Source organism: Microtus oregoni, unplaced genomic scaffold (assembly GCF_018167655.1).
Source record: "Microtus oregoni isolate MIOR12 unplaced genomic scaffold, Mior012 000029F_ref0000214, whole genome shotgun sequence".
Lineage (NCBI taxonomy): Eukaryota > Metazoa > Chordata > Mammalia > Rodentia > Cricetidae > Microtus > Microtus oregoni.
The window spans coordinates 6552874-6684660 of record NW_024543088.1 but is presented as its reverse complement, the minus strand read 5'-3'; the positions used below and the strand labels follow the sequence as shown (position 1 = coordinate 6684660).

Sequence of the window (131787 nt, the reverse complement as noted above, 5' to 3'; positions counted from 1 at the left end):
AGATGTGCATGTGACAATTGACACATACTCAGATTCTTGATGGCCACTGCACAAACTGGAGAAGCCAGTAGCATGTAATAATTCATTGCTTAAAAGGCTTCTCATGTATGGGAACCCCACAAATCATAAAGATGGGTAATGGGTCTGGATATGTTTGTAAAGCAGTTCAGCAATTTTGTTCCCAATGGAGTATCAAATTTAAGACAGGTATTTCTTTTTTTTTTCTTTTTTTTTATTGAGAAAAGAAGAAAAAAAAACATAAACAAAAAAACAAGTTTCCAACTCCTCCCAGTCTCCCATTTCCCTCCCCCTCCTCCCATCCTTCTCTCCCTCCTCCCACCCTTCTCCCCCTCCCCCCACTCCTCTCCCCCTCCCTCTCCAGTTCACAGAGCAGTCCGGGTTCCCTGCCTGTGGTAAGTCCTAGGTCCTCCCCCCTCCGTCCATATCTAGGAAGGTGAACATCCAAACTGGCTAGGCTCCCACAAAGCCAGCACATTAAGATGCTGAAAAAGCATTTGACAAAATTCAACATCCCTTTATGATAAAAGTATTGGAGCGATTAGGGATACAAGGGTCATACCTAAATATAATAAAAGCTATATACAGCAATCCGACAGCTAACATCAAATTAAATGGAGAGAAACTCAAAGCCATCCCACTTAACTCAGGAACACGACAAGGCTCTCCACTCTCGCCATACCTCTTCAATATAGTGCTTGAAGTTCTAGCAATAGCAATACGACAACATAATGGGATTAAGGGGATTCGAATTGGAAAGGAAGAAGTTAAACTTTCGTTATTTGCAGATGATATGATAGTGTACATAAGCGACCCCCAAAACTCCACCAAAGAACTTTTACAGTTGATAAACAGCTTTAGTAATGTGGCAGGATACAAGATCAACTCCAAAAAATCAGTCACCCTCTTATACACAAAGGATATGGAAGCAGAGAGGGAAATCAGAGAAGCTTCACCTTTCACGATAGCCACAAACAGCATAAAATATCTTGGGGTAACTTTAACCAAGGAAGGAAAAGATCTATTTGACAAGAACTTTAAGGCATTGAAGGAAGAAATTGAAGAGGATACCAAAAAATGGATGGACCTCCCTTGTTCTTGGATTGGGAGGATCAACATAGTAAAAATGGCAATTCTACCAAAGGTAATAAAAATGGCAATTCTACCAAAGGTAATTTATAGATTCAATGCAATCCCCATCAAGATCCCATCAAAATTCTTCACAGATCTGGAGAGGACAATAATCAACTTTATATGGAAAAACAAAAAACCCAGGATAGCCAAAACAATCCTATCCAATAAAGGATCTTCTGGAGGCATTACCATCTCTGTGAGTTTGAGACCAGCCTAGTCTACAAGAGCTAATTCCAGGACAGGCTTCAAAGCTACAGAGAAACCCTGTCTCAAAGAGACAAAACAAAAAGAAAGAAAGAAAGAAAGAAAGAAAGAAAGAAAGAAAAGAAAATGCCAACTTAAAATGGAAAAGGATCCTTGGGCCTTTAAAAGTCAGATCAATATCAATAGATAACTGGATCTTGTATCCAATGAATGTTGAGACATGTGACTACAGTACTGAAACTTGGGTAGGAGAAGCAATTTCCACTGGTATAAGGAGACACCAAAATTCCGTTTTTTAAAATTGTGGTAGAATGAGACATCTGAAACAGGATTGTAGACAAGGAATGCCTAGGAACAATGTCACCTTTAGGAATGGCAAGAATAGGTGGACTCAGCCTTCTGATGTGTGTAAGAGGTGTGGCAAAAACCAACATTGGACCAATGTATGTAGATTAACAAAAGACAGACAAAGCAATCTGAATATATCAGGAAACTCTTTGGGGGGCCTCTCACAGGCCCCCATGATCCACATGGTTCAACCATTCCCAGTCAATGTGGAGAAGATGAGTCACCAGGAAAATTAAAAAAAAAGCAGTGCCTAAGGGGGAAAAAACATATTGTTTTGAGTGATGGAATAGACATTGAACATGAATCAAAATCTTCAGAAGGAAATAGGAAACATATATTCTGGCAGACTTCTATCAATGATCAGAAACCAAAGCTAAGAGTGTGTATAGATAAAGTTGTGATTGAGGGATTAATAGACATGGGTGTGGACATGAGTATTATTACTCCAGAATCTTGGCATCTGAATTGGTCTCTTCAAGAGGCATATGTTCAATTACTAGTAATTAGTCCCCTATCTCAAGTGAAACAAATCATGAGATGTGTTGAATGCATTAGGCCAGAAGGACAGAAAGGAAGGCTGAGGCCATATGTAGCTAATATTGTAGTGAATTTATGGAGTAATGACCCATTGCAGCAATGGAATACCCAGATTAACATTCTTGTAGACTCCAAAACTCATGTTTCTGGGGAAGATATTATAAGATATAAACAAAAGTCACCAGCCATTTAGACTGAACAAGAACACAAAGCATCTAGCAAATTTTCAGAGGGACTAACAGCCCTGCATTAAAAATGGTTAAGTGAGAAATCAATATGGATTAAACAATGGCTTCTAACAGAAGACAAACTGCAGGCTTTTGAACAGCTGGTATAGGAGCAACTTATTGTTCACCATATTGAAGAATCTATAAGCCTTGGGAATTCTTCTGTATTTGTTGTGAAAATAAATCTGGAAAATGGTGAATGGTGACAGATCTTAGAGCTGTCAATGAGGTAATTCAACCAAAGAGTCCTCTAAAGTCTGGAATTCCTCTGCCTTCTCTATTACCAAAAGGGTGGCCTCTCATTGATTTAAAGGATTACTTCTTCACTATACCTTTATAAGAAAATGACAGAAAAAAATTGCCTTCACAGTGCCTACTTATAAAAATTTTCAGCCTACAAGGAGATACCAATGGACCATCCTCCCACAGGGAATGCTCAATAACCCCACCCTGTGCCAATACTTTGTAAGTCAGCCATTGGAAATAAATACAAGCAATTTAAGTCTGTAATTTACCATTACGTGGACGACATTTTGTCATCTGATTCAAAGGCAGATATTTTAGAAAGAATGTTTGAAGAAGTAAAGAAAGTTTTGCCTAAATGGGGATTACAAATTGCCCCTAAAAGTACAAAGAGGAGATTCTGTCAATTACCTAGGTTACAAAATAGGTTTACAGAAAATTAGAACACAAAAGGCACAAATTAGGAAAGACTGATTGTTGACACTTAATGACTTTCAAAGTTTGCTAGGAGACATTTCCAGTCTACTAGTGGCTGTTGGGATAACACCTGATCTAATAATTTATTTAAACAAAAACTTAGATGGTGACAAAGACTTAAATAGTCCAGAGAATTAGCAGCTGAAGTGAGAAAAGATTTCATGATCATTGAGAAGAAATTTTAGGAGGCACATATGGATAGCGTGAATCCACATTTTATTTATATTCTAGTAATATTGCCTTCCAGAATTTTCCCTACAAAAGTTTTAATGCAGAGGGAAGATATTATCACAGAATAGATTTTTTTTCCCCATGACAGGTGGCTGCCCGGAATCTAACTCGGGACCTTTGCAAGAACAGGTGATGCTCTTAATTGCTGACCCATCTCTCCACAGCCTAGAATGGATCTTTTTACACATAAACCAAGTAAAAAACTAAAAACTTATGTGGAAAAAGTCTCTGAATTAATTATAAAAGGAAAATTAAGACTTTGTCAATTAGCAGGTATAGACCCAACAGAGATTATAGTGCCTTTTACTACTGATGGAATTAAAAAATTATGGGAAGGCAATGAACCATAGTAAAGGACTTTTGCTAAATTTTGGGGGAATTGAACAATAATTATCCCAAAAGTGATATAATTAACCTTAAAGAAAACTACTTAGATTTTTCTTCAAATGGTACGTGATGCACCAATAACTTGAGCCTGTACCTTTTATACTAATGTAAATGAATCAGAAAAGGTAGGTTAGAAATAAGAAGAATTAAATAAAGTGGAACACAGCCCTTAAAATTCTCTCTGAAAGGCAGAGTTATATGCTATTCTCATGGTACTAAGAGACTTAAAAAAAAATCTCTGAATATATTTACTGATTCACAATATGGAGAGATTTCTTGCATTTTAAAACCACTGAATTTATACCAGATAATACAGAATTGACTTCATTATTCATTCAGTTTTAAGACATAATCAGGAATATGCTTTGTCCTATATACATAACAAACATCTGCTCCAATATGGGTCTACCAGTGGTGTGGGAAGTTCTTCAGTCTGTGTATTGCTTTTATTGGTTAATGAATAAAGAACTGATTTGAGCCTATGGCAGAGAAAAACAGAACTAAGTGGGGAAAGTTAGAGTATAAAAAGTCATTTAAAAAGTTAATGGCTTTAAAAAAGTAAAGTCTTTCAAGGGACAGAGTACAGATAGTCATAAATTAAAAGGAGTAAAAAATAAGCCACATAAAACTGAACTATACACAAAAAGTCTGAATTATGTATATTTTGGAGTTTTTTCTAAATTCTTTGACTACAAAGGAGCTAAGTACAGGGAGACACTTCATTGTACAGGCAGCTAAGATAAACCAACATAAAGTTTTCTTGACTTTAAAATTTGAATCTATGGCTATGTTGCTTAAAAAAGAAGATGTCCTTTGGGTTGGAGAGATGGCTCAGAGGTTAAGAGCATTGCCTGGTCTTCCAAAGGTCCTGAGTTCAATTCCCAGCAACCACATCATGGATCACAACCATCTATAATGGGGTCTGGTGCCCTCTTCTGACCTGCAGGCATACACACAGACAGAATATTGTATACATAATATATATATTTAAAAAGTTTAGACCACATCACAAGGAGAATGAGGAAATTAAAAAAAAGACATCCTTCTTTTGTTCCTACAGAGGATGAGAACCTGTGGATTGCTTTCAGATTATTATGTTTTCATAGACAACATTGCCCTAAATGGTCACTGTAAACACCGCCCCAAAATTACTTCATCCAACTACTGACAGAGATAAACCTAGCACACAGTATACACCATAAAAGACCTGATGAACAGTGCCCTGAATCAGCAAAAAACAGTATGGAAAACAATATGCCCAGATTCACAAATATTGTTTATGTTTGTTTACATTTAATGGGGGACATGATACAGATATGAATAATTTGCAATGGTATAGATCTTGGTTTATTGATAAAAAGTTAAGGTCAATATTGTTATATGTATATTTCTGCTCTTGATTAAGGTATCATTTGTGTGTAGTTAATTTAAAAATGTAATGTATTATTAAAATATAGGGTAATAACCACCTATAATAGTCAAGCTTGTAGTCATGATAGTTGATTTTCTAGAAGTATAGAGATATAATTCAATTAGATAAGTATTCTTCAAATCTTTCAGAGACCTTCAGAATATGGCACTTGAAATGTTTAAGAACTTAAGACTTTTCATAACAGTGAAACATTTCTGTTCCTAGCAGTACCAAGGTACTTCAAGAGGATGATGGGTATTAAAGAGGCTCCATATGGAGTTGGTTGAGCATTTGGCAAGAAACTGCTCTTGCCTGAACTGCTTTATAAGCTGGACATGTAAGACCCACAGAGAAATGACTGTTAAACTTGCCTAAGGGTGAGATCATCCTTCAGGGTTTCTGTTTCATAAAAGAGTCTGCCAGACATTCCGCAGAACACATACACACACACACACACACACACACACACACACACACACACACAAATGTGACAGACAAACTGCCAGTATAAGTGGAAATGTCTTTGAAATTTCCGCTTCGTAAAAAAGACTGCTGTGGGCCTGTAGGCTGAAGATGGATACCCCCATGGTACAAAAGAATTTTGGGTGACTGTCCGGGCAGTGAGATGTCTCTGTAAATTCTAAAATTTTGGAAGTTGCTTACAATGCACTTTGTGTTTACTTAGGTAATATTATATCCATCTGGAGTCTTTCATGGAGTTAAAAATTTAGTTATAGATTTCCTTACTTATGATAAAAAATAAAGTAGATATAAATATTGTAACTGTAATTATTGCTTGATTACTGTTTGTTATATATAATTTTGCTATTTTAAAGCCTTCCTTTTTGTTTAAACAGAAAAGCAAAAATGCTGTGCTAGGTCCTTCTATCACTGTGTTGCTTTTATTGGGTAATGAATAAAGAACTTCTTTAAACCTATGGCAGGGAAAAACAGAACTAGGTGGGGAAAGCTAGGCTGGGAGAAAGAAGGGCAGAATTAAAGAGAAGCAATGGAGCTGCCATAGACAGACACTGGGAACTTTAGCTGGTAAGCCACTGTCATGTGGCAATACACAAATTCATAAAAATGGATTAAATTAATACGTAAGAGTTAGCCAATAAGCTAGAGCTAATGGGTCAAGAGTGATTTAATTAATATACTTTCTGTGTGATTATTTCAGGGCAAAGTGGCTAAAAACCAACAAGCAGCCCCCTTCTTAGTACATGCAAGGTCCCTCAGCATGAGGTAATACAGAAATTGATTAGTTATTGATGGAAGTGATCTGCGGGCTTTAGAATTTTTTTAAAAAATGATGTAAATAGCAAAGGTTTAAAGAAAATATTTCCTATTACAAGTGAACAAGCTAGGCAGATTATAAAGAGATGCAATACTTGCTCTTTCTATATCCAAACACCACTATATTCATCTCTTGATACATCTTCATTTGGTTTGTGAGTTCTCTGACTGCCCTTGATCTTCCCAGAGTCACCAGGTTGCTTTTCTTTCCTATACTTTTTTGCTAACAATGACAGCAACACATTGTCAGGTGTATAGGAGTATTGCACAGTACCTATTTGCAAAAAAAAAAAAAAACCCTTTCTTAAATATTCATTGGCTCAAGAAAAAACCTCCAAATTGTATACACAGTAATCTGGTCTGTCTTCATTCACATGACATGAATTAATACATGCTGGGAAATAACAGAATCACTCCCTACTATGAGCCACAGAATTATGCAGTAATTATACAGTTATCATTTCATGAGATCAATGATGCTGATGGGATGGAATTAATCAAGACATAAGGCATATTGGCATAATTGCCTTGTAAATGAACTGAATGATTCCTGACTACACAATTCTCCCATAGCTTACTCTCATCTGTTACCTATTGGGATATATCTCCCACAGCTCAGCACTATTTGATCACTTTTGGGCACAATTTCCCCTATTATGTGCAAAAACAGGGACACTGTCAAAAAAAAAAAAAAAAACCTCTGCTTTCCACTACCATATCTTTATCTTTTTTTCCAATGTAAAGATAGAACTCTAACTGCTTGTGATTATCTTTATTGGCAGTCATTTGGCCAGCATTAAGTTTCCAGGCAAAAGCCATTCATAGATATTCAATAGCATAGAAATACTACATTCATAAGACTGTTGATTGATAGTCACTCAAATAGATAGAAAATAAGAATACTCTGGTTTTACCTTATTTACAAATAAGAGAGGAAATTGGCCTAAAGTAACCTTGCTATGAAAAATTCCTAAATCTTCATACTCAACTTTACCTCAATTTATAATGACTTTAGTTCATGAGATTTACTACATATGTTTTATTCTCCCAGATAGCAGGAAAAATAATTAAGTATCTGCCCACAGCCCAGAGAAGACAATCCATCTTTTTCTGGGGCTTCCAGACATACACTACCAATGACCAGAGTGGCAGAGAGGCATCAAAAACCAGATCTGATAATTTCGAGCTTCAGTACCTTTTATCAAGATTTATTTTGGGGGTAAAACCCACTAAACCATTCAGCATTCAGCAAGATTTGATATAGCAGTGGAAAATCTGACTAATAGGATCTGAGCACAAAAAATAAATTAACTCACATACATCCTTTATCACATCCTGTTTGTTCTTTCTATGGCCTCTCTATTACCCATGCTGTTCATAGTTCTTTGGTTGCTTTTCCCAGCCATGAGGTTTGCAGCCTATATAGCCCACACAGATATTTACAGTCATCTCTACATGCACTACAGAATCATAACAAAACAGGAAGGAAGGACCTGACAAAGCAGCACTGTAGGAAAAGTGACACCACACAAAAGGACCAGTAACCAAGGGGAAACACCTGACATTTCAAAGTATTAGATAGGATCAGTAGACATCCATAAAACCTGGACTCTCCCACTCCCCTCACCCCAATCTCTATTGTGAGCATCAGCTTATGATACCCAGACCTGTTTGCCAGCAAGGGTGGACATGCTGTCTTACTATCTTTTTGGAATTCCTACATGGTCTACTAGTAAAGGAAATTTTGGGATATTAATTTAATGTAGACTTGACTATTAAACACAGAATGATGGTTACTGCTCAAAGGCCCTATGGCATGTGTGAATGAGAGAAGGTAATTTGGTACCCATATATTGCTTGGGTACTTTTTTGTGAATAACTTTTTTTTTTTTTTTGGTTTTTTGAGACAGGGTTTCTCTGTGGTTTTGGAGCCTGTCCTGGAAGTAGCTCTTGTAGACCAGGCTGGTCTCGAACTCACAGAGATCTGCCTGCCTCTGCCTCCCGAGTGCTGGGATTAAAGGCGTGCGCCACCACCGCCCGGCTTGTGAATAACTTTTTGAAGGGGAGAAATGCCATGATTTATATTGGACCTATATCAAGAGAGTGACCCATGATGATTATGAGTTCAGATGTATTCATAACTAATTAGTGACATAGAAGCTGGACTGGATAGCAAATGACATCTCAAGGGAATTTCTGAAAAGATGAAAAACAAATCCAGGAAAAAATTTCACAACCCTTTTACAGACACTATTACTTAAAAGCATGAATATACACTGCCTAATATTAAAATAAATAATGTTTCACTCAGATAATGGACATCTCATTTTCTATATTTCAACAGAAAAATACTTATCACTAAGTGAAATCACAGAAGAACATATACGAAGGTCACAGAAAGAATACAATGAGCACAAAATAAACTTCATTGAAAGGATTTGCTAAATGTATAGATCACTTTAATATCTCTCACTAACCAGAAACCGCAATGGACAAATGTCCACCATGACACTTGGGTGAAGATAGTGAATGATTAACCTTCTTCATGATGAAAAAGATATATAACAAGAATTTCTGGACAATGAAGACCACTGTGATGTCTAAAGTCTTTACCATATTATTCACATGAAGGTTTTCTCTTTCATGAGTTCTTCCCTATTATCTGATGTTATGATGATAAAAAATAATGTCTTTAACATATATACAGGGCAAAGACCTGGACAAGCAGTTAGGAGCAGTTCATTGTCAGGATGAAAGTCAGGTTTTTGAGAACTTCCTGTGGTCCTGCAACAGGAGCACCCAAGAGTCTAAGCATGAATATTCACATACCTACACAAATACATAAAATAACATAATTAAAATTAAATAAAATCTTTGGCTAAACAATTTTTCTTTCAAGACTGTTTTTCTCCTGTAGCATTCATTCCTGTAACCTAGGTGTTGAGGCATTTAAGAGCTTACTTCCAGAGGTTTTCTCAATTATGATTTGGATCATGCAATAGAAAGCAAGAATGTAGACTTGAAGTTATGGTTATTAATCATTCTCAAGTAATGGCATCATTTGGGAAAGTTTAGAAAATATTGTCATCCTGGAAGAAATATGTCACGGGTTTGTTCCTGAGAGTATACGTTCACACACCATTTCAAGTTACGACACCTGGTTCATGCTGCAGGCTGAGGATGTGAGCTCTAAGCTTCTGAATGTAGCCGTCATGTCTGACACTTCTTGTGACAACTTTCAAAGTGATCATATAATGGTTTGGAACTCAGAGTCACAATAAACTATTATATTAATTGACTTAGACATTATGTTTTATCACAGACACAGAAGAGGCACTCATACACATGTATAAAATTTTACATCTGGATAAGGGATACGGGAAGCTTGGTTAATAAATCATATTTAAGAAGTGGAACATAGTTGAGACGTGGTCTCCTGGAACCCAGAAGAAAAACTGAGATGGTCCAGGTGCTTGAGCTCTGGGTGATTTCCACGGGACACAGAAGAACTTGGACTTCCCTTCTTGTGGCATGAGTTTCCCCTTATAATATGTAAAAATATCTTAAATAAAATGCATAGGACTTCTGTACATATAATTTTGCATGTGCAAAAAAAAATAGAGACTTTATAATGGTTGAACAGACTTGACACTTGGAGACGTGTTTTTTCCCAGTCTTATGTAAGTAAATGAATGTTGCCAGAAGATATTTCCAAAATATTTATAGTCACATTCCCTTCAGTATGAATCTTCTCAGGTCATCAGAGTACTGTGATTTGCAGAGGCCTTAATAGACTCCTTATTTACTTAAAGTTTACTCTCATATAAAGACTACCAAGAAGAGGAAAACTTTACCACACTGATTGCACCTAAAGTGTTTGTCAGGCGGGACTGTGGTGTCACACCCCTTTAATCCAGCACTTGGGAGACAGAGACTGACACATCTCTGTGTGTTAAAGGCCAGCCTTGTCTATGAGTGAGTTCCAGAAGAGACTCCAATGCTATAGAGAAACCCTGTCTCGATAAACAAAAAGAAAAAAAGAAAAAAAAGAGTTTCTTTGCAGTATGATTTCATTCTCAGGATTTTAAAGGCTGATGACACATACAAAGGCTCTAACACATTGGCTAAAACTGTAGGGTTTCTATACAGCATGTGTTCTTGGGTGGATGCGTACACTTCTACAACATGCAAAGGCTTTACTACATTGATTACATTCATAAGGTTTCTCTCCAGTATGTTTTCTTTTATGTATTTGGAGATTACTGTTCCGTGAAAAGGCTTTATCACATTGATTACACTGATAAGGTTTCTCTCCAGTATGTGTCCTTTGATGTACTCGAAGATTACTCTTCCGTGAAAATGCTTTACCACATTCATTACACTGATAAGGTTTCTCTCCAATATGTCTTCTTTTGTGACGTTGGATATTACATTGACGTGCAAAGACTTTACCGCATTCATTACATTCATAGGATTTCTCTTTAGTATGTGTTCTTTCATGTATTTGGAGTTGACAGTGTTTTGAAAAAGCTTTATCACATTGAATACATTGATAAGGTTTCTCTCCAGTATGTGTCCTTTGATGTACTAGAAGACTACTGTTCCATGAAAAGGCTTTACCACATAGATTACACTGATAAGGTATCTCTCCAGTATGTGTCCTTTGATGTACTCGAAGACTACTGTTTTGTGAAAAGGCTTTACCACATTGATTACATGTGTAGGGTTTCTCTCCAGTATGTGTTCTTTGATGTAGTTGGAGATTATATTTACGTAGAAATACTTTACCACATTCATTACATTCGTAGTGTTTCTCTTTAGTATGTGTTCTCTCATGTATTTGGAGTTCAGAGCATTTTGAAAAAGTTTTATCACATTGATTACATTCATCAGTTTTCTCTCCAGAATGTTGTCTTCTGTGAACTTGGAGACTTCTGACATATGAAAAGTCTTTACTGCATTGATTACTTTCATAGAGATTCTCTTCAGCATGTGTACTCTGAAGTAATTGGAGAGAACTGGTACCTGCAAAGGCTTCATCATATTGAATACCATCATAGGGCTTCTCTGCAGCATAAAATTTTTCAAGCCTTTGAAGGTGACTATGATACGCAAAGACTTTATCACATTGAGGATATTCAGAGGGCTTATGTCCATTATGGTTTCTCTCATCCCTGCAAAGATAATTGGCACATGTAAAAGTTTTACCATGTTTATTACATTGATGAATCTTAATATCTATATGAATTTTTATAATTTTGTTTAGTGTAAAGAGGAATAAGATTTTCAGTTTTATATTCATGGTGCTCTCTTTCAGTATGGGATGTTCTCTGTCTCTGAACAACCTTTGATAGTATGGGGCTATTTTTAAATGACCCACATTTATAGCAACATTTGATATGAATTTTTTTATGTATTTGAAAGGAACTAGACTAATTCAGTTTTAAATGACCTTACATTTGGATTCTTACGTTTTCCTGTAGTACAATACCCACCACAAGAAAGTATACTAGAAAAAACAAAAGTAAGAACACAGTCCAACACACATAGGGCTTATCTTCAGTGTGAGTTTGCTAATTTATTTCCCAAGGAATTTTGAAAACCAATTAAATATAATAATATAGCACATTCAAGTAACCCACCCAGTGTTGAAATACTAAATATCTTTCCTATCTTCTCTTTATTCTGAAAGAGATACAGTCCCTCTTTCCATTTTGGGAAGCTCACTTTTGATATATGACATTCTTATTAAAGGAAGAAGAATTGTCCATTGAATTCACACAGTTTGACTTTTTGTAATTGGCAGACATGTGGTGTAGGAATTAATGTTTCTCCACAAGAGCCTTTTTGACTCTCATGACCCAACTCTTTCAAGAAGTTTGGCAAAGTCACAAGTACATGAGTAACATGCGCTTTACTACAGAGTATTTTTGGCACAGTTTTAAACATATCCTTATTATCTATTCAATGTGTCTATGTGTTATCTGAGTGGTATGAAACTAAATGGATTAGCAGCTCTACAGTATAATTCTCACGGTAGCATCAGTTAAGACACTGTTTCCTTCTCTTCTGTTTAGAGGAATGCACACACCATTTACCTCATATTGAGGCATGTGATTTTATGAGAAATTAATAATCAACCATATACCTTATGGCGTGCTTATTTATACTATTTTTTCTTTAACTCTTCCAGGACAAATTAAAATTTCTTCAGAGACAAATATACACCAAGTTGCAAATAAAAATTACCTTCCATGTTTTCTAGCACTTAGACAATACTCTTCAAAATTATGGCCTTCCCAACTGTAGCCTAAAATATAGGAACAGACAGTAGACAATATATTAAAGGATATTGTACAAAATTGAATACCTTAAGTGAACTATACCCTTGTTATTTGGCTCATTTTTACTCTTTCTCAAACACAAATATACAAAAGTATCAATAAATAATACACAGTTGTCCTTTTATTTTAAAATGTGAAGGAAAGTTCACAATCTTACCAAGAGCGGTGAGGTTCCTGTATGTCTCCAGCATCACATCTATGTAGAGACTCTTCTGGAAAGGATTCAGCAAAATCCACTCATCCTCAGTGAAGTCAATGTGAACATCCTCATAGGTCACTGAATTCTAGAAGAATCCAATCAACAATAAAACAAAGTGTGATCCTGACATTGGATACTTCTTTTACAATGATATATTTGTATATTGGTGCTGCTTCCCACACTTCTTCAATGCCACTGCTTTATAATATAAACAAAAATTACTGTAGAAGGAAACTGAAGAAGAGGCTCATATGTACCATTCGTTGACCCTTTAAAAAGGATACAGCCTTGAGAAAGAAATGCCAATAAACAAACATACAGAGACAAACAGCAAGCAGATCAACACTACTGAGAAAACATTACAGAAATAATAATACCAATGATTATCTAGAAAAAGGATGGCAAAATTGGGTATATTCACTTGTGACTTTAATCCCAGTGATCAATGTAAAAGCAGATGAAATAAATTGAGTTGGATGTCGGTCAAAGCCTATGCAATGACTTGCAGGTAAGCCAGAGTTACAAATTAATAAAACCCAGTATCCATCCATAATCATTTAAATAAAAAACGTGAAAAGAAATCAGAGGTTTAAATGAAGTTCTTACAAAAAGTTTTGTATTTATTTTAGTTCTACATTCATCTTCCAGAACTTGCAGTGGCCCAGGTTAAACTGTTTCATAATAAGATCTTAAAAGGGAGTGCATGTTTAACACTTACAATTGGACCAAAGAAAACATCAGCCCTGCAAATGACGATCATAAACAACACAGAGTAAGGGAGATGGGTCAGCAATTAAGCGGTCTTGCTGTCCTTGCAGATAAATGGACACAATTACCAGTACTAATAGGGACTTGTAATTATCCATTACTTCAACTTCATAGGTTCTGACGCCTCTTGTGACAACCACGAGAAACAGGCATGCCTGTGGTACACACCCTTGTATATATATACAAACACATATTCATTGAGAGCATTCAAAACAAAAAAAAAAATAGAGGGAAGTAGAAAGTCACAACCCTGCAGTGCGAGGATTCAGATGGCAGAGGTACTGATGTCATGGATACTACTCTCCTGGGAATGGGAATGATAATCTCCACCAAACTTCAAATTTCAAGAAGTTCAGCATTGAAACTTATTCTTGAAATGTACAAACACTTATATTCCAGGCTCATCAGACAGTAAAAGAATACAGAAAAATAACAAGCATGTTGCTCCGCCATTAATCCCTCTGTGCAGTAGCCAGAATCATTTGTATTTGAGTTGAGAACACCATGGTCTAAGGAGTTACATTGAGGACCAAGAGCTACACAGAAAAAACATTGTCTTTCAAAAACAAAAGTAAAAGCAAAAAAATAAAGTAGAAATCAGGATAGCAAAAGGCTTAAGAGTGAACAGAAATTGCTTCAACTGCATGTTTTGTCATTGAGTGACACCATCTATAATGGCGGTGAAGTCATAACAGCAGGACACACATAACCAGAAATGGCTTCAGGCTATGAACATGTAAATCCAATCCCCAATATAGGAATTTCATCCAAAAGATTTCTCCTACTCAATGTTCTACAAATACAAAAAAGAAGAGCACCCCGGAGAGACAAGTGTTCAACATCTTCTAATCTGGGACCTTTTCCGTCGATCAACTACATTCTGACCCTGATGCATAAATATTCATAGTCATCCCATGATTAACACGTATTTACTCTAACTTCAATGACTGTCATAGGCTGGAACAGTTCCTGAAGTGCTTCAATGTGAAGTCTCTTATAACAATCAAGATATTGACTTGACTTGGCAATAACCCAGCCCAATAAAGCCACACCTAATAGTGCCACTCACTCCCTAGGAGATCATTGGGTCTCACTACATTCAAACTACCAGAGTGGTTTTTCTGAGTCTTAAGATAGATAGATTCCGAATTATCTGAGGTACTGCCATATTGGTTACCATAGTGGCTATACAGGTTTATATTCTCAGCAACAATGGGGGAGAGTTTCTTTTTGTCCATATTTTTGCCAGTATGATATGTCACTTGTTTTATTGATCCTAGCCAATCAACTTTCTACTTATTCAACATCCTTGCCAGCATGAGTTTTCCATTATGTTATTGAACCTAGCTATTCTGACAGGTATAAGGTGAATTCTAAAAGCTCTTATAGTACAATTGATTGATGGCTAAGTATATTGAACATTTAGTTAAGTGTTTAGATTCATCTATTTAGAACTCCTTGTTTAAATCTATAGCATATTTTTATTCAATTAATTTATTTCTAGATGTGTTGCTTGAGGTCTTTTGCTTCTGAACAAGTACATCCAAACTACACAGACAAACATGATGTGTACTCATTGTAAGTAGATATTAGCTGTTCAATCAAGACTAATTACTGTACAATGAACAGACCCAGATAGGGTAAGTGACAAAGATGGCTGTAGCAGGGGGTGCATGGATCCCAAAGATCTATTAAATAGACTAGATTTTGTGGGAGTAAGCAGAGCAGGAACAGGAAAAATCATAAGAGTAAATGGAGGTATGTAGGGGGAAAACACAGCAAGAAATTAATAGAATAAGAAAGCTTTCAAGGGTTGATGATCAAACAGTGCAGTAACATCTTTCTGCAATATTTGAGGGTCATTATAGTGAGGACTCCCTATAACAGAGAAATATGGAGCCTGTACTGGCCATCTTCTGTAATCACATATGGTTCCCAGTAGTGGGACTATAAAACCAAGCCATCCACAAAATATTTGACACACACTTGTGGTGTATGGAAGATATATCAGGAAAATTGTGGCTCAAGATTTGTGTAGTGGCTAACCAATGACTGGCCCAAATTGAGGCCCAACATGGCTAGGAAGAGCGCCTAGATGGGCAGGATCCAGAAGTTATATGGCTCAAAGAACTAGGGTAGAAACAAATTCAAGTAACAATAAAGAAAAAAGTCAATGTAATGATAACTAATTCCATGTCCAATAGCTCTCCAAGTTTCCAATCCTGTTCAGCTTTGTTGAGAATATCACACTTCTTTTGCTTTGGCTGGTTCCATTGCACATTAGTAGCTCTCCTTGGAAGGTAACCTATGACCCTGAGATCTCCAACATCTTGGATAATTAAAGAATTCCAACTTTCCAATATTAAGGCCCACTCAAGATCGTCAGGACCCTTCCATAGGCTTTGGGTCAATACACTGACTCTGCCCTCTGCAGTACATACACCTGGTCTTCCAGACTCTGGCTGGCTCAATTCCACTGCTACTGCTGTTTCGGTGGTCATCTCACAGTGCTGGCCTCTCCAGACACTGGAGTCTTCTGTTGTAAATGGGTTTCACCTTCACCAGTGTTTCTCATAGAATCTCCTCAGGGTGCTGCAACTCTTCACCTGACCCTTACAGTCCTGGGCATTCAACTGCCAACGAGACTGCACCTTCAGTGATGTCCTTTTCTGACCTCTCACAGTGCCAAGCCTTACATCCATCAATACCTTCAAAATATTACCACCCGGTGAAACACATTAGAAACTCCACCTACCTGTTGAGGTACAACTGTGGCTACCCCTGGAAGACAGTTGCTCTGTGCTCTTAGAAAACACTTCCCAGACATTTTTACATCAGTGATGCTGGTCTCGTAATCATCACTAAATTTTTAGCTCTAGCTGTCCAGCATTAAGTATCCAGCAGAACCATATTTTGGTTAAATACTTCTGATAACTTGCTCATCACAGCTGATTCTGCAGCCCCAGCTAACAAGAAACAGAGAATATAATTCCTTTCTTTTATCCTTAAGTCTTAAGCCAGAACCATGTGGCCCCAGCTGTCAGGTTCTGCTGCTTACTGGGGTTGGAACATGACACCTTGTTTAATTCTATCTTTACCAGCTTTCTGCTTTTGGCTGTATAAGCTTGGATGTCCTGAAACTTGATCTGTGAACTAAGCTGTCCTTGAACTAACAGAGGTGTGGCGGCCTCTGTGTTCAGAGTACTAGGATTAAAGTCAATGTGCCACCACCCCCTCAGGCCACGAATCCCTTTTATTAACCATCTTCAGTAGAGTTATCACTAACATCCACTTGACAAAGTCTATCTCATGCTGTGTTGAGGATTCTTCTTCACAGAGAATTAATCAAAATCTCCTTACTTTAGCCTCAGGCAGATTTTTTTTTTTAACCAAGGCACTTCTTTCACCAAAATATCACAAGAATCATTTGTAAGAAACATATTAAAATTCTTCTCTGAAACCTCTTGAGCTGGCTCTTGATATTTCATTTTGTTATCAAGGTCACTCTCTCCCATGCTCCTCCTAGTATGACCCTGTATGCAGTGACAAATGCATTCTTTCCTTTTTGTAAGCCAAAGAATCAAAGACCTTATGATTCGAAACAAGAGCATGGTTAGGACTATCACAGCAATACTCTAGTCCCTGGGCCCAACTTCTGTTTTAGTTTTTTTTTTTTTTTTTTTTTTTTTTTTGTAAAGAGACACCATGACCAGAGAAACTCTTATAACAAAAGTATTTAATTGAGGAGGCTCACATAGAATTTCAGAGATTGAGTTAATTATCATCATGGCTTGAAGCCTGTAAGCTGGCAGCCAGATGTGATACTGGAACTGAGAGTACTTTGTTCTTGACTAAGAGGAAACAGGACATAGTCTGACACACTGGGAAGTATCCTGAGGATAAGAGAACTCAAAAACCCACAGTAGCATACTTCCTCTAACAAGACCATGCCAACTACAGAATGGCCACACCTCCCATTACTTCCACTCCATAAGAGATTATGGTGCCAAATATATCCAACCTACCTCAGTGGTATAGCTGAGTCTTGAGGTAGATAGATTACTAATTATCTGAGGAATTGCCATATTGATTTCCATACTGGCTATACAGGTTTACAATCTCAGCAACAATGGGGGAGTGTTCCTTTTTGTCTGTATTTTTGCCAGTATGATATGTCACTTGTGTTATTGCTCCTAGTCAATCTGACAGGTATAAGATTAATCATTAAAGTACTTTTGATTTAAGTTTCCTTGATAGCTAAGGTTGTTGAACATTTATTTAACTGTTTTTCAGCCAGTTTCAAAATCATCGATTTAGAATTCTTTATTTTCGTCTGTACCATATTTTTATTTGATTATTTGATTTTAACATCTAGTTTCCTCAGTTTTTTGTATTCTGAGCAAGTAAAAGCAGAACCACATAGACAAACATGATATGTCCTCATATATATGTATGTGGATAATAGCAGTTGAGTAAAAATAATCTCAGTACAATACATAGACTCAGAAAGGGTAAATTACAAGAATGGCTGTAGCAGGGGATGCATGGAGCCCACATGAAGGAAGAAAATAGACTAGATTTTATGAATGAACAGAAAATAGCAAGAGTAACAATCATGGGATAATAGAGGGATGGAGGGAAAATATACAGGGAGAGATGACTGGAATAGGAAAAATATTAAAGTTGATGTGGAAACCTAATATAGTAGAAACTTTTTGCTAGCTAAGAGGGCAACCGTAGTAAGGATATCCAGTAACTAAGAATATGGAGCCTGAACCTGTCATCTTCTCCAATGACATATAGCTCCCTGTGCTGAAAATAGAAAAGAAAGCCAACCACAAAATGTCTGACACACAGTGTGTTGTCCCGAAGATATATCAGGAAATTTGTGACTAACTTGAGGCCTAAGTGAAAAGAGCCAACCCAAGACCAACACTGACTGGATGTCAAGGAATGAGAAGTTCAATGGTTCAGAATTTAGAGTAGAACAAAATACAAGTAACAAAAAGAAAATGATAATAAATATAATGATTCTTAGCTTTAATCTAATAAAATCATAGATTGTTTCCTAGCCTAACTGTCAACAGATGGCCTTCCTCTGAAAATTGATTGTGGCAGATGCAAAGAACATTACTAAACACTAGCTAAAGCATGTGGAAGCAAGCAGAAATTTGGGTGAGGGTTTTTTTAGAAGCCAGACATGTAAAGCACATGCAAAAGACCACAATTTACAGAATCAAATAAGCAGGGATTATAAGGGCCTAGAGAGCCTGAGAGAGCAATTATGGAGCATGCAGTGTCTGAGTTCTATCCTCTCAATAGAGGTTGCTTTGCTTGGTGTTTTTCTGGGACTGCTAACTGTAAGAGTGGTTCAGACTCTTTTGCTTGCTCTTGGGACTATTTTCCTTCTACTGGGGTGTGTAATCATGCATGGATATGAAGGTTTGTGTCTAGTCTTATTGTATCTAATCATGATGTTTGTTGACATTTCTAAGAGGCCTCCTCTTTCTGAAGGGAATCAGAGGAACAGTGGATCTGGGTCAGTGGGAATGTTGGGCACTAGCGAGTTTAGACAGGGTTGAGGCTGTAGTCAGATTGTACTGTATAAGAGAAGAATAAAGAGAATAAACAAAAAGAAATAAAAGTGCTTTGAATCTAACTTCATAATCTTCACAATCTTTAACATCCAAGATATTCTTCAAATATCCAAAGTCTCTTCTGATACTCTAGATAAAATATTGTCTTGTGACATCTTTTAAAATCAATAAACAAAGTAAACTTTTCAGACATAAAACGACACAGGATATATTCCATTTAGAAAGAGAGGAATATGTCTGTCTGTGTTCCAGTCCTGAATTCAGGCAGAAATCCCATATTCACATACAGACCACGTCAGGCAAAGAACAGGTAGGCCACCAGTTCATAAAACTTCTTCATTCCTTTTGTTTCCACAGTCACAATCCGCAAACAACTCTCCAGCGATCACCCCTGAGACATATCCCTAGCCCCCAAGAGCAGGCCAGGCCAGCAAGAAGAACAGGTAGTTGAACTCAGGCAAAACTCCTGATAAAGGGGCTGGAGAGATGGCTCAGAGGTTAAGAGCACTGCCTGCTCTTCCAAAGGTCCTGAGTTCAATTTCCAGCAACCACATGGTGGCTCACAACCATCTGTATGGGGTCTGGTGCCCTCTTCTGGCCTGCAGGCATACACACAGACAGAATATTGTGTTCATAATAAATAAATAAATATTAAAAAAAAAACTCCTGATAAAGCAGAGTCCACAACAATCATTTGAAATCCAGGCAGCCTGTCCACCCATGGATCTCCTCCACTCTTTGAATACCTCCCCCCCAAACATTATTGCCATCCTACCTGCCTTCTGGTCACTGTGTCCTAGACCCCAAAGAGGTGGAGATGTTCTCTTTCAACAAGACACACCAGCTGTGAGAAGTCCATGCAGGCCTCTTGTGCACTGACATGTCTACTCCCAAAGTTCCTAGCAAGATGGAATCTTAACCTTAAAGCACCTTTCTAGGCTTTCTCTCTAGAGCAAGGGATTTTCTTTAATGACAATCTACTTGAAAGTTTCTGCCAACTAATAGTACCCAGAGCTTTTTTCATTACCCAAAAGACTTTTTCATTTCTATCTATCCCACTTGTTTAATTTTCTTTTGTAGACCCAAATCAGTCATTTATAAAAACTACCCAAATGAATCAATACTTTTAAGAAATCAGCCTCTGGCCCTTCTGCCTCCATTTCTTCTTCTGGGCAATGGGGCTGAATCCCGAGGGCAACTGAGCAGGCAGGAGCTCCTTTGTTTCAATAGCCTGCCTGCAGCAAGCAAGGGAGCTGCTTTGTTTTCGAGCTACCCAACCAGCACGGAGATCTGATCTCAGCACCAAGAGAGATATCACTGGAGTACCAGGAGAGCCGTCACTGTGGAGTACCATCACTGGGAAGGTACATCAGTAGGCAAGGAGACCTGATCCTGTAAAAGAAGATCCATAGGGGAGCATTTGGAGGAAGAGATGGGCAGGCGCCAATGCAAGAATTCACCCAATAATCGGAAAAACAACATGAAACCACCAGAACACAGCGACCTCACAACAGGAAGACATGATCACCTTAATCAGAAGAAGTAGAAAAAATTGACTTTATGAAAGTGATTGACGCCCTTAAACAGCATGTAAAAAAGGCTCTTATAGAAATGGATGAGAAGTATAACAGAAAGTTTGAAGAATTGAATAAATCAGTGAATGATACCCTAGGAAACCAAGGAAAAACAATCAAACAGATAATGGAAACAGTTCAAGACTTGAAAACTGAAATGGAGGCAAAGAAGAAAACATAAACAGAGGGCCAGCTGGACATGGAAAATATAAGTAAATGAATAGAGACTACAGAAACAAGCATAACCAGCAGAATACAAGAGGTAGAAGAAAGAATCTCAGATTCTGAAGATACCATAGAGAAAATAAATGCACTGATCAAAGAAAACAGCATGTCCAACAAACTCTCATCACAAAACATTCAGGAAATCTGGGACACAATAAAAAGACCAAACCGAAGAATAATAAGAGTAGAAGAAGGAGAAGAAGTGCAGCTCAAAGGTCCAGAAAATATATTTAATAAAATTATAGAAGAAAACTTTCCCAACGTAAAGAAAGATGCACCTATGAAGGTTCAAGAAGCATATAGAACACTGAATAGGCTGGATCAAAAAAAAATCCCCTCGCCATATAATAATCAAAACACAAAGCATACAGAATAAAGAAAGAAAATTAAGAGCTGCAAAGGAAAAAGGTCAAGTTACTTATAAAGGCAAACCTATCAGACTTGCACCTGACTTCTCTATGAAAACCATGAAAGCCAGAAGGTCCTGGATAGATGTACTGCAGAAACCAAGAGACCAAGGATGCAAGCCCAGACTACTATACCCAGCCAAGCTTTCGTTGACTATAAATGGAGAAAACAAAAATTTCCAGGATAAAAACAAATTTAAACAATACATAGCCACAAATCCAGCCTTACAGAAAGTAATAGAAGAAAAATCACTAACCAAAAAGTCCAACAATGACCACAATAACGCAGACATCTAGAGACCTTTCACCAGCGCAACTCAAAGAAGGGAAACACACAAACTCTACTACTAAAAAAGTGACAGGAGTTAACAACCACTGGTCATTAATATCACTTAATGTCAATAAACTCAACTCACCTATAAAAAGACACAGGCTAAGAGATTGGATACGAAAACAGGATCCAACATTCTGCTGTCTACAAGAAACAAACCTCAACCACAAAGACAGGCACCCACTCAGAGTAAAGGGCTGGGAAAAGGCTTATCAAGCAAATGGACCTAAGAAACAAGCAGGTGTGGCCATACTAATATCTAACAAATTGACGTCAAACTTAAATCAATCAGAAGAGATGGAGAGGGACATTTTATATTCATAACAGGAACAGTTCAGCAGGATGAAGTCTCAATCCTGAATATCTATGCCCCTAATATAAAAGCACCCAAGTACGTAAAAGAAACATTACTAAAACTCAAGGCAGCCATTAAACCACACACACTAATAGTAGGAGACTTCAACACTCCTCTCTCACCAATGGACAAGTCAATCGGACCAAAACCTAACAGAGAAATTAGAGAATTAATGGAGGTAATGAATCAAATGGACTTAACAGACATCTATAGAATATTCCACCCAAATAGGAAAGAATATATCTTCTTCTCTGCAACTCATGGAACCTTCTCGAAAATTGAACACATACTCGGTAACAAAGCAAACTTCCACAGTTACAATAAAACATTAGTAACCACCTGTGTCTTATCGGATCACAATGGATTAAAGTTAGAATTCAACAACAATGCTACCCCCAGAAAACCTATAAGCTCATGGAAAATGAACAGTCAACTACTGAACCATACTTGGATTAAGGAAGAAATAAAGAAAGAAATTAAAGTCTTCCTTGAATTCAATGAAAATAAAGAAACAACATACTCAAACTTATGGGACACTATGAAAGCAGTCCTAAGAGAAAAATTCATAGCACTAAGTGCCCACTTAAAGAAAACAGAGTGCCGGCGATTGTGGCACACACCTTTAATCCCAGTACTTGGGAGGCAGAAGCAGGCCGATCTATGTGAATTCCAGACCAGCCTGGTCTACTGAGCTAGTTCCAGGACAGACTCCAAAACCACAGAGAAACCCTGTCTCGAAAAAAAACAAACCAAAAAAAAAAAAAGGAAAGAAAACAGAGAAAACACACACATCGGAGACTTAACAGCCCACCTGAAAGCTCTAGAAAAAAAAAGATGCAGACTCACCTAGGAGGAGTAGTAGAAGACTGGAAATAATCAAACTGAGGGCTGAAATCATCAAAATAGAAACACAGAAAACAATCCAAAGAATCAATAAAACAAAAAGCTGGTTCATGGAGAAAATCAACAAGATTGATAAACCCCTATCCAAACTAATCAAACGGCAGAGAGAGAATATGCAAATTAATAAGATCAGAAATGAAAAGGGGGACATAACCACAGACACAGAGGAAATTCAGAGAATCATTAGATCTTATTACAAAAGCCTGTATGCCACAAAACGGGAAAATGTAAAAGAAATGGACACTTTTTTAGATAAATACCATATACCAAAGTTAAACCAAGACCAGGTCGGGGCTGGAGAGATGGCTCAGTGGTTAAGAGCACTGACTGCTCTTCCAGAGGTCCTGAGTTCAATTCCCAGCAACCACATGGTGGCTCATAGCCATCTATAATGAGTCCTGGAGCCCCCTTCTGGCTTGCGGGCACACATGGAAGGAATGCTGTACACATAATAAATAAAATTTTTAAAAAAAAAAAAAAAAAAAAAAAAAAAAAAAAAAACCAAGACCAGGTGAACGACCTAAATAGACCTGTTAGTCGTGAAGAATTAGAAGCTGTTATCAAACAGCTCCCTATCAAAAAAAGCCCAGGACCAGATGGTTTCAATGAGGACTTCTACAAGAACTTCCAAGAACTAATACCTATACTCCTTAATGTATTTCACAATATAGAAACAGAAGAGGCATTGCCAAATTCCTTTTATGAAGCTACAGTCACCCTGATACCAAAACCACACAAAGACTCAACGAAGAAAGAGAATTACAGGCAAATCTCACTCATGAACATCGACGCAAGAAACCTCAACAAAATACTGGCAAACCGAATCCAAGAACACATTAGAAAAATTATCCATTATGATCAAGTAGGCTTCATACCAGAGATGCAGGGCTGGTTCAACATACGAAAATCTATCAATGTAATCCATCATATAAAGAAACTGAAAGAAAAAAAAAACATATGATCGTTTCATTAGATGCTGAAAAAGCATTTGATAAAATTCAACATCCCTTTATGATAAAAGTCTTGGAGAGATTAGGGATACAAGGGTCATACCTAAATATAATAAAAGCAATATACAGCAAGCCGACAGCTAACATCAAATTAAATGGAAAGAAACTCAAAGCCATCTCACTAAACTCAGGAACACGACAAGGCTGTCCACTCTCTCCATACCTCTTCAATATAGTGCTTGAAGTTCTAGCAATAGCAATAAGACAACATAGGGGATAAAGGGGATTCAAATTGGAAAGGAAGAAGTGAAACTTTCATTATTTGCAGATGATATGATAGTGTACATAAGCGACCCCCAAAACTCCACCAAAGAACTTTTACAGCTGATAAAAACTTTTAGTAATGTGGCAGGATTCAAGATCAACTCCAAAAAATCAGTCGCCCTCTTATACACAAAGGATATGGAAGCAGAGAGGGAAATCAGAGAAGCATCACCTTTCATGATAGCCACAAACAGCATAAAAAATCTTGGGGTAAATCTAAGCAAGGAAGTGAAAGATCTATTTGACAAGAACTTTAAGGCATTGAAGAAAGAAATTGAAGAGGATACTAGAAAATGGAAAAATCTCCCTTGCTCTTGGATTGGGAGGATCAACATAGTAAAAATGGCAATTCTACCAAAGGCAATTGATAGATTCAATGCAATCCCCATCAAGGTCCCATCAAAATTCTTCACAGATCTAGAGGACAATAATCAACTTTATATGAAAAAAAAACCCAGGATAGCCAAAACAATCCTATACAACAAAGGATCTTCTGGAGGCATTACCATCCCTGACTTCAAACTCTATTACAGAGCTACAGTAATGAAAACAGCTTGGTATTGGCATAAAAACAGAGAAGTCGACCAATGGAATCGAATAGAAGACCCTGACTTTAACCCACAAACCTATGAACACCTCATTTTCGATAAAAGAGCCAAAAGTATACAATGGAAGAAAGAAAGTATCTTCAATAAATGGTGCTGGCACAACTGGATGTCAACCTGTAGAAGAATGAAAATAGACCCATATCTATCAATTTGCACAAAACTCAAGTCCAAATGGATCAAAGACGTCAATATCAATCTGAACACACTGAACCTGATAGAAGAGAAAGTGGGAAGTACCCTACAACAGATGGGTGCAGGAGATTGCTTCCTATGTATAACCCCAGCAGCACAGACATTAAGGGCAACATTGAATAAATGGGACCTACTGAAACTGAGAAGCTTCTGTAAAGTAAAGGACAGTGTCACTAAGACAAAAAGGCAACCTACTGACTGGGAGATCTTCACCAACCCCGCAACAGACAAAGGTCTAATCTCCAAAATATCCAGCACTCGGGAGGCAGAGGCAGGCGGATCTCTGTTAGTTCGAGACCAGCCTGGTCTACAAGAGCTAGTGCCAGGACAGGCTCCAAAGCCACAGAGAAACCCTGTCTCGAAAAACCAAAAAAAAAAAAAAAAAAAAAAAAGAACTCAAGAAACTAGACTTGAAAATGCTAATTAACCCAATTAAAACATAGGGCACTGAACTGAACAGAGAATTCTCAACAGAAGAAGTTCAAATGGCCAAAAGACACTTAAGGTCTTGCTCAACCTCTTTAGCGATCAGGGAAATGCAAATCAAAACAACTTTGAGATATCATCTTACACCTGTCAGAATGGCTAAAATCAAAACCACCAATGATAGCCTTTGCTGGAGAGGTTTTGGAGGAAGGGGTACCCTCATCCATTACTGGTGGGAATACAAACTTGTGCAACCACTTTGGAAATCAGTGTGGCGTTTTCTCAGGAAATTCGGGATCAACCTACCCCTGGACCCAGCAATACCACTCTTGGGAATATACCCAAGAGATGCCCTATCATATGACAAAAGCATTTGTTCAACTATGTTCATAGCAGTATTATTTGTAATAGCCAGAACCTGGAAACAACCCAGATGTCCTTCAACAGAAGAACGGATGAAGAAAGTGTGGATTATATACGCATTAGTGTACTACACTGTGGTAAAAAACAATGACTTCTAGAATTTTGCATGCAAATGGATGGAAATAGAAAACACTATCCTGAGTGAGGTAAGCCAGACCCCAAAAGAGGAACATGGGATGTACTCACTCATAATTGGTTTCTAGCCATAAATAAAGGTCACTGAGTCTACAATTTGTGATCCTAAATAAGCTAAATAAGAAGGTGAACCCAAAGAAAAACATATAGTTATCCTCCTGGCTGTGGGAAATAGACAAAATTGCCGGGGGAAAAAATGGGATCTTGGGGGTGGCGTGGGATGGGGGTAAGGGGAGATGGGGAAACAAAAGTGAGAAGGGGAGGATGGGGGAACTTGGGGAAACAGGATGATTGGGACAAAGGAAGGTTGGATAGGGGAGCAGGGAAGCACAATTCTTAGTTATGGGAGCCACCTTAGGGTTGGCAAGAGACTTGAACCTAGAGTGGCTCCCAGGAGCCCAAGGCAATGTCCTCAGTTAGTTCCTTGGGCAGCTGAGGATAGGGAACCTGAAATGACCCTATCTTATAGCCATAATGATGAATATCTTGCATATCACCATAGAACCTTCATCTGGCGATGGATGGAGATAGAGACGGAGACCCACACTGGAGCACTGGACTGAGCTCCCAAGGTCCCAATGAGGAGCAGAAGGAAAGAGAACATGAACAAGGATGTCAGGACCATGAGGGGTACACCCACTCACTGAGACAGTGGGACTGATCTATTGGGAGCTCACCAAGGCCAGCTGGACTGTGACTGAAAAAGCATGGGACAAAACCGGACTCTCTGAACTTGGCGGACAATGAGGGCTGATGAGAAGCCAAGGACAATGGCACAGGGTTTTGATCCTACTTCGTGTTCTGGCTTTGTTGGAGCCTAGCCAGTTTGGATGTTCACCTTCCTAGATATGGACGGAGCGGGGAGGACCTTGGACTTTCCACAGGGCATGGAACCCTGACTGTCCCTTGGACTGGAGAGGGAGGGGGAGATTATTGGGGGGAGGGGGAGAAGCGTGGGAGGAGGGGGAGGGAAATGGGAGGCTGGGAGGAGGCTGAAACTTTTTTTTCTCAATAAAATAAAAATAAAATAAAATAAAATAGGGAAAGATTCATTAGCTTTTTCTCTCAGTTTTTCACTGTCTCAAGTTCAGCTAGCCCTCTTATCCAGTCAAGCCTTACTTGCTTTTGAGTATTGCCAGACTCAAGGGAAGAGTCTTCCTACATCAATCAACACAATTTCTCACAGACATAGTAACTAGTGATTCAGAGTGGGCATGCCCTCAACTTGTGTTTCCTCAGAAGACTCTAGGCTACATCATGTTTAGAGGTGAATCTAATTCAAAGAGACTATAAGATATAAAAAAGTTATTAAAATCAAAACCAGTGCATTCACCATATCAATCACTTAACGAGAAGAAAAACATAAAGATAGCAACAATGAGAAAACACAGATCTCCCTAGAAATATAGCAATCCTCTAAATTCAAGAAAAAAAATTTAAAACTGTCTGGCCACAGACAGCACCCAAACCAACAAAACCTCAAGGAAGTCACATTAATATACTACATTTTCTGAATACAAAAATTGATTTATGCTGGAGGGGATATGGAGTATGGGGAACACTCCGCCACTGCCTGTGGGTTTGCAAACTTGTACAACCATGTTGGAAATCGATATTACAGTTTGACAGAAAATCATGAATCATCTTACCTCAAGAACCAGCAATACCACACCTTGCCATATACCAAAGGATGTCAATCAAACCACAAGGGCATTTGCTCAACTATGTCCATATCTGCATTATTTTTACTATCCGGAACCTGGAAACATAGATGCCCATCAACCAAGGAATGGATAAAAAAAATGTAGTACATTTATACAATGAAGTACTACTGAGTGGTAAAAAAATGACATCTTGCAATGGAAATGGATGGAACTTGAAAATGCTATCCTGTTTGCGGAAAGCCAGATTCAAAACTACTCATAAATCAAAGGATAACAAGTCTATAGTCCACAACCACAAAGAAGCTAGAAAAGAAGGACAACATAACAGAAACATATGTGGATCCACATGGACAGGGGAAATAGACAAGATCTCCTGAGTAAATAGGGACAACAGTCCTGTTAGGCAATGACATCACAGTTTACAGAGATCTTGTATTTTGGTTCAAGTAGTAAAATTACAGCAATTGTGCTTCATGATAAAGTCAGTACTTTATCCAGATATTTCCATTGCTTTTGTCTGTGGACCCCCCAAAATGGCTAGTCATGCCATTCATCAATCATCTAAAACTGATTATAAAACTCTATAGTATTAATTTTTATTGGAAGCCTTGAGTACCAGCCCAAGTACCCTTCAGGTTTCAGAACTGGATATCTATGGCAAGCAAGGATCTCAGGGTAAAATATTTAACTCAAGTATATTACCTCTGCATCTTCTTTATTTTTCATGCTAGAGGACAAATGAAGGAAAGAAGGCATGGAGGAGAGAAAGAATGAGGAGAAGAAAGGAGAGTAAGGAAAAGTAGTAGAGGTGAAGAAGAAGAGTAAGAGCAAGGGCAGATCTCCATGAGAATTCTAGTTTTTACAGACATGGTTGGAAAAATCCGTAGGCAAGGACAATAATAATATGCATATCAAGATCACAAAAAGTGGCAGGTAAAACCTGACAAAGTAGTACTCCAGAACAGGTGACCTGACCTTGGAAAGACTCAGCATTCAAAGGGAAGTATCTGACATTCCAAGCCCTTAGATAAAATTATTAAAAATCCCTGAATCCTTGATTCACCCATGGTTCTAACCTAATCTCTGCTGTGATACACACCTCTGGGAAGACCCAGAGTTTTTGTTAGCAAAGGTGGGGCATGCTGCCTTTCTTCTCAGTGCCTGTCTTCAAGAGAAATTTCTGTGTGGTCTGTTAGCAGGTAATTTTGTGGGATTGGCTCTATGTAATATGAATGATAGAAGAAAAAGTGAAGCCATTGCTTCAAGGCCTCATTGTGTGAGGAAATGGAGCAGGGTCAGTCCACTGATCAAGCAGAGGTTGCTCTACTGTGGTGTTCGAATGAGGCCCATTTCAAAGGGAAGAATCTTGGCTTAACAAGGTTTACAGATATGATGGTGACATTTCCAAAAACAAATGTTCCCACAGCTCTGCAAACTAGGTTGTTCCATGTGTATGAGTACATATACACTTCCCGTGGATCTGCCTATTGGTCTGTGCATTGACTGTATACTCCTGTGGACTCAAATAAATTTTAACAGCTACGAAAGCAGTAAGTCTCTGATGTTGCTTCCTTCCCTTCCCTTTCTGCACTCTACCTTCAAAAGCTACAGAGTGGGTAAATGGACTCAATTCTTTCACATATCTCTCTTCAATTATGAGTCCCCAGGAAAAGTCAGATGGATTAGAGGACTCTCATTAACTGGTCTATTTTCCCTTCACAATGTCCAGTCAAAGCCTAGCCTGGAAAAAATTGCAAGAGTGTTTTCCCAGCACTGGGTAACAGAGGCAGAATTATCTGTGTTCAAAGCAATCCTCAGGTAAACAATGTGGCGAAAGCCTGAGCTAGGAAACACACTGATATAAAGAGAAAAAAAACCCAATAACACTCAGGATAAACAGGAATATAATGTTTAAAAAAAGTGGGGAAGAGAATACAATAGTCATTAGAACAGTAATGCATTTAAAGAAATGAAATTTGAAAGAGAATACAAATAATGGGCTTTTTAAAAAGATGAAAATAATGTATTTTATAATCAGTAAGATAGGAGCTGGAGAGGTGGCTCAGTGGTTAAGAGTACTGACTGCTCTTCCAGAGGACAAAGCTTCAATTCCCAGCACCCACTTGGCAACACACAACTGTCTGTAACTCCTGTTCCAGGGGATCTGACAACTTCACACCAATACTCATAAAGTTAAATAAATCATAATAAATCATTTTTGAAAAATCAGTAAGATAAACCTCAGGTATATTGACTTTGAAAAGGAGTAAGCCATTCCCTTTTAGATGGCGTGCCCCTGATAAAAGACAGAATGATATTGCTCACATGCTCATGTTTGCTGCTGAGATCTGGAACCTGACATACAGAGTTACAGTCAATGGCTTGTTTCTCAGTCCTTAGAGCTGTATTAACTAGATAAAGCAGGATTGAACATGTCTGCACAGGACAGTTACCTAATTTGAAATTCAATATTCACTAGCTCAAGCTAACCTTTCAATTATAAACTCACAAATCAGGACTGTCTTCATTCACATGACATGAGTTATTACATCCAGGAATATTAAAAAATATTACTGAGGGGGGCTGAAGAGATGGCTCAGTGGTTAAGAGCACCGATTGCTCTTCCAGAGGACCTGGGTTCAATTCCCAGCACCCACATGGCAGCTCACAACTGTCTGAAGATCAGTTCCAGGGGATCTGACACTTCATACCAGTGCACATAAAATAAAGTTAGATAAACCATAAAAATATTTAAAAAAAATATTACTGAGCTGGGCAGTGATGGCACAAGCCTTCAATCCCAGCACTGGGAAGGCAGAGGGAGGTGGATCTTTGTGAGTTCAAGGCCAACCTGGTCCAGAAGAGCTAGTAACATGAGAGGCTCCAAAGCTACTGAGAATCCCTGTCTCTAAAAACCAAAAAAAAAAAAAAAAAAAATTACTGAAACCACCTGTGTTGGTTATGAAATTTATGGATGTGATGAGATACATTGAGCACCATAACCATTATCAAAAACATTTAATCAGGGTGGTTCATTTAGACTTCCAGAAGTTCAGTCCATTGTCTTTATGGTGGGGAGAATATGTTGTTCAGGACAATTTTACCGCTGGTTAAATCTTGATATGCAGGACACAGGAAGTTGACTGAAATGCTTGGCAGTGTCCAGAACATAGGAATTCTCAAAGCCCATCCCCAGTGCCACACTTCTTTCAACAAGACCACACAGATTCCAACAAAGCCACACTTTGTAATAGCACCAATCCCTATGATATTATAGAAGCCAATAACATTGAAACTATCACAAGGCCACAATCAGGTCCTTTCTCAGACTGGTGACTCCAGCAGCTGATTTCCTCCCATTTCCTCTGCAGTGTACTCAGTAAACTATTCTTTCTACTCAGCTCTGAAGCAGAAACCATGTTCCACATGCAGATCCTTCTCCTGTGAGTGTAATGAATAGTTGAATCCATGACTCAAGTGGATAATTTTAAAAGTCTGAGGCCACACAGTCATTTAAGAATTTTGAATCATTACTGGGTGGTAGTGGCACACACCTTTAATCCCAGCACTTGGGAGGCAGAAGGCAGATCTCTTGGATTTCAAGGTCAGTCTGATCTACAAAAGCTAGTTCTTTAACAGGCACCAAAGCTACAGAGAAACCTCGTCTCAACAAAAAAAAATTTAAATCAAGACAGCAAGATCATTGACCTGGAATGCCACAGAATGAAATCGAGGTCTCATATAAAAACACAAGAGACCTTATCTCACCAATATTCTACAATACTGGAAGTGCAGCTATTCTACATTATACCTTTCCAGTGAGAAAACACTGTACACACTTAAGAGATTAATAAAGAAAAATCTGCACAATGATAGCATGCATCCATCTCTGGCAAATGCTCAAAGAGGAGAGAATCTAGAATAAACAATGCATTCCACATACACTACCATCCTTGAGTTTCTTTTAGGTGAAGACTCTAGCTTACACTTTGAAGAAACAAAATAGCCATGGGAAACTGCAAGTCTTGCCAGTTAGGGAATGGGGAAACTTACACAGCAAGGATATTGCAACAATTATGTCAAAAGTATGTAAGTGACCTGAGCAGCAGGTCATACTTTACTGACAGGGCCCTACGTGCAGTGCCAGAAGGAGACAAAGGCAGGAAAAATGGAACAAGGGTATGATAAAAGCTGGGATAGAGAGTCTTGTATAAGCTATGTCTTATTCCAAGTAAGCTTCTTAAGATGAATAACTTATTGTACACCACTTTTAAAGGGAAATGGGAGGAACTAGCAGACTTCTAAGAAATCAGCAGAAATTACCACACAATGGGACAAACTCAGAATAAGGTTAATCAAGCAACAGAACGCAAAAGCAGGGTGGTGGTGGAGCACGCCTTTAATCCCTGCACTCTGGTAGGCGGAGGCAGGTGGATCAAGGAATTCCAAGGCCAGCATTGTCTCTAAGTGCAGGTTCCAGGACAGACTCCAAAGCCACAGAAAAACCCTGCCCTCCCGACAAAAAATTTGAAACACAAGGGAAACAACGGCGATCTCAAGAATATTATGGACTATGCCCAAAGTGGCCTTGGGACCATAGCTCACTGTGGTGGGAAGAGTTGGATTCTCAGGATCTGAAGAACCTCTCCAGAAAGGCACTGGTTCCAGATCCTTACCATCTCACGCAAACATATTCCCGGTTTCAATGAAGGAGTTCTATTTTATTCTCCATAACTCAGGACCTTAGGCAAAACCCCAAGGCCTAGACACTCACTAGGCTGTTCCTGGCTCTGTCAAGAGTATCCCTGGTTTTGAGAAGGAGCTAAGTTCCTTCTCCATGAGTTGGACCCTAAATGGAAAGACATCCTTGATATGGCCAGCTCTCAACACAACAGCATTTTCCTTTTCAAATGACTGTCACTTTTCACAGCATATACATCTCACAGAACTATAATTTTCTCTAAAAAGAACCGGACCTTTAAGTCACAGCATACCCTGATACTCATTGTGATCCCATAATGACATTGAGCAGCACGTTAGAGGTTTCTTCATTGATTTGGGACAGGAGTAGTGGCTGTTTATAAATCATTGATGTCTCTCTGTCATGGTCTAGAGCGAAATGTTTAAAAATCCTTGTAAACAATTTTGTATGCTAACATCTTAATCTCTAACAGGCCTAGTTAGCACACTACTTTGCTATCTTTGGGTAATTTAGAGGCAGGCTTCCTCAGCTAATATCTCCTAAGCATTGGTGATCCTTTATATCAAATTTCTACTCTTCTGCACCACCGGTAAGTGGTATAGTGGGAAGGAACTCAAGAATGCCATTTATAGACTCCACATAATTAACTCCAAAGGGATCTTTCTACTAAATGTTAAATGCAAAGGGCAAAGATTCTGAAAGATAATAGAAAAACTAGTAATCTCCAAGTTTGGGATCCTGCCTATCATTCATATGAAAACCACGTTGATGTGGACCACAAAGATGTTTCTACACACAATTCCCCACTGGAAATGCTTTTCACAGATGCAGCCCACAGAGGGAAGTCATTCAGAGGCCAAGACCTGGAACTGGGGAGTTGCACGGACCATATAGTACCTCAGAGAACACTGATGGTAGCAGTGGGTTCCTACACTCGCTCAAGGAGAGCGTGCCACACTGTCTCCTATGGCTCACCATCCTCTCCTCCACTCTTGGAACAGCAACCCCTTACTCACCATGTCCTGGCTTCCAGGCTCACCCATGTTCTCCTCAGAGCTCGCTGCAGTAGCACTCAGAGCACAGAATACAATCCACTGGCTCCTGCTCAGCTTTAAAATCAATCCAGCAGCATGGCACCAGGAAGTGCCCTGCCTGATTTCTGACTGACAGGTCGGCCTGGAGGTCTTGATTGGCTAGTGAGGCTTGAGTGACAAGAGCCCCTCCCTGAGCCTTACAGTGTGCTTAAAGACACAGCACAGGATACCATGGCTCAGCCTTCCACCACAGACCCAGACTTTTACAGATCTGCAGACATATCAATTTCAATATCACTTATGCCTCTATCAGATAGATGACACAGCTGTCTTCCTGCAATCCACAACCACACTGCCTTCATCCTCCTGGGCATGATGTGGCTAGATAGCACAGTCCATTACACAATGTGGAGTAGAATAATTCTCCTGTTCAAAAGATAGAAGGGTACACAGAATACTAATGAGTTTAGATTTTAGGAAACCAAAGATGACGGGCCTGGAAAGATGGCTCAGAGGTTAAGAGCATTGCCTGCTCTTCCAAAGGTCCTGAGTTCAATTCCTAGCAACCACATGGTGGCTCACAACCACCTGTAATGAGGGCTGGTGCCCTCTTCTGGCCTGCAGGCATACACACAGACAGAATATTGCATACATAATAAATAAATAAATAAATAAATAAATGTTAAAAAAAAAAAGATGACGTTTGTTCTGTGGCTTCAGGCTGACACCAGGAGTCACAGGCACTTCTGACAGCCATGAGAGCAACCCAAGCACCAAATGACAACTAAGTTGATACATTTTTCTCCTGCCCGAAGATTCCATGATAGCTACAGACTATGTCCCATTACAGACTATGACCAGCTGGCAAATTTAGCTCAGGTTCTCAGGTGTCCAGCATTACAGAGGCTTTGAGACTGCCACATTCTTAAGCTTAAGTGGGTACAGTCATACCGATTTTTACTATACTTGCTTTATTATTTTAACCTTGTAATTACACAATAAGAAGAATTCTGAATCCTCTCCTCTTTTAAAAGCCATAGATTTATCCATTATAGGCTCCTTGTCTAATGGGTCAATTAGCCTATAGGTATTTCCACTGACAGGCTGTGGGTGCTGACTGTGGGAGGTATAGCCCTTTAAACTTTCCTGTTGCTTTTCCCAGCACAAAGGCACAGCATGGGTCACACTCAGCTGGCCACAGCATGTATGCTTGGACTACCATAATCTCAGCAGTAACCTAGGCCAATTCTAGAGCAAACACCATACCCCCTTCATTCTTTTCACTCACACAGAAGTGGGAGAGGCTGTGGCTTGGTGACCACAGCACTGCTGGTTGCAAGGGTGAAGGCAAAACTTATTTTGGTCTCTCCAACTCTTGGAGCTGTCTGAAGATGGCAGCGGATACACTACCAGTGCTGTAGGAAAACTACAATATTTAAAAACTCTAAAAATTTCTTCCTTTATCTCTGCTTCACTTCAGCTACTCTGGCTATTAAAATCCATCTTAACAACTGTACAGACACTTGAGTACTTTTTCCTTGTGCCCTATTTAGAAATATTAGCATTTTTTTTTTTTTTGTTTTTTTGTTTTTCGAGACAGGGTTTCTCTGTGGTTTTGGAGCCTGTCCTGGAACTCACTCTGTAGACCAGGCTGGCCTCGAACTCACAGAGATCCGCCTGACTCTGCCTCCCGAGTGCTGGGATTATAGGCGTGCGCCACCACCGCCCGGCTGGAAATATTAGCATTTTTACTCTCAATTTTATGCCCAGCTTTATTCTTTCATTTTTATATCTACTACTTATTTCTGAGCACTCATTACTTACCTTTCCACCTGTGGTGCAATTTTCTTCTGGGAGGCCTCACATGCTCCCTTGTACACATGATGACACTTATGTGTATTTTGGGGTTCACTTGTCAGACCCACATTTAGGTGCCATTTGTTGGCTGACTGTGGCATATTGGGCTGCCATTTGTAGACAATGACACCTTGCTTTCTAAAAGGTTTTAGAGCCACGTTACACATGGCATTAGGATTCTCATATGCTAGCTCTTTAACTATCGATTGCCCTTCTTCTGTAGTTCCAATCAACCTATTAGATGTCTGTGTCAGTCTGGAGACAAAGTTTTGAAATAATTTATCTGGTCCCTGTCATACTAGACAACTCCTCAGCCTGTTCTCTAGAAGATCAAAGTCTATGCCAGGCCTTCTTGGCAGCTGCATTAACTTGGGCATCTGCTGTCATATCAAAGTCTAATTGCTGATCACTGTATCTCCTTTGCACACTCCTGCCAAGCCTTATTCTGCATAACTATAGGCTGATTCTGGCATATTCTTAACCAATGAAATGAATACATATTCAAAGAAGACAGAAGCATTATCATCCCACAACAGTGTGAACTTGTGTAATGTGAGCTGATTTAGATCTGTGACATGAAACCACTGCTACAGTCAATGGCCTGTGTCTGAAACCTTGGGATGACCCAGTTGTGTCAATCATGACTATACACATTTGTAGGCAGAGATTTCCTGTTCTGACATTTTCCAAAAGACTGACATGGAGACTTAATATTAATTATAAATGCTTGGCAGAAAGTTTAGGCTTATTACTAGGTAACTCTAACATTTAAAATTAACCCATATTTCTTATCTATGCTCTGCCATGTGGTGGTACATTTATTAGCATAACACATTCATCTCCTTATATGTCTGCATTTGGTTTGTGAGTTCTCTGACTCTGCCCTTGCTCTTCCCAGAGTCCTCAGTTTGGTTTTCCTTCCTATACTTTGTTACTAATAATGACATCAACACATTGTCATAATAATAGGAGTATTCTACAATACTTATTTACAAAACAAAACTACAAAAAACCCTTCCTTAAATATTCATTTGCTCAAGAGAGGCCCCCCAATTGTGTACCCATTAATCAAGGACAGCCTGGTCTACAGAGTTATTTCAGGACAAAGATATACAGAGAACTTGTCTCAAAAAATAAAAGTAATAATAAGCAAAATTGAGGTTAAAATAAAGAGCACAAAGATGGAAAATACACAAAGAATATTGATACTGTATGCTATTATGCTCTCTTTCAATTGTTTGAATGCTGAGGAAAGAGCAACAGCTACTAAAAGATATTTGTTTATAAATGCTGCTGAACTAAACCAAGACAGATATTTGAAAATACCTTGACTTCAGAATTTGGACCTAAGGATATGATACTTTGGAAAAGAGATTCTTCTTTTGTTTCCACCGAAAATGAGACCCTGTGGATTGCTATTTCCCAATATGGTATGATGAACCATGCCCTCCTGAAAGGTTGCTGTGAACACCCTCAAAAAATTACTTTGCTCAACTGCCGACTGAAAGGAACCTAGCACACAGGTTACACCATGAAAGACCTGATTAACAGCACCCCCATACAGCAGGAAGCAGTTTGGAGAGGAGAAACTGTGCCCATGTTCTCAAATATTGTTTATAAATGTTCTTTTACATTTAAAGCAGGTATGATATAGATATGAATAATTTGCATTGGTATGGATTTTAAGGTCAATATATACATATATATATGTATATATATATTTCTGATATTGATTAAGGCATTATGATTGTGTAGTTCATGTAAAAGTGTAATGTATATAGGTTGTTAAAGGATAATCATTAATAATAATCAAGCTTGTAGTTATGTTAGTTAGATTTTCTAGATGTGCATAGATATATTTCTGTTAGGTAGGCATTCTTCATATCTTTCAAAGACTATGGAATATAGCATTTTAAATGTTTTAATAACTTAGGACTTTTCATGACAATGAGACACGCCTAATCCTGGCAGCACCAATCTACTTCAGAAGGAAGATGGGCATCAAAGAGGCACCTTATGGAGTTCGATAGCCATTTGGGCAACAAACTGCTCTTGCCTGGACTATTGCATAAACTGGAAACAGAGAACCCACAGAGAGAGGAGTACTGAACTTGCCTAAAGGTGAGATGATCTTTCGGGGTTCCTGATTCATGAAAGAGTCTGAAAGACATTCTGCAGGACACAGCAGATAGTGACTGAACTGCCTTTGAAATTTCCTGCTTCATGGAAATGTCTGCTTGAAACTGTGGGCCTGTAGGCCAAAGATGGATTCCCCAACAGTACAGAGGAACTTTGGGTGACTATCCAGGCAGTGAGATGTCTCTGTGATTTCTAGAGTTTTGTAAGTTGCTTACTTATCATTTACTTAGGTAATATTATATCCTTCTGGAGTCTTTGATGGAGTTGAAGATTAGATAGATAGTTATAGTTGTTTTCCTTTGTTATGATAAAAGATAAAATAGATATAAATATTGTAACTGTAATTCTTAGTTGAAAACTGTTTTGTTATATGTAGTTTTGCTATGTTAAAGTTAAAGCCTTCCTTTTTTTTTGTTTAAACAGAAAAAGAAGAAGTGATGGAGGAAGGTCCTTGGTTAATAAAGAAACTGCTTGGCCTGATAGGTTAGAACATAGGTGGGTGGAGTAAACAGAACAGAATACTGGGAGGAAGAGGAAGTGAGCTAGGATGCCATACCGCTCCTCTCCGGGGCAGACGCGATGAAGATCCAGCCCAAGACTAGGCTAGAATCTTCCTGGTAAGCCAAACCTTGTGGTGCTAAACACATTAATAGAAATGGGCCAAGCAGTGTTTATATGAATACAGTTTGTGTGTTGTTATTTTGGGGCATAAGCTAGCCAGGCAGCCAGAAGCTGGGTGGCAGAAATGCAGCCTGCAGCTCTTTTAACACAGGGCATTACCAACTGTCTCAAAACATTCACAGCAAGATTATGAAAGGAGATCAGTTGTCAGAAATACATAGGGAGAGTGTTCGATAACATATACATTACAATCTCATGGGCAGAATATAGACATTAGTGATAGAATATTTTTAAAGGCAGTCTGGTCTCTGGGGCATAGAGTTTAATACAGTAAAAGGTGACATAAGACGTGAGGTTCTCTCATAGTTGGTTCCTGCTGATAAGGGGAGTTGTACATCTTGATTTGAAGGCTGGAACATAGTGGAAACCCATGGAAACCAGGGAAGAGCAGGCTGCATCAGACTCTGTGAGGCCTGCAGGCAGCCTTGAGCAGTCTGTGTCAGGAGAACACAATAGGGATTCCTTGGGTGAGAGCTGAAGAGAGAGCTGGAGGGCAAGGTGCACAGCTGTGGCAAGGAAGCTGCCTAGCAATCTCTAACTCCTTAAATGTTTATAAATCTGGTGGAATAAATACATGTTAATGCAAGAATATGAAGTTAAGGAATCTCAAAGATGAAACTTTATCTCTTAGGAACACACTTGAAATTTTAATTGCACAGTTTTGGCAGATTAGAAAAAGGCAAACCAGGCCAGGGAGACAGGGAAAGTTCCTCTCCTGTACAAAAGAATTAGGCAGGTCGGAAAACAAATTACAAACAAATAATACTTAGTTGAGTTTACTTTTAGTTCTGGCAATGATGCTGGATCTAAATCAATCTCTTGAAGCTCATAAGAATCATTCTTAAGAGGCAAAAATATTAGATCTATCAGGTTATTACTATTTGTGGTCTGTACTGAGATCCATATTGTGGAAGAAGCAAAGAGACAGCTATTCTGCAGCTATATTTTATCTATACCTGTAAGGTATATAACACTTAATAAGAAGACAACTATACAGGTGAAGAAATAGGTCCCTAGTACTAGAATGAAAAAAAAATGTTTAGAGTTAAATGAAGAGTGTAGGTTTTTAATGTATCGAGCGAGCAGCAGCATGTTGTTTTTTTTCTTGGAGGGCTGGGATGGCCATGAGTGTAGGAGAGCATCAGGTTGCTGATACCTGAGCAAGCTGGGATAGACAGTGAAAGAGCAAATCTATCTTTTAGATCATACATTATGATCTGCACTGAAGAGAAGCAGTACAATATTTCAAAGATGTACCATTGGCACAATCCTAACACACACGAAAGGGAAATAACACAAAAACAGGGGAAAATCAAGGAAAAGTCCCCAATCCACACTGTGAATGCTGTTATTAAATGAACAGACTTGCTGAGCTCCTCAAATGTTAGAATAAGGGTGCCTTTTCCTCTGAGAGGGCTAGCTAGATTCTAAAGTCATAGTTGCTTCCTTGCAGAACCAGTTCAGTTTATACAGACCTGCCCACTAACTGTCTCAGGGCTTCATTATGTTTTTGGTATGTGGGTTTGTGCCAGCCATTTTCTGTGCACAGTACCAAAGAGGCCATAAAAGGCCATCAGATCCCTTGGGACTGGAGTTACAGGAAATGGTTAGCTACCATTGTTTCTTGCAATGGATCCTTTTCCTTTTTATTAATTTTTTTTCTGGTTACCATTTTTTTAAATTTATTTATTTATTAAGGATTTCTGCCTCCTCCCCGCCACTGCCTCCCATTCCCCCTCCCCCAATCAAGTCCCCGTCCCTCATCTGCTCGAAGAGCAATCAGGGTTCCCTGACCTGTGGGAAGTCCAAGGACCGTCCACCTCCATCCAGGTCTAGTAAGGTGAGCATCCAAACTGCCTAGGCTCCCACAAAGCCAGTACATGCAGTAGGATCAAAAACCCATTGCCATTGTTCTTGAGATCTCAGTAGTCCTCATTGTCCGCTATGTTCAGCAAGTCTGGTTTTATCCCATGCTTTTTCAGACCCAGGCCAGCTAGCCTTGGTGAGTTCCCCATACAACATCCCCATCGTCTCAGTGTGTGGGTGCACCCCTCGCGGTCCTGAGTTCCTTGCTCGTGCTGCCTCTCCTTCTGTTCCTGATTTGGACCTTGAGATTTCTGTCCAGTGCTCCAATGTGGGTCTCTGTCTCTGTCTCCTTTCATCACCTGATGAAGGTTAATATTCAGGAGGATGCCTATATGTTTGTCTTTGGATTCACCTTCTTATTTAGCTTCTCTAGTATTGCGAATTATAAGCTCAATGTCCTTTATTTATGGCTAGAAACCAAATATGGGTGAGTACATCCCATGTTCCTATTTTGGGGTCTGGCTAACCTCACTCAGGATAGTGTTTTCTAATTCCATCCATTTGTATGCAAAATTCAAGAAGTCCTTGTTTTTTACTGCTGAGTAATACTCTAATATGTATATATTCCATACTTTCTTCATCCATTCTTCCGTTGAAGGGCATCTAGGTTGTTTCCAGGTTCTGGCTATTACAAACAATGCTGCCATGAACATAGTTGAGCATATACTTTTGTTGTATGATAGGGCCTCTCTTGGGTATATTCCCAAGAGTGGTATTGCTGGGTCCAGGGGTAGGTTGATCCCGAATTTCCTGAGAAACCACCACACTGCTTTCCAGAGTGGTTGCACAAGTTTGCATTCCCACCAGCAATGGATGAGTGTACCCCTTTCCTTTTCCTCTTTAACAGCAGATAGTGCTCTTAGCTGGTAAGCTGTCTTTACAGATGGTTTTGTATTTAAAATTTATTTTTATACATTTTACTTAAAATGTATTATATCAATTTAATTCTTCTTTGTTCTCTTTTCACCGGTTGATAAATTATTTCCTTCCAATTTTCTCTTTGTTAAGCATGTATGACTAAATGTGTACAAATACATTGTAAAACCTGTTGAGGCCATTTCTGTTGGTTGTGTATATATAGATCCAGGGCTGAACATGTTCCATTGGATACTCCATTAGTTAGCTCATCCCTGCCTGAGTCCAATTCTCCTAGTTAAATGAAAACTCCAGTTATTAAAGAACAAATTGATCTGACCGCACAGTGACATAGGCTTCTTTGGGTAGGAAGCATCATCAAAATTAGGAAACCCTTGGTGCTAATACCTCATCAGACACTTGCTGGTGTAATTAATGACTCTAAAGTTCTGGACCTGCAGCGAACACTCTGAACATTGATCTCAGCCAATCACAGTCTTTCTTGGAACTCTGGGCCTCCCTCCACACTCTATTCACCATTCTCATTTCAGATAACTTAAAAATCCTCAAGTTCCTGCCTCCACTTTCTTACTACCATGACTACATGTCTGTGCCACCATGTTTGACTTAGATTGTTCCAGCTTTATTTAGTCAGGCATAAGAAAGATGGGATGAGTAAAAAGAGCATTATAGTTAACTACATTATAAAAGCATTGATATCTGTAAGCCTGGGTTTTATATCTTTTGAATAAATTCATAACTATGTGCTAGTCTCTTGATTAGTTATAAAAGAGTCAATGAAAAAGAAAAACTTTCTTTTTAATAGTTGAAAACAGTAGACGTTAAGGAAGAAGTATTGTGTTTGATGGGAGCCATTTTGTGACTAGAATTAGGACCAGAGTCTGTGCCCTGGCTTCCTAAACTAACCAGGCTCAGACACTCATCCTTATTAAGTCAATTAAAAAACCATGTTATCCAGGTGTGTTGTGAGCATGTCTTATGCATACACACTGGAGACAATGTGTGAAGACCTCTCTTATGTCCTAGGACAATCTAGACTACCAAGTGAGGTTTGGGACAACCATAAATTCATAAACACACACTTAAAATTAAATAAATATATAAATTTTATAATAAAAATTAAAATTATGAAAAATTTAAAAACTAAAAATCAAATATATAACTCAAAAAACTAGCATAAAATACCTAATAATTCAATTAAAAATAAAAAACAGATATTCACAGAGAATTCCCAAGTGAAGACTCTCAATTGGCAAAGACTTTGAGAAATTGCTCAATATACTTAGTCATTAGAAAAATGCAAATCGCCTTTTGTCCCTGTATCATCGGGCTACCAGGCGGCCCTGTTTAGGTACTGAGGAGTTCCATCTGGAGGGGTGAGTGTGTGCTTTCCAGGTGCGGACTGTCCCGGAAGAGAGCACAGGCTCCCCTCCCCCAGCTCCTTCTGCAGGGCTGTCTTTCTTACACACGACCCCCGCACACACACACACAAGCATGCATTTTCTGATAGGTCCTTTGCTCAGGAACAATTTTCTGCTCCTACACTAAGGCTACCCACCCAGAGAGGTGAGTGCCTGCCTACTGGGCAGGCCTCAAGGATCCTCCCCCCCCGCCCCCCCCCCCCCCCCCCGAAAGAGAGCACACGCACCTTCAGCTTTTGCAGCAGGGTGTCCTGTGTTCTACTCGTCCCCCGCCCTGCCCCCCAAGTTCTCCCTTTAGTCCGCGGGTCATTGGACTACCAGGCGTCTATGTTTTGGTGCTGAGAAGTTCCATCTGGACTGGACGGTTCCTGCTTCTACACTGAAGAGTTACAACCAGAGAGTCAGTCACAGCAAAGACTGGACCAAGACACCAGGCCTCTCCTGGCTCCATTTGAAGGAAGAGATGGGAATGCGCCAATGCAAGAATTCCTCCAACAACCTGAAAGGCAACATGACATCACCAGAATCCAGAGATCCCGAAATAAGAAGAATTGTACACCCTACTCTAGAAGAATTAGAAGAAATCGACTCAAAAGTGAATTATATGAAAATAATAGAAGACCTTAAACAGGAGGTAAAAAACTGGCATAAACAATTAGAGATCACAAACAAAAAGGTAGAGGAAATGAATAAATTGCTCAAAGATACACCCCCCCCCAAAAAAAAAACAAGAGAAACAAGAAAAAGCAATCAAACAGGTAAGGGAAGTGGTTCAAGACATGAAGAATGAAATGGAAGTAATGAAGAAAACACAAACCGAGGGAAGGATGGAGATGGAAAATCAGGGTAAACGAACAGGAAATACAGAGACAAGTACTACCAACAGATTACAAGAGATAGAAGAAAGAATTTCAAACACTGAAGATACCATAGAGAAAATAAACACACTGATCAAAGAAAACAGCAAAGCCAACAAATTCTCATCACAAAACATTCAGGAAATCTGGGACACAATAAAAAGACCAAACCTAAGAATAATTGGGATAGAAGAAGGACAAGAAGTACAGCTCAACGGTTCAGAAAATATATTTAATAAAATTATAGAAGAAAACTTTCCCAACCTAAAGAAGGATATTCCTTTGAAGGTTCAAGAAGCATACAGAACACCGAGCAGACTGGACCAAATAAAAACATCTCTTCAAATTAATGGAGGTAATGAAGCAAATGGACTTAACAGACATCTATAGATTATTCCACCCAAAGAGGAAAGAATATACCTTCTTCTCTGCAGCTCATGGAACCTTCTCGAAAATTGACCACATACTTGGTAACAAAGCGAACTTACACAGTTACAAAAAAATATTAGTAACCACCTGTGTCTTATCAGATCACCATGGATTAAAGTTAGAATTCAACAACAATGCTACCCCCAGAAAGCCTACAAACTCAAGGAAACTGAATAGTCAACTACTGAACCATACCTGGATTAAGGAAGAAATAAAGAAAGAAATTAAAGTCTTCCTTGAATTCAATGAAAATAAAGAAACAACATACTCGAACTTATGGGACACTATGAAAGCAGTCCTGAGAGGAAAGTTCATAGCACTAAGTGCCCACCTAAAGAAAACAGAGAAAGCACATATTGGAGACTTAACAGCCCACTTGAAAGCTCTAGAAAAAAAAGAAGCAGACTCACCTAGGAGGAGTAGAAGACTGGAAATAATCAAATTGAGGGCTGAAATCAACAAAATAGAAACACAGAAAACAATCCAAAGAATCAATGAAACAAAAAGCTGGTTCCTGGAGAAAATCAACAAGATTGATAAACCCCTATCCAAACTAATCAAACGAAAGAGAGAGAACACGCAAATTAATAAGATCAGAAATGAAAAGGGGGACAAAACCACAGACACAGAGGAAATTCAGAGAGTCATTAGATCTTACTACAAAAGCCTGTATGCCACAAAACTGGAAAATGTAAAAGAAATGGACGCTTTTTTAGATAAATACCATTTACCAAAACTAAACCAGGACCAGGTGAACAATCTAAACAGACCTGTAAGTCGCGAAGAATTAGAAGCTTTTATCAAAAACCTCCCTACCAAAAAAAGCCCAGGACCAGATGGTTTCAATGCAGAATTCTACCAGAACTTCCAAGAAGACCTAATACCTATACTCCTTAATGTATTTCACAATATAGAAACAGAAGGGTCATTACCAAATTCCTTTTATGAAGCCACAATTACTCTGATACCAAAACCACTCAAAGACTCAACCAGGAAAGAAAACTACAGGCCAATCTCACTCATGAATATCGACGCAAAAATCCTCAACAAAATACTGGCAAATCGAATCCAAGAACACATCCGAAAAATTATCCATTATGATCAAGTAGGTTTCGTTCCTCAGATGCAGGGCTGGTTCAACATACGAAAATCTATCAATGTAATCCAGCATATAAATAAACTTAAAGAAAAAAACCATATGATCATTTCATTAGATGCTGAAAAAGCATTTGACAAAATTCAACATCCATTTATGTTAAAAGTCTTGGAGAGATTAGGGATACAAGGGTCATACCTAAATATAATAAAAGCTATATACAGCAAGCCGACAGCTAACATCAAATTAAACGGAGAGAAACTCAAAGCCATCCCACTTAACTCAGAAACACGGCAAGGCTGTCCACTCTTGCCATACCTCTTCAATATAGTGCTTGAAGTTCTAACAATAGCAATAAGACAACATAATGGAATCAAGGGGATTCGAATTGGAAAGGAAGAAGTGAAACCTTCATTATTTGCAGATGATATGATAGTGTACATAAGCGAACCCCAAAACTCCACCAAAGAACTTATACAGCTGATAAACAGCTTTAGTAATGTGGCAGGATACAAGATCAACTCCAAAAAATCAGTCGCCCTCTTATACACAAAGGATAAGGAAGCAGAGAGGGAAATCAGAGAAGCTTCACCATTCACGATAGCCACAAACAGCATAAAATATCTTGGGGTAAATCTAACCAAGGAAGTGAAAGATCTATTTGACAAGAACTTTAAGGCATTGAAGAAAGAAATTGAAGAGGATACCAAAAAATGGATGGACCTCCCTTGCTCTTGGATTGGGAGGATCAACATAGTAAAAATGGCAATTCTACCAAAGGCAATTTATAGATTCAATGCAATCCCCATCAAGATCCCATCAAAATTCTTCACAGATCTGGAGAAGAAAATAATCAACTTTATATGGAAAAACAAAAAACCCAGGATAGCCAAAACAATCCCATACAATAAAGGATCTTCTGGAGGCATTACCATCCCTGACTTCAAACTCTATTACAGAGCTACAGTGATGAAAACAGTGTGGTACTGACATAAAAACAGAGAAGTCGACCAATGGAATCGTATAGAAGACCGGGATTTTGTCCCACAAACCTATGAACACCTCATTTTCGATAAAGGAGCTAAAAGTATACAATGGAAGAAAGAAAGCATCTTCAACAAATGGTGCTGGCACAACTGGATGTCAACCTGTAGAAGAATGAAAATAGACCCATATCTCTCACCGTGCACAAAACTCAAGTCCAAATGGATTAAAGACCTCAATATCAGTCCGAACACACTGAACCTGATAGAAGAGAAAGTGGGAAATACCCTACAACAGATGGGCACAGGAGATCGCTTCCAATGTATAACCCCAGAAGCACAGACATTAAGGGCAACATTGAATAAATGGGACCTACTTAAAATGAGAAGCTTCTGTAAAGCAAAGGACATGGTCACTAAGACACAAAGGCAACCTACTGACTGGGAGAAGATCTTCACCAACCCCGCAACAGACAAAGGTCTGATCTCCAAAATATATAGAGAACTCAAGAAACTAGACTTTAAAATGCTAATTAACCCAATTAAAAAATGGGGCACTGAACTGAACAGAGAATTCTCAACAGAAGAAGTTCAAATGGCCAAAAGACACTTAAGGTCATGCTCAACTTCCTTAGCAATCAGGGAAATGCAAATCAAAACAACTTTGAGATATCATCTTACACCTGTCAGAATGGCTAAAGTCAAAAACACCAAGGATAACCTTTGCTGGAGAGGCTGTGGAGGAAGGGGTACCCTCATCCATTGCTGGTGGGAATGCAATCTTGTGCAACCACTGTGGAAGTCAGTGTTTCGGTTTCTCAGGAAATTCGGGATCAACTTACCCCTGGACCCAGCAATACCACTCTTGGGAATATACCCAAGAGATGCTCTATCAAATGGCAAAAGCATTTGTTCAACTATGTTCATAGCAGTATTATTTGTAATAGCCAGAACCTGGAAACAACCTAGATGCCCTTCAATGGAAGAATGGATGAAGAAAGTATGGAATATATACACGCTAGAGTACTACGCTGCGGTAAAAAACAATGACTTCTCGAATTTTGCATGCAAATGGATGGAAATAGAAAACACTATCCTGAGTGAGGTGTCCCAGACCCAAAAAGATGAATATGGCATGTACTCACTCATAATTGGTTTCTAGCCATAAATAAGGACCACGGAGTCTACAATAGGTGAGCCTAAAGAAGCTAAGGAAGAAGGTGAACCCAAGGAAAAACATATAGTTGTCCTCTTGGCTAAGGGAAGTAGACCAAATTTCTGGGGAGAAAATGGGATCTTGGGGGGGGTGGGATGGGGGTAAGGGAAGATGGGGAGAGAAAAGGTAGAAGGGAAGGAGGGGGGACCTGGGAAACATGAGAATTGGGATAAAGGAAAGGTGGATAGGGGAGCACGGAACCACAATTCTTAGTTAAGGGAGTCAGTTTAGGGTGGGCAAGAGACTTGACCCTAGAGGGGCTCCCTAGTGCCCAAGATGAGGTTCCCAGTTAGTTCCTTGGGCAGCTGAGGATTGGGAACCTGAAATGACCCTATCCTAGAGCAATACTGACGAATATCTTGCATATCATCATAGAATCTTCATCTGGTGATGGATAGAGATAGAGACAGAGACCCACACAGGAGCACTGGACTGAGCTCCCAAGGTCCCAAGGAGGAGCAGAAGGAGGGAGAACATGAGCAAAGAATTCGGGACCACGAGGCGTGCATCCACCCACTGAGACAGTGGAGCTGATCTACAGGGAGCTCACCAAGGCCAGCTGGACTGTGACCGAAAAAGCATGGGATAAAACCGGACTCTCTGAACATGGCGAACAATGAGGGCTGATGAGACACCAAGGACAATGGCAGGGGGTTTTGATCCTACTTAATGTGCTGGCTTTGTGTGAGCCTAGCCAGTTTGGATGTTCACCTTCCTAGATATGGACGGAGGGGGGAGGACCTAGGACTTAACACAGGGCAGGGAACCAGGACTGCTCTGTGGACTGGAGAGGGAGGGGGAGAGGAGTGGGGGGAGGGGGAGAAGGGTGGGAGGAGGGGGAGAAGGGTGGGAGGAGGGGGAGAATTGTGGGAGGAGGGGAGGGGAAATGGGAGGATGGGAGGAGGTGGAAACTTGTTTTTTGTTTATGTTTTTTTTCTTCTTTTCGCAATAAAAAAAATAAAAAAAAACATCTCTTCACCATATAATAATCAAAACACAAAACATACAGAATAAAGAAAGAATAATAAGAGCTGCAAAGGAAAAAGGCCAAGTTACTTATAAAGGTAAACCTATCAGACTTACACCTGATTTCTCTATGGAAACAATGAAAGCCAGAAGGTACTGCAAAAACTAAGAGACCATGGATGCAAGCCCAGACTACTATACCCAGCCAAGCTTTCGTTCACTATAAATGGAGAAAACAAAAATTTCGAGGATAAAAACAAATTTAAACAATACGTAGCCACAAATCCAGCCTTAGAGAAAGTAATAGAAGGAAAATCACAAACCAAAGAATCCAACAATAACCAAAATAACTCAAACAACTAGAGACCCTTCACCAGCGCAACTCAAAGAAAGGAAACACACAAACTTTACTACTAAAAAAGTGACCGGAATTAACAACCACTGCTCATTAATATCACTTAATGTCAATGGACTCAACTCACCTATAAAAAGGCACAGGCTAAGAGATTGGATAAGAAAACAGGATCCAACATTCTGCTGTTTACAAGAAACACACCTTAAGCACAAAGACAGGCACCCACTCAGAGTAAAGGGCTGGGGAAAGGCTTATCAAGCAAATGGACCTAAGAAAAAGCAGGTGTGGCCATACCAATTTCTAACAAAGTTGACTTCAAACTCAAATCAATCAGAAGAGATAGAGAGGGACATTTTATACTCATAACAGTAACAATTCATCAGGACAAAGTCTCAATCCTGAATATCTATGCCCCTAATATAAAAGCGCCCATATACGTAAAAGAAACATTACTAAAACTCAAGGCTGCCATCACTAATAGTAGGAGACTTCAACACTCCTCTCTCACCAATGGACAGGTCAATCAGACAGAAACCAAACAGAGAAATTAGAGAATTAATGGAGGTAATGAAGCAAATGGACTTAACAGACATCTATAGCACATTCCACCCAAATAGGAAAGAATATACCTTCTTCTCTGCAGCTAATAGAACCTTCTCGAAAATTGACCACATACTGGGTAACAAAGCAAACTTCCACAGTTAAAAAAAAATATTCGTAAACTCCTGTGTCTTATCAGATCACCAAGGATTAAAGTTAGAATTCAACAACAATGCTACCCCCAGAAAGCCTACAAACTCATGGAAACTGAACAGTCAACTACTGAACCACACCTGGATCAAGGAAGAAATAAAGAAAGAAATTAAAGTCTTCCTTGAATTCAATGAAAATAAAGAAACAACCTACTCAAACTTATGGGACACTATGAAAGCAGTCCTGAGAGGAAAGTTCATAGCACTAAGTGCCCACTTAAAGAAAACAGAAAAAGCACACATTGGAGACTTAACAGCACACAGGAAAGCTCTAGAAAAAAAAAAGAAGCAGACTCACCTAGGAGTAGTAGAAGACTGGAAATAATCAAACTGAGGGCTGAAATCAACAAAATAGAAACACAGAAAACAATCCAAAGAATCAATGAAACAAAAAGCTGGTTCATGGAGAAAATCAACAAGATTGATAAACCCCTATCCAAACAAATCAAACAGCAGAGAGAGAATATGCAAATTAATAGCATCAGAAATGAAAAGGGGGACAAAACCACAGACACAGAGGAAATTCAGAGAATCGTTAGATCTTACTACAAAAGCCTGTATGCCACAAAACTGGAAAATGTAAAAGAAATGGACACTTTTTTAGATAAATACCATATACCAAAGTTAAACCAGGACCTGGTGAATGACCTAAATAGACCTGTTAGTCGCGAAGAATTAGAAGCTTTTATCAAAAACCTCCCTACCAAAAAAAGCCCAGGACCAGATGGTTTCAATGCGGAATTCTACCAGAACTTCCAAGAAGACCTAATACCTATACTCCTTAATGTATTTCACAATATAGAAACAGAAGAGTCATTGCCAAATTCCGTTTATGAAGCTACAGTCACTCTGATACCAAAACCACATAAAGACTCAACCAAAAAAGAGAATTACAGGCCAATCTCACTCATGAATATCGATGCAAAAATCCTCAACAAAATACTGGCAAACCGTATCTCAGAACACATCTGAAAAATTATCCATTATGATCTAGTAGGCTTCATCCCAGAGATGCAGGGCTGGTTCAACATACGAAAATCTATCAATGTAATCCATCATCATATAAATAAACTGAAAAAAAAACCCCATATGATCATTTCATTAGATGCTGAAAAAGCATTTGACAAAATCCAACATCCCTTTATGATAAAAGTATTGGAGAGATTAGGGATACAAGGGGCATACCTAAATATAATAAAAGCAATATACAGCAAGCAGACAGCTAACATCAAATTAAACGAAGAGAAACTCAAAGCCATCCCACTAAACTCAGGAACACGACAAGACTGTCCACTCTTGCCATACCTCTTCAATATAGTACTTGAAGTTCTAGCAATAGCAATAAGACAACATAAGGGGATAAGGGAATGCAAATTGGAAAGGAAGAAGTTAAACTTTCGTTATTGGCAGATGATATGATAGTGTACATAAGCGAACCCCAAAACTCCACCAAAGAAATTTTACAGCTGATAAACACCTTTAGTAATGTGGCAGGATACAAGATCAACTCCAAAAAATCAGTCACCCTCTTATACACAAAGGATATGGAAGCAGAGAGGGAAATCAGAGAAGCTTCACCTGTCACGATAGCCACAAAAAGCACAAAATATCTTGGGTAACTCTAACCAAGGAAGTGAAAGATCTATTTGAAAAGAACTTTAAGGCATTGAAGAAAGAAATTGAAGAGGATACCAGAAAATGGAAAGACCTCCCCTGCTCTTGGATTGGGAGGATCAACATAGTAAAAATGGCAATTCTACCTAAGGCAATTTATAGATTCAATGCAATCCCCATCAAGGTCCCATCAAAATTCTTCACAGATCTTGAGAGGACAATAATCAACTTTATATGGAAAAACAAAAAACCCAGGTAGACAAAACAATCCTATACAACAAAGGATCTTCTGGAGGCATTACCATCCCTGACTTCAAACTCTATTACAGAGCTACAGTGATGAAAACAGTGTGGTACTGCATAAAAGCAGAGAAGTTGACAAATGGAATTGTATAGAAGATTCAGATATTAACCCACAAACCTATGAACACCTCATTTTCGATAAAGGAGCTAAAAGTATACAATGGAAGAAAGAAAGCATCTTTAACAAATGGTGCTGGCACAACTGGATGTCAACCTGTAGAAAAATGAAAATAGACCCATGTCTATCACCATGCATAAAACTCAAGTCCAAATGGATTAAAGACCTCAGTATCAGTCAGAACACATTGAACCTGACATAAGAGAAAGTGGGAAGTACCCTACAACAGATGGGCACAGGAGATCGCTTCCTATGTATAACCCCAGCAGCACAGACATTAAGGGCAACATTGAATAAATGGGACCTACTAAAACTGAGAAGGTTCTGTAAAGCAAAGGACACTGTCACCAAGACAAAAAGGCAACATACTGACTGGGAGAAGATCTTCACCAACCCCGCAACAGACAAAGGTCTGATCTCCAAAATATATAAAGAACTCAAGAAACTAGACTTTAAAATGCTAATTAACCCAATTAAAAAATGGGGCACGGAACTGAACAGAGAATTCTCAACAGAAGAAGTTCAAATGGCTAAAAGACACTTAAGGTCATGCTCAACCTCCTTAGCAATCAGGGAAATGCAAATCAAAACATCTTTGAGATATCATCTTACACCTGTCAGAATGGCTAAAATCAAAACCACCAATGATAGCCTTTGCTGGAGAGGCTGTGGAGGAAGGGGTACCCTCATCCATTGCTGGTGGGAATGCAATCTTGTGCAACCAATTTGGAAATCAGTGTTTCGGTTTCTCAGGAAATTCGGGATCGACCTACCCCTGGACCCAGCCATACCACTCTTGGGAATAAACCCAAGAGATACCTGATCATATGACAAAAGCATTTGTTCAACTATGTTCATAGCAGTATTATTTGTAATAGCCAGATCCTTGAAACAACCCAGATGTCCTTCAACAGAAGAATAGATGAAGAAAGTGTGGAATATATACACATTAGAGTACTACACTGTGGTAAAAAACAATGACTTCTCGAATTTTGCATGCAAATGGATGGAAATAGAAAACACTATCCTGAGTGAGGTAACCCAGACCCAAAAAGAGGAACATGGATGTACTCACTCATAAATGGTTTCTAGCCATAAATAAGCGTCACGGAGTTTACAATCGGTGAACCTAAAGAAGCTAAATAAGAAGGTGAACCCAAGGAAAAACATAAAGTTATCCTCTTGCCTATGGGAAGTAGACAATTTTGAGAGGAAAGTGGGATCTTGGGGGTGGGATGGTTTGGGGGTAAGGTGAGATGTGGAGAGAAAAGTGAGAAGGGGAGGATGGGGGGAACTTGGGGGAACAGGATGATTGGGATAAAGGAAGGCTGGATAGGGGTGCACGGAAGCACAATTCTTAGTTAAGGGAGCCACCTTAGGGCTGGCAAGAGACTTGAACCTAGAGTGTGGCTACCAGGAGCCCTTGGGCAGCTGAGGATAGGGAACCTGAAACGACCCTATCCTATAGCAATACTGACGAATATCTTGCATATCACCATAGAACCTTCATCCGGTGATGGATGGAGATAGAGACAGAGACCCACACTGGAGCACTGGACTGAGCTCCCAAGGTCCCAATGAGGAGCGGAAGGAGGGAGAAGATGAGCAAGGAAGTCAGGACCACGAGGGGTGCACTCATCCACTGAGACAGTGGGGCTGATCTATTTGGAGCTCACCAAGGCCAGCTGGTCTGTGACTGAAAAAGCATGGGATAAAACCGGAGTCTCTGAACATGGCGAACAATGAGGGATGATGAGAAGCCATGGACAATGGCACGGGGTTTTGATCCTATTTCATGTTCTGGTTTTGTGGGAGCCTAGCCAGTTTGGATGTTCACCTTCCTAGACATGGACGGAGGGGGGAGGACCTTGGACTTTCCACAGGGCAGGGAACCCTGACTGCTCTTTGGACCGGAGAGGGAGGGGGAGAGTTGTAGGGGGAGGGGGAGAAGGGTGGGAGGAGGGGGAGGGAAATGGGAGGCTGGGAGGAGGGGGAAACTTTTTTATCCTTTTCTCAATAAAAAAAAAGAAAAATGCAAATCAAATTACTGTGAGATACCATCGTATACCTGTTTGAGTAATTAAGATCAAAGCCACTGAGGACAGCTTTTGTTTGAGAAGATGAGGAGTAATTGGGACATTTCTTCATTGCTGGTGGAAGTACAAACTTGTGCAGTCAACTTGAAATCAATATGGTGGTTTATCAGAAAATTGGGAATCAATCTACTCTCAAGATCCAGCATTATCACTATTGGGTACATACCTAATGTATTCTCAATCATACCACAAGGACACATGCTCGACTATGTTCATAGCAGCACTATTCTTAATATCCAGAACTTTTATATAAACTAAATGCCTCTCACTATAGTTGAGTGGATACAGAGAGCACAGTAGGAGTGAGCCTGTGCTCAGGTACACCCCAAGCATTGCCTCTGCCTATTTGATTGGATTTTAATGGGCAAAGTTTCCTCCCTAACAATTCAATACTCCAGAGTCCTCTCTCTATAAATGCCTGATTGTCCAAGCCTTACAGTGACTTCTTTTTAAGTACCAGAATTTTTTTGTAAATCTGCATGTCATTTGAAGTCACCACCATTCAAGTCTCCTAATTGAAAGTTTTACAGTCATCAGGGAAGCAGACTAGGATCACATTCAGAAAAGTCATTCTTCATGCCCATAAGTTCCCTTTATCTCCTTAAAGGGGCATAAACTCCAGCAGGAGTCCACCTGCACATTCCTGACTATTTACCAACTTTGGGCTAAACTCAGGTTTGTGATTTCATGAAGAGTCTGTCACTTTTTAAAAACTTATATTTTCAGTTTCTCTCCTGGAAAGTTTCTGTACTCTTCCATTGTTTTATGGAGATTTGGGCTCAAAAACATCCTTGTGCATATTTCTAACTTGGTTTCTGATACTGCCCATCTTGTATTTCATTTGGGTCATTAGGGATGAGGCAAAGATGAACTCAGGATCACCCATTCACACCTCAGTGTTATAATGACATGCTCACTAGGCTGAAGAGATGGCTCAGCAGATAAGAACACTGGCTGCTTATCCACAGGGCCTGACTGTTTCCCAGAACCCACAAAACAGCACACAATTCTCTTTAACTCTAGTTAAATGGGATCAGATACCCTCTGATGGCCTCCACTTTTACTTCCACTTTTGCACTCGGTATATACTATGACAAACTCAAGTCATTAGACAGCAGCAACAAACTTTCTGTACTGAGAAATATCATGGTATTCATTGGGGTTCTGAGAAAATGTTACGAAGAAATGTTGAGTCCTAAAGATAACACATTCTACAAAAAAGGGAAAAACAAAAGAAGAGAGAGCAGTTTATCAGTTGCCTTGAAAATATGCTTTATTATTTAAGTAGTTGTCTTTTCTTTTTCTTTCAATTAAAACATGTTTACAATCTTCAAAATGGCAACAATTTTCTGGTAGAATGTTTCAATTAACAGGATGCTGACTTAGTGGGAAATGTGTGTGGTGTGCAAACCTGGTAACCTAATCTTGATTACCATATGAAAAAAGCCAAGAGGCCACCCCAAAAACTTGCCTTATGTTCTTCATATATCTGTCAGGGCTAAAATTCCATAATTATATCATACATAAATATAACAGAAACTATTTTCAAATATGTCTCATTGACGATACATTGCCTGGCATCTCTTGACAATTCCCTTAGAAGGAAGCACTTCATGATGAAGTGACAAATGGATAACTAATGGGGACAGGAAGATGCATGGAACTTTAAATAATGTACACATATCCACAGGACATCAAGCTATACTGTGAAATATTCAGTTGATTACTGATTGTTCAACATTTTATATCTCTACCAGTTTGATGAAAATGATGCTGTGGACACACATATGAGGTAATGTTTCTTATACTCTATCCTATTATGCATTTTAACATTAATTTTGATAAGATATGTAGACAAAACAGCAAATGTACCCTTGGACTTATAGTCAAGAGACTGATCCATGATGATTATGAGTTCAGACGTATTCATAACTAATTAGTGACGTACAAGCTAGACTAGATAGCAAATGGCATCTCAAGGGAATTTGTGAAAACATGAAAAAAAATCCAGGAAAAAATTTCATCACCCTTTCACAGACAGCATTACTTAAAAGGAACGACTATACACTGTCTAACATTAAACAAATGTTTCACTTAGATGATGGATATCTCATTCTATATATTTCAGCAGAAAAATACCTATCACTAAGTGAAAGCACAGTAGAAGATGTACAAAAATCACAGAACAAATACAAAGAGCACAAAATAAACTTTATTGAAAGGATTTGCTAAATGTATAGAACACTTTAATATCTCTCACTAACAAAAAATTGCAATGGAGAAATGTTCACCATCAGACTTAGTAAATAATGAACCTTCTTTATGATGAAAAAGACAAGAAACAAGAATTTCTGACAATAAAGACCACTGTGGGGTCTAACGTCTTTACCATATCATTTACATGAGATTTTTCTCTTGCAGTAGTTCTTCCTTATTATCTGATGTTAAGATGATAAAAAATAATGTCTTTAACATATATACAGGGCATAGACATGGCCAAGCAGTTAGGACAAGTTCATTGTCAGGATGAAGGTCAAGTTTTGAGAACTTCCTGTAGTCCTGCCTGCCACAGGAACACACAAGGGTCTAACCTTCCTGAGAGCAAGCATGAATATTCATTTACCCAAACCAAGGCACATTAAAATAACATGATTAAAGTTAAATAAAATCTTTAAACAATTTTTCACTCATGAATATTTCTCTCCTCTAAGCATTCATTCCTGTAACCCAGGTGTTGAGTTATTTAAAGGCTTATTTCCAGAGTTTTTCTCAATGACGATTTGGTTCATGCAATAAAAAGCAAGAATGTAGATTTGAAGTTATAGAAATTAATCATTTTCAATTAGTGGCATCCTTTGGAAAATTTAGAAAATAATGTCATCCTGGAAGAAATGTCATGAGTTTGTCCCTGAGAATATACATTCACACACCATTTCAAGTTCCTGTACCTGGTTCATGCTACAAGCTGAGTATATGAGTTCTTAGCTTCCCCGTCTAGGTGTCATGTCTGACACTTCTTGTGACAACACTGTCAAGGTGATCATGTAACCATCTGGAACCCAGAGTCACATTAAACTTTTAAGTGACTTAGACATTATGATTTATCACAGATACAGAAGAGGCACTCATACCCACCTACCAAACTTTACAACTGGATAAGTAATAGGGGAAGCTTTGTTAACCAATCATCTTAAAGAACTGGAATCTAATTAAGGTGTGGCTTCCGGGAGCCCAGGAGAAAAACTGGGATAGACCAGGTGCTTGCTATCTGGGTGATTCCCATGGGACACAGTGGAACTTGGACTTTCCATTCTTCTGGCATGAATTTCCCCTTATAATAAGTAAAAATATAATTCCTTATCTTTAAACAAGCCTGGTTATTTCCTGAATCGAGCTAAATACTACAGATATTACAATTGAAGAAAAGTGTAAAATCAAAAATGGTTACGATATCATTGAATTCACAGTACTTCTGTCCATATAATATTGTATGTGCAAACAAAATAGAGACTTCATAATTCTTGAACAGATTTCACACTTGTAGACTTGTTTTCTTCCCAGTCTTATGTAAGTAAATGTATGTTGCCTGAGAGATTTTCAAAACATTTATAGTCACATTCCCTTCAATATAAATCTTCTCTGGTCCTCGGAGCACTGTGATGTGCAAAGGCCTTAATAGACCTCTTATCCACTAAAAGTTTACTCTTGTAACTTGTTACTTCTTGTAACCAAGAAGAGGAAAACTTTACCACACTGACTGCACTTAAAGCGTTTGACAGGATGGACTGTGGTAACACACTCCTTTAATCTAGCACTTCAGAGACAGAGACAGACAGATCTCTGTGAGTGTAAGGCCATCCTCTTCTAAGAGTGAGTTCCACAAAAGACTCCAATGCTACAGAGAAACCCTGTCGCAAAAAAAATAAAAAAAAAAGTTTCTTTGTAGTATGATTTTTTTTCTCAAGATTTAAAACCTGAGGACACACACAAGGGCTCTACCATATTGGCTAAAATTGTAGGGTTTCTATTCAGCATGTGTTCCTTGATGAATGTGTATACTTCTACGACAAGCAAAGGCCTTACTACATTGATTATTTATAAGGTTTCTCTCTAGTATGTGTTCTTTTGTGAACTTGGAGATTATTGATATATGAAAAGGCTTTACCACATTGATTACATTCATAGGGTTTCTCTCCAGTATGTATTCTTTTATGTGTTCTTAGATGACCAATTTGTGAAAAGGCTTTATCACATTGATCACATTCATAGGGTTTCTCTCCAGTATGTGTCCTTTGATGTACTTGAAGATTACTCTTAATTGAAAAGGCTTTACCACATTGATTACATGTGTAGGGTTTCTCTCCAGTATGTGTTCTTTTATGTAGTTGGAGATGATGTTGTCGTGAAAATGCTTTACCACATTGATTACATTCATAGGGTTTCTCTCTTGTATGAATTCTTTTATGTGTTTGTAGAGTACTGAGTTGTGAATAGGCTTTACCACATTCGTTACACTGATAAGGTTTCTCTCCAGTATGTATCCTTTGATGTACTCGAAGACTACTGTTCACTGAAAAGGCTTTACCACACTGATTACATATGTATGGTTTTTCTCCAGTATGTGTTCTTTTATGTATTTGGAGACTATGCTTACATGCAAAGACTTTACCACATTCATGGGATTTCTCTTTAGTATGTGTTCTTTTGTGTATTTGGAGTTTAGAGCATTTTGAAAAAGCTTTATCACATTGATTACATTCATAGATTTTCTCTCCAGTGTGTAATCTGTTGTAAACTTGGAGACTTCTTAAATATGAAAAGTCTTTACCACATTGATTACATTCATTTCGTTTCTCTCCAGCTTGTGTTCTTTTAAGTATTTGGAGACAACTGGTACCTCGAAAGGCTTCAGCATATTGAATACCATCATATGGCTTCTCTGCAGAATAATTTTTTTCATGCCTTTGAAGATGACTATAACATGCAAATGATTTAACACATTGAGCATACTCAGAGAGTTTCTCTCCATTATGGTTTCTTTCATACCTGCAAAGATAATTGACAAATGCAAAAGTTTTACCATGTACATTACAGTGATGAATCTTAATATTTATATGAATTAATTTTATAATTTTGCTTTATTGTAAAGAGGAATAAGATTTTAAGTTTTATATTCATGGTGCTCTCCTTCAGCATAAGATGGGATGGAGTAGGAAGGACCTTGGACTTCCCACAGGGCAGGGAATCCCAACTACTCTTTGGACTGGAGAGGGAGGGGAAGGGGGTGGACAGAGTGAGAGGGAAAAGGGAGGAGGTGGAAATTTTTAATTAAATAATAATAAAATAATAATAAAGAGACTTTTTGACTCTCATAAACTAACTCTTTCAATAAGTTTGGCAAAGTCACAAGTACATGAGTAACACTGGCTTTTCTACTGAGTATTTACTTTTTGGTCAGTTCTAAACATAGACTTATTATCTAGTCAATGTGTGTACGTGTGTTCCCTGTGCAATATCTGAGTGCTATGAAACTAAATGGATTGGTAGCTCTACAGCATAGTTCTCATGGGACTAGGACTCAAATGGTGGGATCAGGTAAGGAATTATTTGTTTCTCTTCTGTTTTTAGAGGAATGCCTTGGAAACAAAGACCAGTTATGTCATATTGAGGCATATGATTTTATGAGAAATTAATACACATCAATATACCTAAAGGTGTGCTCATTTATATTATTGTTTTTCTTTAAATGTTCCAGGACAGGCCGGGCGGTGGTGGCACATGCATTTAATCCCAGCACTCGGGAGGCAGAGGCAGGCAGATCTCTGTGAGTTCGAGACCAGCCTGGTATACAAGAACTAGTCCAGGACAGGCTCCAAAACCTCAGAGAAAATCTGTCTCGAAAAACCAAAAAAAAAAAAAAAAAAAAAAAGTTCCAGGACAAATTAAAACTTCTTCAAAGACAAATATATACCAAGTTGCAAATAAAAATTACCTTCCATGTTTTTTAGCACTTTGACAATACTCTTCAAAATTATGGTCTTCCCAACTGTAGCCTAATACAGTAACAAAAAGTAAATAATATATTAATCAATATGTACAAAATTGAATATCTTAAGTGACCTATGCCTTAATTATTTGGCTCATTCTTGCTCTTTCTCAAACACATATACCAAAAGTATCAATAAATAATACAGGGTAGTCCCCTTATTTTAAAATGTAAAGGAAAGTTCACAGTCTTACCAGTAGCAGTGAGGTTCCTGTATGTCTCCAGCATCACATCTTTGTAGAGACTCTTTTGGGAAGGATTCAGCAAAATCCACTCATCCTCAGTGAAGTCAATGTGCACATCCTCAAAGGTCACTGAATTCTAGAATAATCCAACCAACAGTAAAACAAAGTGTGATCCTGACATCGGATACTTCTTTTAAAATGGTATATTTGTATAATGTTGCAGCTTCCCATACTTCTTCCATGACGTTACATTATAATATAATCACCAGTCACTTTAGAAGGAAAATGAAGAAGAGGTTTCTATGTGCCCTTCCTTGGCCCTTTAAATAGGATACAGCTTTAAGAAAGAAATGCCAATGTACAGACATAGAGACACAGAGAAGCAAGCAGATCAACACTACTGAGAAAACATTACAGAAATAGTAAAAATCCCACACCAGTTTGGAATTATGATTAATAGAATGGTTATTTATTTAAGGGGGAATAACTTACAGATCTCCGTCCAAACAACAGCCCACTGCAAAATCAGGAAGGGAGCCTAATCACGAGAAGCAGAGGAGGAAACCAGAAAGCAGGCTGAGGGAAGGGGCCTGCTTTTTTAAAGGGAGAGAGACCACACGGCAATGGGCTGGTATCTCAGCGGCTATTGGCTGAAGGAGCAGAAGGAGCTACAGCAACAGTTCAGCATAGAAGTTTATCATTGAAATGTATAAAAATTTATATTCCAGGTTCATCAGACAATAAAACAACACACAGACACACACACAACCACACACAGACACACAAACAAGAAGCCAAGATCATTTGTATTTGTGAGTAAGGACAGCATGGTCTAAGGAGCTACATTCAGTACCCAGAGCTGCACAGAAAAATATCCTCTTTCAAAAACAAAAGGAAAAAGAAAAAAACTAAGATAGAAATCAGGATAGCAAAGGCTTAAAAGTGAATAGCAATTGCTTCAACTGAATTTTTTGTCATTAAGTGATAACATCTATAATGGCGGTGAAGTCATAACATCAGGACACACATAACCAGAGATGGGTTGAGGCTATAAACATGTAAATACAATCCCCAATATGGGAATTTCATCCAAAAGATTTCTCCTACTAAATATTCCACAAATACAACAAAGAAGAGCACCCCAGAGAGACAAGTGTTCAACCACTTCTTCTAATCTGGGACATTTTCCTTCAATCAACTACATATTGACCCTAATCCAAAAATATTCATAGTCATCCCATGATAAAAATGTATTTAGTCTAACTTCAAAGATTGTCATAGGCTGGAACAGTTCCTGAAGTGTTTCAAAGTGAAGTCTCTTATAAGAATCATGATATTGACTTGATTGGCCATAACCCAGCCCAATAAAGGCTCACCTAATAGTGCCACTCATTCCCCAGAAGATTATTGGGTCTAACTACATTCAAACTACCAGAGTCGTTTATCTGAGTCTTATGGTAGGTAGATTCCCAATTATCTGAGGAACTGCCATATTGGTTTCCATAGTGGCTATACAGGTTTGCATTCCTAGCAGCAATGGAGGAATGTTCTTTTTACTCAACATCCTTGCCAGCATGAGTTGTGCCTTGTGTTATTGAACCCAGCTATTCTGACAGGTATAAGGTGAATTCTAAAAGCTCTTTTGATATACATTTTATTGATGGATAAGTATATTGAACATTTAGTTAAGTGTTTCTAAGACACTTCAGATAGATCTATCTGAAACTCCTCGTATAAATCTGTAACACATTTTTTTAAATTAATTTTTTGTTGTGTTGCTTCTTGAGTTCTTTTGTTTCTGAGCAAGTAAACCCAAACTACATAGACAAACATGATGCGTACTCATTGTAAGTGGATATTAGCTGTTGAATAAAAACTGATAACAGTACAACCCACAGACCCAGATAGGGTAAGTGTCAAAGATGGCTGTAGCAAGGGGTGCAGGGATTCCAAACAATAAGATTAAATAGACTAGATTTTGTAGGTGTACTCAGAGCAAGAACAGGAAGGATCATGGGAGTAATGGAGGTATGGAGGTGGAAAACACATCACGAAATTCCTAGAATAGGAAAGCTCTCAAGGGTTGATGTTGCAGCAGTGCAGTAACAACTTTCTGCAATCTTTGAGGGTGATTATAGTGTGGACTCCCTATAACTCAGAAATATGGAGCCTGTACTGGCCATCTTCTGTAATCACATATGGCTCCCAGCCATCCACAAAATATTTGACACACACTTGTTGTGTATGGAAGATATATCAGGAAAATGGTGGCTCAAGATTTGTGTAGTGGCTAACCAATGACTGGCCCAAATTGATGCCCATTGTGGCTTGGAAAAGCACCTAGACTGGCAGGATCCAGAAGTTGGATGGCTCAGAGAACTAGGCTGGAACCAAGTACAAATAAAAAAGAAACATTCAATGTAATGATACCTAATTCCATGACCAATAGCCCTCCGGGTCTCCAATCCTGTTCAGCATTGTTAAGAGTAGCACACTACTTTTTCTTGGGCTGGTTCCATTTCTGATTAGTAGGTCTCCTTGGCAGGTAACCTGTGACCCTGGGATCTCTAACATCTTGGGTAATTAAAGAATTCCAACCTTCCAATATTAAGAACCACTCAACCATAGGCTCTGGGTCAATACACTGACTTTGCCCTCTGCAGTACACATATCTAGTCTTCTAGACTCTGGCTGGCTCCATTCCACTGTCACTGCTGTTTCAGTGGTCATCTCACACTGCTGGCCTCTTCAGACACTGGGGTCTTCTGTTGCAACCGAGCTTCACTTTCACCAGTGTTTCTCATAGAATCTCCTCAGGGTGCCGCACCTCTTGCCATGACCCTTCCAGTCCTGGGCATTCAACTGCCAACGAGACTGCACCTTCAGTGATGTCCTTTCCTGACCTCTCACAGTGCCAAGCCTTACATCCATCAATACCTTCAAAACCAATACCACCTGGGTGAGACACAATATAAACTCCATCTACCAGCATGAGGCACATCCTTGACCACCTCGGAAGACAGTTTCTCTGTGATCTTATTAAATACTTCCCAGACATTTTCACATCGCTGATGCTGGTCTCTGAATCATCACTAAATTTTTGGCTCTAGCCGTCCAGCATTAAGTACCCAGTAGAGCAATATTTTGCTTAAATACTTCTGATAACTTGCTCACCACAGCTGACTCTTGAGCCCCAGCTAGCCAGAAGCAGTGGATTTAATGCCTTTCTTTTATTCTTAATTCTTAAGCCAGAAGAACCATGTGTCCCAAGCTGTCAGGTTCTGCTGCTTAGTGGGGTTAGAACATGGCACCTTGTTTAATTCTATCTTTACCAGCTTTCTATCTTTCACTGTAGAAGCTTGGCTGTTGGGAAACTTGATCTGTAAACTAAGCTGTCCCTGAACTAACTAACAGAAGTGTGCAGGCCTCTACAGTCTGAGTGCTAGGGTCAAAGTCAATGTGCCGCCAACCCCTCAGGTCACCAATCCCTTTATTCTATTTCTTATTCTGTTGATGTCCTTGAGCAAAAGATTAAGATGTGTCCCACTTTTGGGGGCCCCTACCTCCTGAAGTAAGATTACTTGCTCGGCTGCTCTTTTCATTAAGTATCTTCAGTAGAGTTACCACTAATATCCACTCAGCAGAGTCTATCTAAGGCTATGTAGGTAATTCTTCACCAATGGAATTAATCAAAATCTCCTTACAATAGCCTCAGGCAGATTTTTTTTTAAAAAAATATTTATTTATTTATTTATTCATTCATTATGTATACAATACTCTGTCTGCATGTATGTCTGCAGGCCAGAAGAGGGCACCAGACCTCTTTACAGATGGTTGTGAGCCACCATGTGGTTGCTGGGAATTGAACTCAGGACCTTTGGAAGAGCAGGCAATGCTCTTAACCACTGAGCCATCTCTTCAGCCCTCAGGCAGATTCTTTAAACCAAGTCACTTTCTTCACCAAAATATCATAAGAATCATTCCTAAAGAACATACTAAAATTCTTCTCTGAAATCTCTTGAGCTGGCTCCTGACATTTCACATCATTATCAAGGTCACTCTTCCCCCATGCTCCTTCTAGTATGATTCTGTATGAAGTGCCAAATGCATCAAATGCATTCTGTCCTTTTCTTAAGCCAAAGAATCAAAGACCTTATTATTCTAAACAAAAGCATGATTAGAACTAGTTGGAACTAGCACACCAATACCCAAGTTCCTGGGATCAACTTCTGTTTTGTTTTTGTTTTTTTTTTTTGTAAGGAGACACAAGGATCCGAGAAATTCTTATAACAAAAACATTTAATTGAGGTGACTCATATACAATTTCAGAGGTTGAGTTAATTATCATCATGGCTGGAAGCCTGTAAGCTGGCAGCCAAACCTCATACTGAAACTGAGGGTCCTTTGTTCTTGACTAAGAGGGAAAAGGACATAGCTGACATACTGGAAAGTATCCTGAGAATAAGAGACCTCAAGAAACCCACAGTGACATACTTCCTCTAACAAGACTATCCCAACTCCAGAATGGCCACACCTCCCACTACTTCCACTCCATAAGAGATTATGGTGCCAAATATATCCAAACTAACACAGTGGTATAGCTGAGTCTTGAGGTAGATAGATTACCAGTTCTGAGGAATTGCCATATTGATTTCCATACTGTCTATACAGATTCGTATTCTCAGCACCAATGGGAGAATGTTCCATTTTCAACATATTTTTGCCAGTATGAGATGTCATGGTGTTATTGATCCTAGCCAACCTGACAGGTATAAGATGAATCATTAAAGTAGTTCTGATTGGTATCTTCTTTTTTTTTTTGGTTTTTTTTTTTTGGTTTTTTTTTTTGGTTTTTCGAGACAGGGTTTCTCTGTGGTTTTGGAGCTTGTCCTGGAACTAGCTCTTGTAGACCAGCCTGGTCTCGAACTCACAGAGATCCACCTGCCTCTGCCTCCCGAGTGCTGGGATTAAAGGTGTGCGCCACCACCGCCCAGCTTGATTGGTATCTTCTTGATAGCTAAGGATGTTGAACATTTATTTATGTGTTTTTAAGCCAGTTAAATTTATCTGTTTAGGGGGGCTGGAGAGATGGCTCAGTGGTTAAGAGCATTGCCTGCTCTTCCAAAGGTCCTGAGTTCAATTCCCGGCAACCACATGGTGGCTCACAACCATCTGTAAAGAGGTCTGGTGCCCTCTTCTGGCCTGCAGACATACACACAGACAGAATATTGTATACATAATAAATAAATATTTAAAAAAAATTTATCTGTTTAGAATTCTTTATTTTGTGTGTATCACATTTTTTTTATTTGTGGATGTCTAGTTTCCTCAGTTCTATTTTATTCTGAGCAGATAAATCCAGAACCACATAGACAAACATGATACGAACTCATATATATGTGGATATCAGCAGTTGAGAAAATAATAATGCAGTAGAAACTTTTTGCTAGCTAAGAGGACAACCCTAGTGAGGACTCCCAGTATCTAAAGATATGGAGCCTGAACCTAACATCTTCTTTAATGACATATAGCTCCCTGTGGTGGGAATAGAAAAGAAAGCCAGCCACAAAATATTTGACACACAGTTGTGCTGTCTGGAAGATATACCAGGAAAATGGTGGTTTAAATTGATGTAGTGGCAAACCAATGACTGGTGTAACTTGAGGCCTAAGCAAAAAGAAGCAACCCATGACCAACACTGTGTGGATGGCAAGGAACAAGAAGTTCAATGATTCAGAATTTAGAGTAAAACAAAATACAAGTAACAAAAATGAAAATAATAGCCAACATAATGATCCCTACCTCTACTCTGATAAAATTATAGATTGTTTCCTAGACTAATTGTCAACAGAGGTCCTTCTTCTGGAAATTAATTATGGCAGGTAAAAAAACTTCACTCAAACACTAGCTGAAGCACTTGGAAGCAAGCAGAAATGTGGGTAAGAGTTTTTTAGAAGCCAGATGTGTCAAGGACACCAAAAAACCCAAAATTTACAGAATCAATTAAGCAGGGATCATAAGGACTTTGCTAGCCTGACAGAGCAATTATGGAGCTTACAGTGTGTGAGTTCTATCCTCTCAGTGTGTACTATGGTTCTTTGCTTGGTGTTTTTGTGGGACTGCTAACTGTAAGAGTGTTTCTCACTTTCTTGCTCTTGGAACTATTTTCCTTTCATTGGGTTTTGTAGTCATGCATGGATATGAAGGTTTGTGTCTAGTCTTACTGTATCTTGATATGACATTCATTGACATTCCTAAGAGGCCTGCTCTTTCTGAATGGAAACGGAGGAACAGAGGATCTGAATAAACAAAAAGAAATGAAAATGCTTTTAATCTAACTTCATAATCTTCACAATCTTTAACAGCAAAAAATGTTGTTCAAATATCCAAAGTCTCTTCTGATACTCAAGACAAAATATTGTCTTGTGACATCTTTTATAATCAATAAACAAAGTATACTTTTCATACATAAAAGGACACAGGATATATTCCATTCAGAAAGAGAGGAATATAGTGATCAGTGTTCCAGTCACTAATTTGAGCAGACATCCCATACTCACATACAGACCACACCTGGCAAAGAACAGGTAGGCCACCAGTTCATAAAACTCCTTCATTCCTTTAGTTTTCACACTCCTCAAACAACTCTCCAGCCATCACCCCTGAGACATATCCCCGCCCCTCAAGAGCAGGCCTGGCCAGCAAGAACAGGTGCTTGAACTCAGACAAAGACTAACTAATAAGGCAATGTCCACATCAGTCATTTGAAATCCAGGTAGGCTGTCCACCCATGGATCTCCTCCACTCTTTGAGTATGCCCTCCAAACATTGTCCCCATCCCACCTGCCTTCTTGTCCCTGTGTCCTGGCCTCAAAATAGGTGGAGATGTCTTGTTTGAACAAGACACAGTAGCTGTGAGAAGTCCATGTAGGCCACTTGCGCACTGATATGTCCACTCCCAAAGTCCCTCACACCACACAGTCCCCAGTCCACCCCCTCTCTTCATGTTTTCTCAGCCACCAGCTTCCACAAAGACTTCCTGACAGAACAGAGACCACATCTGTCAACTGATTTCTAGTTCCAAACATGGATGTGAAGGAACTATAGGCCACAAGGACCAGAAGAACAGACAGCAAAAAGAAACCAAAGAATAAAACACAATTTCAAAATAGACAAAATGAGAAATAGGAACCTAGACTCATAATCACCACAAACCCAGATACGTAGATGACAGTGTAAGAACACAAACAACAGCCATGTCAATATGTCCCCACCTGAGCCCAGCTACCCAACTACAACAAGCCCTCAATACTCTATCACAGCTGCAACACAAGGAATACTGTGTGAGAGGTGTCTCTTACTCTTTTCCTTGGTCTTGAGACCCTATTTCTCCTATTGGGTTACCTCATCAAGCCTTGAGATGAGAGCTTATGCCTAGTCTTACTTAACTTCACATGTTGTAGTGTAGTGCCTGCACTGTGAGAAGGTTCATGAGTCAGGCAAGGGACTGGAGATTGAAAAACTCACAGAGACATGGGCCACTCTTAAAACAAGAAAGCTGATTTTATTGTGTTCCAGGGCAGCTTATATAGGGTTCTCCTTAATAAATGGCCATACCTAAGCTTCTGGGATTTTTAGCTGCAAACCCACCAGAAACCACTCGCCTGCCATCAGGAACTCATGAAGGTCTCATGCTTACAGCAACTACAAGCACAGGAAAACCAGCTGTTCACTCCAGCAGGCAAAATGTCATAGAAAATTTAAGGTCTGAAGGTCTGCAGTCCCAAACAATATGTCATGTTTGGTTGATATCCCTGGAGATCTTCTCTTTAAAGAAAGACAATGGAGGAGAAGATATGAAGGACAGGGGGTCAGGGGACAGGAATGAAAGAAGCGAAAGTAGAGAAAATTGAATATTGTGTGGGAGAAAAATTTCAAAATGAAAAGAAAGAGGAATGTGAATGCTGTGGGGAAGATTGGACCAAAGCAAGATTAAAACTCAGCAGGATGAAAACAAAATCCTTCAATTGCATCTCAGACTTAAGGGGCTCCATTCTAAAACAACTTAGATAGCTCCACCCCTGTAACTGTTTGTTCTTGTCACTCATTTGCTATTCCCACTCTCTGTCTGCAGCTGTCCATGGCAAATGCCTCCAAGCTTGGATATGTCACTATCCTGTGTTCTCAAAAGCTTCTTCAGAGCTTCAGACAATAAACTCTCAATGGCTCCTCACTAGGTTTCTGACCCTGCCAAATGCAGGTAAATACAATAGTGCTGAGCTGAACCCACAGAGGGAGAATCCACGACCTTTATGTTTGACGTCTTTATCGTTCCTAGAATCAGTACATAAAGAATCATGACAAGTTCGGCTTCTAAGTTGGAATGCAACCCACCAAAGTTGCATGGACCAGAGTCACAGTAGGTTTTGCATGAAGTTGATTCCTGAACCTAGGAATCCCTTTGTTGCTCCATCCATCAATAGAAGAAGGTTTAGCTAGATGGGATCTTACCATTAGAGCACCTTGCTAGGCTTCCTCTCTATAGCAAGGGATTTTCTTTAATGGTGACAATCTACTTGAAAGTTTCTGCCACTTGAAACTACCCAGAGCAGTGGGAGTGATTTCTTTCTAATCTGTTGCTTTCGTTGGTTAATTAATAAAGAAACTGCCTAGGCCCATTTGATAGGCCAACCCTTAGGTGGGTGGAGTAAACAGAACAGAATGTTGGGAGAAAGAAGCTGAGTCAGGGAGTCGCCATGGTTCTCCCACTCCTCACAGATGCAGGTTAAGATCTTTCCTGGTAAGCCAGCTCGTGGGCTACACAGATTATTAGAAATGGGTTAAGAGGCTGAAACTAATGGGCCAGGCAGTGTTTAAAAGAATACAGTGTCCGTGTAATTATTTCGGGTAAAGCTAGCCGGGGTGCTGGGGACGCAGCCCCGTCGCTCCTAATATTACAACACAGAGCTTTTTCATTACCAAAAAGACTCATTCATTTCTTTATGTCCCACTTGTTCAATTATATAGTGTAGACCTGCAAAAACTATCCAACTGAATCAATACTTTTAAGAAATCAGCCTCTACTTTTTAATTTTAGCTTACTCAATTTTCAGATAATGGAGAAAGTAAGAATTGTTTGGGACAAAAATATAATCCAATGACCTCTAGCTTAACTTTTCCTGCAATCTACTTCCGACTGAACTCCTATGAAGTCCACCTTCACTGTCTGCTTTCCTCTCAACACACCCATCTTTTCAGTCCCATAAGAACGACTGGTGAAGCTCTGTGTATTTGTTTCTAGGGATTTTGCCATCTCCATCTTAATATTCTCAACAATCCTCCAGAAGTCATCAATTCCAAGTCCTTTGCAATAACAACATCACTCTATTGTACCGCATTTTCTTATAACTTCCTTGTTACTTGCTGTGACTTAATTCTAATCAAAAGTATCTCCATGTTTACGTGACTGATATTACTCAGTGGGAAAAAATAAACAACGACATCTTGCAATGGAAATGGATGAAACTAGAAAATGCCATTCCGTTTGAGGTAACCCAGACTAAAAATCAAGCAAACAATATTACTCACTCAAAAGTAGATACTACTTATAAAACAAAGGAAAACCAGTCTATAGTTCACAACCACAGAGAAGCTAGGTAACAAGGAGAACCTAACAGAAACATATATGGATCCACCTGGACAGGGGAAATAGAAAAGATCTCCTGAGTAAACAGGGACAACAGTACTGTTAGGCAATGACATCACAGTTTACAGAGATCTTGTATTTTGGTTGAAGTAGTAAAACTACAGCCATTGGGGTTCATGATAAAGTCAGTTCTTTATTCAGATTTTTCATTGCCTTTGTCTGTGGACCCCAAGAAATGGCCACTCATGCCATTTATGAATCTTTGAAAACTGATTACAAAACTTCACGTTAGTAATTTTTATTGGCAGCTTTGAGTACCAGCCCAAGTACCCTTCAGGTTTCAGAACTGGATATCTAGGGCAAGCAATGTACTCAGGGTAAAACATTTCACTCAAGGATATTACCTCTGCATCTTCTCTATTTTTCATGGTAGAGGAAAAATGAAATGAAGGGGGCATGGAGGAGAGGAATAATAAGCAGAAGAAAGAAGGAGAGTAAGGGGAAGTAGTAGAAATAGGGGAGGCAAAGAAGAGGAAGAGTAGGTGCAGATCTCTATGAAAAGTTTAGTTTTTACAGACATGGTTAGAAAAATCCATAGGGAAGGACAATAATAATAGGCATATCAAAATCACAAAGAGTGGCAGGTCAAACCTGACAAAGCAGTACTCCAGAACAGGTGACCTGACCTAGGAAAGAGCCAGCATTCAAAGGGAAGTATCTGAAATTCCAAGCCCTTAGATAAAGATATTAAACATTCCTGAATCCTTGTTTCACCCATAGTTCTCATCTAATCTCTGCTGTGATACACACATCTGGGACACCCAGATTTGTTTGTTAGCAAAGGTGGGGCATGCTACCTTCCTGCTCAGTGCCTGTCTTCTAGAGAAATTTCTATGTGGTCTGTAAGCAGGTAATTTTGTGGGGTTGACTTTATGTAAATTTGAGTGCTAGAAGAAAAAGTGAAGCCATTGTTCCAAGGCCTCATTGTGTGGGGAAATAGAGCAAGGTCAGTCCACTGATCAAGCAGAGGTTGCTCTTCTGTGGTGTTCTGGGAATGTGGCCCATTTCAAAGGGAACAATCTTGTCTTAAAAAGGTTTTTACGGGGGGCTGGAGAGATGGCTCAGAGGTTAAGAGCATTTCCTCCTCTTCCATAGGTCCTGAGTTCAATTCCCAGCAACCACATGGTGGCTAACAACCATCTGTAATGGGGTCTGAGGCCCTCTTCTGGCCTGCAGCACATACAAAGACAGAATATTGTATACATAATAAATACATAAATATTTAAAAAAGAAGAAAAAAAGGTTTTTATGGGGGGCAGGAGAGATGCCTCAGAGGTTAAGATAATTGCCTGCTCTTCCAGAGGTCCTGAGTTCAATTCCCAGCAACAACATGGTGGCTCACAACCATCTATAATGGGGTCTGGTGCCCTCTGCTGACCTGCAGGCATACACACAGAGAGAATATTGTATACATAAAAAATAAATAAATACTTTTAAAAAAAGGTTTTTACAGATATGATGGTGACTTTTCCAAAATACAAGTGTTCCCACATCTCTGCAAAATAGGTTGTTCCATGTGGATGAGTACATATACACTTCCCATGGATCTGCCTATTGGTCTGTGCATTGACTGTATACTCTTGTGGACTCAAATAAATTTTAACAGCTATAAAAGCAGGAAACCTCTCATGTTGCTTCCTTCCCTCCCCTTTCTGCACTCTCCCTTCAACAGCTTCAGAGTAAGTAAATGGACTCAATTTTTTCACATATCTCTCTTCAATTATGAGTCCCAAGGAAAAGTCAGATGGATTAGAGGTTTCTCATTAACTGGTCTCCTTTTCCTTCTCAATGACCAGTCAAAGCCCAGCCCAGAAGGAGTTGCAAGAGTGTTTTCCTAGCACAGGGCAACAAAGGCAGAATTAGCTGTGTTCAAAGCAATTCTCAGGTACATAATGTGGGGGAAGCCTGAGCTAGAAAACACACTGGTATAAACAGAAATCACTTGGAAAAAACAGGAATATAATCTTCAATATCACTAGGCTGTTTCTAGCTCTGCTAGCGTGTCCCTGGGCTTGAGAAGGAGCTATGTCCTTTCTCCACGAGTTGGAATCTAAATGGAAAAACATTGATCAAGCCAGCTCTAAATATAAGAGTTTTTTGTCTTTTCAAATAGTTGTCACCTTGTCTCGTCATGTGCATTTGGCAGAACTATAATTATCTCAAAAAAAAAAAAACCTGGAACTTTAAGTCACACCATGCCATAATGTTCATTATGATCCTATAATGCCCCCCCCCTTGAGTAGCAGGTTAGAGGTTTGTTATTGATACGGTGATGGGTGTCATGACTATTTATAAATCATTGGTGTCTTTGTCATGATTTAGAGGACAAATGTGTGAACAATCCTTGTAAACAACTTCATATTCTAGCATCCGAATCTCTAACAGGCCTAGTTAGGATACTACTTATCTTTGGGTAATTTAGAGGCAACTCTACCTCAGGTAAATATCTCCTAAGCATTGGGGTGAAGCCTTTATGTCAATAATTCTTACTCTTCTGAACCACAGGTTAGTAGTAGAGTATGAACGAATGCAAGAATGCCATTTAAACGCCACAAAATTAACTCCAATGGATCTTACTCCTCAAAGTTAAATGCAAAGGGCAGAGCTTCTAAAAGGCATTAGAAAAACTAGGTATCTCCACGATTGAGACATTGCCTTCCATACGTATTAAAATGTGGACCACAAAGATGTTTCCAACACACAGTTCCCTGCTGGAAATGCTTTCCACAGATGCAGCCCACAGAGGGAAGGTTTTTTTTTTGTTGTTGTTGTTGATTGTTTGTTTTGGTTTTTTGAGACAGGGTTTCTCTGTGGCTTTGGAGCCTGTCCTGGAACTAGCTCTGTAGACCAGGCTGGTCTCGAACTCACAGAGATCCGCCTGCCTCTGCCTTCTGAGTGCTGGGATTAAAGGCGTGCGCCACCACCGCCCGGCCAGAGGGAAGTTATTTAAAGGAAAGAATTGTTTCTGGGGAGTTGCAAGGACCACATGGGACCTCAGAGAACATGTTGGTAGCAGCAGATTCCTACCCTGACTCAGCAAGGGCCTGCCACACTGTCTCCCGTGGCTCATGGTTCTCTCCTCCCACATCTTGGAACAGTAACCCCTTACTCACCATGCTGTGGATTCCATGCTCACCCATGCTCTCCTCACAACAAAAACCCTGCAGTAGCACTCACAGCACAAAAAGCAATCCGCTGGCGCCTGCTCTGCTGTAAAATCAAGCTTGCAACATGGCGCGAGGAAGAGTCCAGCAGGACTCCTGACTGACAGGTCTTCCTGGAGTCCCTGATTGGCTAGTGAGGCTTGAGTGACAGGAGCACCTCCCAGAGCCTTAAAGTGTGTTTAAAGACACAGAGCCGGGTTCTTTGGCTATGGCTTCCACCGCAGACCCAGACTTTTGCAGATAAAAAAAATATAAACAAATGTCACATAGCTAGGACACATGATTTTCTATTGAGGACATGTATAGACTGTGATTGAGAATAATATTTCAAATTAAACAATTGAGTCTCAACGGGCCAACTACGTAAAATTTAACCTTAATGTTGGCATATGTATTCACAGGTTTTGGGGTGTAATACAGCTGAAACAAAGCTTTAAAAGCAACTTAAAATGAGACGAAGATGATTTCTCAAATACCTATAAAGTGAAATACACAAGAAGACGTCTAACATTTTACAAAGGCACAGAGATGATTGAGGAAACAAGACAAAAGCATCCCAATTAATATTACCTGACATGACTTTCTTGTTAGAATTGACTGATTATCAAAGGTGACAAATAACTCCTTATACCCACAATCCATTGATAAAAAAATCTATTGATAAGTTAGTGTGCATGCTATAGATTTAAATTAGAGACAACTGATTTTTTTTTTACATCTAAAAGTTTAGATATTTGTTCCTTTAGGATTCCTCATAAGATAATCTCTCAAGAACAGTAATAAAGTAATTGACCCTTTCTTTATAAGTGCAAAATGCAGCCTGCCAGTAAAAGACCTCATAAGGAAGAATATCTTGCTTTCCTACAGGGTTAAATTATAACAAATTGCTTGGCTATGAATGTATGAGAGTTCTTGGAACAATTTGTTTTTTACGTGTAGTTCATAAGATGTTTAATTATGTAAGGAAGATGAAAAACCATGTTTTTAACTATATTCGTTATAATCTCTCACTTGATGAATACAATGTAACCACCTTGAAATTCCTATATTGGCTGAAACACTTTGCTGGGTTATATAAGCTGTAGAATAAGATATACAGTAGAAAGAATGTGGAGGAACACAGAAGATAGAGAATAAAGAAAGAAACCATCAAGAGATAGTGTGAGTGTCTTTTTCTATAACATCCTTCAGATAATAAAGTCTAGTAAATGCCTACGCTTTTTTTTCAGACAGTCCATTTGATTATTGTATAGAGGGCCAAATCACTTTTGCATTAATGAATACCCTCTTTTCTGTAGGTATTAAGGCCTAGAGAAAGGGAACACTGGGTCTTGTCTGGACCAGTGCTCAGCTAGCAGCATGCTATGCAGTGAGCCCTATTGAAAAAGCAACATGTACCAGAAGGCTTCCCACTGAATTCTGTGTGCTAAAGCTCTTTGGTTTTTTTTCCAGGTCTTTCAGACTTGTGGATTCTGGCTCACATACCTTTATCTTTCCAGTTGGAGCCTCTACCCAAGACAGTGACCCTGGCATTTGTGTCTCAGCTGGAGAAGACGTCTCTCAAAGCCAAAGCAGATGTACCTGAAGCTGGCCTTTCTGGAGTGGATGCCAAGCTTGTGTCTAATCTCATGCCCTTTCAAAGAGCAAGATAGATTCCTGGTCTTCCTCTTGGTCTCTCTCGCTTGAATTTCATCACTTAACACAGTTGTGGTTCAAATGCTTCTTTTATAAATACTTACATGTATTCATTGCATCCATGTCTGGAAGCGTCTAGATTAAATACTCAACATTAAGTATTAAACAACCAGGCGTGCTATTCCAAAGCTTATTGTTACCACTGATTTCCAGTTCCATGAATCAACCAGGGCTATGGATTGCAGGTGTAAAGAAACCTGGTTCTCACCAGCTGAAGGAAAGAGATGTCTCCTTAGAATTCAATGCTTTAGCTTGCTTCCTGGTCAGCCAGGTGTTCTTTGCAGGGCCTTCTGGCTGGTGTTCCACAGTTGGGCAGCATGGACTAAGAGCTCTTCCTGTGCTGCAGAGAGAAAGGCTGCTTCCTGTGGCAGCTGAGAAGATGAGGAAGTTTTCAGATAGGATACTTACTGGCCCATGTGCTGCTTGGCTTTGGTGTGCTTACATTTGGTCCCCAGTGAGCTACTCAGTTTTTGCATCTTGGAAAACTTACCAGAAGGCCAAGGGCAGCTGAAAAGTCTTGTAGTGCCCACAAATTGATTAGAAAAGATTAATCTTTGTTTTTACTGTGTAAGAAGGAAAGAAAAGAGCTGTCCCCCAGCTCACTACTAGTTTTCTGAGCCAGCAATCAGTTTTTCTCAAATAAGATAAAAGAGGACTGGAGTTTGCAGCAGGGGACCAGATATCTGATGTGCAGAATCTTTGTAGGCTCTCAGTTATTCATCTGCAACAGGAGCAAGTCATTTCACTGTTTCTGCTCTCTTACTTCCTCCCTCCTGTGGGATAATGGTTGTAGTAGAACCAGTTCCTTGGTGTTTAGGATGGTACCAGGGTTTTCTTACTGTTTCTCCCAAGGGTAGGTCAAGTACTACTTACTCCGATCTCACTGCCGCTCTTGGAGTAAATGCCAACTCAGTATTTCTCTTTGGGCCCTACTGTTAGAGGCTGGCAGCAAGGCAGGAATAAATACATTTGCATCCAATAACCTGTACCCAGAGAACTTTAATCTTTCCAAATTTATCAGTTGCCAAGTGGAAAACCATATTATTATTAATTGCATGGTAACCTGGTTAATATTCATGGACAAACATATGTTTGATTTAGAATGACAGAGTCAAAATGCACTTGTAGACACGTAAAACTCGCTTGGTTGGAATTCCACTACACCCAAGGCTGCACCTGATAAGAAGCAGTTGTTACAGGACTCACTCAAGATAACCAGACACAGGCCGGGCGGTGGTGGCGCACGCCTTTAATCCCAGCACTCGGGAGGCAGAGGCAGGCGGATCTCTGTGAGTTCGAGACCAGCCTGGTCTACAGAGCTAGTTCCAGGGCAGGCTCCAAAGCCACAGGGAAACCCTGTCTCGAAAAACCAAAAAAAAAAAAAAAAAGATAACCAGTCACAGTACTAGGACCAATCACACGATGCCACTGGCAGTCTAAAGCTAGACACCAAGAGCTGTGCTCTGCTCTGTATATTCTATTTCAATCTTCCCTGAGGCTAGAACATCTCTGCCAGGTTCCTCGTCCTCAAATCAGAGACCTCTGTTAAACGCTGACTTGACCTTCATGTCAGATAAGTTGCACAAGTGAGCAACCTTGGGGAGATAGAATTAGAAACATAGGAATTTAGAGTGTGAACCTTATGTAATGTCCATCAACATAATAAAATATAACTTTTGTTATAACAACTATGGATATCTACCTACTTTCTTACTACAAGGGCTGCCACAGTCTATCACCTCCTTAGATGAAAAGGCTCCTCCCACAAGCCTCCTAAAATGTTCCTGCAGCCTGTAGGCTCCTCTTCTCTTTGCAGCTCACTAAGCTGTGCATGGTTCTGGACTAGGCCACTACCTGTCTGTCTGGGAAGGATGACACCTTCTCTCTTAGCACAGTGTGGGCCTGACCTATGCCTGAAGCTTAATTCAGGACTTTACCTCTGTCCTCAGGGGCTCCGCAAACAATGACATACTACCCAAAGTCTTATTTTCCCTGTCCTGGTTGCCACTGTTGCTGGGGCCTCAGGAGATTGCCTTGTCTGATGGCACATTGGAAATCAGAGGATACCTTGGAAGAATGTGGTTCATCCCCTTCACTACATTCCTTACCATTTCTTAGTCCATTGGAAGCCACAGGTTTCAATCAGGAGAAGGGAAGTCAGGCTAGTGGCAGAAACAAAGTTTGATCTCTGCCACCATGTTTTAGGATCATTAGTGTCTTTTCACTTTGTGGCTGCTTCCTGCCAAATTCCTGGAGTTGTTAGGTGTTCCAGATTAACTGTGAATTATGTACAATGCCTTTCTTATTTTCATTTTGGAACAAATTCCCAAGAAAGTAAAGAAAGTTTTCTTGAACAATGAGAAAATCCTAGTAGTGTTTAGTAGGCTCAGTTTCTTTCTTAAGAGCTGATTTCCCCCGGAAGATGAGATCTGGTAACTGATTCCTCTAAGTGGTATGCTTTTCTACAATCAACTAAAGTTAAGAAATGGAGATTGGGTGAATTTAGAAGCTTCTGTAAAACCTCCTACTTTGCTGTATACCACTCCATAGGATGTAAAAGGGTTAATTTTACATCATTTTTTCATGCTAAAATACTTGTCCAAGGCAATTTAGAAACTAAAGCATTGGAGTGGCTTACAGTTCTAGAAAGCTAGAGTCATTTTGGTCTAGTAAACAAAGAAGAAAAAGCTGAGGGCAAACATGCCCTCAATAAGGAGGTAGGGCACATACTGCATTATTTAAGAATTTTGAAGCCTCAAAGCCCACTCACTTGGGCACAACTCTTTCAGGGAGTCAAAACTTTACTCCTTCCTAAAATAGTCTACCAACTAAGAAACAAGAATTCAAAAATGTGGGGCAATGGTTGCCATTCTCATTTAACAAACACATTTCTCCAACTCTTAGACTGACAAGTACTTCTTATCTGACTACACTACCTCATGCTTCAGTGAGACTATTGTTTCCAACATGAAATGGTACAGAAGGAATATTCCAAGTTTACATGGAAAGATTCTGAGCATAATAAGGGTTGAACAGATTAAAGCAAGTCCAAAATTCAGAAGGAAAAATATTAAATCTTGTAGCACCTTCTCAAAGGGGTTCCTCTCAAGGCTCCAGGATATAGAAAATATTCAAGCTGTATTTGCCCAATGTAGGAATAAAGGTTGTTGCTTGTCCTCCCGTTGGAAAGGGAGCAAAATGAGAGATGTTTCAATACCAGTTATGATTAATCTTGTGGGGCTTTTTATATTTTGTTTTGTTTTTGAAGACAGGGTTTCATGGTGTAAAAAATCTGACAGTTTTGGAACTCACTTTGTAGACTGGCCTAGCCTAGAAATCACAGAGAACCTCCTGCTTCTGTCTCCCAAATACTGGGATTAAAGATGTGTACAACAACTTCCCAGGCCAGTTATGCTTTTGTAAATTGCGTGCTTTAATAGCTGCCAGTGGCCATGTTAAAGGAACAGCAGGTGGCATTTGATGTTTGATGTGTCAGTTAACCTGCAGAAGAATTTCTGATTGGTGAATCTGTCTAAGCAAGGCCCCTAAACCCGGGACCCCAGTATTTCTTTTTCATCTTCTGAGTCTTAACAAGTTTGCTGCCGCTATCTTTTTTTGACATCTGGCATGATAAGAATGGATGTAGGGAAATGACCATTGCCTATAATGTAGTAATTTGGCTCACGGAATCGTTCCATTATATGGAATTTCTACATGTGAATTACTATGAAGATGATTTCTTCTCATGTTGTACTGTCCAATTGATAAGGAAGCTAGTTGAAAAAGAGTTCTGATGATAAAAATATAAACAAGTGTCACGTAGCTTAGATACATGTGTTTAATGGCAGATACAGCCATTTAAGCAGTCATAAATTCTGTTACTGCTTCATCCACTGCTCTCCATGGTGTACCCAATTTTTGCCCCAGAAATATGGAAGAAAAGGTAAGCAATGGGTAAGGTATTAACAGAAATTAAAACAGGAAAAAAGATAGTTGAGATAATCTAAGAAAACCTTAGAAGAAACAAGCCAATCTAAACCCAGATGTTTATAAGAAGTAATAGGTCTCTCTGAGTGTGAGATATTTGGAAGCTGTGTAGTTGTATTGGAATTTCATTTGTATTTTAATAAATAACCTTGTCTAAGATTAGGGTTAAAACAGGCTCACTGGTCAGCATTATAGACCAGTCATTGGGAAGATATACCTTTTATCCCAGTAGCCATACTAGTTGCCATAGGAACCGAACAATGTATGCCTTTAATCCCAGAAGAGCACGCCTGTAATCCCAGATCTAGAGGATTATAAAATGGGAGAAGATGGCTCTCTGACAGTCTCATTCTGCACTTGCTGGAAGCTGGATCGCCATTTCAGATTTAGGTCAAGGTAAGAGCCAGTGGCTACCTGTTTTGCTTTTCTGGCGTACAGGTTGAAACCCAACTTCGGTGTGTGACATTTTATTAATCATGCTTTAGGTGGTGAATCCCCCCAAAATTAAAAAGTTAAGAGTAAAAAACCAACAACTTTTTGTCATTCCAATAGGGGGCTATAGTAAAAGAAAATCTAACTATGCTCAACAGTGTTTCTCCATGGTCTCTGCTTCAGTTCCTGTCTTCAGTTACCTGCCTGAGTTTCTGCCATAACTTCTATTCACGATGGAACTTAATGTATAAGGTTTAATGTATATTTGTTCTTCTGAAGTTGTTTTTTGTCAATGTTTTATTTCAGCAAGGAAAGGAAAGCTAAAACAATGTAGAAGACACTAAGGCCTCAGGGCTTACTGATGAGCAAGTATTGTAAGCTGCAGGTGAGTACTGCATTCAAGGAGAGAATGGCAAATTCAACAACAATACAAATCCTCAAGAGAATAGGGATTAAATAAAATACATAATGTCAAACTCCTGCTCCCACCAAAAAAAAATGTGATACATATACACAATGGAGTTATGGCTGTTATATTGGTGTTTCTGTGGAACTCATAATGGTGGGAATGGGTGTATCTCTGACTTCTTCACCTGCTTTTGAGATTCTTTCTCTTCTATCTAATTGCCATGTCCAGACTCAATATGAAGGCTTTCATTTTGGATTTTTGTATCATCTTTTGTCTTATTTGGCCTCTCTTGGAGTCCTGTTTTTTTCTGAAGAGGAAACTCAGCGGGGACGGAACCAGGGAACAGAAGAGCTTGGTGGAACCCAGGACAACTGAATAGAGGGGAAACTCTTCTTCATGATGTACTGTATGAAAGGCAAATTTATTTTCAATTATGAAATATTAATACAATGAAAACGCAAAGAAGAAAAACAATAATGAACAAAGAGAAGCAAAATAGTGAAGACTGAGAAAGAATGATTTTGTGAGATACAGTTGTTTGTGTGTGTACAGCATGACCATTACACAAGAGCTTATGTAAAGCTCACTTTTCAGTGTTGAAGAGATCTTTGAAATCATGAGTTTATTGCTCATCGTTGTGAAATATATATCATGCATAAGACAAATCCACATCATTTTTCTTGTCTTACATTTCACTAGCCTGGAATGTGGAATTACAGAGTTTCTTCCTCACTGAATTCAAAAAGAATATTCTTGCTACTCTTTAGGAAAACTAATGTTTGGATAATAATCAAATAATACAAATACATATGCAATATGTTGGAGCATTGCTACACCAATTATATGATGCATTTAATTATGAAACTGATATATAAAAGTGTTAAATTTTTAAATAAATTCTTCAAAGCAAAAATGAAAATCTTATGATCTAAGGTGGTTTAATTGATTATAAAAATATGAAGAATTTCTTCACTTGTCTAGTATTTTACATATTTGTCAAACTAAAATTTCATGTCATTATTGAAATAAAATCAAATTATTCTGTTTCTTATCCTCAATTTTACTGTTCCATTCAGTGTGGTTCATTGGCAGAAAGTTCACATACCAGCAAAAATAAATTTTCTTCAATTTTGTAGTATACAATAATAACACATTTGCATCTTATTTCTGTAACAACTCTTACAGAAAGCTTCATATAATGTTTCTTCTTCACATACCAATGAGAAGAATGTTAGAAAGACGCTTTGAAGGTGATTGCCTCTGCATGATTCTGTGTTCTTTTGCCCTTCATTTTCTGTTGTTACAAATAGTACAAGAAAGATGCATGAAGATCTCCCAAAAAAACTCTCTTCTTCCATTGTATTCCCTGTGCATCTATCCATCCTTCCTCCCATTTCATCTTAACTCTATACATTTTTTTCTCCTGTCAAATGGTTACTTTCTCTGTGTCTGGTCCTGGAGTTATTTTCATTAAATCCTGTTTACAATAGTCAAGCAGAAAGTTCTTGGATAAAAGCTATGTGCTAGGTCTGAAGGTGTGGAAGGTCCTTCTGTCTGTGTGTTGTTTTTCTTGGTTAATGAATAAAAAAAAACTGCCTTGGCCTGTTGATAGGGAAAAACTTATGTAGATGGGGAAGAGGAAACTTAATGCTGGGAGAAGGAAGGCAGAGGGAGAGATGCTGTGGAGCTGCCGCCAGAGTCAGACATGCTGAATATTTGCTGGTAAGCCACTGCCACATGGCGATATACAGATTAATAAAATTGGGTTAAATTAAGATGTAAGACTTAGCCAGTAAGAAGCTAGAGCTAATGGGCCAAACAGTTATTTATTTTGTATAGTTCCTGTGTGATTATTTCAGGGTTAAGAGTCCAGGAACCAACAAAGCCCTCTCTCCTGTAACAGTTTGAAACACAACACAGCTAGAGTCAGGTTTCTCCAGGAAATAACTAAATCCAAGGGTTCACAGTAAATCAAATACCTGCAATATTATAATTTCAGAGGGTTTAGTCCATTTCATCATGGCAGGAAGTATGGCTATGTGCATGCAGACATGGCCTAGAGAAAAAGCTTATAGTTCTAAATCCAGATCAGCAGGAAACACAAAGAGACTGTGATATATTTCCTCCAACAGGGCCATACTGCCTAATAGTGCCACTACCTATGAGACTATAGAGAGCATTTTGATTAAAACCACCACAGTATTGAAATATAACTGAAAAAACACAAAGCTATCCTACCTTTGGAAAAGAGAAGGTCACTCCCTGGTGGAGTACTGGCATTAATAAGAGATCATTTGATGTAAACCAAGGCAGTTTTGCTTTGTCTCGACTGCCCAGTCTTTAATAATCATACAATTCTTATATGTATATTTGCGTTTTTGGGAGAGGGTTTCTCAGCAGCTTTGAAGCCTATCCTGGAAGTAGCTGTTGTAGACCAGTCTGACTTTGAACTCACTGAGATATGCCTGTCTCTGCCTCTTGAGTGCTAGGATTAAAGACATGCACCCACACCTCAAAGCACCTTACATTAAATAGAAAACCTGTGACCTATAGTTCAGGCCTATTACTAGCTAGTTGTTACAATTAAATTAGACAGTTTCTATTAATGAACATTTTGGCACCTGACAACATGACTTTACCTGATTTCTTATATGTCTTGTTCCTCAGGTAGCTGGTTTGCATCTCTCCTTAATCTGCCCTTCTTTTTTCCCTGTATTTCCTTTGGAGACTCCTGCCCAGCCTCATTCTGCCTAATTATAGGCCAATTCAGGTATACTTTTAACCAATGAAAAGGAATACATATTCAAAGAATACAGAAGAATTATGCCACAGCAGCTTGAACTTGTGTAATATTAGCTGATTTAGACATGTAACATGAAACACATCGCTATAGTCAATGACCTGTGTCTGAAACCTCTGGGGTGACACAGCTGTGTCAGTCACAATTACACATATTTGTAGGCAGAGTATTCCTGCATTGACAGTTTTCAAATAATTGACATAGAGACTTAATATTGATTGTAAATGCTTGGCCGACAGCTTAGGCTTATTGTTAGCTAACTCTAACATTTAAAATTAACCCATATTTCTTATCGATGCTGTGCCATGTGATGGTACATTTATTAGAATGACAGATTCATCTCCTGATACATCTGCATTTGGTTTGTGAGTTCTCTGATTCTGCCCTTGCTCTACCCAGGGTCCTCAGTTTGGTTCTGCTTCTTTACTTTTTTACTAACAGTGACAGCAACACATTATCACAGTGTATAGCAGTATTCCACAGTACCTGTTTGCCAAAAAAAAAATAAACCCTTCCTTAATTATTCATTTGCTTAAGAGAAGCCCCCCAGTTGTATCCCCAGTAATCTGGTCTGTCTTCATTCACAGGACATGAATTAATACATGCTGGGAAATTACAGAATCACTCCCCTACTACGAGCCACAGAATTATACAGTAATTATACAGTCATCATTTCATGAGATCGACCCATCAGAATCAATGATTCTATTGTGAAGGATTTAATCAAGACTGGATGTTTCCTGCCCCCCCCCCTCAGCCCGAAGAGCAATCAGGGTTCCTGACCTGTGGGAAGTCCAAGGAACCCCCACCTCCATCCAGGTCTAGTAAGTTGAGCATCCAAACTGCCTAGGCTCCCCCAAAGCCAGTACGTACAGTAGGATCAGAAACCCATTGCCATTGTTCTTGAGATCTCAGTAGTCCTCATTGTCCGCTATGTTCAGAGAGTCCGGTTTGTTTTTTTTTTTTTTTTTTTTTTTTTTTTTCCTAGAAACGGGAATGTTTATTAGCAAGCCGGTAATATTTCCGAGTGACTGGAATCACCAGGGGTGGTGTGATATTTTAAGGAGCCAAGCTTACAAAGATGCGTTCAGAAACGTGAACAGAAACTGCAGAGATAACGCAGGAGGGGGCGCCACCGCTGAGGACTCAGGGACGCGCGGATCTAGGGGCTCTGCAAATTCTGAATTCTTCATACTCCAAAAGCCTAGGAAGGGACGACCTCCAACTTCTTGGCTTTGGCCAGTTCTACCGGCGTCTGAGTCTATTCCCGCAGGCGCCGGGCGCCATTCCTCAGTGGCTCAGGGACAAGCGGCCCTTCAACATGCGGCGGAGGATGACCTGGCGTGCTCAGCCGGCGGATCCAACCGTGTTGATGTTGCTGGGCTGGTACTCGTTCCCGCGCGTGCGGCCGCGGGTCTGCTGCTGCACGGAGGGGAGACCCCAAGCGTCCGGGAGCCCCATCCAGACCCGAGGTTGGAGCCACCTGCCACCCAACTGGACCACCGATCTGCAGGTGGGGTACCCAAAAGTCCTGGCTAGGAAAGCCATGTCCAGCGGCGGGTCACTCTGTCCAGAGAGTCCGGTTTTATCCCTGGCTTTTTCAGACCCAGGCCAGCTGGCCTTGGTGAGTTCCCAATAGAACATCCCCATTGTTTCAGTGTGTGGGTGCACCCCTTTCGGTCCTGAGTTCCTTGCTTGTGCTCTCTCTCCTTCTGCTCCTGATTTGGACCTTGAGATTTACGTCCGGTGCTCCAATGTGGGTCTCTGTCTCTGTCTCCTTTCCTCGCTTGATGAAGGTTAATATTCAGGAGAATACCTAAAATTTTACTCTCTTAGAAAGACTATCGGGAAGAGGAAAACTTTACCACACTGATTGCCCCTAAAGTGTTTGATAGATTGGACTGTGGTGGCACACCTCTTTAATCCAGCACTTGGGAAACAGACACAGACAAATCTCTGTGAGTTAAAGGCCAGCCTCGTCTATGAGTGACGTCTAGAACAGACTCCAATGCTACAGAGAAACCCTGTCTTGATAATAAAAAACAAACAAACAAAAGAGTTTCTTTGCTGTATATTTTTTCTCAAAATTTAAAGCCTGATGACACAACAAAGTCTCTAACACATTGGCTAAAATTATAGGGCTTCTATACAGCATGTATTTTTTGATGGATTTGTACACTTCTATTACTTGCAAAGGCTTTACTACATTGATTACATTTATAAGGTTTTTCTCCAGAATGTATTCTTTTATGTGATTTTAGATTACTGTGTTGTGAAAAGGCTTTACCACATTGATTACATTCATATGGCTTCTTTCCAGTATGTTCTTTTGTGAAGTTGGAGATTACTGTGTTGTGAAAAGGCTTTACCACATTGATTACATTCATAGGGTTTCTCTCCAGTATGTGTTCTATTATGTCTGTGAAGGTAAGTATGACTCACAAAAGCTTTATCACATTGATTACATTTATAAGGTTTCTCTAGAGTATGTGTTCTTTTATGTCTGTTAAGCTCACTATTACACACAAAAGCTTTATTACATTGATTACATGTGTAGGGTTTCTCTCCAGTATGTGTTCTTTTATGAATTTTGAGATTATGTTGAAATGCAAATACTTTACCACATTCATTACATTCATAAGGTTTCTCTTTACTATGTGTTCTTTCATATATTTGGAATTTAAAGCATTTTGAAAACACTTTATCACATTGGTTACATTCATTGCTTTTCTCCCCAGTATGTGCTCTTTTGCGAACTTGGAGACTTCTGACATATGAAAAGTCTTTACCACATTGATTGCATCCATAGGAATTCTCTCCAGCATGTGTTCTTTTAAGTATTTGGAGAGAACTGGTACCTGCAAAGCCTTCATCATATTCAATACCATCATATGGCTTCTCTGCAGAATAAATTTGTTCATGCCTTTGAAGATGATTGTAACATGCAAGGGGTTTGACACACTGAGTATATTCAGGGGCCTTCTCTCCATCATGGTTTCTTTCATCCCTGCAAAGATAATTGACACATGTAAAAGTTTTGTCATGTATATTACACTGATGAATCTTAATATCTGTCTGAATTAATTTTATAATTTTGTTTAAGTGTAAAAAGGAATCAGATTTTAAATTTCACATTCGTGGTGTTCTTTTAGTATGGGATGTTTTGTGCCCTTGAATAACCTTTCATAATAAGGCTATTTTTTAAATGACCCACATTTATAGCATCATTTTCTATTAATTTTTTTTCTATATTTGAAAGGAACTCAGTTTTAAATAACCTTACATTCATTTTGCATTCTTATGTTTTCCTGAGGTACAATAGCTACCACAAGAAAGTATACTAGGACAAACAAAAGTAAGTACACAGTCCAACACTCATAGGCCTTATCTTCAGTGTGAGTTTGCTGATGTCTTCCCAAGGAAGTTTGAAAACCAATTAATTATAATCTTATAGCACATTCAACAAATCTATCCACTGTTGAAATACTAAATATTTTTCATATCTTCTCATTATTCTGAAAGAGATACAGTCCATCTTTCCATTTTGGGAAGCTCACTTGTGACGTAAGATTTTCTTAATAAAGGAAAAAGAAATAAATGGTTGTCCATTAAATTCACACAGTTTGACTTTCTGTCCCTCATAGACATTTGGTGTAGGAATGAAGGTTTCTCCACAAGAGCCTTTTTGACTCTCATAAACTAACTCTTTCAATAAGTTTGACAAAGTCACAAGTACATGAGTAACACTGGCTTTACTACAGACTATTTATTTTTGGACAGTTTTAAACATATACTTATTACCTATTCAATGTTTATATGTGTGTTCCTTCTGCAATATTCTTCTCTTCTGTTTTTAGAGGAATGTCTTGGAAACACAGGCCAGTTACCTCATATTGAGACATATGATTTTATTAGAAATTAATAATCATAAATATTCTTTTAGCTGTACATATTTATACTATTTTTTAAATCTTCCAGGACAAATTAAAATTTCTTCAAAGACAAATTTATACCAAATTCTAAATAAAATTTACCTTTCATGTTTTCTAGCATTTTGACAATGCTCTTCAAAATTATGGTCTTTCCAACTGTACCCTAAAATATAGTAACAGAAAGTAGATAATATATTAATGGATACTGTAGAAAATTAAATATCTTAAGTGAATATGCCTTAGTTATTTAGCTCATCCTTACTGTTGATCAAACACAAATACACAAAAGTATCAATAAATAATACACATTTGTCCCCTTATTTTAAAACATGAAGGAAAGTTCACAATCTTACCAGTAGCGGTGAGGTTCCTGTAAGTCTCCAGCATCACATCTTTGTAGAGTCTCTTCTGGGAAGGATTCAGCAAAATCCACTCATCCTCAGTGAAGTCAATGTGCACATCCTCAAAGGTCACTGAATTCTAGAAGAATCCAACCAACAGTAAAACAAAGTGTGATCCTGACATTGGATACTTATTTTACAATGATATATTTGTATAATGCTACTGCTTCACACACTTCTTCCATGACATTACATTATAATATAATCACCACTCACTTTAGAAGGAAACTGAGGACGAGGTTCATATGTGCCACTCGTTGGCCCTTTAAATAGGATACAGCCTTGAGAAAGAAATGGCAATGACCAGACATACAGAGACAGACAAGCAAGCAGATCAACACTACTGAGAAAACACTACAGAACTAGTAAGAACAATGAATATATAGAAAAAGGATCGCAATTTGGGTATATTCACTTGTGACTTTATACCCAGTGAGCAATATAAAAACAGATGAAATAAATTGAGTTGGATGTCAGTCAAAACCTATGCAATGAGTTACAGGTAAGCCAGAGTTACAAAGTAATAAAACCCAGTATCCATTCATAATCATTTAAATAAAAAAACATAAAAAGAAATCAGAAGTTTGACTGCAGTTCTTACAAAAAGTTTTGTATTAAAAAGCTGGTAAGGCAATAAGCATGTTTCACATCACTGAATTACATATGTAAAAATGTTTTTTTTTCCTGACACCTTCTTATATGCTGCATAATGCAACAAGGTCAAGAATGTTTACTATTGTCTCATTGTGTAAAGCACAAATGAATAAAATAAACTAAATGAAAAAAAAAAGTTTTGTATTTATTTTAGTTCTACATTTATCTTTCAGAGCCTGCGGTGGCCCAGTTTAAACTGTTTCATAATAAGATCTTTTTTTTTTTTTTTTTTTTTTTTGGTTTTTCGAGTCAGGGTTTCTCTGTGGTTTTGGAGCCTGTCCTGGAACTAGCTCTTGTAGACCAGGCTGGTCTCGAACTCACAGAGATCCGCCTGCCTCTGCCTCCCAAGTGCTGGGATTAAAGGCGTACGCCACCACTGCCCGGTTCATAATAAGATCTTAATAAAAGGGAATGCATGTTTAACCGTTACAAATGGACCAAAGAAAACATCAGCCCTACAAATGATGATCATAAATAACCTAGAGTAAGGGAGATGGGTCAGCAATTAAGTGACCTTACTGTCCTTGCAGACAACTGGGCACAATTGCCAGTACTAAAGGGGCTTCTAATTATCCGTTATTTCAACTTCATAAGTGCTGAGGCCTATTGGGACTACCTTGAGGAACAGGCATATGTGTGGTACATACTCTTGTGTGTATATATACATATATATATACATATATATGTATATATATATACATACAACCTTATATTCATTGAAAGCATTCAAAACAAAAAAATTAGAGGCAAGTAGAAAGTCACACACCTGCAGTGCAATGGTTCAGGAGGCAGAGGTATTAATGTCATGATATTATTCTTCTGGGAAAAAGAATGATACCTTCCACCAAACTTCAAATTTCAAGATGTAGGTGAAGTTCAGCATAGAAACTTATCCTTGAAATGTACAAAAACCTACATTCCAGGATCATCAGACAATTAAAAAATACACAAATATAACAAGAATGTTGCTTCGCCATTAATCCCTCTGTGCAGAAGCCAGGATCATTTGTATTTTTGAGTTGAGGAGAGCGTGGTCTAAGGAGCCACAATGAGGACCCAGAGCTACACAGAAAAACATTGTCTTTCAAAAACAAAAATAAAAACAAAATATTAAAATAGACATCAGGATAGCAAAGGATTAAGAGTAAATAACAATTGTTTCAAATGCATGTTTTGTCATTTAGTGATACTCTCTATAATGGCGGTGAAGTCATAACAGTAGGACACACATAACCAGAAATGGGTTGAGGCTATGAACATGTAAATCCAATCCCCAATATAGGAATTTCATCCAAAAGATTTCACCTACTAAATGTTCTACAAATACAACAAAGAGGAGCACCCCAGAGAGACAAGTGTTCAACCACTTCTTCTAATCTGGGACTTTTTCCTTCAACCAACTACATTCTGACCCTGATCCATAAATATTCATAGTTATCCCAAGGGGGAAAAAAGTATTTAGTCTAATTCAATGCTTGTCACAGGCTGCAAGAGTTCCTAAAGTGTTTAATGTGAAGGCTCTTATAACAATCTTGATATTGACTTGACTTGGCCCTTCAAACTTGTACAACCATGTTGGAAATCAGTATTTCAGTTTTTCAGAAAATTGTGAATTGTCCTAAGTCAAGAACCAACAACACCACACTTTGCCATGTACCAAAGGATGTCAATCATACCACAAGGGCCTTTGCTCAACTATGTCCATACCAGCATTATTTGATATTGCCAGAACCTGGAAATATAGATGCCCCTCAACCAAAGAATGGATAAAGAAAATGTGGTACATTCACACAATGGAGTACTACTCACTGTTAAAAATATGACATCTTGCAATGGAAATTGATGGTACTAGAAAATCCCATCCTGTTTCCGGAAACTCAGACTCAAAATCAAGAAAACAGTATTTCTCACTCAAAAGGAGATACTACTTTTAAAGCATAAGAAAACCAGTCTATAGGTCACAACCACAGAGAAGCTAGGTAACAAAAAGAACCTAACAGAAACATATATGGATCCACCTGGAAAGGAGAAATAGACAAGATCTCCTGAGTAAATAGTGACAATAGTCCTTTAGGCAATGTCATTACAGTTTACAGACATCTTGTATTTTGGTTGAAGTAGTAAAATGACAGCAATTGGGCTTCATGATAAAGTCAGTTATTTATCCAGATTTTAAATTGCTTTTGTCTGTGAAGCCCAAGAAATGGCCAGTCATGCCATTTATCAATCATCTAAAACTGAATTCAAAACTCTATACTACTAATTTTTATTGGAAGCCTTGAATACCAGCCCAAGTAACCCCTCAGGTTTCAGAACTGGATATATAAGGCAAGCAAGGATCTCAGGGTAAAACATTTAACTCAAGTATATTACCTCGGCATCTTCTTTATTTTTCATGCTAGAGTAAAAATGAAGTGAAGGGGGCATGGAGGAGAGGAAGAATAAGGAGAAGAAAGGAGAGTAAGGGCAAGTACTAGAATTAGTGGAGGTGAAGAAGAAGAGTAAGAGTAAGGGCAGATCTCCATGAGAATTCTAGTTTTTACAACATGGTTGGAAAAATCCCTAGGCAAGGAGATTAATAATATGCATATCAAGATCACAAAAAGTGGCAGGTAGGGGGCTGGAGAGATGGCTCAGTGGTTAAGAGCATTGCCTGCCCTTCCGAAGGTGCTGATTTCAATTCCTAGCAACCACATGGTGGCTCACAACCATCTGTAATGAGGTCTGGTGCCCTCTTCTGGCCAGCAGAGATACACACAGACATAATAAACAAACAAACAAACAAATAAAATATCTCAGGTGGGCCGTGGTGGTACACACCTTTAAAAAAAAAGTGGCAGGTAGAACTTGACAAAGCAGTACTCCAGAACAGGTGACCTGACCTAGGAAAGTGCCAGCATCCACAGGGAAGATTCTGACATTCCAAGCCTTAGAAAAGTTGTTAAACATTTCTGAATCCTTGATTCCCCCTTAGTCCTCATCTAATGTCTGCTGTGATACACGCCTCTGAGAACACCCAGATTTGTTTGTTAGCCAAGATAGGGCATGTTGCCTTCCTGCTCAGTGCCTGTTCTATAGAAATTTCTTTTCTTTTTTTAAAAAATATTTATTTATTTATTATACAATATTCTGTCTGCTTGTATGCCTGCAGAACAAAGAGTGAACGCCATTGCTCCAAGGCCTCATAGCATGGGGAAATGGAGCAAGGTCAGTCCACTGATCAAGCAGAGGTTGCTCTGCTGTGGTGTTCTGGGAATGAGGTCCATTTCAAAGGGAAGAATCTTGGCTTAACAAGGTTTTTAACAATAAGATGGTGACTTTTCCAAGACAAGTGTTCCCACAGCTCTGCAAAATAAGTTGTTCTATGTGGATGAGCACATACTTTCCATGGATCTGCCTATTGGTCTGCATTGACTGTAAGTCTCTCATGTTGCTTCCTTCCCTCCCCTTTCTGCACTCCGCCTTCAATAGCTACAGAGTAGGTAAATGGACTCAATTCTTTCACATATCCCTCTTCAATAGTGAGTCCCCAGGAAAAGTCAGACGGATTAGAGGACTCACATTAAATGGTCTATTTTTCCTTCACAATGTCCAGTCAAAGCCTAGCCTGGAAAAAATTGCAAGAGTGTTTTCCCAGCACTGGGTAACAGAGGCAGAATTATCTGTGTTCAAAGCAATCCACAGGTACACAATGTGGGTGCAAGCCTGAGCTAAAAACACACTGATATAAAACAAAAAAATCAGTAACACTCAGGAAAATCACAAATATAAACTATTGCTATAACTATCTAATCTTCAACTCCCTCAGAGACCAAGAAGGAAATAATATTAACTGAGTAAGCAGAAAGTACAAGGATGTGACTTCCAAAAAATGTGAGTTATGACAAAAACAGTTCACTGCCAGAACAGTCACCCAAAGTTCCTTTGAAACATTGGGGCATCCATCTTTGGCCTACAGGCCTCCACAGATGATTCTGTAAAGCAGGATATTCTGAAGGGCTCTCCTTCTCTTGACCATGCTTGGCAGTCATTTTCTTTTGTGTCCTGCTTGTCCAATTAGGACAGTATATTATCAGCAGTTGAGACAAGGACATTTTCTTGCCCAGAGGTTTACATTTTGACCCAAAGAGAGTATATTCCATGTGGTGTTTCTTCACTGTCCATTATTTTCTATAAAGTACATTGGTGCTGACAGGAGCAGACAGGTTTCATATTCATAAAAAAAAGAACAACCTAGGCAATTAAATCATTGTAAGTACCATATTCTGTAGATCTCTGAAGTGTTTGAAAATGCCCTGTCCATCTAAATTATATCTCTGTGTGACCTTAAAAAATACCTAATGTGACTACAAGTTCAATTATGTTAGGTGACTAATTATTAAACTGCATTTCCTTATTATCTTAAACAGTTGGTAATAATAATGTTCAAGGACTAGGGATGCATTCCATTGGTAAGTACAATACCTTGAACGAAATTTGAAATATAAATGTGTAGGAGCCAGCCGAGAATAAGCTAAATAGAAACAGACAAGCCAAAAGAAGTTCTTTACTTCCAACCGTTATCACCTGCCCAAGTAAGACTCAGCCATCGATAAGTTTAATGGAGGCCTGAATCTCACTCAGTAGTTGACCCTGAAGCAATACCTGGTTGCAGAAAGAAACACCAACTGAAATGGCCTGAGTACCACCCAAGAACAAACCATCCAAAGGAAATGCTTAATGTTCCAACCATTATAGACAGGATCACCTGCCAGCACACTCACCAGGACACCCCTAGACAAATGTCATCCAATCAGAGGTCCTGGACCTCAGAAAACCCTCACTCCCACCTTTACTACTATAAAAACCCAACTTTAACTAAGGTGGGCTCTCCATTTATTCCAATACGTTGGACATGTGAAGAGACTGAGTTTGCAAACTTGCATAAAATAAAGGTTCTTTGCTTTTACATATGGGACTCAGTCTCATTGTTGGTTTTTAGGGAAACATTGCATTTCTGGGCATTACGTACATACAGTATGTTTTAACAAAATTAATCTCAAATTTCTATAAGTATACAAAGTTTGTATACAATAGAAAAATCCAGTCCAATGTAAAACATTTAAAACTAATAGTTGATTTTTAAATGAGGTTCAATAATTGACCTTTTAACTTATCATATCTATGTCCTCCCTTTTTCAGAGGAGATTCAATAATCTACCGTTTTACAGTCTCATATCTATAAAATACATAATCTGTGGGATAACCAAAAAATCAACAACACCATCTCTTGGGAATGTGGGTGTCATATTCTTCTTAAATTTCCGGCTGTCTGATGGCAATGATATGTTTAGGGAATCCTGAAAGAAAAAAATGGTTTAATTGCTAAGTCATGGGATAGGCAGCTATGTCATTTTTTTGCAGTCTCAGTATAATGAATATGGCTTGTCTCAAGTCCTGGCTAGAGTAGTTTGTGAGGCTGGATCATCTCAGCTAGACACCTCTGCTGTGCACATCTAGAGAGATCCAACCTCAGTCTGCCCTGAGGATAGAACATCTACCCCAGGATCCTGGTTCTGAAATGAGAGACTTCTGTTAGAGACTGACCTGACTTTCATATAAGATAAGATGCACAGGTGATCAAACTTGATTAGCTGTGAATTATGCACAATGAATTCCACATTTTCCTTTTGGAACTAATGTCCCAGAAAATTTATGAAGTTGTTTTCAACCATGAGAAAATTCTAGTAGTGTTTGGTGAAGCTTAGTTTCCTTCCTAAGAGCTGATTTCTCTCTGGATAGGAGATCTGGTAACTGATTCCTCTAAGGGGTGTCTTTTGCACACACACACACACACACACACACACACACACACACACACAACTAAGGGTAAGAAATGGAGGTATATTGAATTTAGAAGCTTCTATGAAATCTCCTGCTTTGCTGTTTGCCACTCCATAGGTGTCAAGGACAAGTCTCAACAAAAATATCTCTAGCCAGCGAAAGGACTTGGGGATTAGAAATATAGTAAAGAATATGAAGGTTTCAATAGCGTGCCCAGGGCGATGTGCCCAGTTATCTCCCTGGGCAGCTGAGGATAGGGAACCTGAAATGACCCTATCCTATAGCCAGACTGATGAATATCTTGCATATCACCATAGAACCTTCATCTGGCGATGGATGGAGATAGAGACAGAGACCCACACTGGAGCATCGGACTGAGCTCCCAAGGTCCCAATGAAGAGCAGAATGGGGGAGAACATGAGCAAGGAAGTCAGGACCACGAGTGGTGCACCCACCCACTGAGACAGTGGGGCTGATCTAATGGTAGCTCACCAAGGCCAGCTGGACTGGGACTGAAAAAGCATGGGATAAAACCAGACTCTGAGCATGGCGGACAATGAGGGCTGATGAGAAGCCAAAGACAATTGCACTGGGTTTTGATCCTACTTCATGTTCTGGCTTTGTGGGAGCCTAGCCAGTATGGATGTTCACCTTCCTAGACCTGGATGGAAGGGGGAGGACCTTGGACTTTCCACAGGGCAGGGAACCCTGACTGCTCTTTGGACTGGAGAGGGAGGAGGAGAGGAGTGGAGGGAGGAGGAGAAGAGTGGGAGGAGGGTGAGGGAAATGGGAGGCTGGGAGGAGGTGGGAATTTCTTTTTTTGTCTTTCAATAAAGAAAAAAAGAATATGAAGATGTGAATGAAAATAATAAAATTGCCGGGCGGTGGTGGCGCACGCCTGTAATCCCAGCACTTGGGAGGCAGAGGCAGGCGGATCTCTGTGAGTTCGAGACCAGCCTGTTCTACAGAGCTAGTTCCAGGACAGGCTCCAAAACCACAGAGAAACCTTGTCTCGAAAAAACCAAAAAAAAAAAGAAAATAATAAAATGGAGAAACATAAAGGGTAATATCAGGAGGCAATTTTTGTGAGCACTGAATTTAATTTTAAGCATTTAATTTCCAACTGCTTAAAATACCGTTGATCCCAAAAGAATGGTCCCAAGTGAAAGTGGGACTAATTGGTGAACTCCCAAATGCACAGAAGTGTGGCCAGGAGTACAAGGGAGTATGTGAGGGATCCCACAAGAAAATTGCACCACAAGTGGAAAGGTAAAGGCTGAGCACTCAGAAATAAATACTAGACATAAAAAAGGAAAAAGAAAGGCAGGGCATAAAATCAGGAGTAAAACTGTAAATATTTGTAAATATGGAACAAAGAAATAGGATTCATTATCTTTACTGTCGCTTGGATGTATATTGAAAGCTAGAGCTAAAATGGCATGGCTATGCCTGCCTAAACTTGTGTTCTCACATGGAGGTCTCAGAGCAACTGTAATGGTGGCCACCTGCGAGCCTGTAAATTTGTCAGTCCGCCTCTAACATTAGCCTCTAATGGGACTGCTGAGCATAAATGAAGGGACAAAACCAACTCTATTTTGTGCTAGGTCCCAAGGTGGCTGTCAGAAGAGTGGGAAGTTCCCTAGACTGGAGCCAATCAGAGAGTCACCTGTACCCCTTATGCCCATAACAATAGATTTGTGAGTTTTTTGCCTTTACAAACCCTGCCTAAGAACGATGAGATCCTCTTCCAACCACTGCTGCATCCTTGTGCTAGACAAGGTCCCTATCATGATTTGTACTACAGGATTAAACCTTGCTTTTGCATTTCTGTGAGTCTGTGTCTCTTGTGATCTTCTTGGGGTCCCTGCAACTAGGGCACTACAATAAAAAGCACAGTCTGTGCCCAGGCAGAGCAGACAATGAGTGACCGGCTGCCTGTTCCCAAGGATCCAGGCAGTACAGCCAAGCAGTGGAGAGGGAGCATGACTTGTGCCCCACCATATGATCCAACATCAAGACCAATTCCCAGTTCCAAGTCAGACAGCCTTGCAAAGAAGTAGTCTCAGGAAACCAGAGCTTCAGGCTAGTCAAGTGTCTGTGAAAATGTAAATGAGCAAGTTAAGCCTGTCAGCAAGGCAGACTTGCAGTTTGGATTACAAAGATAGTTTACAAACTTTAAATAAAAATCCAATGATAAAACCTTTATTTAAAATATTCCATGGGAGATCTTGAAACACTCAGTGAAATTCTTTTTTTTTAATTTTTTTTAATTTATTTATTTATTATGTATACAGTATTCTTTCTGCGTGTATGCCTGAAGGCCAGAAGAGGGCACCAGACCTCATTTCAGATGGTTGTGAGCCACCATGTGGTTGCTGGGAATTGAACTCAGGACCTTTGGAAGAGCAGGCAATGCTCTTAACCGCTGAGCCATCTCTCCAGCCCCCTCAGTGAAATTCTTAAAGGGAACAGTGATCCAAATTCCACTAGACAACTTACAAAAGCTGCCAGACAGGTACTTTCCCACGTAGAGTAAGGTATACAGAAACAGCAGCAAGTACATTATATTAATTATGATCAGCCATGGCAAATATGTATATTGCCTACAAAACTTACCCCTACAGCAGTGCTTTGGCAAAATGGTTTGTTTCTATGGTTGCACCTACCTGATTCATCAGTTAAGGCATTAAACCATTATTTCGGAGCAGTATCTTGCTCAGCACAGAAGAGCAGGATGGAATCTGGGAAATATTTTGGTAAGGAACTTGATATGATCAATGTTCCTTATGCTAAGCAACAGATTGACTGGTTATTTCAATATAGTGATTAATGGATAACCATATTTGCTTGGTTTGAAAGCCAGATTAATAATCTTTTCCCAGTTGATCCATTGCTGCAATTCATTCAATCGCATTCCTTTATTTTCCCTAAAGTTTTAGTAAAAAGATCCATTAAAGGATGCTACACTAATTTTTGCAGATGGTTCTTGCAATGAAAGAGCTGCATCTGTGCTTAATGGTGAAGAACATGTAGAACAAACACAACTGACCTCAACTCAAATAGTTGAGCTGTTAGCTGTGTCTGTAGTGTTTCAACTTTTTGCAACAAAGGTGTTTATATACTGACTGCTGATATACATTTAATGCTGTCCAGGTCCTAGGGACTGTTCCTTATATTGGGGCTAGCAATAAACAAGTTAAGATGCTAGTCCAGCAAATTCAAAATGCCATACAACAATGATAGATTGCCATGCTTTGAAGGTCATAGCAGAATGCATTCAAATCTTCCCGGTCCATTAGGTGAATGTACTGCTTCAGTTGATAATCTTACAAAAATAATTGCTGTATCTCTGGTGGAGCTAGCTCAGGAATCACATGCTCTACATCATCAAAACAGTATAAATTTAAGAAAACAATTTAGATTAACAAGAGAAGCTGTTTGCCAAATTATTAAGCAATGTGATATGAGCTCACAGTATTTAACTGTACCTCATCTGGAAGTAAATCACTGTGGACTGCTTCCTAATCATTCATGGCAAATGGTTGTTACTAACATTGCAGAGTTTCGAAAATTAAGCAATGTGCATGTGATAATTGACACATACTCATATTCTTGATGGCCACTGCACAAACTGGAGAAGCCAGTAGCATGTAATAATTCAATGCTTAAAAGGCTTCTCATGTATGGGAACCCCACAAATCATAAAGATGGGTAATGGGTCTGGATATATTAGTAAAGCAGTTTAGCAATTTTGTTCCCAATGGAATATCAAACTTAAGACAGGTATTTCTTATAATCCTCAAGGATAAGGAATTGCAGAGCATGCCCATGGCTCCTTGAAAGGGCAACTTGAAGAAATAAAAGCAGAAGAATTATATCCTCAAATGCCACATAATGCCTTGAATCCTGTACTTTTTACACTAAACCTCTTGGTTATGGATGTGCATGAGCAGTCTGCTGTGGGCAGATTTTGGCATGATGGCACAAAGGCAACCTTTGCTATAGAAAGGTGGAGAAACTCTTGCACTGGATTATGAAAGGGACCAAATCCTGTGTTAATATGCGGTTGAGGGTATGTCTGTGTTTTCTCACAGGATAAGTATCAAGCAAGATTGCTTCCAGAATATTTAGTTAGATGCCTCCAACACAGGTGTAACAGACTGATGATATCGCACCTTCTGATGACTTCACAAGAGAAGCAGAAAGAGATTCCTGAACCCATGGTCACAACCTCCTCATATCACCATGCTGCAGGCCAAGGAAAGGGATACCGGAACCAGTGTTCCTGACTCACAACACCATGCTGCAGTCTGACAAGTGAAAGATCTTGGTGATGACTGGTGATTCCTAGATTTTTGATAAAATTCTACACAAACTCCCAGAAGTAGTGAGTCCTGTTTACTTTGGAACTAGAGCAGAAACACAGACTGAACACTTGACTATTTTTACTTCTGGACGAAGAACTCAGATTGCCAATGAAGTATTAAGTCTGTGGTTGAAATGGTGAAAGAAACTGAGAACTGAGACCTCAATTTTCACCTGAGAGGGAAAAAAGACATATTACAAGTAGTGACGAGAGCCCCTCATCAGGTATGAGGAGAGTAGCCTAAGGGTTTTGCTGCTGCTCAGATACTGTGACAAATGCTTAAAAGAAGCATTGCATTTGGACCTTCACCTTTATAAAAACCTTTTGTTTAGGATGGATTTAAGACAATCATGATTTGACAAATTGTATTATGATATTGTCCTGTTTCATTGTGTTATGGTATTGACCTGTTAATGTTTTAGTTCACTATAAGATGCTAATGACTAGAAAATTGTTATAACTTGTCTAAGAAAAGTTTGAAATTTCCAATGAATTGTTGAATTTGACATGTTTGATAAGACAAATTTAGATTTTGATACAACTGAATACTAACAAGACACACTATAGACCAATTCAAAGTGGGCATTCCCAAACCTGGTGATCCTCCACTCCTTTAATTAGGAGATTTATGAACATAAAAGTAGGCAGAGCACAAAGTATTATCTCTTGCTTACCATTAGCTAATTGCCGATGAACTCTTCTTGAAAGGAACTTGGCTCAGAGACACAGAGCACAGTGCTTTATCTCTTAACCCTGTGATTACAAAGGTCAGCAGTCACTGATGGGTTTAATCCTTTTTCCACCCAAGCGCCAAACACAAGGACTTGCATAGTTGGAATACATGTTCTGAAGATGGGTAAGTCTGGGAAATGGAAAAGTGTTCACATGAGGCAGATGCAAACATCTGTACTGTTGCAGAAGTATCGGCTTTATTAAAGTTAATAAGAAAAGAGTGTTAAGAAAAAAATAATAAAAAAAGGGAAGCACCACCGGCACAAGAAATCTAATCAAAACCAAATCAAAATTCCCATCGTTTTATTAAGTATGATACTCTCGGGTGGCTAAGCCCATGGCGGGGACACAGAAAAGCAGGGAGCCCATGCAGACTTGAAAACCACTTGTTTATCCTCTGGGTGGCCACTTAATACCCCGTGGAAGTGATCCTAAATGCCCCCCTCAGGGAGGGGTCAGGACCTGACATGCTGGAATTTGAAGTCAAGAGCAATGCATCTCCCAGGCCAGTTTGGCTGGGATAAATGCCAGGCTATGCTCCCAACTTAACAGGAAGAAATTGTGGAGGACAAAAAATGTGAGCCTATTTCCAAGTTGACAGAAGGTCAGCGAGTTGGAACTTACCTCTAGTTCCTTCAAAGTTATTATGTTTCTACCTCAATCAATGGTCCCACCTAGATTGAGATCAGAGAGTTCTGCTCTCTCAAGGTTATTGTCAATAGGTGTAACTAATAGCCAGAACATATACTTCAGGAATAGAGAAGTAGATATGTTTTCTACCTCAAACAAAAGTCTATGTATCTCAATAAAGAAAGTAACTAGTACATAAAAGAAATTGTTAGATGAATCTAAAAATAGAATTGGCCTTAGCAAAAGATCTTAAATTTCTTAAATTAATAATGACTGGATGGTACCAGAATAAAGAGACCAGAAAGGTTTGACAAGTTATGAAGGACTGGGTAAGTTATTTAAGGTACATAAAGGGTGAGACTTAGAGGCCACATATTGTATTAAAATTGGTAAGGTCAGATATCATCTGTATCAATGACTGGATAAAATGTATGTCAAACAAACATTTGCTGGGTTTTCTGGCTTTTGAAATATTGTACAGAAGTTAAAAGTATAAAACTGGTGTATAGCAGATATTCTGGGTTTTTAATAATAATGTTTGGAGCCTATCCTACTGCATTTGGAGGAATTAAAAACATAAGTATTTCTCCCCTTTCCACGTAAGGTCATTGAGGTCCATGAAAATGAGACTATTTATCACTTGTTGTCTTTTTCATATAGGACATCTTGATGCCACTCAAGGAATGAACTTGAAACATTATCCAATATATAGAAAGGAGGGTCATTGTAGGAAATGTTTACTCAACACTTCAGAGGAAGTAGCAGTTCATAAAACAAAGCCTTTGGTTATTGTCATATGGATGGACACCTGACAAGAGAAATCTAGAAAAGTCTGAGGTTCCTTTCAAGCCCAAGTGACCCATGAGGTCTAGTTGCTCAACTGGCTTTGCCAATACAGAAGAGAAAACTAACTTTGGCCACCTTCATAGTCTTCAACACTCAGCAGGAAAGTTCAATCAAAAACTAGAACTGATCACAGCCCAAGGGATCACACTCAACAGACATTAGATATAAGTGTACATGGTCTGTTATTTAGACAACCAATATCACTAATAATTTCCTCATTGCAAGTAATTGTGGCTCAGATGTGAGACGTCAGACTTTTGCTCACTGAACACCTGCCTATAGCCAAGGAAGACAGGCACATAATTATTTTAACTCCTAAATTACATGATGCTAAATAGCTCTACTGTCCCTAGATAGAAGCCACATGTGAAGGGCATCATGCTGACTTTTGGCTGATGAAAAGCTATGATAGTGTGTGAAACCTGATTGTCCATTCATCACTCAGAAGACCAACTCTAGAGATCAAAAGACACATCTAATAGACAGCTTTTTAGTTCTATTGATGCCTTATAAAAATAATGCCGTCAGATACCTGAAAGTCAACTGGATTAAGCCAGATCAATCATTGCTCTAAGCAGATAATGGCATTTATGGTTACCTATGCAGAGAGAAGTAGGCTAAGAAATGGAGCTGGAAATTGACTAGGTTGTTTAGGATAAAACACTCCAAAGAAAAGTAACCAGTTGATTTCCAGACCAAATGTCAAGAGTCACTGCAACTCTTAGTGATTTCATCCTTGTGAGAGGCCAAAGATTCTGAAAGTGTTTTGGGTATATATATATATACATATATATATATATATTATATATATATAATATATATATTATTTTATTTATTTATTATTTATTTTGGTTTTTCGAGACAGGGTTTCTCTGTGGTTTTGGAGCCTGTCCTGGAACTAGCTCTTGTAGATCAGGCTGGTCTCAAACTCACAGAGATCAGCCTGCCTCTGCCTCCTGAGTGCTGGGATTAAAGGCATGTGCCACCACCGCCCAGCTGAAAGTGTTTTGGGAGCTCTGATCTCTGTTCCTATAGGATTCTTCTGGACTAGAAGGAGAAAAGTTAATAGTAGTAATGAATGTCTCTTAAAAGAAAAAGGCCCTTGGCTAAGAGAATAGCATTTCTTTTCTGTCCTGGAGGCAGACCTAACATTTCAGTGGTGACATGCCAGTGTCCTGATCAAGAAGCCTGGTCTGTGGAGCCTAATAAATGCCCATGTGGGACATTTATAGATCACATAGTAATGATTAAATCATTAATTTGATTTGATTGACTTATTTATCTGCAATAATCCTAATGTCACACAAAACTGGGAAACACTCAACCTCTTTTTGTCCTCCCTTTCTGTACTATGATCATAACATTTTGTAATGTGTGAATAATGAATTTCCAATCTTATGCAAGTGCATTGGCATTGCCACTCACCAATAAAATGTTGGACTGCTTTAGAAAACTCGATCTACTGTCTCTTTTTCTTCTCATTGGCTAGTCAAGGTCCATTTTGGAATAACTGTCATACATGGGCTTAGAAGTAGGAAGGGGATGGTGGAAATGATGCAATAATAATCTAAAAAGGTTCATATTAAAAATTGGAAACAGATTTATGGCCATGTTTTAAAAACTATGCAAAAACTAGAGATTTGTATTAGAGCACACCAAGTTTTACTCAAGCCTTCTCTTTCAGGCTGTACATCAAAAACATGGAAAATAACAGTCCTGCTAGCCAGGGTCATACCATTTTACCTAAAATTTCTTTTTTGAATAACAATAGTATTATGGTTTCATGATAAGTTCAGTTCTTTATCGTGATCTGGATTTCCTACTTGGTGGCCAGTCAAGACACTTATTTGATAGGGAACCTCCTTCAGACAATGATTTTTAAGAGGTTGGACGAGGTTGTGGCGTGACTTTTTGGGTACTCAGAGAAAACTGCCTGCTCACCTACCCAGCGCTCTCTCTCTCTGTCTGTCTCTCTCATTCCAATGCTGCACATCCTCTTGAGGTTGGCCTTCCCATTCCTGTTCCATGAGTTTCCCCCTTGCAGTACAGGACAATATTAGCAACTTTTGGAGTAGCTTGGGATCATTTGACTCTGTGTTTTCCCCTGTTTACACATTCAGTTGCATCTGGTGCCCCATCATGGGTTGAGGGGACTGGTCAACTCTATTTTGAGGACCCTGAGGCACTCCCATTTTGCCAGCCACATAGTACATTGGGCACTGACTCTCCCCACCCATGTCACCAGCCGGTGGCTCCTGCTTCACGAACACTGATGGGCCCTGTGTGTCCCGGGAATGCAGTGTGGCTCTCCTCATGTCACTGCCTCTCCATCCAGTGATCCCCAAAGTGCACACAGTCTGTGATTCACACTGATGGAAGGCTCTGCGTTTTTTCTTTATCCTGGTCACCAAATGTCTGAATTGCTTTGATCACTTTAATAGCTACTCTTAATTTGTTAAAGAAATCATATTGTCCAGTATCTATTGCATGCCGTCCAATTAGGGATTTTCTGCTGCTTGCATCTCTCAGCCACGTGGTTGCAATGGTGACACCTGCTGGCTGGTATTTGTTATTACACATGCTCCAATTGACTATAACTGGGTAAACTACAAAAATGGGCCAATAATGTAACAATCCAGAAGGTGCTGAGACATTGCCTCAGAGAATTAGTGTTGCTGAATATAATAATTATAATCTGTTGAACAGTTATGATAGAATGGCAGATAGGGTGTCTCTCCAGAAAGGTCATATGCATGCCATCAAATTTATGTTCAAGGATGAGATGTTATCTTTACTGGGAAAATTATGTATGTTGGAATTCTCAGTGAGCTATTAGAATAGAACACTGGACAGGAGATCCAGACATTACAAAAGGAAGTGGTTGGAAGATTTGGAAAAAAATGAGGAATTAATTGAAACTGATGATCGGGGACAGAAGGTACAAAGACAGGATTTAGCCTCATCAGTACATGTCAGACTATGGGATGACTTTTCCAGAGTTATAACTGCCTATACAGTGCTCTTCTCAGAAAGACCATCTAGCAACAAGTACCTAAAGTAGTCAGAGAATAAACATGAAGACCTCATTGTATGAAAGATTAAAAAAAGGCATTACACAAGCAATACTAGCTTACAGACTGCATTCTATAAATAAGGAAAATTGTGAAAACACGGGCTTAAGGCAATAAGGCCATCCCACACAGGTGGCTTCAATTAATCTCATTGGTCCTAGAAGATGGACCCCAGCTGCTTCTGAAGGGTTAATAGAGAGAAGGGGGGGGGGGGTGTTGGAGAGATGGCTCAGCGGTTAAGAGCACTGGATGCTCTTCCAGAGGTCCTGAGTTCAATTCCCAGCAACCATATGGTGGCTCACAACCATCTATACTGAGATCTGGCGCCCTCCTCTGGCATGTGGGCATACATGGAGGCAGAATGTTGTATATATAATAAATAAATAAATCTTTAATAGAGAGAAAAGGTTAAAACTTTAGAACAACAGAGAAAAGCAGAAGGATTTGTGACTTCCCAAGATCAAATTCTTGGTGAGGGACATTATTCTGAATCTCAGGACCAGGCTCTCTACAACAAACACACCTAGTCCCAATGTAGCACAGCAGCTTTAAATGCTTGGGACACAATTTAGGAAAGAGAAAAGAGAATTGAATTATATATAAGTGTTAAACACTGCCAGAACCCTTTAGTGACTTTTTACAAAGATTAACTAAGGAGTACACACCCAGAAGCTACATGTGTACTTATTAAATCTTTGACTTTTGAAAATGCCAATTTAGATCTGGGTGGTGGTGGCACACGCCTTAAATCTCAGCACTTGGGTGGCAGAGGCTGGCAGATCTCTGTGAGTTTGAGACCAGCCTGGTCTACAAGAGCTATTCCAGGACAGGCTTCAAAGCTACAGAGAAGTTCTGTCTTGAAGAGACAAAACAGAAAGAAAGAAAGAAAGAAAGAAAGAAAGAAAGGAAGGAAGGAAAAAAAGAAAATGCCAACTTAAAATGTAAAAGGATCCTTGGGCAAAGGTTAGATCAGTATCAATAGATAACTGGATCTTGCAAACAATGAATGTTGAGACATGTGACTACAGTACTGAAACCTGGGTAGGAGAAGCAATTTCCACTGGTATAAGGAGACACTAAAATTCCATTTTTTTTAAATTGTGGTAGAATGAGACATCTGAAACAGGATTGTAGACAAGGAATTCACAGGAACAATGTCACCTTTAGGAATGGCAAGAATAGGTGGAATCAGCCTTCTGATGTGTGTAAGAGGTGTGGCAAACCTGACATTGGAACAACGTCATAGGCCCCCATGATCCACATGGTTCAACCATTCTCAATCAGTGTGGAGAACATGCCTCACCAGGAAAATTAAAAAACGCAGTGCTTAAGGGGGAAAAAAACATATTGTTTTGAGTGATGGAATAGACATTGTACATGAATCATAAACTTCAGAATGAAATAGGAAACGTATATTCTGGCAGACTTCTATAAATGATCAGAAACCAAAGCTAAGATTGTGTATAGATAAAGTTGTGATTGAGGGATCAATAGACATGGGTGTGGACATGAGTATTATTACTTCAGAATCTTGGCATCTGAATTGGTCTCTTCAAGAGGCATATATTCAATTACTAGTAATTAGACCCCTATCTCAAGTGAAACAAATCATGAGATGTGTTGAATGCATTAGGCCAGAAGGACAGAAAGGAAGGCTGAGGCCATATGTAGCTAATATTGTACTGAATTTATGGAGTAATGACCCATCGCAGCAATGGAATACCCAGATTAACATTCTTGCAGTCCCCAAAACTCATGTTTCTGGGGAAGATATTATGAGATATAAACCAAAGTTACCAGCCATTTAGACTGAACAAGAACACAAAGCATCTAGCAAATTTTCAGAGGGACTAACAGCCCTGCATTAAAAATGGTTAACTGAGAAACCAATATGGATTAAACAATGGCTTCTAACTGAAGACAAACTGCAGGTTTTTGAACAGCTGGCATAGAAGCAACTTATTGTTCACCATATTGAAGAATCTATAAGCCTTGGGAATTCTTCTGTATTTGTTGTGAAAATAAATCTGGAAAATGGTGAATGGTGACAGATCTTAGAGCTGTCAACAAGGTAATTCAACCAAAGAGTCCTCTAAAGTCTGGAATTCCTCTGCCTTCTCTATTACCAAAAGGGTGGCCTCTCATTGATTTAAAGGATTACTTCTTCACTATACCTTTACAAGAAAAGGACAGAAAAAATTGCCTTCATAGTGCCTACTTATAAAAATTTTCAGCCTACAAGGAGATACCAAGGGACCATCCTCTCACAGGGAATGCTCAATAACCCCACCCTGTGCCAATACTTTGTGTAGGGGATACCCAGCCAGTCACCTTGCTTGTAGGGCGGGGTCCCCCGAGGATATTTTTTACTTATAAAGATTGCGGGCGTGCTCCCCACCTTCTCTTCTGCTTTCCTGTTCTCCACTGCAACCACGCGTTCTGTGAGTTTTTCCCTAATTAAAGCTGAAAATATTCTTATAATTTCTGTCTGCCTTCATTTACACCGATACACTTGGCACACCAACGTTGGGCTTTTTTGCCCCCGCCCCTGGGTAGCCCGGGATGTAGCTTGAATTTCAGTTTGAGAGAACTGCACACCCCAATCTCACAGCCCTTTGCCTGGGTCCTAAATACGCAGCATGCTCACGCTCACGGCCCAGCTGCCAGGCGCCCCGCTGTTTTTTAGTACTAGGGCCCCAGTGTGAGAGTCCCCATTACAGCCACCGCTGGGCAGATAGGCGACTTGGCCATGCACACCATAGGCTGCGGGCCCTGTCCCGCCCCGCCAGCCAGACTTGCTCAGATCTAGCAACAGTGGTAAAACATAGCACTAATATAAAAATTCATAGTTATTATGACATGCTGTAGTTAAGTGTATCTAAACGTTGCAGAATTGAGTTATTAAAGAAAGGATTGTTAGTTTAGAATGTTATTTTGTCTATTTGTCATTGATTATTAGAATGTACTTTGAAAAGAATTTTTAAGCAGAGATTACTTGGTATGCATCTGTGGGACCATGGTTGCAGTTGAAATAAACCTGATAAGTAAAGTTTGTGATTAAGAAAATAATAATCCATTTTATCTATGACAGGGCATTACCAACTGTATCAAAACATTCATAGCAAGATTATGAAAGGAGATCAGTTGTCAAAAATACATAAGGAGAGTGTCCGATAACATATACACTACAGTTTCATGGGCAGAATATAGACATTTAGTGATAGAATATTTTTAAAGGCCAACCGGTCTCTGGGGCATAGAGTTTACCACAGTAAAAGGTGACATAAGATGTGAAGTTCTCTCATAGTTGCTTCCTGCTGATAAGGGGAGAAGTTGTAGGTCTTGTCTTGAAGGCTGGAGCATAGTGGAAACCCATGGAGACCAGGGAAGAGCAGGCTGCATCAGACTCTGGGAGGCCTGCAGGCAGCCTTGAGCAGTCTGTGTCAGGAGAATGCCATAGGGATTCCTTGGGTGAGAGCTGCAGACAGAGCTGGAGGGCAAGGTGCACAGCTGTGGCAAGGAAGCTGCCTATCAATCTCTAACTCCTTAAATGATTATAAATCTGGTGGAATAAATACATGTTAATGGAAGAATAGGAAGTTAAGGAATCTCAAATAAGAAACTTCATCTCTTAAGTGCACACTAGAAATGTTTAAGTGCACAGTTTTGGCAGATTAGAAAAAGGCAAACCAGGCCAGGGAGACAGGGAAAGTTCCTCTCCCACACAAAAGAATTAGGCAGGTGAGAAAACAAATTACAAACAAATAATACTTAGTTGAGTTTATTTTTAGTTGTGACAATGTTGTTGGATCTAAACTGATCTCTTGAATCTCATAAGAATCATTCTTAAGAGGCAAAAATGTTATATCTATCAGGTTATTACTATTTGTGGTCTGTACTGAGATCGATATTGTAGAAGCAAAGAGACAGCTATTCTGCAGCTATATTTTATCTATACCTGTAAGGTAAATAACACTTAATAAGAAGACAACTATACAGGTGAAGAAATAGGTCCCTAGTGTTAGAATGAAAAAAAATGTTTAGAGATGTTTAGAGTTAAATGAAGAGTGTAGGTTTTGAATTATCAAGCGAGCAGCACCATGTTTTTTGGTTTTTTGGTTTTTTTGTTTTGGATGGCTGGGATGGCCATGAGTGTAGGAGAGCATCAGGTTGCTGATACCTGAGCAAGCTGGGATAGACAGTGAAAGAGCAAATCTATCATTTGGATCATACATTATGATCTACATTTCAAAGATGTACCATTGCCACAATCCTCACACATATGAAAGGGAAATAACACAAAAACAGGGAAAAACCAAAGAAAATTCCCCAATCCCCACTGTGAATGCCATTATTAAATGAACAGACTTGCTGAGCTCCTCAAATGTTAGATTAAGGCTGCCATTTCCTCTGAGAGGGCTAGCTAGATTTTAAAGTCACAGTTGCCTCCTTGCAGAACCAGGAGTTCAGTTTATCCAGACCTGCCCTCTGTCTGTCTCAGGGCTTCATTATGTTTATGGTATGTGTGGTTTTGCTTGCCATTTTCTGTGCACAACCTAAGAGGCCATAAAAGGCCATCAGATCCCTTGGACTGGAGTTACAGGAGATGGTTAACTACCATGGTTTCTTGCAATGTATCGTTTCCCTTTTTTAACAACAGATAGTGTTCTTAGCTGATAAGCTGTCTCTACAGCAGCTTTATTATATAAAATTTATTTTTGTACATTTTATTTAAAATATATTATATCATTTTCATTCTTCTTTGTTCTCTCTTCACCTGTTCATAAATTATTTCCTTCCAATTTTCTCCTTGCTAAACATGTGTGACTAAGTATGTGCAAATACATGTATAAAACCCGCTGAGGCCATTTCTGTTGGTTGTGTATATATAGTTCCAGGTCTGAACATATTCCACTGGATACTCAGTTAGTTAGCTCATCCCTGACTGAGTCAAATTCTCCCACTTAAATGAAAACTCCAGTCATTAAAGAACAAAATAATCTGATCCCACAGTGACCTAGGCTTCCTTGGGTAGGAAACATGAGGAAAACCCTTGGTGAAAATACCTCATCAGACCTTTGCTGGTATAATCAATGACTTTGAAATTCTAGCCCCGCAGCAAACACTCTGAACGATGATCTCAGCCAATCACAGTCTTCCTTGGAACTCTGGGCCTCCCTCCACACCCTATTCACCATTCCCATCTGAGATAATTTAAAAATCCTGAAGTTCCTGCCTCCACTTTCTTAGTCCCATGACTACATGTCTGTGCCATCATGTTTGACTTAGATTGCTCTAGCTTCATTTAGTCAAGCATAAAATAGATGGGATGAGTAAAAAGAGCATTACAGTTAACTACATTATAAAAGCACTGATCGCTGTATGCCTGGGTTTTACTATCTTTTAAATGAATTCAGAATTATGTGCTAGTCCCTTGATTAGTTATAATTGACTCAATGATAAAGAAAAACTTTCATTTTAATAGTTGAAAACAGTAGACATTATGGAAGAAATATTGTGTTTGATGGGAGCCATTTTGTGACTTAAATTAGGACCAGAGTCTGTGCCCTGGCTTCCTAAACTAACTGGGCTCAGACACTCATTCTCATTAAGCCAATTTAAAAAACATGTTATCCAGACGTGCTGTGCGCATGTATTATGCATACACTCTGGAGACAGTGTGTGAAGACCTCACTTATGTCCTAGGACAGTCTAGACTACCAAGTGAGGTTTGGGACGACCAGAAATTCATAAACACACACTTAAAATTAAATATATATATAAATTTGATTATCAAAATTTAAATTATGAAAAATTTAAAAACTAAAAGTCAAATATATAACTCAAAAATCTAGCCATAAATGCCTAATAATCCAATTAAAAATAGAAAAAGATAATCACAGAGAATTCTCAAGTGAAGACTCTTAATTGGCAAAGACTTTGAGAAATTGCTCAACATACTTAGTCATTAGAGATACCATCGTATACCTGTTAGAGTAAATAAGATCAAAAACACTGAGGACAGCTTTTGTTGGAGAAGATGTGGAGTAAGTGGGACATTCCTCCATTGCTGGTGGAAGTGCATAATTGTGCAGTCAACTTGAAATCAATATGGTGGTTTATCAGAAAATTGGGAATCAATCTACTCTCAAGATCCAGCATTATCGGGGCTGGAGAGATGGCTCAGAGGTTAAGAGCACTCCACTGGCTGCTCTTCCAGAGGTCCTGAGTTCAATTCCCAGCAACCACATGGTGGCTCACAGCCATCTGTAATGAGATCTGGCACCCTCCTCTGACGTGCTGGCATATATCGAGGCAGAATGTTGTATACATAATAAATAAATAAATAAATCTAAAAAGATTTAAAAAAAAGATCCAGCATTATCACTATTGGGTACATACCTAATGTATTCTCAATCATACCACAAGGATACATGCTCAACTATATTCATAGCAGCACTATTCTTAATATCCAAATCTTTATATAACCTAAATGCCTCTCACCACAGTTGAGTAGATACAGAGAGCACAGTCGGAGTGAGCCTGTGCTCAGGTACACCCCAAGCATTGCCTCTGCCTATTTGATTGGGTTTTAATGGGCAAAGGTTTCTCCCTAACAATTCAATACTCCACAGCTCTCTCTCTATAAATGCCTGATTGCCCAAGCCTTACAGTGACTTCTTTTTAAGTACCAGAATTTTTTGAAAATCTGTGCATCATTTGAAGTCACCACCATTCAAGTCTCCTAATTGAATGTTTTACAGTCATCAGGGAAGCAGACTATGATCACACTCAGAAAAGTCATTCTTCATGCCTGTAAGTTCCCTTTATCTCCTTAAAGGAGGCATAAACTCCAACAGTGCTCCACCTGTCCTGTATACTTGGGGTATCCCATTGCTGACTATTTACCAACTTTGGGCTAAACTCAGGTTTGTGATTTCATGAAGAGTCTGTCACTTTTTAAACACTTATATTTTCAGTTTCTCTCCTGAAAAATTTTTGTACTATTCCATTGTTTTATAGAGATTTGGGCTCAAAGACATCTTTGTGCATATTTCTAAGTTGGTTTCTGATGCTGCCCATATTGTATTTCTTTTGGGTCATAAGAGGTGAGGCAAAGAAGAACTTAGGATCACCCATTCACATCTTACTGCTATAATGACATGTTCACTAGGCTGAGTAGATGGCTCAGCAGATGAGAACACTGGTTGCTTATCCACAGGGCCTGACTTTGTTTTCCAGAACCCACGAAACAGCTCACAATTCTCTTTAACTCCAGTGAAAGGGGATCAGATACCCTCTGATGGCCTCCACTTTTACCTCCACTTTATACTCAGTATAATCAATGACAAACTCAAGTCATCAGACAGCAGCAAAAACCTTCCTGTACTGAGAAATATTATGGTATTAATTGAGGTTCTGAGAAAATGTGAAAACAAGTGTTGAGTTCCAAGGATAACACATTCTACAATAAAGGGAAAAACAAGAGATAGCAGTTTATCTGTTTCCTTGAACATACGCTTTATTATTTAAATTGTTGTCTTTCCTCTTTTCTTCAATTAAATCATGTTTACAATCTTAAAAATGGCAATAATTTTCTGATAGAATGTTTCAATTAATCAGGGTACTGCCTTAGTGGGAAATGTGTGCGGTGTGCAAGCCTGGTAACCTAATCTTGATTACCATATGAGGAAAGCCAAGAGTGCACCCCAAAAACTTGTCTTATGGTCTTCACATATGTGTCAGGGCTAAAATTCCATAATTACATCACACTTACATATAACAGAAACTTTTTTCAAATAAATCTCATTGATGTTTCATTATCTGGCATCTCCGGATAATTCCCTTAGAAGGAAGCACTACATGATGAAGTGAAAAATGGATAACTAATGGGGAAAGGAAGATGCATAGAGCTTCACATAATGTATACATATCCACAGGACATCAGGCTATACTCTAAAATATTCAATAGATTACTGATTATCCAATATTTCATATCTCTACCAGTTTGATGAAAATGATGCTGTGGACACACATATGAGGTAATGTCTGTTATAATCTATCCTATTATGCATTTTAACATTAATTTTGATAAGATATGTAGACGAAACAGCAAAAGTTGGGGTCTAACATGTACCCTTGGACTTATATTCAAGAGAATGACCCATGATGATTATGAGTTCAGATCTATTAATAACTAATTAATGACATATAAGCTAGACTGGATAGCAAATGGCATCTCATGGGAATTTCTGAAAATATGAAAAACAAATGCAGGAAAAAATTTCATCACCCTTTTGCAGACAGCATTACTTAAAAGGAATGAATATACACTGTCTAACATTAAATAAATGTTTCACTTAGATGATGGATATCTCATTCTATATATGTAAGCAGAAAAATACCTATCACTTAGTGAAAGCACAGTGGGAGATGTACAAAAATCACAGAGAGAAAGCAAAGAGCACAAATAAATTTTATTGAAAGGATTTGCTAAATGTATAGAACACTTTAATATCTCTCACTAACCAGAAATTGCAATGGAGAAATGTCCACCGTCAGACTTGAGTGAAGATAGTAAAAAATTAATCTTCTTTATGATGAAAAAGATATGAAACAAGAATTTCTGAACACTGAAGACCACTGTGATGTCTAAAGTCTTTAGCAAATTATTTACATGAAGGTTTTTCTTTTTCATGAGTTCTTCCCTATTATCTGATGATAAAAAATAATGTCTTTAACATATATACAGGGCAAAGACATGGACAAGCATTTAGGACAAGTTCATCGTCAGGGATGAAGGTTAGGTTTTTCAGAACTTTCTGCAGTCCTGCTTGTAACAGGAATACCCAATGGTCTAACCTTCCTGGGAGCAAGAATGGATATTTATTTTCCCAAACCAAGGCACACTAAAATAACATGATTAAAATTAAATAAAATCTTTAAACAATTTTTCACTCATGAATATTTTTCTCCTCTAAGCATTCATTCCTGTAACCCAGGTTTTGAGGTTATTATATATTATATAATTAAATGCTTATTTCCACAGTTTTTCTCAATGATGATTTGGTTGATGCAATAAAAAGAAAGAATATAGATTTGAAGTTACAGAAATTAATCATTTTCAGTTAGTGGCATAATTTGGGAAAATTTAGAACATATTGTCATACTGGAAGAAATGTCATGGGTTTTTTACTGAGAGTATACATTCACACACCATTTCAAGTTCCTATACCTGGTTCATGATACAGGCTAAGTATATGAGTCCTTCACTTCCCGGTGTAGGTGTCATGTCTGACACTTCTTGTGACAACACTGTCAAAGTAGTCATGTAACCATCTCTAAGCCAGAGTCACATTACACTGTTTTATTAAGTGACTTAGACATTATGATTCATCACAGACACAGAAGAGACACTCATACCCATCTACCAAATTTTACATCTGGATAAGTGATAGGGGAAGCTTTGTTAACCAATCATCTTAAAGAAGTGGAATCTAGTTAAGTCATGGCTTCCGGGAGCCCAGGAGAAAAACTGGGATAGACCAGGTGTTTGCTATCTGGGTGATTCCCATGGGACACGGTGGAACTTGGACTTCCCATTCTTCTGGCATGAGTTTCCCCTTATAATAAGTAAAAATATAATTGCTTATCTGTAAGCTAGCCTGGTTATTTCCCAAAGTGAGCTAACTTCTAGAGATAAGTGAATTTATATAATTGAAGAAAAGTGCAAAATCAAAAATAGTTACCTTATCAGTGAATTCATAGGACTTCTGTCCATATAATTTTGCAGGTGCAAACAAAATAGAGACGTCATAATGCTTGAACAGATATGACACTTGTAGACTTGTTTTCTTCCAAGTCTTAAGTAAGTAAATGTGTATTGGATGAAGATATTTCAAAAACATTTATAGTCACAGTCCCTTTGGTATGAATCTTCTGAGGACCTCAGAGTACTGTGATATGCAAAGGCCTTAATAGACCTCTTATCCACTAAATGTTTACTCTTGTATAAAGACTACCAAGAAGAAGAAAACTTTACCACACTGATTGCACTTAAAGCATTTGACAGGCTGGACTATGGAGGCACACCCCTGTAATCCAGCACTTGGGAGACAGACAAATCTCTGTGAGTGTAAGGCCAGCCTCTTCTATACATGAGTTCCACAATAGACTCCAACGTTACAGAGAAACACTGTCTCAAAAAATAAAAATAAACGTTTGTTTGTAGTATGATTTTTTCTCAAGATTCAAAGCCTGATGACACATACAAAGGCTCTACCACATTGGCTAAAATTGTAGGGTTTCTATTCAGCATGTGTTCCTTGATGGATGTGTACACTTCTACGACATGCAAAGGCCTTACTACATTGATTACATTTATAAGGTTTCTCTCCAGTATGTGTTCTTTTATGTATTTGTAGACTACTGGATTGTGAAAAGGCTTTATCACATTGATCACATTCATATGGCTTTTCTCCAGTATGTGTTCTTTTGTGAACTTTGAGACTATTGATATATGAAAAGGCTTTACCACATTGATCACATTCATAGGGCTTCTCTCCAGTATGTGTTCTTTTGTGTATTTGGAGGTTGGAGCGCTCTAAAAAAGCTTTATCACATTGATCACATTCAAAAGGCTTCTCTCCAGTATGTATTCTTTCATGTTTGTGAAGCCCACCACGATCCACAAAAGCTTTACCACATTGCTTACATTCAAAGGGCTTCTCTCCGGTATGTGTTCTTTCATGTCTGTGAAGCTCACCACGACACACAAAAGCTTTATCACATTGATTACATTGATGAGGCTTCTCTCCAGTATGTGTCTTTTGATGTACTTGAAGACTACTCTTCAGTGAAAAGGCTTTACCACATTGATTACATGTGTAGGGTTTCTTACCAGTATGTGTTCTTTTATGTCGTTGGAGATGATGTTGTTGTGAAAATGCTTTACCACATTGATCACATTCATAGGGTTTCTCTCCTGTATGAATTCTTTTATGTATTTGTAGAATACTGAATTTTGCATAGGCTTTACCACATTCGTTACATTGATAAGGTTTCTCTCCAGTATGTGTCCTTTGATGTACTCGAAGACTACTGTTCTGTGAAAAGGCTTTACCACACTGATTACATATGTAGGGTTTTTCTCCAGTATGTGTTCTTTGATGTACTCGAAGACTACTGTTCAGAGAAAAGGCTTTACCACACTGATTACATATGTAGGGTTTTTCTCCAGTATGTGTTCTTTTATGTATTTGGAGACTAGGTTTACATGCAAAGACTTTACCACATTCATTACATTCATGGGGTTTCTCTTTAGTATGTGTTCTTTTGTGTATTTGGAGTTCAGAGCATTTTGAAAAAGCTTTACCACATTGATTACATTCGTAGGATTTTTCTCCAGCTTGTGTTCTTCTTTTAAGTATTTGGAGGCAACTGGTACCTCCAAAGGCTTCAGCATATTGAACACCATCATATGGCCTCTCTGCAGAATAATTTTTTTCATGCCTTTGAAGATGACTATAACATGCAAATGATTTAACACATTGAGCACACTCAGAGAGTTTCTTTCCATTATGGATTCTTTCATACCTGCAAAGATAATTAGCAAATGCAAAAGCTTTACCATGTACAGTACCCTGATGAATCTCTTTTTAATATTTATTCATTTATTTATTTATTTATTATGTATACAATTTCTACGTGTATGTCTGCAGGCCAGAAGAGGGCACCAGACCTCATTACAGATGGTTGTGAGCCACCATGTGTTTGCTGGGAATTGAACTCAGGACGTTTGGAAGAGCAGGCAATGCTCTTAACTGCTTAGCCATCTCTCCAGCCCTACCCTGATGAAGCTTAAAATCTATATGAATTAATTTTATAATTTTGCTTTATTGTAAAGAGGAATAAGATTTTCAGTTTTATATTCATGGTGCTCTCCTTCAGTATGGGATGTATTGTATCTATGAAGAACCTTTGATGGAAAGGGTCTTTTTCTAAATGACCCACATTTATAGCATGATTTTATATGAATTTTTTTTACATATTTGAAAGGAACTAGACTAACTCAGTTTTAAATAACCTTACATTTCTTTTGGATTCTTATGTTTTCCTATAGCGCAATATCTACCACAAGAAAGTGTACGAGGACAAACAAAAGTAAGTACACAGTCCAACACTCATAGGGCTTAACTTCAGTGTGAGTTTGCTGATATCTTCCCAACAAAATATGAAAATGAATTACATATAATCTTATAGCACATTCAACAAATCTACCAGTGTTGAAATACTAAATATCTTTCATATCTTCTCACTATTCTGAAGAAGATACAGTCTCTCTTTTCATTTTGGGAAGCTCACTTGTGACATAGGACACTCTTATTAAAAGAAGAAGAAATAAATGGTTTTCAGTTGAATTTACAGTTTCATCACAAACATTTCTATAGGAATTAAGCTTTCTCAAGGTGAGACTATTTGACTCTCATAAACTAACTCTTTCAATAAGTTTGGCAAAGTCACAAGTACATGAGTAACACTGGCTTTCCTACTGAGTATTTATTTTTTGGTCAGTTCTAAACATATACTTATTATCTAGTCAATGTGTGTATGTGTGTTCCCTGTGCAATATCTGAGTGCTATGAAACTAAATGGATTGGCAGCTCTACAGCATAGTTCTCATGGGACTAGGACTCAAATGGTGGGATCAGGTAAGGAATCATTTGTTTCTCTTCTGTTTTTAGAGGAATGCCTTGGAAACATAGACCAGTTATGTCATATTGAGGCATATGAATTTATGAGAAATTAATACACATCAATATACTTTAATCTCTGCTCATTTATATTATTGTTTTTCTTTAAATGTCCAGGGCAAATTAAAACTTCTTCAGAGACAAATATATACCAAGTTGCAAATAAAAATTACCTTCCATGGTTTTTAGCACTTTGACAATACTCTTCAAAATTATGGTCTTCCAAACTGTAGCCTAATACAGTAACAAAAAGTAAATAATATATTAATCAATATGTACAAAATTGAATATCTTAAGTGAACTATGCCTTAATTATTTGCCTCATTTTTACTCTTTCTCAAACACATATACCAAAAGTATCAATAAATAATACAGAGTAGTCCCCTTATTTTAAAATGTAATGGAAAGTTCACAGTCTTACCAGTAGCAGTGAGGTTCCTGTATGTCTCCAGCATCACATCTTTGTAGAGACTCTTTTGGGAAGGATTCAGCAAAACCCACTCATCCTCAGTGAAGTCAATGTGCACATCCTCAAAGGTCACTGAATTCTAGAATAATTCAACCAACAGTAAAACAAAGTGTGATCCTGACATTGGATACTTCTTTTAAAGTGGTATATTTGTATAATGTTGCAGCTTCCCATACTTCTTTCATGACATTACATTATAATGTAATCACCAGTCACTTTAGTAGGAAACTGAAGAAGAGGTTCATATGTGCCCTTCCTTGGCCCTTTAAATAGAATGCAGCTTTAATAAAGAAATGAAAATGAACAGACATAAAGACACAGAGAGGCAAGCAGATCAACACTACTGAGAAAACGTTACAGAAATAGTAAGAGCAATGATTATCTAAAAAAGAGATGGGGAAATTGGGTATACTGACACTTGCCTTTAATCCCAGCAATCAATATAAAAGCAGATGAATTAAATTGAGTTGGATGTCAGTCAAAACCTATGCAGAGTTAAAGGTAAGCCAGAGTTACAAATTAATAAATACCAGTATCCATCCAAAAATCACTCAAATAAAAAATGTAAGAGGAAATCAGAGGATCTACTGAAGAACTTACAGAAACTTTTTTTTTTTTCGAGACAGGGTTTCTCTGTGGCTTGGAGCCTGTCCTGTAACTATCTCTGTAGACCAGGCTGGTCTCGAACTCACAGAGATCCGCCTGCCTCTGCCTCCCGAGTGCTGGGATTAAAGGCGTGCACCACCACCGCCCGGCTAGAAACTTTTGTATTCACTTTAGTTCTACATTCATCTTCGAGAACCTGTAGTTGCCCAGTTTAAACTGTTGCATACTAAGATCTAAATAAACGGAGTGCATGTTTAAACAGTTACAAATGGACCAAAGAAAACATCAGCCCCGCAAATGATGATCATAAACAACATAGAGTAAGGGAGATGGGTCAGCAATTAAGCAGTCTTGCTGTCCTTGCAGATGAGTGGGAAAATTGCCAGTACTAAAGGGGACTTGTAATTATCCATTACTTCAACTTCATAGGTGCTGAGGCTTATGGTGACTACCACGAGGAACAAGCACGCATGTGGTACATACCCTTGTACATAGATACAACCTCATATTCATTGACAGCATTCAAAAGAAAAAAATTAAAGGCAGGTAGAAAGTCACACTCCTCTACTGCAATGATTCACAAGGCAGACGTATTAATGTCATGCATACTACTCTCCTGGGAAAGAGAATGATACTCTCCACCAAACTTTGAATTTCAAGATGTAGGTGAAGTTCAGCATAGATGTTTATCATTGAAATATATAAAAATCTACATTCCAGGCTCATCAGACACTCAAACAATACACACACACACACACACACACACACACACACACAAACACACACACAAACAACAATGTTGTTCTGTCATTAATCCCTCTGTGCAGAAGCCAGAATCATTTGTATTTTTGAGTAAGGAAAACATGGTTTAAGGAGCTACATTAAGTACCCAGAGCTACACAGAAAAATATTGTCTTTCAAAAACAAACGCCTTTAATCCCAGCACTCAGGAGGCAGAGGCAGATAGATCTTTGTGAGTTCAAGGCCAACCGGGTCTACTAGAGCTAGTAACAAGAGAGGCTCCAAAGCTAGAGAGAAACCCTGTCTCTAAAAACCAAAAAAAAAAAAAATTACTGAAACCACCAGTGTTAGTTAAGAATTTTATGCATGTGAAGAGATACAATGAGCACCATAACCCGTATTAAAAAACATTTAATCGGGGTGGCTATTGTAGACTTCCAGAAGTTGAGTCCATTGTCGTTATGGTGGGGAGAATATGTTGTGCAGGACAATTTTGCTGCAGGCCACAGGAAGTTGACAGAAATGCTTGGCAGTATCCAGAACATGGGAATTCTCAAAGCCCATCCCCAGTGCCACACTTCCTTCAACAAGACCATACATATTCCAACAAAGATACACTTTGTAATAGCACCAATCCCTATGAGATTATAGAAGCCAATAACATTGAAACTATCACAATGCCACAATTAGGTGCTTTCTCAGACTGGTGACTCCAGCAGCTGATTTCCTCCCATTTCGCCTGTAGTGCTCTCTGTTAACTATTCTTTCTATTCTGATCTGAAGGGAGACACCATGTTCTACATGCATGTCCTTCTCCTGTGAGTTAGTGAATGGTGGAATTCATGACTCAGTGTGTAATTTTAAAAGTCTGAGGCCACACAGTCATTTAAAAAATTTTGAATCATTACCAGGTGGTGGTGGTACACACCTTTAATCCCAGCACTTGGGAGGCAGAGGCAGGCTGATCTCTTGGAGTTCAAGGCCACCCTGATCTACAAAAGCTAGTTCTGAAACAGGCACCAAAGCTACAGAGAAACATTGTCTCAAAAAAAAAAAGAATTTTAAATCAAGACAGCAAGGTCATTGACCTGGAATGCCACAGAATGAAATCGAGGTCTCATATAAAAACATAAGAGACCTTATCTCACCAACATTATTCTACAATGCTGGAAGTGCAGATATTCTAGAATATACCTTTCCAGTGAGAAAACACTGTTCACACTTAAGAGATTAATAAAGAAAAATCTGCACAATGATAGCATGCATCCATCTCTGGCAAATGCTCAAAGAGGAGAGAATCTAGAATAAACAATGCATTCCACATACACTACTATCCTTGAATTTCTTTTAGATTCAGACTCTAGCTTACACTTTGAAGAAATTAAATAGCCATGGGAAACTGCAAGTCTTGCCAGTTAGGGAATGGGGAAACTTACACAGCAAGGATATTGACACAATTATATCAAAAGTATGTAAGTATGAGCAGCAGGTCATACTTTACTGACAGGGCCCTACGTGCAGTGCCAGAAGGTGAGAAAGACAGGAAAACTGGAACAAAGGTATGATAAAAGCTGGGACAGAGAAGTCTTCTATAAGCTATGTCTTATTCCAAGTAAGTTTCTTAAGATGAATAGCTTCTTGTATACCATTTGTAAGAAGAAATGGGAGGAAATAAGAGACTTCTAGGAAATCAGCAGAAATTACCACACAATGGAACAAACTCAGAATAAGGTTAATCAAGCAATGGAACACAATAGCAGGGTGGTGGTAGAGCACACCTTTAATCCCTGCACGGGGAAGGCAGAGGTGGGTGGCCCTCAGGAATTTCGAGGCCAGCCTGGTCTCCAAGAGCTGGTTCCAGGGCAGACTTTAAAGCCACAGAAAAACCCTGTCACAAGAAAAAAATGCAACACAAGAAAAACAAAGGCAATCTCAAGAATATTATGGACTATGCCCAAAGTGGCCTTGGGACCATAGCTCACTGTGGTGGGAAGAGTTGGGTTCTCAGGATCTCAATAACCTCTCCAAAAAGGCAGTGGTTCCAGATCCTTACCATCTCTCCCAAACATATTCCCGGTTTCAATGAAGGAGTTCTATTTTATTCTCCATAAACTCCAAGGCCTAGATAGTCACTAGGCTGTTTCTGGCTCTGCCAAGAGTATTCCTGGTTTTGAGAAGGAGCTAAGTTCCTTCTCCATGAGTTGGACCCTAAATGGAAAGACATCATTGATATGGCCAGCTCTCAACACAACAGCATTTTCCTTTTCAAATGACTGTCACTTCTCTCAGCATCTACATCTGACAGAACTATAATTTTCTCTAAAAAGAATTGGAACATTAAGTCACACCATACCCTAATGTTCATTATGATCCCATAATGACCTTGAGCATTGACCTTCTTCATTGATTTGGGACAAGAGTAGTGGCTGTTTATAAGTCAGTGGTGTCTCTGTCATGGTCTAAAGCGAAATGTTTAAACAATCCTTGTAAACAATTTTGTATCCTAGCATCTTAATCTCTAACAAGTCTAGTTAGCACACTACTTTGCTATCTTTGAATAATTTAGAGGCAGGCTTCCTCAGCTAATATCTCCTAAGCATTGGTGATGCCTTTATATCAAATTTCTACTCTTCTGCACCACCGGTTAGTGGTAGAGTGGGAAGGAACTCAAGAATGCCATTTACAAGCTCCACAAAATTAACTCCAAAGGGATCTTACTCCTAAGTGTTAAATGCAAAGGGAAAAGCTTCTGAAAGATAATAGAAAAACTAGGCATCTCCAAGTTTGGGATCCTGCCTTCCATATGTATCAAAACCACGTTGATGTGGACCACAAAGCTTTTTTTTTTTTTTTGGTTTTTCGAGTCAGGGTTTCTCTGTGGTTTTGGTGCCTGTCCTGGAACTAGCTCTTGTAGACCAGGCTGGTCTCGAACTCAGAGAGATCAGCCTGCCTCTGCCTCCCAAGTGCTGGGATTAAAGGCGTGTGCCACAACCACCCGGCTCACAAAGCTGTTTCTACACACAATTCCCTGCTGGAAATGCTTTTCACAGATGCAGCCCACAGAGGGAAGTTATTCAGAGGCCAAGACCCGAATCTGGGGAGTTGCACGGACCATATGGTACCTCAGAGAACACTGATGGTAGCAGTGGGTTCCTATCCTATGGCTCACAATCCTCTCCTCCTCATCTTGGAACAGCAACCCCTTACTCACCATGTCCTGGCTTCCAGGCTCACCCATGTTCTCCAGAGCTCGCTGCAGTAGCACTCACAGCACAGAATACAATCCACTGGCACCTGCTCTGCTTGAAAATCAATCCAGCAGCATGGCGCCAGGAAGTGCCCTGCCTGATTTCTGACTGACAGGTCGGCCTGGAAGTCTTGATGGCTAGTGAGCCTTGAGTAACAAGAGCACCTCCCTGAGCCTTACAGTGCATTTAAAGACACAGCGCAGGATTCCTTGGCTCTGGCTTCCACCCCAGACCCAGACTTTTACAGATCTGCAGACATATGAATTTCAATATCACTTATGCCTCAATCAGATAGATGACACAGCTATCTTCCTGCAATCCACAACCACACTGCCTTAATCCTCCTGGACATGACGTGGCTAGCTAGCACAGCCCATTACACAATGTGGAGTAGACTGATTCTCCTGTTCAAAAGATGGAAGGGTACACAGACTACTAATGAGTACAGATTTTAAGAAACCAAAGATGATGTTTGTTCTGTGGCTTCAGGCTGACACCAGGAGTCACAGGCACTTCTGACAGCCATGAGAACAACCCAAGCACCAAATGACAACTCAGCTGATATCTTTTTCTCCTGCCAGAAGATTGCAGGATAGCTACAGACTATGTCCCATTACAGACAAGACCACCTGGCAAATTTAGCTCAGGTTCTCAGGTGTCCACCATTACAGAGGCTTTGAGACTGCCACATTCTTATGCTTAAGTGGGTACAGTCATACCGATTTTTACTATACTTGCTTTATTATTTTATCTAGAAGCTGACTCACCAAGGAGGAGAAGAAGACTGGAAAAATCAAATTGAGGGTTGAAATCAACAAAATAGAAACATGGAAAACAATCCAAAGAATCAATGAAGAAAACAGTGCTAGTTCTTTGAGTAAAATCAACAAAATTGACAAACCCCTATCCAAACTAGTTAAAAGGAAGAGAGAGAACACGCAAAATAACAAGATCAGAAATGAAAACGGAGCCATAAGAACAGACACTGAGGAAATTCAGAGAATCATTGGGTCTTGAAAATGTAAAAGAGATGGACTTGTTTTTAGATAAAATCCAAATACCCAAATTAAATCAAGACCAGGTGAGCAGCACACAATGCCTGTCTGCACTCTATGTGCTACCATACAGTTTGTGAGCTAGGGGCAAGGGGCTAGAGGTTAAAATACACAAACACACAGACAGAAAGACAGAGACATGGACCTCTAGTCACTGGTAAGAAGCCCTTTATACAATAGCACCCTGGAGGCTTAGCACCCAACAGTCAAGTGGGCCAACAGGTGAAAACCTTATCCTCTGATCCTCAAGGCCAAGGCAACCTCTTTTGGCTACAGAAAGAAGAGCTGGAGGGATAGCTCAGGGGTTAAGAGCATAGGCTGCCCTTCCAAAGGTCAGAAGTTCGAGTCCTGGCAACCACATAATGGTTTTAATGCAGAATTTTAACAGAAATTCCAAGAACAGATGATACCTATACTCCTTAATGTGTTTCACATTATAGAAACATAAGAGTCTTGCCAACCTCTTTTTTTGAAGCTGCAGTTACCCTGATACCTAAACCACACAAAGACTTAAGCAAGAAAGACAAATACAGACCTATCTCACTCATGAACATCGATGCAAAAATTCTCAATAAAATACTGGCAAACCATCTTCAATGAGGACTACTGCCCTTTTTGGCTACAGAAAGAAGAGCTGGCCAACAGGTGAAAAAACCTTATCCTCTGATCCTCAAGGCCAAGGCAACCTCTTTTGGCTACAGAAAGAAGAGCTGGAGAGATAGCTAAGTGGTTAAGAGCATTGGCTGCCCTTTCAAAGGTAGAAGTTCGATTCCTGGCAACCACATAATGGCTCACAACCATCTGCAATGAGGTCTGGTGCCCTCTACTGACAACAGAAGGGAAAGGCAGGAGAAGATAGCTCAGTGGTTAAGAGCATTGTTTGCTGAGTTCAATAAGGTCAAGTGCAGAAGGGCCAGGGACACCCAGGGACAGCAATGCCCCCCCCCCAATAACCCCATATTCATGTTAATTCTTCTGAAAGATCACTGGGGTGAAAACATATGGAGAACATCTTTGGGGGGAGAAAGCATGGTGCACATCTGAAAAGAAACAGCAAAAGAAAAGTGAGGCCTGGAGATCTGGAAGGGAGGGTGGAAGGTGGAAAGAAGTCTGTGAAAGAAGGAAAGTCCCATTGGGGACATCCATTCATGAGTCTCTCTTGGCCCAGGGGTGGCCTCACCTGGACAAAGAGTCCAGAAGATGCTCAAAGTGGTGGATCAGAGGACTCAAAAGAAGAATGACTCAACCAGAAACTTGAAGATGGTGACCAGGACTCAGAAGGCAAGGACTGGACATGCTCAGATATCCAAAGCACAGGGTAAGGCTACAGTGGGGCCTGCCATTGGAAAGGATCAGGATGGCAGGGTCCTTTAGAGCTGGCACAGGGGTGGGGAGATTCATGGATTCAATATTAGAAGAGAGAAAGAATGAGCATAGGGGTGAGAGGGGCAAAGAGAGGCAATGGTGGCTGAGGAGTTTTTGTTAAAGAAACATAGCCAGAGGTCATAAGGTCATAGCCACAGGTCATCTCAGCTGAGACCTAAGGCAGAGAGAGGGTCTCTACCCTTTAGATTTCACAACCTTAAAGATAACTAAGAACTTCCAAAGGTCTGTGTCTATGTTAATGTCCACCTATTTGTACATTATTCATAGCTAAAACCAATAATTTTAAACTTTACTTAAAGTGAAATACACAGAGCCCGTCAAAGTAACACAGTTTGGACCTTTCACCTTACATTAACAGCAGGCAAAAAATTCCCTGTGTCCCCAGTCTAGTAAGCTTTTACAGAAGGCACAGTTCGTGAGGCCCCTGTGAGACATTTTTAGCCACCTCAGCTGTGGCAGTGCCCCCACCACATCCACCTCTGGGCACTCTCTTTCTAACCTGTAACAACTGCAGAAGGCATGAGTGGCTGCAATTCCTGGACAGAGCCTCCCAATAAAGCTCAAACTGTTATCACAGATGGGGCACTAAGGAGAACAATGGGTAAAGGCACTTTCTGTGCAAGCCTTGCAACCCGATTCAATCCCCAGCACCCACGTAAGTGTGGAATGAGAGAACAGATTGCACAGAGTTGTCCTCTGACCTCTAGGTGTGCACTGTGGCACATGTTCACACCACGAGAAAGTTTTTTGTTCTAAATAAGCTTCAGACATTACAGGGACGGATGTGTAAGGATTGTACCTGAAGGAGAAGAATGGAAAGAGAGATTGGGGAGAGAAATGAGACAGGAGAGCGTGAGTCTTTGGTTTAAGTAAAGGTGAAAATTATTTTATCACTAAGGGGAATTTAAAAGAGGAAGCAGTTAGGCCCTAACCTTTAGGAGGTGAAGCTGATTTCTGTCCCCACCCTGTGGGTTTCATACCTAGTCTTATAGCTAGGTTCAGGTATTTTCTAAAAGGGGGGAACATCAGTACCCACAAAAGAGCAGCTTCCCTGAGAGTCTCTCTTGTCAACCTCTTCTCTTTCAGAACAGACTTCTCAGAACCTCCAACAGGAACCTCAAGAAGAGGGTGACAACAGATGAACACCCGACACATGCTCAGCTGCTGTGTCACACACTATCTGGGCAAGTAAAACATAAGTAGTAAATCTCATGAACCAAAGTCATCTATAAATTGAGTTAAATAGCCGGGAGGTGGTGGCACATGCCTTTAATCCCAGCACTCAGGTGGCAGAGGCAGGCAGATCTCTGTGAGTTCGAGACCAGCCTGGTCTACAAGAGCTAGTTCGAGGACAGCTTCCAAAACCACAGAGAAACCCTGTCTCGAAAAACCAAAAAAAAAAAAAAATTTGAGGTAAATAGGAGTATGAAGATCTAGGAATCTTTCATAGCAAGGTTACTTTAGGTCAATCTCTTATCTGTAAATGAGGTAAAATCAGAGTATACTTATTTTTCTAACTCTTTGAGGGACTATCAATTAAGAGTCTTAGAATGTAGTATATTTATGCTAGTTAATATCTACGAATGGCTTTAATGAAGTACTTTTGCCTGGACACTTAATGCTGGCCAAATGACTGCCAATAAAGATAATCACAGGCAGTTAGTTCTGTGTTTACATTGGAAAAAAGAATGAAGTTCTCATAGTGGGGAGGAAGGTTTTTTTGACAGTGTGCCTGTTTTTCATATAATTCAGGGAAATTTTGCACAAAAAGTGATCAAATGGTACTAAACTGTGGGAGGTATATCCAAAGTAAGTAACAGATGTTAGTAAGCTATGGGAGAATTCTGTAGCGAGGAAACATCCAGTTCCTTACAAGACAATGATGCCAATATGCCTTACATCGTGATTAAATCCATCACCTAACAGAATTATAGATTCTGATGGGTCGATCTGATGAAACGATAACTGTATAATTACTGCATAATTCTGTGGCTCGTAGTAGGTGAATGATTCTGTAATTTCCCAGCATGTATTAATGCATGACATGTGAATCAAGACAGACCTGATTAATGGGTATAAAACTGGGGGGCTTCTCTTGAGAGAATGAATATTTAAGGAAGGGTTTTTTTTGTAGTTTTGTTTTGTAAATAGGTATTGTAGGATACTCCTATATATCATGACAATGTGTTGGTGTCATTAGTAGTAACAAAGTATAGGAAGGAAAAGCAAACTGAGGACTCTGGGAAGAACAATGACAGAGTCAGAGAACTCACAAACCAAATGAAGACATATAAGGAGATGAATGTGTTACGCTAATAAATATACCACCACATGGCTGAGCATAGATAAGAAATATGGGTTAATTTTAAATGTTAGAGTTACCTACTAATAAGCCTAAACTCTCTGCCAAGCATTTACAATTAATATTAAGTCTCCATGTCAGTTTTTGGAAACTGTCAGAAGAGGAAATCTCTGCCTACAAATGTGTATAGTCATGATTGACACAACTGGGTCATCCCAAGGTTTCAGACACAGGCCATTGACTGTAGCAGTGGTTTCATGTCACAGATCTAAATCAGCTCACATTACACAAGTTCACACTGCTGTGGGATGATAATGCTTCTGTGTTCTCTGAATATGTATTCATTTCATTGGTTAACAATATACCAGAATAAGCCTATAGTTAGGCGGAATAAGGCTAGGCAGGAGTGGGCAAAGGAGATACAGAGATCAGCAATTAGACTTTGATAGGACAGCATATGTCCAAGTTAATGCAGCTGCCAAGAAGGCCTGGCATAGACTTTCATCTTCTAAAGAACAGGCTGAGGAGTTGTCTAGTATAAGACAGGAACCAGATAAATTATTTCAAAACTTTGTCTCGAGACTGACACGGATATCTAATAGGTTGATTGGAGATACAGAAGCAAAGCAATCAATGGTTAAAGAGCAAGCATTTGAGAATCCTAATGCTGTGCATAAAGCGGCTCAAAACCTTTCAGAAAGCATGGTGTCATTGTCTACAAATGGCAGCCCAATATGCCACAGTCAGCCAAAAAATGGCACCTAAATGTGGGTCATACCAGTGAACCCCAAAACACACAGAAGTGTCGTCATGTATACAAGGGAGCATGAGAGGGATCCCTCAAGAAAACTGCACCACATGTGGAGAGGTAAGTAATGAGTGCTCAGAAAAAAGTAGTAGATTTACCTTATAATTACACAATAAGAAGAATTCTGAATCCTCTCCTCTTTTAAAAGCCATATATTTATCTATTATAGGCTTTTTGTCTTCATGGATCAATTATCCTATAGGTATTTCCATTGGCTGACTCTGGATGCTGACTGTGGGAGGTATAGCCTTTTAAACTTTCCTGTCTGCCTTTCCTGGCTTCACGGCACAGCATGGGTCAGACTCAGGTGGCCATAGCATGTATGCTTGGACTACCCCAATCTCAGCAGTATCCTAGGTCAATTCTAGGGCAAACACCATACCCCCTTCATTCTTTTCATCCAGACAGAAGTGGGAGAAGCTGTGGCTTGGTGACCACATCACTGCTGGTTGCAAGGGTGAAGGTGAAACTTATTTTGGTCTCTCCAAGTCTTGGAGCTGCCTGAAGATGGCAGTGGATACACTATCAGTGCTGTGGGAAAACTATAATATTTAAAAACTGTAAAAATTTCTGCCTTTGTCTTTGCTTCTTTCAGCTCCTCTGACTATCAAAATCCATCTTAGCAACTGTACAGACACTTGAGTACTATTTCCTTGTGCCACGTTTACAAATATTTGCATTTTTACTCCAAATTTTATGCCCAGCTTTACTCTTTGCTTTTTAAATCTACTACTAATTTCTGAACACTAATTACTTACCTCTCCACCTGTGGTGCAGTTTTATTGTGGGATCCCTCACGTGCTCCCTTGTACATGTGACCACACTTCTGTGTGTTTTGGAGTTCACTCACTGGTCAGACCCACATTTAGGTGCCATTTTTTGGCTGACTGTGGCATATTGGGCTGCCATTTGTAGACAATGACACCTTGCTTTCTAAAAGGTTTTAGAGCCGCTTTACGGACGGCATTAGGTTTCTCAAATGCTAGCTCTTTAACTATTGATTGCCCTGCTTCTGTGTCTCCAATCAACCTATTAGATGTCTGTGTCAGTCTGGAGACAAAGTCTTGAAATAATTTATCTGGTCCCTGTCTTATACTAGACAACTCTTCAGCCTGTTCTTTAGAAGATGGAAGTCTATGCCAGGCCTTCTTGGCAGCTGCATTAACTTGGACATATACTTTCATATCAAAGTCTAATTGCTGATATCTCCCTGTATAAGGTCCGTTGCTCCTCTACACTCTATGTCTGATTTTTTTTTCTTTTTTTGGTTTTTTGAGACAAGGTTTCTCTTTAGCTTTGGAGCCTGTCCTAGAACTAGCTTTTGTAGACCAAGCTGGCCTCAAACTCACAAAGATCTGCCTGCCTCTGCTTCCCGAGTGCTGGGATTAAAGGCGTGCGCCACCACTGCCCAGCTTTGGTCTGAAATTGTAAATGAACCAACTCAATTGTTATGATAGGTAGTAAGGAAGAGGCTGCACTTTGCAAATGAATCTCCCTAAGGCGAAAATGAAGAGTTTTTGATTAATTTCATTGACAGAAGTAATCTCAAAGGAGCTTCATCTAGATTCTGTCATGTGGATATTAGTGGTAACTCTGAGGGAGATATATAATGAAAGGAGCAAGGTGAACAAAAAAATATTTGAGAATAAAGGGGGCATGCGAAAGTGGATTGTAGCTAACTCCTCTGTTCAAGGAGATAAACAGATTAAGAAAAGGAACAAAGGTAGAGAAGATCTGAGGGGACGGTGGCACACACCTTTAATCCTAGTACTCAGAACCCACAGGCACTCACAGCCCTATCTCTGTGAGTTCAAGGCCAACCTGGTTTACTGAGAAAGTTTCCGGATAGCCAAGCTTAGGAAGTGAAAGATAGAAAGCTGGTAAAGATAGAATTAAACAAGGGGCCATGTTCCAGCCCCAGTAAGCAGCAGAACCTGACAGCTTTGGCCAAGTGGCTCTGGACTTAGAGCAAAGGACAGAAGAAAGGAGTTTTGATCCTCTAGTTCTGTTTCGCTGTGGCTGAAGAATCAGCTGTGATGAACAAGATATCAGAAGTACTTAAGCGAAATTCTGCATTGCTGGGTATATGACACTCAGTGGCTATAGCTAAGAAATAAGAAATGGTTAATCCGCATTAATTAATTAATTAATTAATGCTTAAGCAACCAGCATCACTGATATGAAAGTGTCTGGGAAGTGCTGAAAAAGAGCACAGAGAAGCTGTCTTCTGGAGGTAACCAAGGTTGTAAATCATGCTGCCAGGTGGACTTAGTAATGTGTGTCACCCAGGTGGTGCCGATTTTGAAGGCATGGAGGGGTTTGAGACTTGGCACTGTGAGAGGCCAGGAAAGGCCATCACTGAAGGTGCAGACTTATTGGCAGTTGAATGCCCAGGCCTGTAAGGGTCATGCCAAGAAATTGAGGCTGGGCTCCCTAAGGAGAGCCTATAAGAGACTATTAGTGAAAGTGCCACCCTGTTGCAAGAGAAGCTCCCAGTCTTTGAAGATAACAGTCCTGTGAGATGACCCCCGAGAACAGAGGTGGCAGTAGAATTGAGCCAGTCTAGGCGACCAGCTGTGTGTACCGCAGAGGGAAGACTCAGAGAGCTGAAGCAAGGCCTGTGGAGGAGCCCAGAAGACTCTGAGTGGATCTTAGATATTGGACAGTGGAATTTTGTAATTCCCCAAGACATTAGAGATGCCAGGGTTTTAGGTAACCTGCCAAGGAGAGCTGCTAATGGTGAATGGAACCAGACAAAGAGAAAGAAGCTAAATGAAATTGGAGACCTGGAGAGCCATTTGACAAAGAGATGGGAACCATTACAATGGACTTTTTTTTTTCTTTTTTGTTACTTGTATTTGGTTTTACCCTAGTTCTCTGGCCCATCCAACTTCTGGTCCTGCCCATCTAGGTGCTTATACTGGCCATTTGGGCCTTAAGTTAAGCCAGTCATTTGTTTGACACTATACCAATTTTGAGCCACCTTTTCCTTTTATATAGAACAAGTGTGTGTTCAATATTTTATGACTGCCTTGGTTTCCTAGTTTCAGCACTGGGCACTGTATGTGATTAAAGAAGATGGCCGGTTCAGACTCTATATTTGTCGTCACTGCCAGTCCTCACTAGAGTCACCCTCATGGTGGCAGGCTGTTTCTACTGCACTAGGTTTTCACATCACCCATGGTATAAAAAAAAAGGTTTTAAAAATAGTTACAGGGCTTGAAACATGGACAAGCAGTTATGTCAAGTTTATTGGCAGAAAAGAGGGTCATGTTTTTGAGAACCTCCTGTAGTTCCTGCTACAGAAATACACAAGGGTCTAACCTTCTTGGGATCAAGCATGAACATTCACATACCACAAAAAGACACATGGACTTCACATAATTAAAATAATTAAATTAAATTTTTACCAAACAAATTTTCAGTCATGAATGTTTTTCTCTAATAGGTATTCATCCTGTAACCCAGTTGTTGAGGCATTTAAACGCTCACAGAGTTTTTCTTCAACAAGAATGGGATCATGGAAAAAAAATCAAGCATGTATACTTGAAGTTGTGGAAATTAATCATTCTCAAATGTTGGCATCATTTAGGAAGATTTAAGAAATACTGTCCTCCTGGAAGAAATCTGTCATGGGGGTTGTGTCTGAGAGGGTACATCCACACACCATTTCATGTTTCTATCCCTGGTTCATGCTGTAGGCTGAGGATGTGAGTTCTTAGCTTCCCAAAGGAGCTGCCAAGTGTGACACTTGTTGCCATAACACTTTCAAGTTGATGGTGTAACCATCCTGAAGCCAGAGTCAAATTAAACTCTTTTATATATTGACTTAGACATTATGTTTTTAGAACAGACACAGAAGACGCACTCATACATATCAACAAATTTTACATATTGATAAGTGTATTTATGTAATTGAAGAAAGGTGTGCGCTGGGCAGTGGTGGCGCACGCCTTTAATCCCAGCACTCGGGAGGCAGAGGCAGGCGGATCTCTGTTAGTTCGAGACCAGCCTGGTCTACAAGAGGTAGTTCCAGGACAGGCTCCAAAGCTACAGAGAAACCCTGTCTTGAAAAGCTAAAAAAGAAAGAAAGAAAGAAAGAAAGAAAGAAAGAAAGAAAGAAAGGTGTGAAATCAAAAAGGTTACCTTATCATTGAATTCACAGGACTTCTGCCCATGCTTGTGCAGGTGAAAACAAAATAGACATTTTATAATGCTTGACTAGATGGTTGACACTTGAAGGCTTTTTTCATCACAATCTTATGTAAGTAAATGTGTGTTGGCTGAAGATATTACCAACACATTTATAGTTACATTCCCTTCAGTATATGAATCTTCTCAGGTCCTCAAAGATTACTGTGATATGCAAAGCCTTTAACTGATCTATTATACAATAAAAGTTTTACTCTTGTATAAAGAAAACCAAGAAGAGGAGAAACTTTACAACTCTCCTTATGTTTAAAGAGCTTCTCTGGTCAGACTGTGATGACACACCCCTCTAATCCAGCACTTGAAAAGGATGTTTAATTTAACAAGAGAACGGGCTAGGCAAATTGTAAAGAACTATAAACATTGTCCAGATGTATATCATCCATTGAAAATGGGCGTTAATCCAAGAGGCCTTAAATCACAGGTTTTATGGCAAATGGATGTGACACATATCCCAGAACTTGGTCTATGCACATGTTACTATAGATATTATTCTCATGTGGTTATGGACACTGCAAGAACGGGGGAAGCTGTACAGGATGTTATAAAACATCTTGTTATATGCTTCTCCTTCTTAGGTGTGCCAAAAGAATTAAAACCGATACTGCTCCAGCTTATACTTCTCAAGCTTTTGCAAAGTTTTGCATTCAATGGAGTATAGAACATATAACAGGAATTCCATATAATCCCCAAGGCCAGGGTATTATAGAAAGGATCATCAAAATCTTAAAATACAACTTTAAAGATTAAAATCTAGTGGTCATTTCTATTCACCTCATCAATTATTAAGTCATGCTTTATTTACTATTAATCATTTTAATACAGATGATAAAGGTCTTACTCCTATGCAAGAGCACTGGGTTCCTTTACAATGGACTGTTCCTCCTTTAGTAATCTGGAAAGATCTTTTAACAGGCATTTATTTAGAAAGGGCCAGATGTACTAATCACCCTGCGAAGAGGATTTGCATGTGTTTTTCCACAGGATGCAGAAAACCCAATCTGGGTCTCAGACAGGCTTATTCGACCTTTCCACAAAAAAGACTCTATCAAGAACTCAGAAAAGAAGGAAGAGACGGAAGGAGAAAAGTATTAAAGAAAATGAGGAAGTTTGATGTCTCTTCTTTGCAGGCGTCTTCAACTCCCCCTGCATGGTCAACCATTGTGAGGATAAATCCACCTACTTGGGGGCAGTTGAAGCAACTCACCCGGAAAGCTCAGCAAATGGTCTCTAATACCAGAAAGCCGTCATCAGTTGAGAATATGTTTCTTCCTATGCTTGCTGTCATTGCTATGCAAGTATATCCTGCCTCTGCAGCCTTGTTTTGGGTTTCCGTTCCCCACCCTCCACTTCATCCCGTGGGTTGAGGAGATGATGTGACATCAGGGTGATAACTAATGACACTGGGCTGATGGGGGGACATGCTGATTTCTCCTCCTATATGACCTCCACTGTAATTAAATATGAAGGAATGTCTCATTCTGCTCCAATTTGTACTGCTATAAAGGGAACACCTCTCATGGGTTGCCTTTACAATTACTTATAGAACTTTTCTTTCTGATGTTACAGATGCATTGCCTTCATATCATAGAAGGTTTATGTGAAAAATTAAAATAAAGATTTTGGGGAATGGTTACAATAATGATACTGAGGTCAGATTACTAGAAACAGAAACCATTCCTATGGAATCATGTGTAAAATAATATTGAGACAAAGATAAGATATGAGAATCATCTCTGCTCAGAGATGTAAGGCCAAATTGGCTTAAATGTGGGTTTGAACATTGGGTTACGGCATATAATCCTTGGGAGACTCAAGAAACAATTTATGATTATTCTGTAGTTTCAAAAGTTGTTATAGAAAATATTTATTTAATGAAGAATTACTTTACCATGGATATAAGCCTAAGGTATCTACAGAAGAGCCTATCAATAGATGGTTCACACCAGGATGGGGGGAACCTATTTATGTCAATCATTCTCCTTCAGGTGAAATGTTGAAAGTTTTTCCAGGATTATTCAGACTTTTTGCTG

The 131787-nt window shown here is 39.2% G+C and overlaps 1 protein-coding gene and 2 pseudogenes across 1 annotated transcript; all 3 read right to left on the bottom strand.

Moving 5' to 3' along the window:
* Positions 1 to 10654: 10654 nt before the first annotated feature.
* LOC121464647 lies at positions 10655 to 101422 on the bottom strand (annotated as a pseudogene).
* LOC121464617 (zinc finger protein 124-like) lies at positions 11499 to 16651 on the bottom strand. The gene is made up of 4 exons (XM_041677648.1): positions 16580 to 16651; positions 13015 to 13141; positions 11566 to 11687; positions 11499 to 11510 (listed from the first exon to the last, which is right to left on the bottom strand). Exons 1-4 carry the CDS (start codon positions 16649 to 16651, stop codon positions 11499 to 11501), a joined length of 333 nt encoding a protein of 110 aa, XP_041533582.1.
* On the bottom strand, positions 83014 to 83276 carry LOC121465035 (annotated as a pseudogene).
* Positions 101423 to 131787: the final 30365 nt, after the last annotated feature.

Coding starts and splice junctions, on each gene's coding strand:
- LOC121464617 (XM_041677648.1), bottom strand. CDS start 16,651: ATGTCTGGGAAGTGTTTTCTAAGAGCACAGAGCAACTGTCTTCCAGGG. Junction 13,142..16,579: donor CCACAGTTGTACCTCAACAG/GTAGGTGGAGTT, acceptor GGATTCTTCTAG/AATTCAGTGACCTATGAGGA. Junction 11,688..13,014: donor CAGGAACCTCACCGCTCTTG/GTAAGATTGTGA, acceptor TTATCTTTGCAG/GGATGAGAGAAACCATAATG.